Here is a 144,179-nt window from a genome sequence, read left to right as displayed (position 1 = left end):
CAACAATTCATAAAATATAACGTTTCATCGTTAAAATATGTGTAGTAGGAGAAAAAATGGTAATAAAGTGTGTAAAACAATGTGAATAAAACACGTTTCACAAAAAGGCAATAAAGAAAAGAAAATTGCATATCGTTACACTCTCAAACCTTAGTGCAAATGGTTGGTCATACTGTAGCGAAACAACTGATGAAACACAGCTCGAAACTGTGTTTTGGAGGTTTGAACTTCCATGGGGTGCTTTTATATTTAGAGCATGATTTCCTGGTTTAAATTTATGGGTTTCTTCACAATGAAAGCAGGTATTGAAGCCATAAAGCTTCAAGTCTTTTCTTTCTGTAAGAATTTTTTTTTTGAAATAGGAACGATATGTGTTAATAAAAGGTCAAAAGGTCAACAGCGTTTAATCAACAATGAACCCGATGCTTGAAGAACTTTTTGCAAGTCTTCGGTGAACTTTCACAACGTTTTGAAGTCAGCAGGAACAACCCGCTGATCTAGTGATATGCTCTCAACACACAGGACAGAAATAAACAGCCTGAGTTTTGTCAAGTTCTGGAATAGTCACTTGGCGCAAATAATTTATAAATATCACAACTAGGATAATGCGTCATACAGTGAAAACAACTTCGCAGAATTTTCGGGAAATTTTTCAAGAACACACGGCAAAGGTCTCATAAAATATCAAGGTCACGATCCTTGACATGAGCCCCTTCGTTGTCCAGGGGTAAGGTAATTCCGCCATGGATTCTTCGCGTCTCAGGACGCTGAGAGTCCGGCGACACTTTCCTGTCCGTTTTTGCTTTACTTAAACTTTGAATATTTGAACTGTATTTAAGTCTTTGGCCCTGAGAGCCTCTAGGGGATTTTGTTTTCATTTTAAGCACATCGTCTGCCATAGAAATAACGTTTCTGGGACTTGACACGTCAGTCATGCTTACGTCACTTATTGATGCTGCAGGTCCCATAGGCGGTGTCACATGACTTGTCGATGATTTAGGAGATATCGGTCTTGGAGTGGACATTCCCGTGGGATTCATGGAATACCCAGCTGCCGGTCCTAGTGCAGAAATTAACGGATACTCGTCCTTTCTTGATGTCGGATTTTGACTGTTCTTTGATGAGTTCTGGTTTGCAGCATAGCCAGATGAGGTCTTCAAGTTTTCTTGCGACGATAATACATTATTTTCACCGTTCGAAGATGACGGGGGCGTACTTCCTCCATTGTTTACATTGTGTATTCCTTGCCTGGGCGGTGGTGTACCTTTCCTGATCTTTGGAGGTGTACTATTTCCATCTTTGGCGTTAGAATTTGTGCTACTTCCACTTTTAGTACTTGGCAGTGCGTTGTTTCTTTCTTTAGTAGCTTGAGGAGGAACATGTTCACTATTTGCTGGAGATACATTAGTTCCACTAATTACCGGAGATGGAACGCGCCCATTACTAGCCGGAAATGGAACACGTCCATTACTTGCCGGAGTTGAAACACGTCCACTACTTGCCATTGATGTTTTTTGAACAGAACTGTCTGATGACGTTTTATGGCTCGAATTTGATACGGTGTTGATATTTTGTACTTGAAGATGTCCTTTGTCTGCTGAGGAATTCGATTTTGAAGAGTTATTTGATGATCCACTCTGAGGTTCCTCCTTTGATTCTTTGAGATTTGACGAAGTTACAGTATCTGACGGTTGCCCTATATGATTACCCTGTAAAATAGAATGACTTGCTGACGACGAAAGTCGGCTAATCGGTGAAACACCTAAAGACATGGAATTAGACCTTGTCGTATTGGCGTCACTGTCTTTTGGAAGATTAAGAATCGGACTTTCAGATGGAGCTTTAGGAATGAAATCCACATCACAAATAAGCATTGTGGGTTTGGGAGATTCCTCTCCCGAGGATTCGGTGGCGGGGTCCGCACTAGTGTTATTTTCGGTATTCCCGCCAGAATTGTCTTTGGAATGTGGATAAGTTGAGTCCTCGTTTGAGGAACATGGAGAGGAACTCGGAGAGAACATTCGTAAAATTTCAGAGATTTGCTCGTCTATTCTATTCATTTTTTGATGTAAGATGTCCATGTCCTCTTTCATTTCTAGTTTAATGTCATGAATTGATGTCAGCATATGACGTTCTGCTACTGACATGGCAGAGAGAGAAGTATCACGGCTAGTTATGTTATTGTTAGTCTCGTTTCGCATCAGCACTGTGTGTTCGACTGTTTCTTCATTAATAAGATCCAGTTTTACATTGCTACGAATTATACCACTGTCCATTGACTCAGACTTTCGTAAATTGTTTTGAGTTTCCTCTTTTTCATTGTCTTTACTTTGTTCCATGTTTCTACCCATCATTTTGCCCCACTTTGGAGCTGGTTTTAATTGCTGTTTGTGGGGTTCCCCATTCTTCACCTCCTCTTTGATTTCGTTATTTGGTTTATTCTGCTTGCCTTCACCGTCTGAAGGACCAGTGCCATTCACCATTTTACCCCATTTCGAGGATCCTCCACCTGTCTTAGGTGCGGAGTTTTCAGTAACATTTATAAGGCGAGCAAAACTTCGTGACTTTTCGGGCCCTCCTCTTTCTCCTCCGTTCATATCCGCCTTGCTCCCTTTTTCAGGATCAGTATTAGTTTGCATCGCCTTTGCATCACTGATCTTTCTAAATCTAGAGATGAGTTTTCGAACAGGATGGTCACTTGACAACTCTAGAGGAGGATCATTCTTTCTTTTTTCAGCAAGTTCTTTCTCTTTCTTGACATCAGCAACCTTTCTAAAAATCAACTAAAAAACAGAGGAACGATCAGGATAATTGGTAACTTTACAAACCAACATTGTCTGGTATGCATTTTAGGGGTGGGACGATATATCGAGATATCGATAATATCGATTCAATGTGAGGATGATACGCATATCGATACATATGAAGAAATATCGACATATCGCCCAAAAAATTCTGACTAATGTTTTTCTTTGTTTACTGAACATTTTGGGTTTAATATGTAACATAAATATGCTTAATATAAATCTAAATATAAAATACATAATAATTAAGACCACTTGTGCAAAATAATTAAGTATTACAACAGATATACAACTTCTTTGAATAAATTATTCTTATATGTGAAGAAACGTTTTGTTCACTTCAATATAAAAAAAGGATTTATAACCAATTAAACATATCGTGATACATATCGTATCGTGGCTCAAATATCGGGATACGTATCGATATAGAAAAAGTTGTATCGTCCCAGCCCTAATGCATTTGCTTATAAAACAAGCCAAATTTAAGCTTAAAATGAAAATTGAAGATTTACCCTGTGTCTAAGATTGTAGGTGAGAGTGAGATTCCTTGCGAAAGAATTGGCAAAAGCATGGTAGAATTCCAGCACTTCCAGAAGACGACCTCGTTTAATTGTATGAAGGTCGCAGTAAGTTAGTGCTCGAACGTTTGCTGTTGATTGACCGATTGTGTGTTCCTTCCAAAAGTTGTCTCCAAAGACGTCACCCTTACCTAAATACAGAAAATGTCATTATAATGAAACGCACAGTCAACTTACAAGTACATTTATGAAAATCTACTACTTTGAAAGGATGTATTTTAGTTCAAATCTCAATTTAAGAACTGAGTTCTTTTTAAATGGATAAATTTTGACGATATTTTGGAGACGAGCCATTTACATACTGGAACTCTTTCGAAAATCATCGTTGAAAGTCGGGAAAATTGTGTTCTGAATGCTTACTCAAAATTGCAACGACTTCGTCATCCTGAATGACTTCTAATGACCCCGTGACAACAAAACATAAAGCATCAAGACTCTCTCCCTGGTGAAAGATCAGGTCTCCCGGGGCACTGTGAGTCATGTTAAAATGCATAGCAAGTGCTCGTAGACAACCATCACTAGCTAGGCGGAAAGCAGGATGCTCCAAAAATACCTTTCGATTTAGATGAACACAAAGATCCGCTTTCATGTCTTTGGGGCAGTAATTTAAGACCTATATTGAAATCAAGGAATACGATGTTATACCTTCAAGAGGATCTTGTTTTAATGCAGTATACTTAAATGGATTCGACTCAGGAAAAGTTTAAATTATGTTTATGTGTTGTTGTACCTTGGTTGCATCTATTCCTTTGGTGATTGCCCACGTAGATACAATGTAATCCATGACGCGTTCACTGAGAGACTTTGGGACATCGTGCAGCTTCATGAATTCACGCACGCTATTCAACATGTCGTGATAGCGAGCAAAATTTGCGTAGAATTGTTGAAATATGGTTGTTACATTGGAAAAGATAAGTGCGTAAAGTAGAGCTACAATAAGAAAGAAAATTGCTTTTCTGTATGGAAAATCATATTCTGTAGAAAAACAGATATTAAAATTATGTGTAAGTTAATATACCTCCAATAATCATCATAAAAATTGAGAATAACTTTTCATGCTCTGTATTGGCAGCCACATTCCCAAACCCTACACCGGTCATGCACGATAAGGTGAAGTATAGTGACGTCAAGTACCGCATTCCCTTTCCTGGGCCCCCAGAGACGTCAAGTTCTGATGTACCATTTAGAAAATAAAATACGTCTCCAGTGGTGTTCGATAAATAGGTGAGCCAACCGTAAGATATCCCACTCTGAATTTCACTTAGTCCAATGCTGTACCACCCACAAGCGAACCAATGAGCAAATAGAATAAATACAAGGATCAGGAGTATCAACATGGCTGCTCCATATTCCAGATAGTGGTCCAATTTTCGGACAACTCGACCAAGTCTTAATAAACGGACAACTTTCAGAGCACTAAAAAGCGTACTGATACCCTAAAAAATAAAAGCAATAAATAAAGAGTTGATATAAAAATGTTTGAGGTTTTTGTATAAAATTCGACGTGCATGGTTAAAGGGCTGTTATAAGTGATAGTATAAGTCAACTTACATCATCAACATATTGAAATGCATTGAACACATCATAGGGTAGGCACGACAACACGTCAACAACAAACCAACTTTTCAAGTAGTTCATTCGGATAATTTTAGAATCCGAGATAACTTCCCCACTAGGACCCACAAATGTTGTGTGAAAGTTGAGGATAATGTCGACGAAAAAGACGACGTCAACGATGCTGTCGATGACAAGAAGTGGAACTTGGTCCATGGTTTTGTTTTTGAAGGCGGTGTTGTAAGGAACCGTAACGGCAGTGTAAAATGTCAGAAACAGGATGATCCAGTCCCACACAGTTTTAAATAAGCAGTAATGGAGGATAATATGAGGGGGAGTTTTTGGCGCTTCTAATCGGTATTGTGGTAGTACGTCCGAGTTTAAACTCATCATCTGTATACAAAAAGAAGTTGTGATTAATAGACGTCTGAAACAATTGGGAATAAAAATCGTTTTAAAAAGTGTTGGGAGAGCGCAACCTACATTTGCGATTTGTGATGGTTTGGAGTTGTCGAACTTGGTGCTTGGCATATGAGAGGAGAATTGCAGCAGAGTTGAACGGTTTCTTGTCACAGAGCGAGCTAGTCTGGCAAACTTGCTTAAACCTACAACAGCAAATTCAACAATTAAATGCACTCACAATCGAGGTCCATTGGTCCTTTGATAAAAGAGATAAATCTCACGGGGGTTCTTGACGACGTCGTTCACTTTCTAAATTGGAGGGGGGGGGGGGGGATTTGGGATTTCTGTTAAAGTTTACACAGCAAGTCTGCTGAAATTGTTTGCATTTCAATTTCAGTTTTCAATGTTTATTTCATTTAAAGAATTATTATAGTTAAAGCAACATTGTATATGATTGAACAGAAGGGTGATGAACCTTAAAATGAAAAGATGTAGAAAACGAACAGTGATCTCTATTCGGACAAAAACGGAACAGTCATGAAGAAGAGTCGGTTGATATTTGCGTTTATCTGTATCAAAGGTCATGCACGGGTAGGACTTGTCACAGGTTTTAAAGGCACGTGCGATCTTTGAAAATTAATTGAAAGACATATATTTGCTTGGGAATATCAAGTTTAATGACACTAAACACGGAACTATCGGAAACTGCTTTGGACTTCAAAGTCACGACTACTGCGTAAGGCCGGATATTTCTTCAGAGGGAGACTAATGTGGCGTAAAAACTAAGACAAGAAGTAACAAAACCAATAATTAATTTCTAACCGGCTGTAATCTGTTTGATTTCATCGTCTAATAGTTTATTTTGCACTGAGCTATAGAGTGCACTAATTGCAGTCGAGGGAAAAAGCACAACGCTTACCCTACGCTATGACAATTTATCAGAAACACAAATTAAGTTCAAGTGTCTTTACATAACAATGCTCTTGCTTATACTATAGGCTATAGTTAGTTCTGCAAAAATGATACACTTTTAATTATATTGCAGTGGGAAGACTTCCAGTTCTGTTATCTGAAATTTGTATTCTTGCTAATTTTAGTTGAGGAAGGGGGATTTGTAGGCATCTACTTACTTCCTTCTTCGTCGATTGGTTGTTTTAAAGCCGTGATGTCCTTGAATGTACACAGGAAAAGAACCACTTGTTCTTTTTCGTTTCTGATAGGTGCAATATGTAGAAGTAGCCATAGTGGGGTGCCTGCAAGTAGAAAGATACCATTGTTGTGATTACAGTTGAACAATGAAAATAATAAACTTTATGTCTAGATTTTGTGTCACTAGTCCACATATCAATTCGAAGCCAAACAGAAGTTCTTCATCGTTGATATTATTAAACATAAAAATGTCAATAATTGTGATTGTATGTTGTTGGAGTGCCATAGTTTTACCTTTACATGGCGTTTACGGCATTTACAGTCAAAGCAGTGAGATTTCTTTAACGTGCTTACGCTTACTGCTACTTGGAATCTCGGTGTTTAAAGTCTCATCCGGTAGACCTGTGACCACTTTCAATGCCCGGCTCTTGGCAAAGGAACAGTCACTACAAATGTTAAGCGTCTTAGCATCGGGTACGAGAATCGAACCCTGATCTCACCCAAATTAAGAAGCGAACGCCATACCACTAGACTACTGCCACCGGTATCAATAATTGTGCAATGCAATTTGGGAAGCAGGAAACGTTGCGTATAGCTTTTTCTTCATATATTTAAGAATTTTTTTTTAACCTAATCTGAGAGGATGATCGATGTCATTTGTAGTCGGAGCTGCCATAACATATCAATATGCTGTGAAAGGTAATTAACAAAAAACCCACACTTTTTTTACTTGGAAAATATCTCCGTGACATTAGCCGATTTTTGTAATGAATTTTTACCTGGAATAACGAAATATTAGAGGGGTGTAAGACGGTTCTTTATTAGCGCCTACACTGTAACAAGAGTCTTAATCTGTGACAGCTAAATTTTGCCGCGGAACAAGATATTTATACTCCTCTGTGAGGTATTATATCCCCCTTTGACATTATTGACATTATCAGGAGATAAGCTACCTCTCCGTGAGGTATCTACCGGTATTTCACGAAAGCGAGATTTAGTACCCCTCCGTTAGGTACTGTACCCACTTTTGACGTTATCAACATTAGTATCCCCTAGTGTCGTTTCCGAGAGCACAAAAGACATGATTTCAACGTGGTTGAAGAAACAAAAGCTTTGAAAAGACATGGTTTTTGACTTAGGACTATATGTTTTAAATATTTAAAATTAAATGTTTTTTTCTTTTGTTGCTGACAGTTCTGCTTGGTTTGTTAACACTAAGTTTAGGTCTTGTTAACTTAAGAATCATACCACCTAATGATATATCGGAAAACTACATTTCGGAAAGAAAGAAAAGATATAATAGACTGTTTTTGTCATCCTTTATCCAATCTCTACAAAAGGCTATAACAAAAATACATGTCTAATTGAAAGGAGCATATGAAAATAGGAACAATTGCTTATTGACCTTTTGGTGTTAGAAAGCAAACTGCTCAGTATATTAAGAGAAAGCAAACAATGTTATGCAATGGATGAGCTCTTACCCAATAAATAGAACAAATTAGATGTTGTGAACAACGCGGGGGTTTGAATTACCGAGTATCAGAAACAATGCTCGGACATGTACTTACCGTAATAGTATTTTAAAAAAGATAAAAGTTTAGTCAATACGTGCATAATGACATTTCTAGACAAAATATAAGTAAATAAATAAATATAAATCATCTTGGAAATGTCTTCATCTTCCAATGTATTAAATGTAAACTAACTCACGGATTATATTTTATGACGGAAGAGTAAACAGTGCTCACCTGCAGTCACGAGAGCTGGCGTATGAATACCCCTTATTCAATCAATCTTAACATCAGTCCGAAATTATCAGAATAGGAAATTTATCAATTCATCTGCCATATTGTTCACAATCCAGACCCCCCCCCCCCCCATTGCTCTGTTTAGGTGGAATATACTTTGACAAATTTTTGATAATCTATGATAACTAAATCCATTCTAGAAGCTTATTCACTGGATCTAAATTAGAATTTATATCCAGAAATTAGGGAGGGGGTATAGGAGCGAAGCCCTACTGAGTTTTAGCAAAATGTAGACTTAATTTTGCCTAAACAGTGTAAAGTTTTCGTCGTAGACAAGTAAACATATACGTATGACTTACTTGGGAAATAGACTTTGCTTCTTCGCCATTTCAATAAATCAAATGAAAAATGGCCTACGTCAATAAGATAAACTGAACATCAGTCACATTACCATGTATGTCAATAAAACAAATAAAATGGAAAGGAAATAATAAGAAGATATGTGTTTAGTTTCAAAGAATTTAGTTGCTTGTACCATCACTTCAAGACGGATACAAAAACTATATGTATCAAAGCTCTAACCATTATGTTATTTGAACCGTGCTTGCAACTAGAATTATACACATAGCAAATGAATGTTTTTTTACGTATTGTATACTAGTATTTCAAATTATGAAAAACTGAACATTCAGATTCCTCTTGACTTTGATATGATTGATAAACATAAAAAATATGCATGACAAAATTATATCTGATTTGAAATTCTTGTCTTGAAGTACTGTGCACTCCAACCCCTTATACAGTCATATACCTGTATACCATGTTTCAAAGTATATACCAATTTAATAAATACCTACCCTCCACCCCACCCCCAAAAATCCAACACAGTATTGCAGTTCAAATATTCAAGATGGTTAGGTGGTCTTTACCATTTTTATGCCCTGTTCACACGGAGAGTTTAATTCGCAGTAAATTAATTCGAAGTAAACTAATTCGAATTAGATTGCGCTCACGCGAGAGCTAATGCGAAGTAAACTAATGCGAATTAAAATTATATTTCTACAGTAAGGCTATTCAGTAAGGCTGTTATGACGTCATTTTCAAATCACGTTGCATTGTGCAGAGCAGGTACCTTTACATAATGTCATAGTGTCTGTACACATTTTATTGATTAACATAATTTTCTTTGCTTTTCCACTCAAAAATAGCACAAGTACCTATATTTGACCATCGACATGTGGTCTGTGACTAAATTCTGCCCTTACGCATGCGTCAAAATTTAATTCGAATTAGCTTCGCTTAGCGTTCACACGGAGCTAATGCGAAGTAATTTAATGCGCAGTAAACTAATTCGAATTCAACTAATTCGCATTAAATTCTCCGTGTGAACGCGGTTCAAATTTAATTCGCAGTAACTTACGTTTAATTCGAATTAAACTCTCCGTGTGAACAGGGCATTAGACTATCTAAACCTAATGAAAAAGAGTTCTTTATAAAAAAAAATAAATAAGGGAATTGAATTAATTTATTAAAAATTATAGCTGGAAATTGGGGTTATTTCTTAACTCGGAATTAGTTTACGATTAGAAACAAATAAGCTTTTATATTTTTAGGTGAATCTGTTTGATGATTTGCTGACCACCCAGTCTCCTTAGCTACAAAACATTAGCATTGCTGCTATTCCACACTCTTATCCCATCATAAAGTATCTTGCTGGTGAAACGGATGATTTCCAAAAATATAACTACATGTAACGTTTTCATTTTCATTTAGGTCATTCCAAGTTTTTTCTTTGTTTAGCGTCCACCCTAAATTCGAAAACCTATCTTTCTATCCGGAAAACCACACAAACCAAAAGGGAAAAACATAACATTTTAAGCAGAATTCTAGAATTTCTCATCATCATTTGAGAATTCTCCTCCCATCTTTAAACTACTGGTTTATTGAGAAAAAAATTGGTACAACACTTACAAAAAAGAAAGATGCCGATCCCCAAAGCATAAATTGCGTTTCAAAGATTTGTATTTGTCAATTTTAATTTGTGTTTGTTTTTAATTTCATAACCTCAAAACCAATCCGCCCGCGGACGCTAAACATAGAAAAAATTTGGAATGGCCTTATTTTACTTTCACAGAATCTTTATTACATAGTGCCATTAAGCACCTCCTATTTTCGTTTTGATCGGACAGATATTAAGGGTTTCCCATATCAAAACCTGGACACTGCCATTCTTTCTATAACATTTGGGGTACCCATCTCTAATCCGCAACTCCTCCTACACCACTGAATAAAATTTATTGAAACTTTCACAGAATCTTTATTACATAGTGCCATTGTGCACCTCCTATTTTATGTTTTGATCGGACAGATATTTGGGTTTTTCTATAGAAAAATGGGCTTTGTCATTGTACTTATATGGGAGCGGAGGGTATCATTTTGTGAGCTCAGTGCTCACGATACCTCAGGGTTTTCTTTAAACGTCCCTATTTATATATATATATATTCCTTTTTTCTTCAAACGTCTCTCTCTATATATATATTCCTATTTGAATTTCGACCCCCTATTTGACCCCTCCATAGCGTGGGGGCAAGTTGAATTTAAAGAAAGATTTTTAGTACGCTTTGTCTTTTCTGGCCTAATGCACGTGGTTCTTTAAAAGATTTTTAATGAACCTACATGTCTTATTATTTGGCAAATCTTTCCATTGGAAAAGAGGCGTGGTCTTTCATTTGAAAAAAAAAACTTAATCTCCTTTGCCCAAGGATACTTTATGAAAGGTTTGGTTGAAATTGAACTATTTGTTCTGGAGAAGCTAAAAACGTGAAAAGTTTACAAATTACAACAGACAGATATACGGATGCCATTTCATTTGAGACTTTGGCTCGGGTGAAGAAAGAAGCTGGAAATGTTCATAAGTCTACAGACGACAGACGGGAATTAATGGAGACCGATACATCACCTGGGGTGACTGCTTCTAGGTGACCTGATTATAGGGCTCTAGTGTAACCTTTTTTCTTCTACAGTAATAATTATATTTCTAACAGAAGATGAAGCTAAATTTTAGGTTATATAACTAGACCATGCGCGTGACATTCCTTACATATATCCTATATGTCTTGTCCTGTATTATATAATTGTTCTTCAAAACGAAATTAAAAAAGGTAGATCTGAGTAATTAATGCGTAAATAGACGTACACTTATTTTAATGACTCAAAACTACACTACAATTAATTTTAATTTCTTGAGTTTACGTTTCGGAAACAAATTATATAAGATTATTATATAAAAAATATTGTATGTGATGCATACAAAAACTCCTGGTAAGGACTTCTTTGTGATGAACAATTCTCTGTTTCAGAAAATCCGCAGTTCGAAACAGGTAACTTTAGCAGCTAGGCCGAAAACGGATAGATTCAAACCTCTATACGTGTAGAAAACAATCCAGACAAAAACAAAAGCGTCATGTTGATAATGGAGAATGTCAAGATGACAGATTTTAAAGAGCTTTATGGCACTAGAGATTATATTACATAACGGATTTTAGATTCGTCTACTTTTCTCTATAAATAACTCCAATTTCTCTACTGCTGGCTTTTAATTTTTAAAAATAAATCTCGTGTTTTTGGTTCGCCACATTGATCATTATCTTTATTAGATTATGTAAAAATAACACTGCGCTATCACTTCGATTCTAGTCTGTGATAAGAGTTGGTCTCTTCCACCTGTCTGAGCCCATAATCGTAGGCTATTTGAGCCTATAACATCCATAATCGTAGGCTATGTGAGCCTATTTTACTTTATCAGTCCATAATCATAGTCTATTTGAGCCTGTATAACATACTAGTAATCAATCACTGCCGGTTATTGGCGGACCTCTATGAACATCTCAAGTACTTTGGTGTTTAACTTTTAAAACTGCAGACCTAAGGAAGTAAACTCCATGTTGTCAAATGTGTAAACAATCTTTTCGAAATTTAAGTCAAATTTGTTCTTTTTAAATAGGTTTCGATTTACAATTCTCAGAACCCAGATAGCTCAATTTATATATAAAAAAGATAAAAACAAGAATTTTCGACTTGGAATTTGGACCCGTGATTTGAATTGAAAATTCCTTGTCCATATCTGTAAACCTACGATTTTTTTTGTAGAGAAGGATCTCCACTTGTGTTTGTTCCGTTTCTTCGAAAGCCGTCTCTACTTTCTCCACCGTTTCTTTTTCTGTCAGGTCGCCATACATGAAACTGCACGTGCTGCTCTTCTGCATGACTTCCGCGCGATTGTACCCGGAGAGTTTGCAGAAGCCATCATTACAGTAGACAATGGGGTAGTCCATAATGCGGGCGTTTGCCAGGAGGAAGCTGCTGTCTGTAAAAAAAAAAGTGGGACGACTATTAATATACAGATCACTAATGGTAAAATATTTTAAATCGTACTGTCTTGAAAATCACTAATTGACAACTTTCAATTGCCAATGATTGCATGATTATTGAATATAGTTAATAAATGAAACACAGTCCCCTCAATTTCTAGAGGAAAAATTATTGCAGGTTAAAAAGAGTCAAAATGTGTCTTCAGTTCTTAAAATAATAAACTGGTGTACATGTATTTGTGCTCCATGTTGGATTATTGTAAAAAAGAGAGAGAGAGAAATAGGAGGAGCCGTAATATAAACAAAATATTACAGTCAAAGACTGGGAGACATCAGTTGGTGGAGCCGACCCAAAAAGCAGAATGTGTAGGTGGAGCGGGGTTAACCAAAGACGGAATACATTCTTAATTGATGGAGCAGAGTTAATCTGGGAGAGTATGGGGTGGAATTGGGTTAACCAAATACAGGTGAATTGTGTAGCAGGTTTGACCAAAGACTAAATGTATCCGTGGGTGAAGAGGGATTAACCATAGGCTATGTTTTAGTGGAGCAGAGTTAACTAAAGTTAAAAAATTATTGATGGAGAGGGGTTTGCTAAGGGTAGTATCAACAATATGGGACAATGTTAACCAAAGACATACCATACTAAATGTTTTAATTGTAATAATTAATTTAGCAAAAACTTTGGGGTATATAATAATTAATTGATGGATTTATTTTATCAATGGCAAGGTTAGGGGATTTATTGGTGATACATGTAGTGCTTTTGATAAAATGGTTCCAGGTATGTAGAAAGGGTGAACAGTAGTTTGCAAAAGAAAATTCTATGTTTTAGTATAGATTTTTTAATAAGTTGAACTGATGAATGGAGAAAAGGTCGGAGTTATAAATAAGGAAGAAAATATTTCATCCTGCGTAAAACCTTAAAACTTCTATACATCATATATATACAGTAGTACATCATTTGTGAATGCGAGCATCAAATACCATCTTGCTTTAAAAGCTTTTTCCATAACTTTTTTCAGTCCTCCTCGTCGGCCATCAAAACAAGGTATAATCATTTCTATGAAAAAATTTTTTTGACATTTAAAATTGTGACAAAAGAACCTTTCACCATTAACATCTAATGGGTTTTGATTTTATTAGGAATTTTGTTTTGTTCGAGCTGAGTTTATGATGGGGTTATTCTCCTGCCTCGGCACTGAGCAGATTAAATGGTACTTTATTACTAGATCTGCTGTGATTAACTTTTGTAAATATTTCAAAATATACCTTCCTGGTTTAACCAAATAATCCCACATTAGGGCCCTGTTCTTCAGGACGTGCATACTGAATTTTTCATTTAAAATTTTTGATACACAGAAGTTTTTGTGCTTTTTTGTCATTTGTTCAAACATTTTATCATCTGAAGAATATTCCAAGCCATTGCTTGTTATTATTGCCATTTGAACTATGATCTGTGTGTGTGTGTGTGTGTGTGTGTCAAAGACAAGATAACTTTTTTTTAAATTTCCTGCCGTGGTTTTTTATTGTGGGATGTGTTTGGACCAAGGCCTCTTTTTTCATGGCCGCATGCGGACATTCCTGAACACAGACCAGTCTCCGGTGGTTAACCAGTCGGATTGTATCAAACATCGATCTAAAAATCAATCCCCCATGCTTTCAATGCCTTTTGAAATTTAATTTGCGTCAGTTTCGCCATCAATACCAGGTATGGAGAGACCGGATTTATACTGCGATATCAGTTATTCTAGTGTCTTTAATATCTCCCAGTTCTGTAAACTGTTTTCTTTTACTGCCTCATCATTTGCCCATAGAAAGGTGTTTGTGACGTCACATATATCATTTTATGTCGCTGACTGATTTTGAAATTCTTTAAGTTGTATTGCATGTTAATGTTTGGTAAATCTTTTCATAATAAATGGAAAAACCAATAGTCAACATTGATATATTCCGTAACAGCGGGAGGTATGCCTTTATGCACGCTAGAAGTGAGTAGAACCAATCTGGCTATCGATATCCTCTCGGTAATATATCGATCCTCTACGACCTCGCGATTGATTTATTTCGGTTTAAATATCGGATAACGACAGACGGGGATTTAAATAGCAATAATTGAAACCTAATGAACGTAAAGAAGAGAAAACTCATTACGTTTCGCAGCAGCCCTGGTATGCTCTTAGTGGATAAAAGACGTTGTTTTCAGGGACTATTATTTGTTTCCAGGACTCGTTTCTTGGAATCGAAGTCAGAAGAGAGGGCCCTGTTCATTATCGGTTTTTCAAAGAAACAAACATTTTAAGATATTTATCATCAAGTAAAATAAATTGACATACAGCTCAATGGGTATAATCTATTTCAAATATATGAACAAGACACTAGTATATTTCTAATATTTGCTCATTAGCGTGTGATTTAATTATAATTAAAATAAGATACAGGGGTAATGGATATAGATCAAACATGTATGCAGCGTCAAAATTGAATTTCTGTAATGATTAAAAAATGGAAGAATAGAATAAATAATCTTCCTGCGTCACTAGAGGATCAGCTGTAATTATATTTGTATTTACATTAGTTTTGTACTCTTATCAAATTCCATCGCACCGCGGTGTTAAATAAAAGAAATCAACTCCATGTTTGGGTAAACATATGTAAAATGTCAAAGACTAACTAGTATCCAGATAGTTTATCCCACGCTACACTAAGTTTTATGACTTTTGATAATACCACATTTATACATCGGGGACTAGTTTTCAATAATAGTATTCTCCTTGATAATATTGTCTTATTTATTTCTTTTGAAAAAGGGGGGAAACTGAAATACTATGTGAGAAAAAATTCCTTTAATTGTTTTCTGCCTACTTCATAACATAACAGTAAAAAGATAAATTGTTTGCAACAGATCAAAAATATGAATCTTGAAATCGGCTGCGCCTCGGTTGACAATGATTTTCTCATATTTATATAATATAGTCTCTGTCAAGGCCTTTTAAAGTAGCACAAATAATTTTTCTTACCTCTCACACAGAAAAGTTATATTGCTATTCTTTAAAAGTATTTCTTTCTATTGAAATTTAATTAAAAAATGGAAATATGTTTGAATTTTAAAAGAAAAAAAATGTTTGTGTTATTTATCCTTAAATCCAGACAATTTTATTACATATTTCTTATTTATAGACCATTCAAGATCTGCTAAAGAAAAGGCACTTAGTTTAGAATGCATGTGTTTTCTAATAAAATAAAAAAAAAAAAATAGGCCTTTTACAGGGGAATAGTAAATTACCTGGTATCATAATCTCTGGGAAACAGTAACTTTGTGACAATGTACCTTAGAGAAGTGTTCCAGACTGGGGTGTGTGTAAATATATTGGCATAAGAACATCCTAAACACTTCAATTCTTCATTTGGGGGGGGGGGGGGGCAATTCCACAGAACATCACACGAAGGTGGAAAGACGTTAACACAAATGGGTCCGAGTCCGGCCTTTTTTCTCTTTCTTACAGAGTCAGTTGTAGAGTTAATATTTATGACAAGACTGGGTTTGTTCGCGGTTCTTAGAATTATCATTCAAGTGCCATGCCTTAAAACGTGAGGAAACTCTTTGTTGGATGTTTAGACAAACATACAGTACCCGGATTATCAACACGTAGTGCTAGATTCATGGTTGCTAACCCTTCTTCAGACCAATCAGATGCGTCATTAAGACAGACTGTTCTTGGAAATGAACTCTCCTGACAATATGACAACGATTGTAGAGAAATATACTGAAGATGAAAGATAAAATGTTCTCTTGTGGAAAATAGGAAAAGATATCCCGATAATCTATCAGATATTAATGCCCCAACACTACAGTGTGGGTGGGGTTTATAAAGAAAAAAGGGAAATAAATCTTCTACTTCCTATGGAATGTTGCATAAGGAATACAAAAGTATTGAATTTTAATTTAACGCATCAGACAAGGATTTTGGGTCTGGTTTACCGGATATCGTTCATTTGTAATCTGTGCCCCAGCTACTGAAGTTAATAAGTGGGAATGTCTGTAGTCAACGACAAAGATTTCCTTTTATCTGCACGCTGCAACTAATGATATTATAAAATAGATTTTACGTAAATGTCTGCATATGAACAACAATTAGGTTTATTATTGCATAAGGTAGACTGAAAAATAAGGGGACATAGCCATAAAAATTAAATGAGGTATGATAAGTTTGATGACATGGTTAGATCGTCTCGGAAACGAAATATAGATGAGTACATTACAGAAAGTTGATTGATTGTAGCAATGTTACGTGGCATCAGCATTTACGTCCATTATAGACACCGTTGTTAGTTGTTGTTTTTTGTTTGTTTGTTTTTACTCTTTAGGTTCAGCGTCTGTGAATAAAGGGGATTACTTATTAAACGATCTGGTCTCTGATCTAAATGAAAAAGTATGTCCTAGGAAATTCTAAAACATTAAGTCGTCCAAATATAAGCTGTAGATACATACCATTATTATTGTTATTTCTCAGAACATTTCATTATAATTCAAGTGGAGTGACAGTTTCTATCCAAGAAAGAGTAAACCAGGAAATATTACACTTTAGAAAGTGTAAACCAGGAAATGTTACACTTAAAAAAAGGTAAACCAGAAAATGTAAACCAGGAAATATTACACTTAAAAAAGAGTAAACCAGGAAATGTTTCACTTTAGAAAAGTTACCCCGGAAATGTTACAAATCGGAAAGAGTAAACCAGGAAATATTACACTTCAGAAAGTGTAAACTCGGAAAAGTTACTTAAAAGTGTAACCTAGGAAATGTTACTTTAGAAAGTGTAAACCAGGAAATGTCACATATTAGAAAGTGTAAACCAGGAAATGTTACATATAAGAAAGTGTAAACCAGGAAATGTTACACTTAAAAAGTGTTATAACCAGGACTTGTTACACTTTTTCGTACCATTATAAATGAGAGAAACACCTTATTATAATTGATTTCAACAAACACCATATTTTTTCCCTTAAATTTTGTACATGGCATACTTTCGCAATGTCTAAATGCAATTTGTCTTCGTTTCGTTTTGAATCTGTTCACCACTGTAGATCTGATCTTCAGTTTTGTTTTGGAAGAACAACAGAAAAACCTGTATACGTACAATTCTATGATCAAAGCGTAATCCTGGAATTTAGGGATTGAAAGAAACTTGAGCGTGCCAGTTTGATTGGCCAGCGTTACCTATGATATTTAATGACCAATGTGTGAATTTCCAGTAGACCTTTTTGGGGTTTTTTTTCTCTGAGAATTCCAGGGTTTAATAATGGTGTGCGTGTGAGAAATGGACCGGCGTATCGTCAACACAGCAAAATCAATACCATATCGAAATAAGCTCTTTGATACTGAGGCCGACAGAGTAAGGTGATTGTGGAATTTAGCGTATAAGCGATTTAAATACATGAATTACAGTAATGGTTTCATTGGTGTCTTTAAACAAGTCGGCAGTGATCATTTCGACTCTACTTAAGCCCCATAAACCAGAGGTGCTTACTCCTTATAAAGAGGTGTTCGATATAGATTTGTTCCACACTTTTGCTTCACACTGTTTCTATGTTTAATTGAAAATTCATCCTTAATCATTCTGTTTTTGATAAATTTACTAAAAAGTTACACCATATATTCGTTGTAAAAACGCCTCTGTATGAATAGACAACCTTTAAGAGTGAGGGAAAATATCGTATTAACAAAATTACTCTCAGATTTAATGGAGTAAATTATTACGCGAATATAATCAAGAAGATTTATAATCTTAGATTTCTCATTACAGCCCTGGAAACAAGATCGATATATGTAATTTTACAACAAAGGATGAGAAGGTTTATGTATAATTGCATAATTTATATATTACATTTGTAAATATTACGGCATTCGCCATCATTTGAATTACGAACAGAAATTAAATACAAGAATGATGTTGAATGTAGATTTTTTTAAATAGAGAGAACCAGTCATTTTGTTCAAAAGCTTTGTTTGATTTGGACCAGAGGACTGCTTGACATCCATTTTTTATTTTCAGCATATTTCGGAATGATTGTATTTTATTTTTAGGATATGATTGTATATATTTTTAGGAACATTTATATACACTGAGCTCCACTGTAATGCCACTAATTAAAACTTAATTAGGAAAAAGACATAAACTGGCATTCTTGTGTTGTATTCTCTATATTTATTTGTCTGTTTAACGTCCCTTCGAGAACTTTTCACCCATATTGAGACGCCACCACTTGCCGGTGAGGGCTGCAATTTTAGACCTGTACTCGGTACATTCGACCTTTGAGTAGTAGTGTGCCAGCACCTACTGCGATACGGAGCGGTCTCATCCGAAGGACCGGTCTCCACATCCCGCAGAGGGATTCGAACCCGCGACGTAAGGATCAACTCCTTACTCCGCGACTCTAGAGCAAACGCGCTAACCACTGCACCACGCGGGCGACTCTTACTGGAAATAAAATGTGTTAAAATTTTTAATCATTAATATTCTAATTAGAAAATTTCGTGAAATTTTGTATTATTGTATGCATATTTATATTCATAAAAACGATTAAAATATACACCCGTGTTAAAATCTATAATGAAACGCTCAAAGTTTACGAAGCTTCAAAGAAACACAAACAGATAAATACAACATGTATGGATTTATAATCCAGACTCCCCTTAAGTAGAAAGGAAGGTCGATGTGTTCTAACTAATTAGTAGGAACAATGTCTATTTGGCAGAATAAACGTTTGCAGATTAATGTATACCTCATTGCTGCTATATTGACTTAAGCACCACCACTATAGGTATTTGGTTACCCAGAACACAGGCACCTATAAGTATGTATATAAAATCACATCTTTGTGCGTCACGATAAAATCATAAAGTACATAGCAATAGTGGCCTACTGTTTGACGTGTCTATTCTTGAATATTGTGAGTTCATTTGTCACCACGTTTAAAAGATCTAATGCATTAAAAATACTGAAAATACCTACAGGTGCGTGTTTGTGTGTATGTATAGACACGTAGTATTGTTTTTGAAAGGATGGGGCAACCCGAAAAAAAATTTACAACTTATACCTGAAAAACTTTGACAAGCAGAAAAAAAAGGAAAATTAGCCAAACTCGTAAATCCTATTTCGTGACAGCCCCCCCCCCCCGCCCCTCCGATTTTATGACTGGTGTGTGTGGTAAATACGGGGCATGATTGGCTAAAAATAGTACAATACTTTTAACTTTTTTGTGGGTTATGAATGATATTTACACAGATGAAAAAAAAATCCACTGATAGAAAAATTAAAAAAACAAAAACAAAAACAAAAAAAACCCCACCTGTTTTACATTGCAGACCTATGACTAGTGTTATTATTCGCGTTCAAATGACTAGGTAAATGACCTATTTTTCATGCTTTTGGCCCCAGAGTATTGCTCGGAAACCCCCACCTTTTTTTTTTTTTTTTTTACACTATGACCACTATTTTTTCATTAACAAAATATACAAGTAACAACATTCTTTGGATAATAAAATATATTCGAAATAGAATAGATTTGCTAAATATAAAGAAACAGTGAGGATTTGAAAAATAAACTTATTGATTATTCCAGTCCGAATTTCTACTATCGATTTTCCAAATTTTATCCATTTTTGATCAAATATTACAAAAAATCTGAATGATTGAGACTCTAAACTTATTATAGACTCAGTTAATTTATATTGCCCTTTTTCTGTTGGTATTAAAATCAAATAAAATCAATGATGAAATTTTAATGAGATATATTATTGTCTGGAATAATTTTTGTATATATTTTTGATATTCTTCGAATTCGCTGCATGTCATTCATTTTTTTAAAATAATACACGAGCTTTAACCCCGAAAAATCAAAATCTAGCCTAAATTTCTCTGTATCATCAAAATTTTACTTTTGTTCATGCATATTTTCTTCATACAGTAAAATATTAAATTTTTGACATTGATATTCATTTATTAAACAGTAATTCTGTCCATTTAGAGCAATTTTTTTTATCTAAGATATTGTAATTTATTGCTATCTGTTTTTTGTCAGCTAGTAACCGGAGAAAATATCATCCTTAAGAGATATTCATGAGCCAAATGAAAATCTTCATTCGTCGACTAAGATGACCATGACTTTTGATAAATGAGGAAACTCAAGTTCGTGACACACCACTTAAGCATTGTAATGACACCACATTTTTTTCCAAGTCAAGGCTTTATCTTGATCTCTTATGTCATTAGGTCACGGATCAAAGTCAAGATACACCAATACAAGAAGAACAAGGAATGAACTTATTTACTAAACACAGGCCGGACATATCTTTCAATTAATGCTTTTAAAAATATTTCGATTTATTTCAGGGTTTTTTTTTTATTTGCCACAGGCAAGTCTGAAAGTACATGTCTACTTTTTATAAAGGCTGATCATCTATTGACAGAATGTAGTCGTGCAAATTCGACTCAAAACAAATATCATTGAAATCTGACTGGCACATTACCAGACGAAGTACAAGTTAATACAATTACGTATCGTCAAAAGAACACAGAATCTATCGACCATCTCAAAACTCGAAAAAAAAATCATCAGCCTTTTACGACGGATTAAAGAGAAGACATCGATATCCACACCTTTCAACTTCTACTCATTAAAACTACACACCTGACACAAATTTTCATAAGTATAAGTTAGCTAGGAGGATAACAAAAAACTAGAATTTTTAAACATGTTGGCATATATATATACGCGGTATATAGTCTTTTGTAATCTACACATTGCTACATTTTAAGATAAATAATGGAGTTTTAATTTGTTTTGTTTTTTTGCATGTATTTTTTAAAACAGCTTTGCGAGTACATGTTATTTTTTTGTTTCTGAAGGTGGTTTTTTTCCCTGTTGTCGCCCAACCTTTGCCTTCATTAGACATAGCAAAAAATATCCACACATTCATATCAGCTTAAGGAAATTCCACCCTCCTGTGATGTCATAGGTTTTAGCAAAAACTGTTATTAATTTAAATATATACCCAACAGAAAAATATTTTTTGAAAGAATGTTTTTCAATGGGTGTAATGAAAAATATTGTAAAGTAAAAGAGTTAAAAATTTGAATATTTTCTTTATTTAATCAATTATTTAATCCTTAAAAAATGTTGCTAAGGGCGGTAACTCCTGCTGATGTATCTTTTCTAACTTGTACTTCTAATGTAAAATGGTTTCGCTGATATTCACAATTCAAACATATTTATAAAATAACAATTATTTTGGAACTTTCAGCATCAGAATTATGTATTTGAACCAATTTTTAAAATACTGTTTACTAAAATGTACGATTTTTTTATGCTCACATATACTTCTTGTTTATTTATGTCTTACGTCTTAAAAAATATGGCAACATATACATTTTTGGTGATTATTAATTAATTTAAACTATTCAGTGAAAATAAATGCAGTTTTTCTATTTTGAACCCATAGATTCGCGAGTATGGAAATACCTTAACGACCTGCAATGTCATGGATTGGCTGAAACAAAAGAAAAAAAGGGAGATGAATGCTTACATATTAGAATGTTGCCTTTGAATAAAAGAAATCATGCCATGTACATGATATGGGTGACAAAGACATGTAGAGAATTAGTATTAAATTAGTTTTCTACCAATCTGAGGTTACAAAGTGACTAGGATGTAAGCAAAGCCCCCCCCCCCCCCCTCCTTGAAAACTTGTGTAAGTAATTCTTGGATATTATGCCGTTGATGGACAATTAAAAATTAATATTTGATGAAGTAATTATAAGACTGGTATGCTGTCTATTTCCCCCCGAATATACTGAGCAAAGATTGACGAGTATCAAAGTATGGATTGGGCTGCCATTCCTTGTTTTAAATACATCTGTAATTATGTATTTCATAAACAGTAAATGTCTTATATACGTGTAACTTTTTTTTCAAATTAATTTTTGTTTGAATCAATTTTGCCATTTACGATTCGTTATTAAACTGTTTCATAACGGACCTAAAATTCACATTACAGAATGAGACAGCTTATAAAAATGGTGTGAATATGATTAAACAAGACACAGACCGGTAGTTTGTCTAATTACAGTAAATGTACATGTATAAGAAAAGGAATGTTCTTTTTTATATATGAATGAACTAAAGAACTTAAGATTAACTTCCAGTGCCCATGAAACAAGATGTGAAACACGGATGCCTTTAAGCGTGATTCTGTTGTAATTGGGACAAAATTTCTCTGGTTCAAATGGCCTTATATAGTTCATGGCTTTTCTAATAATACCTATGCCAAGTATAAGTTTAAAACATTTCTATATTACAGTTACATGTAAGGATTAACACTCTCAGTCTTTGTGAGGTTGACATTGTCCAAGTTACCTTTAGCTGAGGTCATGACACTTCCATACGCTACTTTTTGCCGAATGTGAAGTCTTAATAACGTTTATTTAAAAATAAATTAATGAGCAGAGCAACTTTATGATAGTTGTATAAAGAAACAGAGACGCACACCCCCGCCCCCCCCCCTTCCCAAATGAATCAATAATAAATAAAACAAACAAACAATCAAAAATAAAACAACAAAACAAACTAACCACCCACCCACCCCCTTTCATATAACTATTCAGAATGCCCTTCAAACATAATCAAATTCTCAGTACTCTCAATTGTCGGAAAAGTACAGAAATGACCAAATTAAAAACTTTTTCTTTAAAAAGAAATTAACCAAAATATGTTTTGTTTGGTTTACACGTTTCTTACAATTATTTTACGTCTATCTACATGTAAGGGTCTACTTTTTTTGGCCCACTTTAATGCTCACTCGCAATCATCATTAAATTCCGTCTTGTTTATAATAAAATTCAATTAAGTGTGTTTCTTTAACCTACTAATCCCACAGCGACATTGTTTATTTCGATCGCTGATTATTTTCTGTGGTTTCAGCAACATAAAGTTTAATATCCATAAATCCGAAGAAATTGTTTCTCACGGGCCAATTGTGTAATTTTCTCTGAACCACAGATCTTAATCTTGTGTTGGGCCTTACAAATAACATCAAACACAAAGAAATCCTGATCTATCCGAAATGACAGTAATTAAAATGTTTAAGTGACATCGAGAGAGAGAGAGATAAAAAAGTTTGTCATCAGAAGTTTGATGATGGAGCACGTGCTTAGATTTTTTTTTTTATTTCTTCACGTCTTCTGTGGTCGTCGTTACGTATTTAAATGAGTCTTGCAGTTTTAATTTATAATAGGATCTTTACTAAAGAAAGCGGCAAAAGATCTTGTAGCTTTAATTAACAGGCAAGGAATTCCACTTTTAACAAACAAATAAAATTAAGATTTTGATAGCATTCAGGGTGTAGATACAATAGAAAACGTTTACTATAATCATTTTTTTTAAATGAATTCACGCTAAAATCGAATTTATTATCATTCTGTAGTTTAAAATGCATTATGAACTTATCAAATTCAACGAATTACATTTATTGTTCGTCCATGTTACTTCGCTGTATGGAGTGGAGTTGAAAAATTGAACAAGTGATCCTAATCTTACAAAGGACATTAATAGTTTTTTATATGCAAGAAGGACATTAATCTTTCTCATTAACAGGTACATGCATACATGTATATAAAAACTTCATGACCTACAAAATCTTAATTTCTTTTAAAGAGGCTATATTGCATTTTACACAGCTTCTTGAATTCCATTTAAACATGCCGTGGAAAATTTTTACTTTTTGGGGGATTGTCTTTTTTTTATTAGTATATTCTGTTGGCTGAGTTTTCTTCCGTTAGTGTTTTGTCTTTTAATGATGCGGGTCATTAAGACGGTGTTTTTTGCTTTCCAGTTAATTAGAAAGAGCATGCACCTGCGCTTTCCGGAACTGTTCCATTTTTCGCAGAACCACTACTGGTTTATAAAAATCCTAGAATTAGTTAATGATTCAGTGCACTGCTAATGATTAAAACTAATCCACTGTTGTTTTGTTGTTGTTGTTGTTTTTTTTTTTTGTTTGTTTGTTTGTTTGTTGTTGTTTTTTTTACATGAATATGGTCTTTAGACCTTTGACGAGAATATGGTGGGAGCTTTATAGTGAGTTTTACCTTACACTTTATTTGGAGAAGATTTAATGATGTAATTTTAGGTAAATAGGATGAATATATATAACTTCATATATTGGAAAATTGAAGGATATTGTAGGCTATGTAATGATACCGGAGAACGATTAAATCGATTGGTTAGTATAATTTTCATCGAAGGACGTCACCACCATTGTGAAATGTCCTGTTGTCATAGCTAACCAAAGCAAAGCCTACAGAGTGTCGTGAAAATTTAATGTTTCTCGACACCAAGCATTCATATTATACACTATCTTATATCACTACTTATTTCTGTACACTGGGTCTGCATTTCTATAGAACATTTTTAAAAATTAATTTGCTACATTCTATTTTGATATCCCTTTTCAGGGCCTCGGTTAAAATTGTTGTTTGCCCTTCATAACTTCTTGTTATTGACCCCTGGACAATTATATTTTAATCTCTTAAAGTAAATTTATGAAGGTGAAAGTAAATATATGAAGGTGATAGTTTTATATTTCGATACGCAATAAAACTTTCAAGATTCTCTTTGTCATTAAGGGAAGGCAGGGTGATTTTTTCCATTTGTTTCGGTCGGTCGCAAACGAGAAAAAAAAATCTAATGTCAGTAATTTTCATTCTAAGAAATAACTGAAATGATTAAATAAACAGCCCGACCGAACATTTATCTGTCAGATAGAAGATACATTAATCCACAAAGTATTAATGAATTAATAAGAGATATTAGTTCATACACAGACAGTGAGACTTAGAGCGTTTATACAACAGAAAACAAGGGTCCTCCAGGATCGATGAATCAATAGGCCTATATAGCCAAGGGAAAGAGAAATTTAATCACAAAATTAATTTTAATATTGTTATGATCTAGAAATAAATCGGAAGGTTCATATTGGATTCCTGCTGAAAGACTTTTTGGGGCTTTGTATTTTTTAACCAATTGATTTTCTATATACTACTTTCTTTGTTATTTAACTGATTTAGGGTAAAACAAAATTTGGTTTAATATCAACCTGCAGCCTTAATTCCACAGAAGCGTTTTTATAAATTAATTGTATAGTCTACAATTTCACAATTGTGTTTTAACTGTCCATATTTAATGTCTGAAGGCTCTTCATTGTTAATTTTCGCCATAATTAATCGAAACCTATTTATTAAGATGATGCAGTTTTTAAATATTTGTCAACCAATAATGAACATGCAAAACAAGTCTATAGTAGGAGGATATATGTATAAATGAACGATACAATGAGATCATGTTTACCACTGTAAACTAGGTCACAGTGACCTATTTTCTGCAGGCATCATTAGTCAGTCCTTGGCACTTGACCTTTTATCCCTAAAACTGATTTTTAATACTCTAAATGAACCCATTACACGTTGTGCCCTCGAATCCGAAAAATACACCCAATTAACAATGTAATTAAGCCAGATATCATCTCATTCTCATAATGACAATTACTATAGTCAATATTCTATATGGTTTTGTCTTATGAAACCATTGTATGTGCGCTGATGCAACCCTCCATATAAAAAGAAATACTATATTTCGAGTAAAACAAATTAAATATGGGGAAAAAACTTTAGAGTCAAATTGTGATTCAGCCTAAATGGATACATAGCAATTTTCTTGATTTTTCTGGTGCAGAAAATGCTTTATCCTTCTTAATTGTCGTTGATGATGTTTTTGTTGTTGTTGTCAGATCCAATAATTCACACCTTTCTTTAAGCTAATGATATTCATTCATATATATATATATATATATATATATATATATATATATATATATATATATATATATATATATATATATATATATATATATATATATATATACATTAGAAAACCTGAAAAATTGCTATAGGTTATTTCAGTTTACATGTTTATGAATTCACTGAATTCTTTCTCCCAATCATGCACTACTATACAGACTCATATGTATTCTGGGTTGATTTTGATGGCGTACATGTGCCATTCAGTACATTCAGTATTTAACTGATGCTGTGTTTACTTTTGCTTCAGCGTGTGATATGCACACACACAAACACACACACATATTCTGTCGGGCACTGATCCCATTATATAGGCCTAGTAAGCAGACTCTATCTTTCTATTCTGGGATTAAAGTTCCGGTCACGCTATGACTTTTTATGACAATATTAGGATCACGCAAGCAATAAGGCAAAGTGCATACAGTGCCAACATGTGTAAAAAGATCCGAGAGGCATGTTGCCAGCTATGAAGCTGTGGCTCTTTCGGTCTAAAATAAAAGTGATTTTCTTTGCTTTCCTGAACAGAACTGAATCTACGTGCACTTTATGCTACAAGTAGTAAAATGTTTAACCTTCTCTGTAAATGGGCCTAAAGTGTCAATTTCAAGCGGCATGATTTAAAAAGAAAAGGATTCACGTTTGAAAACATGTGATTCATTTCGAGACTAAAAAAGTTAGAGACCCTGGCCTATAACAATCATAGACTCATATTATTTGAATCTCAAAATCTCTGGCCATCCCAAAATTATCTGACAAAAAAAAAGAAGAAAAAACCCAACTAATTTACCGTCAAAATCCTGGAATTTGCCTGTGCTTGACCTTACAACATAAAAAAAAAGGGGGGGGCGTGGTCAGCGTCTAATAATGGAAAATTTACTATAGTAAAAGCTATATTTAGAAAAAAGTGGGGACCCTCCCCCCCCCCCCCGCCCGCGTTCTACGGGCCTGTTGAAAGCATCCTATTTCGGCTCTTTCAAGAAAAAAACTTTTCTACTGGATGAATATAAGATAATTTATAATCGCCAACTTTGAAACTGGACATTGACGATGTCGAGAATCCTGACACGGTAAGAACATTAAAGAAAATGAATGAATCTCATTCTGTTTCTTGTTAGCGCTTGAAAAACAGGCTTATTGAAATGATTGTAACAATATGGAAATTATCGTCGAAGAGTTGCAAGGATGAGATATATATTACGTCCTTCGGTCAATGAATTAGTTTTTGGAAACTGCTTATATTGCAATATGTTTCTTCCTTAATGTTCTAAAAATTACGTAGGATTACAATCATAGATCGGGAAGTTCAGTGTTCATTGATAGTACGTTAGGCGTTTTCGATCTGGATTAGTTGACACTTTTGTTTGCTTAATTTTACGCAGATAAAAATCCAATTTCAATATGAAGCTGATCATGTAGGTATTTATAAGACAAGAATAGTAAACATGTATTTTAATTATATTAATTATCTACATTGTTCTCTAACATAATGAATATACTTGTATAGCTATGCCTATTTCCATCTATAATGAGGACATTTGGACCAATATATGTAATTGGTAGAGAAAAGAAGCCGTAATTTAATTTGACCAAAGGATATCTTTCCCACTATTATCATGTTACAAGGTACATGCAAAAATCCGTTTTAAGAAAAGAATTTTATTAAAAAGGTATTGTTAAAGTTTCCTTCTTTTTTTGTTTCCGATATTATGTATGAAACTGATGAATTTAAGTACATGTAATACATATGTATCTAATTGAAACGACAATTTACACTCAATGTAAGCACGTGTACGTGATCAAATTATAAATTTATACAATTAGTTGTGTGGTATTCCGCAAGATCAAAAGTTGCCATTGGATTGCAGACAATAAGATTACCTTTAATCTTGGGTTGAGGCCGAGAACTAGTAATTTTGTATAGAATTGACTCGACGTATCCCGAGACATATCCGAATATTATTAAGATTTTATTGATTTTGAGTATTTAATAAATACTAAGAATAAAAAATGACACAGATTCTCAGAACAACCTTCGTACTTTGTTATGAGGAATATAGAATACTGATGCTGTACATCATAAAAAAAATCTAGCCATATAGCGTTTATAACAATAAAATGGTCCCCACATTGCTACTTAATGACCTTGACTTTTGAAATGTGACCTTGAACCAAGGTGCTGATAGACTTTAAGATCATACCCCTGCTTTTTTTCAGTGCGTTTTCTCACGAACAAATTCACGATATTCAAGTGCACTTCTTTGGTTATTTTCCCCCTCTATTAATTTTTTAATCACATGAATAGTTTAACTCGAATAATAGTAATGCAAAGCATATGTAAAGCAATGTACTCTGTTACACTTATTACATTAATTGCACAAGAAGATGGGTGAACAAAGCGAGTAAAATGCCTATTGTGTGACAAACAAGAACGTAAAAAATTAAATCTCAATTATGACAAAATTTTCTTTGATATTTAATTTAACTTAATGTAAACTTTATGTAAAGTCTCCACAATTTGCATCAATCTCACAAAGATTGAAACTTTTTGTCTTTGAAATAGCATCCACACAAACCAAAGAGGACAAAAAATTATCTTTTTTTTTTTTATCATACTACATGTATATCTCAATTTTTCCATATGAGTGGGTCTTCGGCTCTTCGCTCCATTTTTTTTTTTTTTTTTTTGGAAGATTATACTCAAAGCATGCGTAAAACCATTCATATTTCGATTAACAAAAACATATAGAGCAAAGACCCATTACACAACATTCGTATCTTTCCGAAAAATGTTCACTGTTCATTTAGTCAATGGTCATTTCACAAATGTGATTTAAATGCCGATATTTGACATGAGATGTTAAGCGGACTGGTTAGCGTGTTAGTCTTTGAGAGAGAGAGAAAAAAATGATTCAGGAATATTATTGCTTAGGTTCGAACCCCAAGAATACCACATTTTTTAAAAATCATAGAATGATTTTTGCTGAAAGAATTTTCTGCAGCAGAGAAGCTTTGTTTGTCACAATTTCATACCTTACAATAATAAAACTTTTACTCTGAGTATACTAAATTCACAAATTAAGTATCACCATGACTTTTATACATTTCAAGGTACAGGCATTATGCATACCTTGTTCGCCCATCTCCTTTATTTTAAATAACAATGCGAGTTTTAGTTCTCCAAGACTTTTCCATGTGCATATTTATATGTGAACCCTTTTCTTTTCTTTTATACTTGTCTATTTTTGACCCTTGATTGTTATTAGTGTTTGTATATATTTATACACTTGTACCTCTTGTACCAGTGATGTGGTTTTGTGAGAATCAAGACTTAAAGAGATTATGGCCATTTTGAAAAGGCATTAAATCGCTAAAATTGCTTGAATGTTTAAAGTGATTGATTCCTCTGCAAGCTTAATTAAGACTGGTATACTGGGCAGTTTTTAGGAATAATTGCAATTTGTCACTTTTTAGTCACTCTAATTGCACATCTGTTTTCATCACCTGTCCCCAGTCTTCTCTTCTACGCACTTTTCTTGATTTATACCAAAACTAAATGGCTATTTACTAATAACTTTCCTTTGAAACTATCGTTTTATTTTATAATCATTTCCACGAATTTTTCTTTCTGTTGAACTGTAAGTTTGTTTCAGTGTGACTCTTCTTTGACTATATGCAAGTAAACGGTATATTCCATCTGCATATGTTTGGACCACATGTGTTTATTTTTTTTATTTATAAAAAGCTATTTAAAACATTTAGTTGTATATTCTTCAAATATGCATTCTATCTTTTAAATGAAATTATAAAAAATATAATTCAAATTACACCTGTCATTTTTTTCTCCCTTTTTTAATGAAAAGTTCCCAGAGGTTCCACCCACATATTAATAAAAGTGAGATCCTATTAGTTTCTAAAAGTGCTTTCAAAACAGACTAAGAATTTCAAATTAAAATTAAACTTTATACTTTTTTGATACTTTTTTTATGCGACTCGTTATTCTAGTTTCTGATAAATAATTCTATCAGTTGATGTCAATTTAACAGACGTCAAGGGATATCTAGTGTCGTAGCTTATATATCTTTGTATCCAGAAGCACGGCAAAGAAAATTAAATTTTTCCTGTATGTTATATTAATTCCATAATCCCATTATATCGCTTATGGAAATTGAAATTGAAATGATATATCTTCTAGTAACGCACCACACAGTATTTCTGAAAATACTTTAACTGCGGTTGTTCAAAGAAAGATGTCGATTTACAAGGTATATGCATTACAGTATTTCATTTCGAATCACCGTGTTACCATTATCTCCAAGACTGAATTTGTCCTCCGTTCGTTAAAATATGGAGAAATTGAATTGTATATTGCATCTTTTGTTGTTGTTGTTTTGTCCGTTTGTTTTGTTTTTGATCAAATTTCGCTGTATGTGCACCATTTTTGAAATATTAAAAAAAAAGTTTTTAATTTAAAATATTTATTTTCACAAATAAGAATTGATAAATAAAGAATATAACTCTATAGTTCCCTTCATAAGAGTAAAAAATGTTTTTGAAATACTGATACCATGGATCCTTCTTAAATTACAATTAAGGTGTTCTTGCTTTTTTTCCCCTGCATTGCGTACAATGACCTATAAACCCTTTACCAACACAAGGGATCTGACCTTAAGCATGTTAAGAGGTGTGTATTAACTTTGTACGCATTATTCATCAATTAAGAAAATAAGATTACCACTGGTAAAATGGCTGTGATTATGGGGGTCAGATTCCACAAAGAATAACAACTTACTCCCTGGTGGTCCTATTGTTAATCTTTGGTTTCGTAAAATATGACATATTAAACCTTGGTGTTAAACTCCACCTTTTTTCTTTCTTTCTTTTTCTTTCCTTTTTTTTTGAATGAAATGAAGTGCACCGTGAAAACTATGAGGATGTATGCATTTATCATATCTATAATAAAAACGCTAACTAATTCTTGTATGATCGATCTAATAATTTTGAGATAATAATAAAAGTGCAATTGAGCAAAAAATGTGCTAGGTCATGCAAAGCATTTACACTTTGGCGGTCATTATTGTTAGAGGTTGATGTCGCAGATCTACATGATGTGACAGTGTTCAATACTGTGAACGGTGACTCTCGGAACTCTCTGTTTGTCTGACACTATACCATCCCATGATATCTGATCATGAGTCGAAAGATTGTCACAATTTTTAATGCCCCTTTTTAATGGAAGTCGAGTTTTGATTTCCCTCGAGTGTCTGTAATTTAATAATTCATCGTTCGTCATCATCGGTATTTTTCATTATCTAATTTCTGCTGTTATTATTAATTTGCAAATAGGAGAATTGCTTCTATATCGCAAAATGTGGTTTTTCCTCTGGGTAGGGGAGGTTTCCTGTGCAGTTTTTGTTTATGTACCTTTATTACCGTAGACATGCCATTGCGTGAGAAAAGTAAACAATACCGAGAGCTGCGTTTTTGTAAAAGTTTTAACGTTGTTTACCAGCATTTAATTCATAACTATATGCTTCACGAAAAATAAAAATATTTTGTAATAAGAAAGAAACACAATATTCAATTAAATGATTAAAATTTAAATTGATTAAACAGCAGTTACACCAGTATATCGCCTTCTGATAAATATAATTAACATTCCCAAAAATGGTATTTCATATTTTCAATATTAAATATTAATATTTGTAGGTAATTATTTGATTGATTGCAAAACTTGTGTTCATCTTCATTCGTCGTTTACCAATTCATAGATTCCAAAATAAAACGAGTACAATTAATGGCGTGTACTATAATTACAACATTTTTAGAATTCGTCAATTAGTAAATGTCAAATGTGAAAACATGCTGGTATATATAGGTAAAGATACCCAAATTTGTCTCAGAATGGTTCTAGAAATAATAATTTGAAGAAAAAACAACTTACGTTGTCCATTGGATCTTCTTATGATGTTCTCTAGAAATGTATTTTGGGGGGCTACAAGTCCCCTCCTTGCTCCCGGCATTTCGATTTCACGTGGGCATCCAGAAGAAGTAAGAATCCAATTCTATGTATGTCTGCAGTTTTTAAGGATGAAAATAACAACACCAGAATTCCTTCATCTTTGCAACATTCCAAATTAAAATAATATCCATCTTTAGATTCATTTTCACATTCTCCTAAAGGTATTGCTGTTTCTAAACCAGGAAACCATAATGAGTACAGCAACTTAATTATTACTAATGAATATTCTGGTACTGCGCATGCGTAGCGGCCAGGTATCAGCAGCACCTGACTGAAAGCTTGTTTGGTTTGGAAATCCTCCACTGCTATTGCGATGCGCATGTCTCCATGGTGACAATGCCAAAAGTGACAAGTGTTTTGCGTATTCTTAAGAGACTATCTATTGAGTCAACACAAATAAATTTCTTAGTTGTCTGTTCGGGCTTGCTGTCGCATCAGCCAATATCAGCTGTGATAAGGTTACTAAATCTGTGGAGAAAAACGGCCGAACACCTTTTAGAATGGCATTGAAGACAATCAATAGCAGAACAATGGGTAGTAATGAATTATTTATAGATTACCACTTAAGTTAACATCAGTTCTATTTTGTCGTAGAAAATCGATCGTTTTGTTTCAATACATTTTGCATGAAAGATGAAACTGAATAAAGGCGCTTGATACAGGTAACGTCTGAAGCCACGATAGGGCGGGCCGCTAAATCAATGCCGTGACGTGAAGATCGGGGGAAATTATTGGAAAGTCTTTTACATCGACCTGTCATGATCAAATATGTTATAATTTCTGTTTGTGGAACTGAAAAGACCAATTCATTATTCAGAAGGATTACTTTTTTTACCATCGGATTCAAAAGAACGTTGTGTCATTTATTGACTTTCGGGGATTTGGGAGGAAAATGAATGAACATCACCGGAGTGCCATCCTGGATTTATTTATAGATAGTTCAAAGTGACACCCCCCCCCCCTTCCCTGAATATTCTGACAAAGGTTAAAGTGGTACATGTTAAAACTCACTTTAACAATATCATATACATGTAAATGGATACCGTAATTTCATTTAAATTATTCCATATTGTATTTGTTTTCTTAATTTCATGAGACCCCTTTTTTTAAAAAAAAAAAATGATAATAATAAAACTCCCTTCCTTATTTTTAATGTAAAATAATTTTCAAATGTGCATAAAATTACCAAATGGAATCATTCTATGTCATGGACTTTTGTGGAAACAATTGTATAAAAATCACTAAGTTCAGGTCTCTGTGAGCGCTTTTAAAGCAATTTTTGTAAGGGTTCTGGTTTGATATTAAAGAATGTTATAAATTGTCCACGAGAGAAGAAAAAAATGTCAACAGTATACAATTAACGAGATATGCGGTGCACATTATCCATTATTCCAATGTTACAAAGAAGAAAACTGTGTTGATAATAATTTATATATGTTACTTTACAAAAATGTAATTCCTCTATATTTCTATCTTCTGATATTTAAACAATATAATCATTTCTATATTATTTACAACAGTAGAAATCCTAACATATTTTTTTAAATAAAGGAGTTCTTTTGGATCCTAGAAAACCCAGAAGTCTTCTTCTGAGTCACCATGGTAAGCCTCGCCATCACTCATTTCCGGTCCCTCCACATCGCCAATGGGATTGAAGTCACTCTCATCATCAGAAGTTTCTCCAGGGAGCATCTCAAAGCAGGAAAACTTCGTCCTTAATCCTGGACAATTGCAAAATTGTTAAATATCATAAAACTGGTCATAAATGTGCGAAAAAGACACAATTCTTCTAAATTAACTATAATCCGAAAAATTGCAGATATGGTACAATTAATCCCCAAGACCCCAAAGGAAAAACAAAAATAACAGAAGAATGAAAAGATTTCAATTATATTTAAGCTACTTTTGTGACCAGTTTGAAACAATGTATTTATCCTGATTACATTACTTATACCTTTGACGGGCGATGAACCCCTTTCTTGTTCCTCTTTAACCTTCTCTTTCGTGGATTCTGTTTTTACAGTGTTACCCCGTCTACTGTGTTCTGAAGATCTCGGACAGGTGCCCGGATCATTTACTTCATCACGTGATTCCCTAAACCCACCAATCACGGTTGATTCTTGACTCCCAGAACCGCCCACGCATGGCAGAATGTGTGTGGAATTTCTATGAATTTGTTCCCTACTCCACCTTCCCGTTTCCAGACTTGGTTGTGGAGAAGTCATGGACTGCAACAAATGATCCCATTCCACATTGTTTCCCTCCAAATCGTCACCCGAATCTGGATCGGGATCTGGAATACAAGCTCATCATTAGACATAGAATATACATGTAGTATATAGAGAATAATTCGGAATCCATTGAAAGAGAAAAAAAAATTGTCTTGAATAATGTTCAACTACTGCAGTGTAGCAGGTAATCTTCTTTAGTGAATCAGATTGAAAGAAGAAATCTAATATTTTTCTACCAGACAACCAATCACACAAAACAAACAAACAAAACAACAACAAAATAAACAAAATAATAAAACAAACAAACAAACAAGTAAAATACATGCATATACATGTAAAATCCACACGTATATATTTAACTTAATGGCTAAAAGGTTGTAAAAAAGATTTTATGTTCATTTATAGCTCTCTTCTACAGTGCGTATTCCAGTTTGTAACATTATTATTCAGACAGAGGTTAAACAACTTACCACCAAAACTGAGTATAGTCCCCCCTTCTATTGCAATTGTCACTTCTTTAAATGCAGGTTTCTTCTTCGCCGCACGCTGCGAGTTGACATTGGCAGGGCTGAAATCTAAATTTATTCTTTGAGGACGGATGTGGGTTTGAGCGGAACAACGGCTACACGTGTAATCAGCTCTCTTACAAAACTTTGGAGCAAACTTTTCACAAACACCACAATAAAAATGTTTGTTACATGACAGAGGTTTAACAGGCACTCCAGACTGGTAACAGAAGTCACATTTACTGCTTGGTTCCTTTGTGCGAAAGGATTTATCTTTCAACCAAATATCCATCTTGACAACAGATTGAATTTCCTAATAAATAGTTGACGTCAAGATGATTGTGACGTCATAAAAGATACGACGACAGCAGCAACAGCCTATGTGACTTCATTTCAAAATTTTCCGGAAGTTAAAATTTTTACACAGAAAATAATTTTGAAAGCAATTGTCTTGTTATTTTGCTCAAAATTAAACCCAACTGTACATGTATACATATGATATATATATAATATATATTGTTTTTTAAATAATGTACGTATATTATGATGATACTTGAATGAGAGAGATGGGGCCCGTTTTACAAAAGAACTTCTGACTAAGATTAAAAAAAAAAAATTAAAGTTGATTGTAAAATAATGCAAAAATAATGAACCTGTTAAAAATTGCTTGGAGAAAAATATCTTTCTTGATTCTTTCTAAAAAAAAAAAAAATAGTAATAATAAAACCATATTTTCAAATTAATGTTAAAAAAAACTTTCAGTTTTAGGAGAAAATCAGTGAGTGAATGTTTAATAAAAATTCGCAGTGTTTATATTAATAAGTATACCGATAGAATTGTAATTCAAATGGGGGATTTTTTTAATGAATAAATCCCGATATGAGTCTACGTTTTATTACAGCTTTTAACCACAGTCACGCCATTGATACTCACGGTGTGGTATACCAGCACATCCTTTAGGTTTTGCATTCTGACCGAGACCAGAACATAGCAATTGGTGGTGTGAAACAAATTTTCCAGTCCAGTGTTTTGACATTGTTACAGAGATCAAAGATCAAAGGCGGATCCAGCCCCCCCCCCCCCCCGTTTGAATTTTTTGTATGTAGAACTTATATGTCCATTATCCTAAAATCAAGGGAAAACACCTCTTATTTGTAAGAACTCGTCAGCTACCAGGGCTTTAACCTGGACCAATTGGGGGCTTCAATGCACCCCCAAGACCCCCTGTCCCCCTGTCTTCTTCTGCGCCCCCCCCCGGCCTGGTTATGAAATTCCTGTATCTGCCACTGAAGAAAATAAAGACTAGCAGGTCATATATGATTTTGTAGATAAATTATCGTAGAAGAAAATGGTAGTCAGTTGTTTTCCACTGCGGTTTCTCTGAAAGCGTAAATGACTGTATAACTCTGGGGAGATGGGGACGCCTTGTAATTTGGAGTTAGATACCTTATGTTTCCTTGTTTTATACTTATGGGGTAAAAAAATATTACAGAGACAATTATGTGCCAGTGCGGGTAGATGACTTTTAAATTTGGTGCCGTTGACAATCTCGGACATGCAAGATCGACCTACCCGGGGCAACAGGATCTGGGTTGATGTCTTAGGATGAAGAGGAATGTCGGCAATCAGACAATTCAGTTTGATCGAATCAGTTGATAGAGCACCTGTTCAGAAATCAAGCTCTGATCTGATCTGTTTCATTTTCTCTTTTCTTGTTACAAGCAATTCTTATCACAGGAACTCGTTTCTGTAATTTTTTTTTACCCCAAAGTAGTTATATCATTATACTATGGGGTAGCAAATTTATTACAGAAACGAGTGCCTGTGTGTTTTATATACATATAAGGTTTATATACTTGCACCCCTTTTAGTATTGCGCTTACCAAGTTATTTGATTAATAATTGAATTTTACAATATATTCAAGCTTTGATTTTGGAGGTAAGTCTTACACATTCTAAAATACAGTGATTTCCCCCCGGAAAAGTGACCATAAACAATCTGTACGTCAATATCAGACGACGAAAACGTCATTAAATCTTATAGAAATTGTACTCTAACCAATGTTTTTATATTATAGACCTAGCGGACGTCATCATCGTTCACACATCTTAGGTCCAGAAACAAGAAGTAAAAAAAAAAAAAAAATAAGGCTATATCTTTAAAAAATTGTTTGGTTGTCCTCTCTCTAATCTCAGCGAGATCCGTAGAGACTAAAAATTTTGGTCTGGTGTCTCTATGTAGAGACACCAGACCAAAATTTTTAGTCTCTACGGAACTCGCTGAGATTAGTCCTCTCCCGACTGACTGGCTACAAATGGTCCGACTCAAAACTTTTTTACTACAGGATGCAATAATTCCGGAAAATAGATTTTGAAAAATTCAGCATTGATGTTGAAATATTCGGCGGGGGGGGTCACCTACCTACCGGCCCAATTTTTTCATCCTGAGTCGGGAGAGGGCAAACAAACATTGTTTTTAAGTTGGCCTGAGCTTAAAAAAATTTAACAGATGCAAAAGGACATATGATACCAAAAAAAAAAAAAGGATGCTGGGATTGATATATATTTTTGGACCTAGTTTGCTTGTAAATGCTGCAATTAATAAATTTCTAAAACATTCAGAAATTGTAAACTTTTTATGATGTTCAAATTTCTATTCCTTTCTGCAACCATCCTCATTAATCTATAACTTTCTGTCACTTTAAATCTCATTATTGTGAAACTTTGGATGAAAAATTAAAAAACTATTCGGTTAAACTTTTTTTTCATTTCACTTATATAAACATGACTTCAGTTCTTAATTTCAAGGTTTTTGATAAAAGTTTGTTTGTATCATCTGCATGTCCTTAAGTGATTAAAATTATCTTCAAAGAGAGCTATCAAATAAGCTTAACCTTCTGCCTTATCATATTCGATTTATTACACATTTAGACATGGCTGAATAGCAGTTATCTTTATATTTTCATCATAGTTTACAATTTCAAGAATGGAGTTTATCAAAGATGAAACTGAGCTCATACTAGTATCATCTTTGGAATTGTTGACATAGTTGTAAATACAGTTGTAAGAGGCCATAAACTGAAAGCTTAGTGGAGCATTTACACACAAATACTCTAGTACTCGGAAAGCAATAAATAAAATCCTTGTGGTTCACACGAAAACATTTTTAATGACGATTTTACAGCAGTATTTTTTTTTATGCTTCTCCATCATGCCTCTATCAGTCACGTGTTAAAGGAAAAAATATTCCGGATTTGTCTAATGAATCGGTAGGTAATTATTAATGATGCAGATCAGAGAAGATTTAAAGTAAAAATAGTATACTTTTTGTCTAAATTTCGTATTTTAAAGATATTTACTTGTACGTGTATTTACAAGGTGTGTCTCACTAATTCGGGGAATGTTGTAGAATTAAATATGTGGAAATATTTTTAGAAAAAGAAAAAATTATATTTTTGCTCACAGAATTTATTTTGTCTAAAAATGTATAAAAAATAAAATATAAAAATACATCAAAAGTGCTGCAAAACTCTAGATTTTCCTTCCCTTCACGAAGAATACTATAAACATTCTTACTCAGGGAATTTGTGTCTCCGCTCAAGGAAAAAAAAAGCATTGAAGATCTGAAATAATGCAGACGGAGAAAGAAAAAAAAGTCGACCTTGACCTTTCAGCTTTTTGCATTAAAGTCAACAGCGGTCTTTTTTAAGTTAAAGAAATTCATGTCCTTATATTTCCTTGCAAAGATTTTAAGTTATCATTTGAAAACTATGTATGCAATATATGAATTTCTGGCCTTGGTCTTTGACTTTTGACCTCAAAATCAATAGGGGTCATATTGTTTAAATTTGTAAAATTTCATTGCAAAACAAGGCCGTAACTAGGCTCAAATTTTAGGGAGGCAAGGATTCTGTGGGCCACCCGAGTCCCAAGCGGGTCGAGGATAGTGCCCTGATGGGGGTTCTCGGGAGGGGGGGGGGTCTCAAAACCTGGATTTTAGTACATTAAAGACTTAATCTTTGAAATTTTTCACGTTTTAATTATTTTTTTTTTTTACATGCTTTCTAAACTATAATGAAGCACCTGTTGAGACGATTTTCAGAAATTGAAAGTAAAGTTACAGTATTAAAATGAATTTAGTAAAAAGACGCAAATAATTTCAGATCAAAGTAAAGCCATTTTCAATTTTCAGAAAACCTAAAATTTTAGTGAGGCATTTGCATCACTTGCCTCAATGGTAGTTACGGCCTTGCAAAAACCTCAAAGAGAAATAAAGTTATAACTAGGAAACCATTTTATAAAAGATATGAATTTTTGAACTTCACCTTAACCTAAAACTCAACAGAGGTCGTCTTTACGTCACTGTGAGTTATGATAAAAGATTTAATTGAAAAAGGTCACGGATACCATTTTTGTAGGGATGTCAAAATATTTATTTTCCTTAGTCGATCATTCGATTGCATTATTCGAACGATAGTCGAATATTCGGAACATTTTCTGAAAATAAAATTTTATTTCAACTTCACTGATACATACTCAAAAACCTTTTTACTTTAATCTATTTAAAATGTAACATCAAAATTAATGCAACGTAAGCGTGGATAGCATGATTTTATGAAATAAATTTAGAAACCTAATTCTCCAAAATTTATTATTTCGCCGTCAATAGAATTCATAAATCGGCCTGTACATGCAGTCATTTTTTATTTAGTAAGCATTAAAAAATTGCCAGCCGATATTTTTTAAAGCTTATTATGAAATAAAGTGGAGGGGGGGGGGGGGCTATCAAAATGTCCTCAAACGGTTTAAATGTAAGCGCATTGTTTTAATAATTATCAAAGTATCAAAACAGGTTTATATCTGCATTTGAGCAAACTTAAAATAACAAAAGATAATTGGTACATGGTATAAGATCAAGTCTGATTAATAATTTTACAAACAAAGCCCATTATATTGGTTGGTAATTTATTACAAAAACAACACAGGCAGTTACTTACAATTAAATCTCGCAGTATTGAAGCACTTATAATTGTTGTACTTTCTATACGTACATGGAAAATGTACCGTTTTTTTGTTGTTGTTGTTGAGGAAAATTATCGGCTGTCTATGAGGAAAGACTGTTTCTCAATTTTTTGATGAGAATTCCATTTCATCTATCACTCATTTATTGCATTTATTTAGTTAAAATAATATTCGAATGTCGTTTCATTATTCGATCGTCGGTCCATTCGACTGATAGCTATACAGTCGAATAGTCGACTATTCGTTGAAATCCCTACATTTTTGCAATGTATGAATTTCTGACCTTGACCTTTTGACCTAAAAATCAATAGGGGTCTTCTTTAAGTCACTGAAGTTAATGATATAAAATTTCATTGAAAAAGCTCAAAAAGATCTAAAGTTATCATCTGGAAACCATCCTTTGAAGTATATAAATTTCTTACTTTGACCTTTGATTTCCTGACCTCAAAATCATTAGGGGGTCTTTCTTACAATATTTAGTTACGATATAAAATTCATTAAAAAAGCTCGGAGAAAACATGAATCCAGAAACTATTGTTTGAATTGCATGAACTTCTGACCTTAACTCTTGACCTCAAAAATCAATATGATTCTTCTTTTGCTGCAAAATTTCATTGCAAAAGCTCAAAGTTTTTTTGAGACATCATCTGGAAAAGATGTTGATGAAATCTCTGCCCATGACATTTTCAGTTCAAAATTAATAGAGGTCTTTTTTAGGCCACAAGGAGTTCTGATATTTAATTTCATTGAAAAAAGCTCATAAAAATCTGAAGTCATAACCTGGAAACTGTTTTTTGCACTAAATGAGTATATGACCTTGATCTTTGGATCTTGAAATTAATAGGGGTCTTCCTTAGAACAGAGGGAGTTGGGACATAATCTCAAAGGCTTTTTTTAGATACATGTACCGCTGGAAACAAAAGTGTTACACGCAGATAGAATGTATAAATTTATGACCTTGACCTTTCGAACCTCAAAATCAATAGGGGTCTTCTTTTGGTCATAGGGAGTTGCGATATAAAATTTCATTGCAAAAGCTCAAATGCTTTTTGAGACATCACCTGGAAATGAAAGTGTTTCACATACACCGAATGTATAACTTATGACCTTGATCTTTGATCTCAAAATCATTAGGGGTCTTCTTTAGACCAAAGGAAGTTGTGATATTAAAGAAGATGGGTGAACAAGGCGGGCGAAGTGCCTATAGTGGGACAAACATGAAGTGAAAAATAAAATCTCAATTATATCAAAATTTTCTTTGATATTTCATCTAACATTAAAGTATACTTTATGTAAAATCTCTACAATTTACAAAAATCTCACAAAGACTGAAATTATTTGCCTACGAAATAGCATACACACATTAAAGAGGACAAAAAGGATCATTTTCTCATACTTCAACAAATTTTTTGGATATGAGTGGGTCTTCGCTCCATTTTTTTGAAAGTTAATCCTAAAAGTTTGCATAAAAATATACATTTTTTGGTTTACAAAAACATGGAGCAAAGACCCACTATACCTTAAAAGTCACTTTTATGACAATGTATTCGCATCTTTCCAAGAAATACTTGAAGTCCATTTATTCAAGGGTCATATCACAAACATGATTTAAATGCCAATATCCACCAGGAGCTGTGTATTGTAGTGGTTAGCGTGTTAGTCTTAAAGCACTATGATACTCCGGATTTTTATTGTTAGGGGGTTCGAATCCCACAAATACCATTTTATTTTTTTAAATATAGGAATATTTTTTCCGAGATCTTTTTATCTTAGAAAAATGATCATAATTTCATAAATTTCAATAATGAGAACTTTACTTTAAATACTTAATTCACAAATTGAATATGATTTTTTAATATCTAAAGCTATAGGCATTCTGCACCCCTTGTTCACCCATCTTCTTTCATTGCAAAAGCTTAAAGAAAGGCTTTTTGAGGTATCATCTGAAAATGAAAGCTCTCTGTAAGCTTTTGTAATGAAACTTAAAGTCATGAATTTCTTTTACTTAAAAAGATCATTACTGACTTTAAGATCAAGAGCTGAAAGGTCAAGGTTAATTTTTTTCTCCCTCTCCATCTACATATTTTTTTCACTTCTTCCACCCTCTTCTTTTTTTCCTTAAGTGGTGGACACAAATTCTCTGAATTAGCTCTATATATTTTCATTTGTGCATCACACTCATGAAAATATAAAAAAAACTCCTGTCCTACTTCCATACTCAACTAAAAAACATTGAGCATCTCCTATTTATTGCCTGTGAACTCGCAACTCTAATATTGTCTATCAATAAACCAATAACAATAAATAATAATTAATAATTTTATTCACCTTATTGCCTTTTCTGGCAGTGGTCAGCTGTTATACATTGATTTTCGAAAACCTAATTCACAGAATATAGAGAAATACGTCAATGAAATGATTTTGAAATATGAGAAAAATAAAAACATTGGATTAATGAATGTTCAACAAATCCTGTCACCAGCTCAGGTGTGACTGACGAGAATTGATCTTTTATCAACTTTTCATTGATTTTGTGGATAAAGATGGAGATAAGAATCAAACTAACACTGAATTATTAATGAAAGAGTTCATACTCAAAATAAAGTTCCAGTTAAATACACACATTAGTACTATACATATGTTTATAACTCTCTGGTCTCATATTAAAAGGAGTGTCTACATCCAAATAAAAAATAAAACAAAATATGTTTGCTCTTTGAAAAGAAAAATAAAACATTCAAACCATGACACTTAACACAAGCATCAAATACATCTTCTATAAAAAGAAATTTAATGACAGTCTACAAGTATTTGACTATATAACACTGAGCCAACAAAATAAATTGATCATTTAAGCTTTGCAAAACATGAGTGAAAAAAAACTTATTCTAATGTTTAACTCTTTAAGAAAAATAATGTTTTCCCCCACTAAAATCACATATCTGGTTATGTTGCATTCATTTATAAATACATGTATATTTTTGATACAGTTACAAGTGTGGTAAAAAGAGTTTTTTTTCACACATCCTGTCTGGAGATAAGAATAAAATTTATTTTGTATGGCTTCTGTTCCTAAATAAATGACAATTTTGTCATCCTGTCATTTTGTAACTCTCACTCTCTCTCTTTCTCTCGCCAACACTACAGACACCCAGACAACCTGAATACTGCTAGCTACCACGTATTATTAACACAACAATGAGATGACAAACTAAATACACCATAATTCATTATAAAGTCTCTTTGGCACTTGCTGAGTTCTAAGTGACGTCATGTTTCCTTGTTCATTGTCTCTCATGTTCTTGAGTATTTGTGACTATTTGGTCCCCTTCTATAAGAAAATAAATCTCAAAATAAGCAATACAAAATTTTCAAAATTTCATGGGCCACAATGCTAATCTGATTTACTAGCTATATATTCCTATGTAAAACTTTGGCCACACTCTACCCACAAAGGTCATGAGTTGAACAAACTTAAATCTACACTACCTTCAGGATGCTTCCATATCAATAAGACACATCATGCCTTCGCTGTTCTTGAGAAGATTTTTAAAAATTTTTCCTATATATTCCTATGTAAAACTTTAATTGTCCATTGTGGTCCTGGTACCCTAACCCCTGGGGTCATGATTCGAATAAACTTGAATCTATACAACTTAGGATGCCTCCAGATCAACATTACTTATCATATGCCTTTGCTGTTCTTGAGAAGATTTTTTTCTGTACATTCTTATGTAAGACTTTGGTTGCCCATTGTCATCCCATCCTACCCCCCTGGTGTTATGATTTTAACAAACTTTAATCTACACCATGTCAAGAAGCTTTTTTGTAAGTTGCAACTCTCCTGGACCAGTGTTTCTTGAGAAGAAATTTTGTAAGATGTTCCTAGGTAAAACTATGATTCCCTATTTTGGCCCCACCCTACCCAAAGGGGCTATGGTTTGAACAAACTTGAATCTACACTATGTCAGGAAGCTTTTACATAAAATCCATATTTTTGGCCCTGTGATTCTTGAAAAGATTTTTATATAACTCCGCCCTTTATTTGCAGTTTCTTGATTTTCTTGGAAAATTGCATTGCCCTTTATTTGTAAAAACTTGAATCCCCTTTATCTGTTTATCATATGACACCTTGTGCCAAGTTTAGTTGAAATTGGTATATTGATTCTGGAGAAGAAGATAAAAATGCGAAAAGCTTACAATGATGATGATAATGCCAACAGACAAATTTTGATCAGAAAAGCTCCTCTGAGCCTGAGCGGTGAGCTAAAAATTATTGAATATTTATTCATTATTTAAACATACTTCATTTAGAATTAAACAACTCAGATAGTATGAAAGAAAAATCACCAGATATATGAAGAGCAATAACTCCAAATAAACACTCTTATAGTGAAGTGCCAAGAACTAGAACATTTGATTTGTAAGAAACATGGTTTGTTCACAACTTTTTTTAAAAAAGTTTTTAACTTCAGGAGAAGAAAACAAAAACACTTTGCTGTAACTGTGAATTAATTATATGTATACTAGACTTTGACCCGTGCGTGCACGGGTTGACATTGTTATGAATGCATCCATGTGCATATCGGACATTTACAAAATAGATACATCGACACATTGATATTGTAAGGTACTTTTGAGATAAACAATGAATGTGAATATAATTCTGGGATTTTTTTGTTTTTGTTTTGTTTTTGTTTGTTTGTTTGTTTGTTTGTTTTTTCAAAATTGTTGCGTAACGGCGTAGCGCAGAATGGCTTTGACCACCAGTTAGCTATAAATCAAGTCATGAGTTAGAATCATGCCGGAGCTTACATAAATTTCACCTTTCCAAACAAATTTAATAAAAGAAATTATGGATATTCATTGAAAATATGACAACAACAAAGAGTTCAGCACTGCTGATACCTATAAAGCATAGTTACCATGACAACCTTGACATATTTAGAAGAACAGGCTGTCCCTTCTATATAACGTACTGAAGATAAATAACAATAATTTACATATTTCATCCACTTTTTTTGAAAGTTAAAGAAATTTTAAGAGGTGAATTTAGATATAAACAATAAAATGCTTTCTTTGATGGTTCACATGGGAAATGCACGGCGCAAGCATTGCAGGGTGTGTTCACCGTATTGTTGACAGACCAGGGTCAGAGGTCATTACATGTATTTACATAACAAAGCTATAAACCTACAATAATGCTATTGATTTCACTGCACTTCTAAGAAATATAATGTGAATTTTTTGCATGGAATCAAATATTTCTTTGCCCTTAGTTTATGTTTCATATTTACCGCGTTATAAATTTCAGCAGTGAAGGTAATAGTAAACATGGCGAACAAATTCAAGTTGCAATCATTTAGACACATTTCAAATTGAAAATATCGGTTATATTGACGTTATTTAATTACTTCGATTTATTTCAAAGTTAAGAAATGAAAATAATGTTCTTGTAATTTTTGGCGGAAAAAGAATGCTCACTTCACTAAGATGTGATTCTAGCTGGAGTTGTAACCCCCCCCCTTCCCCTCAAAAAAGCATAAAAGAAAGGAAGGATAAAATAAAATCGGGTAGTTACATTAATATTGCTCCTACGATCATGAGCTTTTTGCCCCCGTTGAGATGGCCAGAGACATAAATAACATATAATAAATGTGTCTCCGAGATGGCGAATGATTACCCACGTGGCCACAATATCACATTTGTATGGATAAACTCAAAAAGATAATACAAATACGTGTAAATATTTATTGGAAATTTGCTATATATTCTGTTCATATATATTTATGATTTCTTATATATATTTATGATTTCTTATTTTCTTATTTCTTTTTAGAGAAATTATAAATAACAAATATATAATTATCTACTTGGTACTTCTTTTGTCTTCTCTGATTTGAACACCGTGATTTAGCGTGAATGTAATGCGCGCGCGCAAGATTGTAAAATCCAAAAAATCCAGATGATTTCCCGGATTTTTTGTGGAATTTTTGTTGATTATTAATTAGCGAAGGCTAATTGAGAAAAAATAAAAACAAATTGGTAATCTTCAAGTATCAATTATGTTTAAAATATATATAACAAAAGACAGTACTCTTCCGAATCATCGGTATTAAAGGCCAAAAATTCGAGTCTATTATTTTAATATAGTAGTATAGATTTGCTATGAAGGTGTTTTACTGTATTTTGTTTGATAACCATTTATCTCCTAATTTTATATCTGATTTTTCTTTTATCTATTCTTTTGATTGGCTTTCAGTTTTTACCTCTACTTTTTCTTTCTGATGACGGAAATCTCGTTGCATTTTTGCTCGGAGATATCATCAGGACAGGTACAGGTCCTCCCCCCATTAGGTGTGGGTAAACATAGGAACCGGCATCCACCATTGTTCAAGGAGCAGGCATTATTCACTGAAATAATAATTGCAATATTCATTATTCAACATGCTTTTTTTTCAGGAAACATTTTTTGCTAATTATAGAACTGAATTTGATTGTCATAATTCCAAAATCATTCTACGTACAGAGAATATTTATGTTTGAATGGGAGAATGACCACTGCTCACAATATGAAATTTTCCATAAAGTTTAATATATAATAAGAATTTTCTAACGGATGATGTAGAAATAAAACAAATTTAGTACACCACATGGGTCAAAATTTGATATGTATCATTGTTGAAGATGAAGATAATTATCAACCTTAGATATCACTTAGTTAAGTTATCTTTCTTAGCTACAGTTTTGCTCTTTGCTAAAGTTATCTCCCTTAGCTACCGTAACTTTATCTCCCTTAACTGGGGTTATTGTCATAGTTATTTCCCTTGGCTAAAGTTATCTCTCTGAGCTAGAGATATCACTTTCATGTGTTTCAGATAGAATTATTTTCCTTCTTTGTTGAGATTTAGTGCTCTATACAAAATAATGATGATAAATAATTACTTGTGGGACATGACGACACACTGGTGATGCCATACAGCTTGCCATTTCCTCCAACAGGAAGTTCTAGAGAATTTGTAGGTCTCCCCCCACGACTCACCTCCATCACAGAATTCCTACAAGAAATATGTAGAAAGTTTAAAAGAATGGGTGGATTTAAGAGTCCTGAAAAAAAAGTTGTTAAATCGAAGTGTTATAAAATGTTTATTTCTTTCCATAATATAAATCATCAATATCTTAACTGTATTCTTGCTACAGATATAAATTTAAAACACTCTTTTCGAGGGAAAAAAAAATAAATATCGAAGACACTGAAGAAATTTCTTGAATATCAATAGATAATCAGGGTCACACTTTTTTTCATTGTCTCAATACATAGTCAGTGCATGTTTGTCAGCAGTTCTTAAGAAAACTGTAGTGAAATACTGAAAAATAATGTCATATTTTTTAAGGAGATGAGCTGACAAATGTGCACTCACCTACCGTAATTTTAAAACATGTTCAAAACAAACTTCTCGCTTCCATTGTTATGACTGTGTTAACCTTGATTTGACTTTGATTGACCTGTTGAACATTACATCATGTGGTGTCCAGCTGCTAGTGTACTTGTGAAAACAATTACACTGTATTCTTAAACATGACCTCGAACTAAATCTCGCGTGCTTAGTTGGTCTGCCAATTTCAGAATGTTGTTATACTTTTGCATGTCCTCACAATATTTACCAGAGAAATCTTTTAACTTCATATTGGCATCGCTGAAACATACCATATACATATTCAAACTTCTAGAAAGAGAGGAGAGAGAGAGAGAGAGATGTGGACACTGACACCGTTTGATAGCCCCGCCTCCTATGAATTTTGACTGTGACCTAAAAACCACTCCAGGTACATGTCAAATTCCGTACGGCGACACTAATGTGTGATTGGTTCAATTTTGATTCATGGCACCAAGGCATTGCTTTTGCACAAAAGTTCTACCTAATATAATCATGTATGTGTAGATCTTGCTATTGCTTGTCAAATATCTTGGATTCGATTCATTGACAGCTTGGTAGAGGGTTTGCAAAAAGACCCCAATTAGGGTGTTAAGTCCACTCATTCTTTAAAACACTGGTAAATAAAATTATTTGGAGAAATAAGGTTTGATACAGAGGGAATTCTGGCCGAACAAGATTAGCAATGAGGAGCTGTATGAAAGAACAAAAACAGCTGCCATATCCGACCAGATTAAAGAGAAACGATGGAAATGGATTGGCCATGTCCTGAGAATAGAACCATCGGATATACCGAGGGTAGCCTTAAGATGGACTCCACCAGGGAAGCGAAACAGAGAGCGACCAAAGGGGACATGGCGACGGTCGGTAGAAAAAGAAATGAAAGATCAGGGATGGACTTGGGGCATGGTGCAGCAGATGTCAGCGGACAGACAGAGATGGAGGTCCTCGGTGCAGGCCTTATGTGCTCAAAGCACAAAAGGACTAAGTAAGTACAGAGGGAATTCTATTTTCATACATGGTCAAAAGTGGATCCAGAAACCTAGCCAATGTCATTAAATCACAGATTTTAGAGCCACAAATTTCATATTATATAAATAGATCAAAGTTAAGCTTGAACATTTGAGATGGTAAAGGAGACCATTAATCTTCAATAACCATTAACTTACTGAGACCAATCAGTCCAGTACGCACTGTTTCCTTGGTAAGTGATGCCAAAAGGATAAGGGGCGGAGTCAGTAAGAACAACACGCCCCACTCCATCCTCTCTTACACATTCTACTTTTCCTGTACCTGAAACAGATAAAATATATATACTGAGAAATTCCATTATTTATTTTTAATATGACAATCACTTGATTAGCACAGTACATTCCAGTATCCATTTTCCTTCCTAAATTTTCCTAAGAATTTTTGCAAGTGTAATCTGTTTAGGCTTTTCCGGGATTCTTATGCCTTCCCAACTGCTCTAAAGTATTTTTGTAAACTGTGTCTACTGGTTTTGTTAATCCCATTAAACAATCTCACTTAATCAGCCCAAAAACTGTACTGCGGACACCCCCCTTCAATACATGTAAACTACTCACCTGCATCTCCCCAGCACAACTGACTGGAGTAAAGGTCAAGGGTCAAACCGTTAGGCAGACTAAGGTCAGAGTCAATGAATACTTTTCTGTTTGTGCCGTCCATGTCGGCCACTTCTATTTTAGGGGCTCCACGGTTCCAGTCTGTCCAATACATTCTCCTAAAAAATTGGGGAAAATTCTAAATAATTTACCCTTAAAGAACCCCAGAAAGGAATAAATCAAATAGTCAACCATCTAAAACACTGACAAGTAAGCATAATGAAAAAATAAACATAACTTAAATATGAAGAGCAACAACAAGTGAACATTGATTATACATATATGGAACTGTGCAAAACTTTTCTTTTCTTTTGTTTTTATGGCCTTATTTTTTTTAAAATAAAGTTTATTTTTGTAAAAGCTCCCTCAGCATTATATTCCTTTGGTTATGCTGTTCAAAGTAACTGACCCTCTCTGTGGGTTGACCACAATGGCTCTTGGATTGACCAGCTCCTTATTAAAGAGCCTCTTTCTGGACGTTCCGTTTAGCCTGGACACCTCGATACAGTCCATCTCCGAGTCTGTCCAGTACATATTTCGCGACACCCAGTCTATGGAGAGACCTTCGGGGGACTTCAGACCTTTGACAGAAAACAAGCAGCAAAATTAAGTCACAGTGAGGAGACTGAGAAAATTATGCAATTTTAATTAGATATTTAGCCACATGGGTCCAACTGATATTTTTAGGCTGTGTCTTGTAAATACAGAAGAGGATCATTTTTTCACAATTTACAGGTTTCAATAACTATGCTCCTATCATAACATTATACCTGTACTTTTGGATTTCTCACAAAGAAAAATTTTTAAACACTTGCCTGATACCAGGACGTTAAGATTGGAACCGTTTCCAGAAGCATGGTAAATATTTCCTCCTACCACATCAGTATAAAGTATGCTGCCATCAGCACAGTCAGCATCCACGGCAACAATCAGCTGATCTGTAACAGCCAATCAAATCTCTTCTTACAAATCATGTTCAGACAGTGGCAATGACTCTTAATTATACATAATTTATACAATGAATTTTTTTCTTTATATCAACATACATGTGTGTTCAAGATGAATTTCAAAATATTAAACTTAATCAAAAGTGTTTGCATATATACTGTACATGTATTAAAATTAATCATGAACATAAGCAAAACTGAAATATCCACATATTCAAATTGTTTAAATACACCTCACTAGGGAAGTATATTTTAGAGGCATACTTTGCTGGAACTATTGATGTACCTAATGGGATTATTATACAACTGAACTTCAGATTCTAGAACTTCAATGTACTGCATCTCTAATATCATGGATATGTCAAAGTGATTTAGAAGTCCCTTCCTCCTTAACTTAATGTATTTTAACACTTCAAAGTTTCTAACCCTTGGATATCTTACTAGCTGGTAAGGAAAAATTTATCTAGAGACTTACTAGGCTGGTAGAGAATAATTTATCTAGAGACCAGCTTTGCTGGGAGAGAATTGCTTATTTCCATACTTACCAGGTTCGTAAAGAATAAGTTGGCCTGGTCCATCATCTTGGTCCATATTGACACGACTGATTGTTTTACCCTGAGACAGTAATAGATAGTCCTCAGAGCTTGTCCCTAAATCACAAGATAAAAACAATACAGAGGACTGATAATCTGTCCCAAAATTAATTTACAGCAATTTGTGTTACTGAAATCTTTTCATACTTCTTTTTTTGTTGTAACTATATGGTCAAAACATTCAGAGACCTTTTCTGAGGCCACAAAAAAAAAAAATCAAAACACTTAAGCATCTGGCAAAATCATAAACACGTGCAAAATATTCTTCCGTATTGAAACTTGTAAACCTTTATCTTTCTATCTGAACTGTAGTCTATAGAAGACTTACTATAACAAAGTTTGCCATCTCCTCTGAAGCCAGAGTTACATACACACATATACATGTCTCCAGTAGGAACACAGTTGGCATTGGGGTCACACACTGTAGGATTTCTCTGGCAATTGTGACCTGAAATAAAATAGAACATTAATATGGAATTCTGTTAAGTTTCTTCAACTTCTCAACTTAACAATAGAAACATCAAATATCGTATAAGCAGAATTTTTAGAAAGGATTTAATTTTGGCATTACAGTGTAGACTTGTTATTACGGTGACGGTTTCATAAGATAGAACGCTTATTACATTGTAAATTCAAAGCACAAAACCATTTCTTAACAAATCTATACAAAATAGAACTGTTTATTACGATGTCCTAAAATGCCAGGACTCGGCATTACGATGTAAAAATTCTGTCCAAAATTTTTTTCACTCCGTTTATTCAGTGTTTATCGACGGTAGACACTTAAGGAGACGCTAAATAAACATTGGAACACCTGTGCTCTGGCAGAGTGTTAACTTGCAGGGCCGTTAGGTGATAAGTGACGCTTGTCTCCACACACCTTGACTGTTCTAGCGAGGTCAGGAGAATTGGAGACGTCAAAGCCATTGTTAAACAATTAAACTGTTTATTTATAAATGTAGTCTCTAGTTTATCCATCTCTGTAAAGTTTATTTTATTTTTTTTTACTATGGTTAATAAGTAAAATTAATTTATTAAATAAAAGGTTACATTTAATCGTATGCATGTATGTTAAATACGTAATGTGTAATTTCGTTTGCAGTTAAACTGCGGGAATGGACAGCTTGGGTATCAAACATAATTTTGGCAAAATTTGAACTCCACTAATGTTTTAACAGCTTGGATAGTGGCTTGGACTACCTCAGGTGTCAGCAGAAATACAAATTGATAATTGCTGAACTGCTAATTGAACTCTGTTCAGTAATTTAAAAATTAAAATTTATTTTGACATTTGTGTTCTCAAATCCTGTCCATGAATATGCCTATCATACTGCCCACTTTCATCAGCTGTTCACTGCAGCTCTAAGCTCATTGAACACCCAAAACCGCCCAGTGATGTATTGTTGTTAATGTAGTAACGATACGAAGACAATGAAAATTTTACGAACGCATTATCTAAGACAGAAACAAAAGTAAAAGGAAATGGCTGCAGATAAATGAAGACTGCCAAAGTTTTATAAAGATTGTGCACATTTCTTTTAAAATGAAGGAAATAGAAGAAATAGCATCATGAAGATATCTATTCAAGATAAGTTATTAATAAATTATATGTATATAGCGTTTTAATGAAGAATTTGAACAGAAGAAGGAAACAAAAGGAGAACTACCTCCTAATACAACAACAAGCTTTCAAAACGATGTTTTACTGGATTTTATTGGGAACTTTTATTACGTTGCCCTCGGTATTACGATATTTTACCGTAACAAAATGAGCATCGTAATATCGAGTCTGCACTGTATTAGCGAGGGTTTTGATATCACTAAAATTGAATATCGCTAACAATTCATTCCGTATTGATGGATATAACTTTTTTTCTGGAGAATTACTAAAATTACTTCTCGCTAAAAATATATATCGGTACCAATATTTTTGGATAAATCGCTAAATTTGCGTCTCGCTAAAAATTCCACTTATATGGTAAACATTTCTTGACATCACAATTTTTAAATCATGACTGTAAATATATTCTATATTAAAGTGTTTTCCATTTGTGAATTAAATAATTTAAAATCCGATTCACTATAACATTTATCTTAATCATCAAGATGCTTATGAGTGTGCAATATACAAGAATCTGCATGAATGAGTCTCAAAAATCAGGCCCCTGGAGATGTTTGATGACATACCACTAGGGATACAGGTTTTTCCATCACCATCATAGCCTGGCCTACAGCGACACCTGTAGGAATCCACAGAGAGGTTGTACAGACACTCAGCAAAAGGGGAGCAGTTATTTATCTGGTTGCAGGAAATCTCTGAAATAAAAATTATTATGCACGCACATTGCTTGAAATTCTCCAAAATGTTATTTTCAAAAATAATTCTTCCCCCTGTTTATTAACTAATTGAACCTAGTCAATTAAGCTGACATACCCTCTCGTTGACAGTATTTCCCATCACCCCGGTATCCCTGGTTACAGCGACAGGCATACCTATTGGTATACCTAGGATCAGGGAGACACTGGGCGTTCACATCACAATCATTATAAACTTCACAACCCTCAGGCTCACAAGTCATACCATTCCCTACAGATAAAAAAGGCAAGCATTTAGGCGACCCTCTTTGAGTTTAATTCTCAATTTGTTGAGTTTTACCACATTCCTGCAGACTCTGAGTTATATTGAGTCTCCTGTACATAAACTATATATTTATGATATTATCAAAATAGGCTTTTTTCATGCAGTATTTGAAAAACATGATATTTTTAAGCCTTATGTATTTATTTTAAGCATGAATTTTAACCTGTAAATCCATTTCTGCACAGACACAGATGCCTCAGTTCAAATGGATCATACATGCAGTCTGCATTGGGATCACAGATTTGTTCATAACGACAGTCCACCTGAGTGCAATTAAATCCGTCACCACGGTAATCAGATCGACATTGGCAGGTGTAGTTTTGTTTTGACACATCAAACAAACACTCGGCATTCTCACTACAACGTCTGCAAATGTCTGGAACCTCTAAAAAAAATTCATTGTTCTATGTAAGGAATTTCTACATGTATTTCGAAGAAACTGAATAACAACCATTGATTAGGAAATCTTTATTTTAAATCTTTAAAAATAAATTATGACTACTGGGTAGTTCTAATTTCATGAAGGTCATACAGTGATAACTTGCTTTTAATAACCTTGAACCATAAGTGTGATTCAGTGCATACCATATGGAAAAATCAATTTTTAATGCACCTTCAAAGTATAAATAATTACCAATTGTTGAACAGTATCTCCCATCTCCAGTAAAGCCTGGGTTACACTGGCAGACATGAGTAAACGTGTTGATGTTGAAGACACACGTAGCGTTGATGTGACACCTCTCACACTGGCTGCCACTAATGGTCTCACAGACGAGTCCATCCCCACTGAACCCCTCCCCACACTCACACTTGTACCGCTGCTCGTTGTAATCGTAGACACACTCGGCATCCTGATGGCAGACCTCGGGGGCCTCGTTACACTCAAATACTGTAATCAAAAGAAAGCACACTCAAAAACTGTAATAAAAAGACAAAAGGGGACCTCATTAATTTAACTACTGTGATCATAAGCATGTACTGTGATCAAAAGGCACAACGGGTTTTATTACATTGATATAAGCAAAACCACAGGTCTGCTTTTTGTGTATTTTAAAAGATTCCATAATATACTGTAAACCAACTTTTATTTGCATGCAAGAAATATCTACAAGTTTCACGACCCCTACTTTTAGTTGCAAATATTGATCACCGTGAACTAATTACTTTGCTTTGTATTTGTAGAGAATGTTTTCTCAGTCGCGAAAATTAATTGTTGCGGATTGATTTCGATCTGATGATTCGTATATAAAGATGACGTGAATCATAGTTGGTTTACAGTATGTTATTCTTTCTGATTTTAAAAATGAGTGATTTTATAAAATAAACTCAAGGTGCATATTAAAGAGTATATGTGCGTGCATAAAAATCAGAAAATCAATGTGTTAGTATACCATGAAAAATTTATATACTGGTAATCCCATGTCATAGTATTGCAAGTGAAGTGAAAAAAAAAATTCTCAATTTTCATTAATATTTACAGTCCTCTACCAGTTAAAGATTTAACATTCATTTTATAAATCATTTTCCTCATACTGTTTTATTAATGAGAGAGGAAGCCATGAACACACCTAGAGCAGAACAATTTTTTCCATCGCCATAGAAACCAGCACTACATTCACACATGGGTTGGCCAATGTCGCTGTTGAAAACACAGCGGGCATTGGGATGGCAAACGTCATCACCACATAATCTCACCTCTCCTGAAAATCAGAAACATTGAACAAATCAGAGTACATTGTGGCAGTATAAAGATGTTAATGAGACTAATATACTTCTGGTTAGATTATTTTTTAAACCAATCAAGTAACCAAGAAATGTCCACATTCTTGAAACTTCAAACTCTCAAAGTTTTTCTTTGAAGAATCAAGAATCACCTGTATTTACTATCCACGTCTTTGTGAATTTTCATACAAGAATTAATCTTGCTTTTTATAGATCTTTGAAATAGACAGAAAAATATTTGCTTTTTCTTACGTTGACACTGTAGACCAGTTCCTGTGAAACCAAAGCGACAGGTGCACTCAAACGAGCCAGGTAGGTTGTAACAGTCAGCGTTCACGTCACAGGGGTTATCTGTGCATTCATTCACATCTGGAATGGAAATCAATATATACTAATATAGTAAAAGAGATCTGAATCATATACATCTTCGTTAAAAAAAAATTTAGTGTTTACAAATGTGAAACAGTATCTAGTCATGATCAAAATATAGTAATGATAGTAGCAGTATATATCTTATGATTCTAAGATTATTTAGGAAATGAAACCAAATTTATGTAATCATAGTTATTTTAGGAGACAATTTATTATGACAGGATCTAGTTATACTGAAATTAGAAAATCCAGGAGCTTATAAGAGGCTATACGTAAACTTCTGAACTTTGGATACCTTGACAGTCTGTTCCATCCCCAAGAAATCCTGTGCGACACTGACACCTAAATTCAGTTCCTTCTGGAATACACTCAGCAGATGGGTGACATCTAGCGGCGCCCTCTAAGCATGGATCAAGACCTGGTGGAAATTATGGAGAGTAACACAGTGTAACAACTCAGATTGTATAATGTGGTTTATTTAATTTTCAAAGAAATCAAATTTTGTGGTTTTGGCATAATATATTTCACTGATATTTACTTCATGGACAGCTAGCCATCCTATTCTATAATTAGCAAAATTTGTGGTTTAATTGGTCTGCCCAACAATGAACATGATGAAAAGAAGTGACAAGAACTGTACAGCATTTAAGTATGAATATGATTATCTGTATGAAGAAATGAATGACTATTTCTTGGGTCAGTAAAAGAGACAACTGTATTTCTGCATCTTTTTTCCTTATCTTTGATTGAAATTCAAAAACAAATTATTATGTGTACTTTTTTTTCAAAACAATAATCTGATTTGAGTCCACAAGAGGAGCACAATAAGAAGTACCTATTCGGCTGACTCCGACTTTCGCCGTCATGGTGTAGCGGACTATATTCTGATTCTCCTCATAACTGAGGTAATTCCTGCTGGCCGTCAACCTCAGGACTTCCGGCTGAGGATCAGTGTTGTATTTACATTCCTCGTACCTGATTGTCTGATCCAGTTCATACTGACGAGTTATTCCGTTCACCACATAACGCCCTGTAGATACGGACTGCCAGGTTCCTGTAAAGTACAAAGTCTCATGAATAATGTATAGTACATGTAAATAGTCTTGTAAAAATTGTTATGTTCATGTACAAAGTCAAATACAGTTAGTGAGAACAAAGTCTGATGAAATTAATCTAGTACACAGTCTTATCAAAATAAGAACACATACAAAGTGTAAGAATGATTACAAAGTAAAAATTCTTCTGATAATCTTTAAATACAAAGTCTGACCAAGTCCCACAAATGAAAGTTTTTCCTTGCAAAAAAAAAATGATTTGAAATGTATGTCAATGTACATATAATGCATGAAGAATAGAGACTTTAGAATGATTTATTAATATGAAAAACAAATCAGAAATATTAAGATCATTTAGTAACTACAGTGTATATGATACCTGATCCAACTCGTTCATACTCCTCAATGTAGTCACTGAGGGTGATAGAAGAATTGACGGGGACTGCTGGGACGCTGCCCTGGATTTCTGTCTCGAGTCTCATGTGACCCTGAGCATCGTGACCGAAGAATTTTTGAATGATCTGGACCTGTTCTCCTGTAGAGTGCCGAATTACTGCTGTACGATTCAGAACTCCGCCTAAGAAAGACACAAATTATGTTAAAGATATCACTTGTATAAAATGTCATATAACACAGAGACTGTGTTAAAAATCATATAAATTTTTTACAATTCTGGTTGCAGGGCTAGAAAACTTGGATGATCTCACTTTTGATTTCAGTCTCACTTTTCCATTATATACCAGTACATGTATTCCTTTTGTAAAAGTGAAACTGAGATCAAAAGTAAGCTCATTTAAGTTTTATGGCCCCAGAGCTTGGTCTTGCTTAAAATATAGGACAATAGTAGAGATTAGTAGGCTGGGTAATGTCACGATGTCAAAAAGGTAGTCAACATTACCTGTCAACATATATCCATTTTTGGCGTCTGGATGTTGAGTCTGCGCAAACATCCATCCCATGATTCCTCCGATGGTAACCAACGATCGCAGATTTCCCTCCAAATCTGTGGGAATGCGGCTAATGGCAGTGTAGGCTCTCCCGTCACGCGTCACAATGTATACGTGCATGTCTAGATTAGCTACAGGGTTTCCGTTCAATTCTCCATAAACCTTTCCATTCAATCGCTGGGGCACTCCTACAAAACAGTCGTAATAAGCATGGATGGGAACCTATCATTCTCAATACATTTATGATTATTTCTAAATACAAATACTTTATGTATGTCATAGTATTGTACAGAAAATATGACTGATTTATCACTAATGCCCTTAGTAAAATGTACTAAAAACATCTTCTAATTTTTGACCCTCTTTGTATACAATATACATGTACGTTTGAAAATCCTTTCAACATCATTAACATCTGCCATGGACACTAAATTTTTTAATGTACATTTAGGTAAAAAATACATATCTTAACAATAATACTTCAGATAAATCAGAGTCAAAGAGCTTGCAATTTTCTTTTCCCAAACCAAATAAAGACTGCTTGGGAACACTGACCCATCTCTAGACAGCTGATTCCGTTGCCATAGTAATTATCCAAACACTTGCAGCAGTAGCCGAGGGGGTAGTCCACACACTGGGCATTCAGGTCACACTGTTTGGTTCCCTCTGTACAGGTCTCTGTGGTCGGCTCAAAAATCACGACTTAAATAAAGGAGAAAGGTAATCAAAAACCCTAACAGAAGAGGTTATACTCATTCTAGAGATATTAAAATTTTTATTGATACAAAATCAAACTGCACCTTAAAATTTCAGGATTCGGTTATGTGATATATATGTATGTGTATTATTAAAATATCATTACTGTAATTAGATATAAAAAATGCACAAAATGGTTCTGCATATAGTATTCTACACAGAAATCTTTGAGTGAAATTTCTGAAATATAAACAGGTTTATTGAATAATCATATCAGTATTTTTTTTTAAAGTTTATTTTGTGCATAAAAAAAGTTTGTCATGTGATTTAAAGAATCCAAAAAAAAAAAAAAAAAAAAAAATAATAATGACACCCTGCTTCCAAAATCTAATTTTTCCGGGATAAGTAGAAATGGTTATTAGTCTAAGATAGAGAGAAGTTATATTCCCCCCCCCCCCCCCCGGCCCAAAAAATCCTTATATAAACTATATACCTCCAGTGTCTCCTGTTCCAAATGAAGGCTCACCAATCCCCCCACCATTCAACTTTCCAATGTTGAACATCCACTGGCCAGGTACATTAACATTTGAAGCACTACAATGTACAAACTTTAGTTATCAATCAGTCTCGTTTCATTTCATGTGCAATGTGTCATTAATTCTGCTTCTAGCTTAGGCTCATTAAAGCATAAGTAATTATAATACTGTACTACTAATTCTCCACCTGTCATTCCTTTTCAAGGAAAATTGGGACAAATGGTCATAAGATTTTTTTAAACCTGCAAATTACAGAATTTTATTTCATATAGACTCATCTTCATTGTTTAAAAGGCTCTTATGAGAATGAAGTTATTCAAACACTCAGATACATGTATCAAACACCTCTGAAAATTGTAACAACCCTCAATTTCTTTCATACAATGTACTTCCTTGGTCAAAAGTTTACTTGGTTTTCAAGACATTGAATATACTTATTCATGATGACAAAACTTCAGCTTTTAAAATTTTGTATCCAACAAGTAGGTTTAGAGTCTTTGCACTTGCCTAGCGAACAGGAAGGCCTCGCTGGTCCCACTGTACTTGAGCTTATAATGTTCCTTACTGTCTCCAGCATCAAACCCTGCCTGAGCCGGGGGATCCGGAATAATGTCGTTGAATTTCCCCTCACTTGTAATCCAGTTGATTCCTCCATCCAGGTAGTTATAAATAGCAAAGGTCTCTGATCCATTAGTCACCAGAACAATTTGAAACGTGTTGAACTGTAAAATGATAAATTAATTAATATACTGGCCTTGCATAATCAACAGCTTTTGTCTATAGAATCAACTTGATTTTTTATTCTAAACTTCCTTTACCTAATTGTCAGAACAATGCATTAAATAGTTTTCTTTTTTCCTTTTTTTTTTTTTTTTAAATTAAACACTGCCTCTCTCTGTAGATCACTCTCTACATTAGAATTTTTTGTCAGGATAAGTTTATATACAAAAGGCACTACTGCTATCTTAAATTTTCCCAAGCTTGGGTAGCTAAAGAACCTGAGAGAAACTTGAATTAAACAGACTTTTATTACAAAAAAAAACTCCCATCATATGCTCATTAAAACTCTGACCATTTTATTGGACATGACAGTTATGGTGTGAGGATGTGAGTTATCTCCCTTAGAATCTCCCGTTAACACGGTTAACAGGCTATAGATGCGATAATGGCCAGGCATAACAAGATCTGTGTAGTAATTGTTTCCACTGAGTATACACCTCATCCTAATAGTGACCACATGTCAAGAACGAAAAAAAAAAAATCCTCCAGATGTATCCCCAGACTTCAACAAAATTGTAAGATAATCTTTTGAAATAGTTATCATGGTTATGGTCTGGATCTTTTCTTTATATGTTTTCACTGGTCTATTACCACAGTTTATATAATAAAGCATTCAAATTATTGTTTATTATTGTTTATATATCTTGAAATCAAGAAAAGGGGGAAAACAAAGGAGATATTAAAAAAGAAGATTCAAGTAGTTGCATATTCATTTTGAATGAATTTAAAAAAAACTTTATATTTAGGACAACAGGAAAAAGTTTAATCAAATATTTAAAGCATTGGGTGATTATTTTATATATTTTGGATCCTAGAAAATCATAAATCAAATGGGTGTTCATACAAATTTAATACTGCATGTTAGTGTTTGTTGAAATTTGTATACATAATTAGTGGCTTCTGACATGTTAATAAATGAAAAAAAATATCTTAAAATACTTATATGTATTTACAATTTTTAACATCCTTAACACCTAAATCTTATTTTTTTTTTAGTTCATTTTCTTGTGCACCATGTTTCATAAACATATCAAATATTAGTCATGTTCTATAATGAACACAGATGTGGAATGTAAATACAATATATTCCATTCAAAAGAACTTTGTATATTTCATTCTTTTGACATTTGAAGAAATAAAAGAACCTTACACTGCATCAAGTGTTGTTATTGGTACATGTAAGTGACACATTTTTTGCTCAGAGCCAACACAAATTTCTAATATTTCTCTATCATGAACGATGAAAGAATTTTAAGTTGACCTTCCTATGTGACCTAATGGCTTGACATAATAACTCTGTATCACAACACTTACTACAATATATACAAAGTACAAATCACTTAAAATTTCTCATAAAGTGTGTTTGTGAACTCCAATAACAATTGAACACAGAAGCATTGTTTGTTTGGTCACATTACTTGGAAACCAGAGGTAAATATTTCATTTATTAAATAACTGTGTAAAACAATGAACTGTGTATGTATAGTTATAATTCATCTAAATGGTTTATTATTGAACTCCCTTCTGTGAGTCATTTGTTTACTGAATTTCAGTAGCTTAGTTGACTACGTAAGTTAATACTGGTGCTTTATCTGATTTTATAAACTGATTCAAACAATCAGGACTCTGTGCAGTAAATTTAGTGAGTTGTGGATGTCTACATCTGGAAATTAACCCGATTCTGTGATCTAATGAAAACACAGACTAGCCAGGCTCAGCATACACCATACTTGCAAACTAAATTTTAATAACATACAATAACTGAAAACATGTTAACATGGTTAAGGAGGCTCTGAACTGATTATGGAAAAATAAAGGGACTTATAAATTGACAAATTGATGGATTTAAATCATTGTTGCTTACTTGCTTCATTAAAATACATGAAATTGAAGTATTCAAGTCCTTTATCATGGTCTAATATGATTCTATGAATACTTTAATTTATTGCAAATTGTGTCATTCACTGTAGATTTCTGTTCATCTGAGGGCAGATCACTTTGAATATAAAGCTACCATGGAATTAGAGATCTTTAGTGAGAAATGTTTAGGGCTTCCTAAACTGTTTTTTTATATATTAAAATTTGTCTTATTTTTTATTCATTTTCTAGATAAATTCCCTACCCATATATCTGAGCTAGTCTAACCTTTGTGTTATTTTTTTCATAAAATCCAACATCCTCCCATGTAGCAATGAACAGATTTGTGGCCTTGAACTCCTTGTAAGTTTGGAAATGACCTTTGACATCTGATGATGCTCTTTGTAATAAATTTTCATCCTGTGTTTGTCTGACCAAATAAAAAATAAACATTTCAGTCAATAATTAACCTACTGAAAATGGTTAGTCATGCTTAAATGTTTACAGAGTAGACATGATAAAGTATCAAAGTTGTAAGTATCCAACATGTCCAATGCACTCAACAATTTACAAGAAAGACAAGATTTGTTCTATCACTGATCACATGTGGCAGAAATTTTACTGAAGTCTATGAATTCAACCTTTTACGCTGAGTCTTAGTTTGAGTATATACACATTAAGAGTCCCGATATTTAAAAAAAAATTTAAAATGGTGGATAAAGAATATAAACAAAGGAGAAATCTCAGGTATCCACATATACCTGGTACAACAATTTGTATTGTCTCAATAAAGATTCAATTTAAAAGAGAATCTATCTTCAGAAATGTTGAAGTTACAGCAAAAATTAATATAAAACAAACAAACATTTCACACACTACATTGATTCCTTGTTTTCCCACATGATCAAGATCTCTCTCTCTCAGGGTGAAAACAAAAAAAATGTACATGTAAATATCAATTTAACATAAATCATTCACCCTCTTGGAAACCAATTTACTCCAAAAGCATGTTCATTAACTTAAAAAGTGGCTGTACCTATGTGGATTTTAAACTTCAGAGATCTATACAAGCATACCTGTAATATACGCTTCCCGCTGCAGATGTATCTATGTCTGCGAGAAACACAGCAATTAATTTGTAATCTGAGGGTAGTGTAAGAGTGGGCTGGTAAACCGGCACCTCAAAGTCAAAGGATATATGTCCATTACTGTTGATCTGGAAAAAAAAAAAAACAACATGATGTACATTTTATAGTGTACAACGTATTTGTTAATGTGATATAAACTATTTCAAAAGTTTGAAATTTGTAATCATCCAACATTCAAGGAAAACCACTCATCTCGTAATGTTTGGTGCATTCAAATCAACTTCAGTCTAAAATAATTAATTTTAGTTTAAAATCATATTTTATTAAATATATACTAGTGTATTATAAATTGAACAAGATTTCCAACAGGCTAAATCTATTGACCTTTCTTCTAATTTCAATTTTATGAAATATGCATATTATCATGTTTTCTTTTTATGTTATAAAAACCAAACTGAAAGTTCAGAACAATCAAGAGTTAGAGACATGATGGAAGCAAGTTATTTTTAAAATAATTTGTGGACATTATTAAAGGTCATTATTTTGGGATATTTCTCCCTGATGTTGTTTTTCTTCAGTAACTTTTTCAGGTTATTTCTACCTTACTTTTCATGATTTTAAACCTACTGGTATCTGAAAAGCTTTATTCCTCATGCTATACTTGGGGTAATCATATTTAGTAAACAGAAAAGGTTGATCACTGAAACATTCGTGAAATACAATTATTTTTCCCTGACGAATAAATCTAGCTGTTACAATATTTTGATAAATTTCATACTATCTGCTCAGGAGATATCAAGTCTGTCACCTTTATCCAGACAAGTACATATATTTACAACTTTCTCAGCCTTACATCATCTTTACTCAGCAGCAAACTCAAAATATTGATGTTTTTTGACAAAATTTATAGGCATTCTAGTTTTTAAAAACAGTTCATCTGATTCCAGATGCAATGTTTATAAATTTTTTGGATGATTGCACATTCTTTGTATTAATTATAAATAAGAAAATTCTTTATGAAAAATCCAGAGTGTTCCAAATATATCAACAGGGCGTGTAAATTCAAAGCAAGAAAAAAAAAAAGTTGAGAAAATGAGTTGAAGTCTCATCTGTTTATGGATTATTTTAGGGTAAAAGGCATATACATGCTCAAAAAGGTTTGTTATGATTAATTTGGTAGTTATTTTCAGTGCACTTAGATTATTTTCATGAAGTCTGATTTTTTTCGTCACCCAGGTTTTGTGTCAAGAGCTCACTGCACTCATTATAGGTCTAATGATAAAATGCTAAGCAGTTGCATTGGACCTTGAAAACTGTATAATATAATTGGCACTGTTAGTGTTCAGATGAATAATGTAAAAATTTCAAGCTAACTGGACTTGTCATTGACATTTTGGTTTAGGCATACATGTTAACTCTACCACTTTAGGCAGAAGTCTACCGCTTTTTTACTCCATCTCCCACCTACTATTTTAATTAAACAATCTACCACTCTTGTACAAAATCCATTTTTGGTTGGCTTGGGTTGCTATTTCTAAAGAAATTAATTCTGTCATAAAATCTTTCTGGTTTTGAAAGATATTGCATGATTTGAACTGAGAGCATATAAACCCTTTTTTTGTACCGAGGTTAACAAAGATTTCAAGTACATGTTTTGACAATGACTGTGCAAACATCTCTATGATTACATTAGTTGTGATAAGTTATGTCAACATTGCTGCCAAGAAAAAAAGGAAATATAGCATCGTAGAATCTGGATGAAAACTTTTGAATTTGTTCATAAAAGTGATGAAGGGAATCAGCATTCTAGCATCTCTATTTTTGCTTTTGGTCATCGCGAGAAATTCAATCTCTTTTAACGAAATACAAACTAGTTTTAGATCTGAATTGTATAATGACATCATTTGCTCTATTTGGCAGTTATTGGTTCTAGGCTAGGTATGAACTGTTTACAAAAATCAATCTTCAAAAGGCTAAAGTAACCACTCAAAGCTACAGTAATGAATATGAAAAATATTTATTTGCATAACTTATGGAAATGGTGTTTTTATCTAATGCATTGCAGTTGATATTTCAATTGATTTAAATTACTGCAGTGGTCATTTGTGGCAATATTTGCATACATATCTCTAAGCCTAAAACATCGCATGCAATGCTACCTCTTTTGGAGGTCTGAATGTCTCATTTTTTGCTAGCCCTCTTGAGCCCTAGCAACTATGTTGGTCTTTTTTACTGGAATACACATGCTCAACTTCACAGAATAGCATTCTTGGAATGCTACTGTAGATAAATTGTACCTTGTCAATTTCGTTTCATCATCTGAAAATACACGATCTGAAATTTCCTGTTTTGTTGTCTAACCTGTACATAAATGTAGACTGTAGAGATCAGTTATTTTCTAAAATTATAATAAATATCTAGCTTTTCTTAACTACCTTCCTGGATCTTTCCAGCAAGCTCAGAAAAGCAATCTCAGATATGTTTTCCAAGCTTGCTGGAAATGGTCAAGAAGATGCGATTATACTACACTGGAATATTTTAAATTGAGACACCCCCAACACCACCCAAGTGCACCACTGTGCCATCCTATTAATAATTAATCGATTCAGCAAATTAAACTAATGGTTAAGATATCTACTTCTGTGTTTTATGATGGCTACAGGCTAGCTCACCTTTCTTTTTAGATGGTTTAGGACATTGCTACTGCCGAGGTAAAAGATTAATCTGTTATAATCCGAGATTCCTCTAACTCTAACCCCTGCTTTTATTTTTTGACATGTGCACATGTCAAAATAGAATAGAATAGGATTTATTACCAAATCAGGGCCCAATGGGCATAAACATATAACATGTATAATTACAGAAAAGATAATGGACAGAATACAACATATAATGAAGAGCAATTCTTCCCATTTAGTACATTGGTGGTGTTTTGAGTTTCACATGTAGACATAGGTTGTCTTGATTTAAGATATATCTGTACTCTTAATTGATACAACTTAATGTGCAATGATGTGCATTACTATTACTAATATTATACATATAACTAAACATGTCAAAATATAAAAGCAGGGGTTAGAGTCAGAGGAATCTCGGATTAAATCTGTTAGTATATCAGATAATAAGCTGAGTATAAACACTCTTTTCAATCTATATGTATATTCCAAATCATATTATTCGCAATTTCATCAGGGACCTATATACTAACATTTCATGAATTAACTGAGATTTACCAAATTTACAAACCCCGCCTTCTATACCGGATATAATATTTGAAATCCAAAATGGAAACCGCTCAAAGTACGATACACGTTCCCGGATGCTTTGTATAAAATCGCTTGAATCAACATAATTACTCTAAGCGCCGTGACACCGGATTAGTCTTCAATTCATTAAATTTAAATAAACATGACAACTTATATCGTATCTAATGAGAGATTATGGAACCCCTGGGTGTCACAAGCTTTTTCGACGTAAGCTCAACATTATTATGTATATCAGAAACTTGACAACTTTGTTCAGCAAAAGTAATAAAATATATATACATTTACAAGTATATAGGTTTTGAACTATCATTATAAGGTCAAAAACGTTTTAGGGATCATCAGTTAAATCTGGGAGCATCAAAGCTACGAAAACGATCGAATGGATATTAAACTGTTAAAAGAGAGAGGGGTAGGCTATATACGTAATCATCAGGCTAATTATATAACTCTGGCTTCAGGATTATTCCTGGCAAAGAAAAGGCTACTTTTATAACACCAGTGAGATTAATAAAGATCATAAAAACACCAATACTTACAAAAAGGCTGTTATATCTCTGGTCATAGAAGACAACAGGCGTATCTAACATTATCTCATTAGAGCTCACATCATCGCTACGTTCCAACACTTCATCGCCAAATTGCTGGCCATAAGAATAGAACAAATCGTAAGGTATTCCTACACAGAAACTATTACACAGCATCAGCAATACCACTACCCCAAGTCCAGACACCCGAGCCTCCATTCTTGCCCACTTGACTGAACACTAATCCAGTGATGGCAAAACCATTAACTCTAATCCCCCCTACAGCGCCAAGGATAATATCAGACCCCAGAAGAATTTTGTGAACTGAGGCGGGTCCTGATTGGTGGAAGATAAGAGTACAGATTATCCTGGGAGAGAAAGATAACAGGCATCAGCTTCTGACCCGATTTTTAACGCTGATTACGTTCCATCACTTCTCAAAACTCACAACTCAAAACGCCGCGCAAAGCCACGCGGGGGTGCTTGTTGAATGAAGCACAATTGACCATTGTGTTGTTCGCGCATATTTCAAGGTATTAAAAACATATTTTTCGTTATTTGAGTAAGAAGCCATTTGGGAGGGAAGTCAGGAATTCCGTTAATTTTTCAACTGTTACAATTAATTTCAGGAAACTTTATTTACTGTTTGCGTCTTCGGCATTCTTTTGAATTAAAAGGATAAAAATTAATTATTTTTTTTTGCGTAGGACCAAAAAAATCAAGATATTAATTGATTAATGACAGATTGATAATATGTTCATGCATATATTAACAGTAATTTTTGATTTTTATATGCATATTTGATTAATATAATTTAAAGATTAATCTATTTCAACTAGGAGTTCCTGTGGTCAGGTTAAACATGTAAATGGTTTTCATCTGCCACTTCAAATCCTACAGTGGTCAGCTGGATTGGTCATTAAAGTAACAAAAAAAAAAAAAAAAAAAAAAAAAAATAATAAATAAATAAAAAAAAAATAAAAAAAAAAATATACATATAAATTTCAGGGATCGAGTAGAAAATTACCTATCAAATCGGTACTATCTTTTTTGACAGTTTTTGCTCGTCTGTCATATACTGAATTATTTGAGTACATAGTTTCTACCCAGGACAATAAAATGAATTAAAAAAGAATAAGATACGTGTCCCTGTTAATTACGCACAATTTCTGAAAGTAAGAGCTACGTGATTTAATTTAGTCATTTTCCCCGACGCCTACATTCAACTTTCAAAATCAGAGGTCTTGAAACAAGAAATCATCGTGCAATTTATCAAACCACCATCCAAAACTTTAAAATTTGCACAATTTTTTTTTTTTTACTCAACAATTGAAACAAGCCAAGATTCAATGTTACAATTAAGATGGTCAGAATATTTTTCAGGTCATCAGAAAAATAAAACATTTTTCATGGCATCAAAACAATACATATTGAAATAAATCTTTTAATTGATTCTCCGAGAAAATCCTTAACATGCAGTCAGTCCTTTTCTCGCTCATATATATATAAAAAAAACTTCTTCAGTTTTGTCTACCCCCTTTAAATTCTGTCAAAAGATTTGGGGGGGGGGGTTAGATTTTTTTTCAAATCCTATGATTTACATGTGGAATCTCCAAAGTTTCTGCTGATCATTAATAAGTAGCTTTCCTTGTTAGATCTGTCATGAACATGTCTCCAGTCTTGGTATGACTATTATCTAATACCAAGTACATATGTAAATTTCTTTTATTCATGTCTCTGCTTATACCTTAATTCTCCCCCCTTTCATGTGTTCTGTTCGTTTACTCTTGGCACACAGACACTTATTTCGGTAATATATATTTTTTTAACCCATAGTATATTATATGGGTTAAAAAAATTATTGCTGAAACAAGTGCCTGTGTTTGGGCATGATAATTTCTTCTAAGCTTTGCGATAAATTACCAGTGCAGTGATAACATATAACTACCTTTGCATTTTTATTTTTGATTTTTTCAGTTCTTTATGGGTTTGTTCTATTATTATCAAAATTTAGATTGCTTCGAGAAAACCTAGATCCATCCAAGGTATTTTCATAAATATCAAACTAGAAAATGAGATCCGCCCATCAAGGAAAATTCATAGAGCAAATTTATCTATTCATGTAAAAGGGATTAAAAATAATAAAATTACACCATATTATTTAAAAGCTCCAGAATCCTACAGTGCATGGCCAGTTACATTTGTAGGAGCAAGTAAAAATTGGTGAGTCAGGCATACGCCCCTTTCTGGCAACGAATGACGTCACATCAGCCGAAAATGGCGGACACAGACTTGAATGTTGACAGCCTCATTTCCCGACTTCTTGAAGGTATTTCGCCATTATTTGTATGTTTTTAACTGTGTTAGCTACTGGAAATATAAACAAAGGATTTTCATAATTTTTTACAATTTTATACGAGTGCCTTATCACACAACTATGTTGGGAAATTTATAGATAAACAAAACTTCATAAACTTCTTCCGGTTGTTACAAATTCGGTTTCTCTTTATAATATAATTGTTAGATATTAACCAGAGCCCTAGGGTTTATTTCCAAACGAAATTGAACTTATTTTTGTTTTCTGGTCATTACAACACCCGAATAAAGAATGACTCGTTATGTTCAGTATATTTCAAGGGGGGGGGGGTCTATGTTGCAGAAAGGATCTTGCAAAGATTGTTTGCTTTCTCATTTGCATTCACAAAGCTGTATTCATGAATGATAGGGATATGATATTGCTGCTACACAATCAAAGAAAGAGCTTAATATATACTAAGAAGGAAGAAATGTACCTGATTGGAATTCAGGACATCTCAAATGCAGCAGTTGCTATTCATACCTGTCTGCTTATGGTATATTCTCTTTATAGAAGTGGACAGGCTTTCACACATCCATGGATGTAGGCGAAAGCCTGTCCACTTCTCTAAAGAGGATACTTATGGTAATGAACCAGTCTGACAGCTACAGTAAGACATAACAGGGTTATCTTTTTAGTTTTCTGCAAATGTTTATAAGTATTTGTTGCATTAAAAAACCAATTTTTTCATAAACATTTCTGTTAAAAATAAAGGTTTTTGTTGCGGATACACAACTGGGATTCCACATAATTTTTTTGGGCATCCATCAAATTGAGCTGGCGGGATTCAACCTTCTCAAATTCTTGAGTCCTGGGACTATAGAAAATCCCAGTGAGACCTTTAAGTTAGTTTTTAAATAAGCATATTTGCATTATGATGCATGTAATAATAGTAATATCAGACCCCAGAAGAACAGTGGAACACCTTGAAAAACTTCCTAGCTCAGATACCAATATTTTTAATTAACATCCCTAAAAACTTTCCTGTTGAAAGCCACCTATCCCCAGTGACCAATGTTTTTGTTACAATTGTAACAATGCCATTGAAGATGAAGAGCTTTTTTCTTATTTGTTAATGTTTGCAAAGAATATTATACACCAGGGTTTGTCCCTAAGAATTGAAATAGCAGGGGACATTAAAAAAGTAGAAGGGGGTCTGGGTTTCTATTTCTTACAGGGGGTTGAGGGGTAATATCAGAATAACCAGGGGATTATGTCATTATAGGCTGGAAATTCCCCAGTCCAGGTCTTAGGGGCAACCCTGTACCCTGAGAGAAAAGTATATATCCTGACCATATGAAATTCCTGTAGACTAGAGATACCATTGATAATATATAGGAAACTTAACTACTCTTTTCCAGAAAAGATGTTTGTTTATCATGTTTATTTGTATTACAAAATGCACTACATCTAGGCATGGAGATTAATAATAGACTAAACCATTACTGTATGCATAACACTTAAATGTCATAATTCACCATATCCATTTTTTTTACAATTACTTGTATAATATTGTACATATATTGATATAAACATGATTAAAGACTTTTACACTTTTGCAAGGTTGTCCCTAAGATCTAGGGGCCGGGTAATTCCTCCACCTATAATGACATAATCCCCCGGTGATTGTGGTATTCCCCCTCAACCCCCTGTTAGTGGAGGAACCCCAGACCCCCTTCTACTTTTTTAATGTCCCCTGCTATTTCAATTCTTAGAGACAACCCTGCTTTTGTCAATAAAATCGTTTCTTATATTCTTAACATAATGTTTCTGTGATTCAGTGCGAGGATGTAGACCTGGTAAAACTGTTCAGATGACAGATGCTGAAGTAAGGGGCCTGTGTCTAAAATCCCGAGAAATCTTCCTCAGTCAACCTATCTTACTGGAGCTAGAGGCACCTCTTAAAATCTGTGGTATGTAAGAGAGAAAGGTATTTGTATGCATAGGGGCTAGAATGCAAGTTACTAATCACGCTAATGCTATACACTCTTTTTGAACTAATTCTTGCCAAGATAAAGACATTGTGTGTGGAACATAGTGATTTGTCGCCATTCAAATTTCAATTCAAATTAAAAAATGTATGCAATCACTACCAGGTTTATGTTTGACTTGTATGTATACAGTTAAGTTGGCACCTTTGTAGAAAAATATAGCTGCATTGTGCTATATATAAAGAATTATACATCTTTCATTGTGAAGTTATTGTTATCATTATAATCATGTTCAACATATAAGGTAATTTTCAAAAAGACACACTTAGATAGCAGGATTAAACGTAAACTAGTCTACTTGTATACAATATTAGAACACAATGTTTATTATTTTTAAAATGTTTTATTGGTCTGTTTTTCCAGGTGATATCCACGGTCAGTATACAGATCTCCTCCGTCTATTTGAATATGGAGGGTTTCCCCCGGAGTCTAACTACCTTTTTCTGGGGGATTATGTGGACAGAGGGAAGCAGTCACTAGAAACAATCTGTCTTCTTTTAGCCTACAAAATCAAATACCCAGAAAACTTCTTCCTGTTGAGAGGGAATCATGAAAATGCCAGCATTAACCGAATTTATGGATTTTATGATGAATGTAAGTTTCATACTAAGTCTGTGTCTGTAATCTGAAGTAAACATAATTTTGTATTAAGCATGGTTTATCAAAGATGTTTAAGTGCAATGATTCTTGTGATTTTTTCCCTGTCAAATGAAATCTTACTGTTTCTCCTTTCACGTTTGATAGGTAGCTAAGTATTTGTAGTATTTCATTTTAATGAGAGCAATGTATTTCACATTCACAAATCTTTCAGGTAAGAGAAGATTCAACGTTAAGTTATGGAAGACATTTACAGATTGTTTTAACTGTTTACCGATTGCTGCCATCATAGATGAAAAAATATTTTGTTGTCATGGAGGTAAGGAGCGAAAAACTCATATATATTTGTTTTTTTAGCTCACCTTGATGAAGTAAGATGAGCTTTTAGCCTTATGCTAAACCCCTGGCGTTGGTGTTAGCATCAGCGTCCCAGTTTAAGTTTTAGGAGCATGCAAGTCCATTTCCAAGTAACTATAAGCCCTACCTGGACCAAACTTGCATGGATGATGCATCTAGGGATGTACACTAACCAACCTGCTTCAGATGCTGGACCTGACCTACATTTTCCAGATGGGTGAATTATAGCCATATTTGAACCAATTTAGCGTGGATGATGTATCTAGGGATGGACTCTTCTAGACTTGCTTCAGACTCTTCTAGACTTGCTTCAGACTCTTCTAGACTTGCTTCAGATGCTGAGTCTGACCTACATTCTCCAGGGTAATGTTTTTGGCATAGCTCTATAATTTTATGGCCTGTTATGATTAAACTTGCATCTAAGGATGGTCACTTCCAGACTTGTTCCATATGTTGGAACTGACCGACATTTTCTTGATTAGTGAACAGGTTTTAGTTTTTGGAGCAGATCCATTTCCAAGTAGTTATTAGTCCTACTTAAACCAAACTTGCATTGGAATGCAAACTAACTAATAAAAAATATAATGTGAGGTTTGCTTTACTTTATATAGATAACATTCTTTGAGGTGAGCTTTGTAATCTTTGGTTACACATGTTCTTGAAACTGGAGTTTCTCTCAAAATATTTTAAAATTGAGTAATCCAGAACTCTGGCCTTATTATGTGCATGTATATGCCACAAATAATTGCTCCATACAAAATCTTAAAATTATACATTAACCAAGGCTTTTAGAAGAATAAATATGAGCCTCCAACACCCTAAAATGTCTTGGACATAGAGATATTTATTTTTAGTTTTGTTCCCTTTATTTATGTCTTTAATTATTATTATTTATTTGCACAGGCTTGTCTCCAGACCTTCAATCCATGGAACAAATCCGGAGGATCATGAGACCCACAGATGTTCCAGACACAGGTAAACTCATTCAATAATCAGGTCAGGGAATATCTAAATAAAAAAAAATAAAATCCGTACTTTTCTTTGTGTGTGTGTGTGTATTTTTCTTGGAGAAAGTTTTATAGCATAATGAAATTAAAAGTTTCTAATTTTACGTTGTAAAATCTGAATTAATACTTTTGGTTTGCTGTGTTATCTTATGTGGTCTGACCCTGACAAAGAGGTTCAGGACTGAAAAATCTGCATTGATATTTTAGGTTTACTATGTGACCTTCTGTGGTCTGACCCAGACAAAGAGGTTCAGGACTGAAAAATCTGCATTGATATTTTAGGTTTACTATGTGGCCTTCTGTGGTCTGACCCAGACAAAGAGGTTCAGGACTGAAAAATCTGCATTGATATTTTAGGTTTACTATGTGACCTTCTGTGGTCTGACCCTGACAAAGAGGTTCAAGGCTGGGGAGAAAATGACAGGGGCGTGTCTTTCACATTTGGTGCAGATGTTGTTAGCAAATTCTTAAATCGTCATGACCTAGATCTTATATGTCGTGCCCATCAGGTAAGTTAAGGATGGAGGGAACAGATATCTGCTTCCTCAAAGTTCCAGTTTAATTAGTAAATGAGCAGTTAATTTGAAAAGGTGGAAAGCCAGGTCAGGTTGAAATTTTAATTAGACTTTGATAAATTGTCAGTCATTTAAAGTAAATCACTGTAATAATCAAACAGAGATTTTTGAATAATTGGTAAAGGCTTTGTCTTATTATTAGCATGTAAAAAATAGTAAAACTACATAATAAAACAATATTTTTTGACACATAACTAATCAATGAAGTTTTTGTTAACAGGTAGTTGAAGATGGGTATGAGTTCTTTGCCAAAAGACAATTAGTAACGCTATTTTCAGCTCCAAATTACTGCGGGGAATTCGACAATGCTGGGGGGATGATGTCAGTTGACGAGACTCTAATGTGTTCATTTCAGGTGAGCTGATTTAAGGACATAATTCAAGCTAAGGCAGTATTAAAAAAAAAAATGTTCTAATTGTCAGTTTCATATAGATATAAGGTGTGTCTCCAGCATATAACTCTGACATTTTTATGTTACTTCTCTGTGTCTTGTTCAAACGAAATAATATCAGAAAAGTGAAAAGTTAGTTTGAAAAAAGGTACAGTAATTCATATACATGTATCCAGTAATCAGAAGTTGTCCTGAGCAGAAAATTTAGGATTTAAAAACAAGCAAAAGTCCAAATTTATTCATTATGCATTACAATATCAAATGCTGTTTCATTTTTGGGGAGGTTTTAAGAAGGAAAAGACATGCTGAATATCAAAACTGTTTATTTAAAACTTATTGTAGCCAAAGATATATTTATTTTAGTATAAAATTGAGGGGATTCAATATTAAGAATGATGTTTGTATAGCAAGACACATTATCCCCTCTCTATTTGATATTGTTGAAGAAAACAACCTTGTATTGATTAATCAATTAATATTTACATGTATTTCATTTTTTTTTTGTTTTCTAGATCTTAAAGCCTTCAGAAAAGAAAGCAAAATACCAATATGGTGGACTAAACTCAGGGCGACCAGTAACACCACCTAGAGGGCCACAGCAGCAGCAGAAAAAGTGAAAGTAGGAAATAAAAATAAACCAGGGAGAGACTACAAAAAGAAACAAAAAAATCACTTTAGCCAACATATCATCACAGGACAATTTAACACAGTCCAGAATCATCCTAAATGGACTTTAGACAAACAAGCCAGTAGATTATAGAGTATTCTGTGGTCTCAGGTTCTCTTTAGGTATGCTCTGGTCGTGTAGGAGAAGAAGCATCCCAGGGAAGATGGAGTTTGGAAGGAAGTGAGGATTGAATGTGATCAATTTTTGGAAGGAGCAATTTCAAACTTACACAATATAGGATGAAATCAGAGCTTTATCATTTTATTTGTACATTGTGTATCTTTTATAATGAGGCAATATCAAATTTTTTATCCATGTTCCAATGGGTTTCTGATTGCATACATATTAAATGAACATGAATAAGGTTTAGAGCCCTTGTAGTGCATATTCCCTTGCTGTAGACATAAATATAAACAAGACTGTAGAAATGTCGGAATACTGTAGAAATACCAGAATTTCTGTGTAAACCGTAAATCAAGCTAAACTGTGATAATTTGTTGTATTTCAACAGAAAGAGTATGCCACAAAACCACAGTTAAAAATTAATGATAAATAGGACAGAATTTTACAAATCTCTTATATGATAAGTCCCTGAAAGTGTGTGTGTAGTTTTATGTTTGTGTGGAGTGCTTGTTCTAAACATGAATTATGGGATAAATGTCAGTGTTTATATCTTTGAGATATTGTCATTGTGTACTTGTTTGTAAAATTGTGTGGAAAACTGGAACTGAAATAATAACTAAAAAATAAAAAAAAGAAAAGAAAAAAAGAAAATCAAAATTTTATAAATTAAGAAAGAGTCAAGTGCCAAGGAGGTGAAGCACTTTTTAACTCAATTCTATGTAAGCACAATAACTATATTTTGTAATTGGAAAGACATGCAACACAGACAATGTTTTTTGGTTATCTGTATGGTATGATTATGTAGAAATTTGTGTATTGGCCATAATATGTGTTTAAGGTTCATTTACCTTCTGATAAGGGAGGTAACTCTCACTGGCATTAATGACTATTATTCCCTTAAAAAATTGTCAAGTTAAAAGGCAATTTCTGATAAATTTTGCAGCGTTAGGTATGCTGTAATTGTTCATCTTTCAATTATAATTAAGATTTCTTTTGGGAAAATCATCATTAAAACAAAATTTTATGTAAATGAACAGGGGGGATGATAACCTGAATTTTTTACCCTCAAAATAAGACATGTTTGTGGTAGGATACACTGGAAGTTTTAACATGTAACTGTGTATGATATATATGTAAGCGTTACATTACCTGTTCTTTATGTTAATCATGAAAGACATAATTTAATGAGACAAAAATATATATATATGTGGTTGATGTGCATTGATGAAATAGTTCATGCACTAGAAAATAGAAAGTAACTGCATGGGTGTTCCTTTAACGCAAAAGTAAGGGTTGTATAACATTTTTTGCCATAAATCGAATCATGCATACAATTTCATATCTACTAACAAAAATCAGATAGTGAAGTCTGTATGGGTAGCATTTGTTTACTGTGCTTTGTTTTGTGTTTTGTGGCCGAGTTGTATCCTTTCCGTGTTTACGTTGTCCTTCTCTATACCATATTGTATTCTCTAAACTTTGTGTTACGTGGAAGTCTATGCAATGGCATGCTGCAATAAAAAGACACCAAGAAGGAAACCTAACTCTGTGCTATTCTGATTTTGTATTGGTGGAGTGAGACATAATCTGTCAATATATCTAGTGATCTTTTATGATGTGAATGGGAATTTTTAAGATTTAATCCGAATCATTAAGTTGTGTGTGTATAAAACTGAAATAGATCTGCTGTTGATTAGGATAGCCAAATTTTATATATATCTGGTTTGTTGTTTTTAATTTACGTCACCATAAACTCTGATCAATGAACAATATTGCATATTAAACTATTTCTATATTTTGTTAGTTTTCTTGGTTTGTTCATGTAATGAGTAGTAGTATTATCATAGCCCCAGAATTCTCGTGTGATCAAATCTGAATGAACACTTCATGGAATTTATATATATTCAAATGATATAGCATCTTGTTTCATTTTATCACTTATCAATATTTATTTTTATTCATACATTGATTCGATACATCATTTAAATTGAAATAAAAGTCTCACAACAGATTTTGCAAATTCACACATGGCAAAGTAAAAACTAAACTTTATGAAAACATGATGATACCTTGTCAATTGTCAATTTTTATAGCATCAACGTTCCTTGTTGATGTAATAATATACCAGTATCACCTGCAGATGGTGTTGATGTCTTGATTTGTTACCAAAGAGTGTGTTGTACATATGAATACTTTCTTAAATGGAGAAACAGGCTATTGACAAATAAGTAGATGATATAAGGGTATCATCGATCTTGTACACTTTGCAAATTCTATGTTTGATACAATGATGTTGTTTACAAATGCAACCTGTATTGCTGACTGATGTATTTAATAAAAAATTAGGCCAGCAATTTTATTAGCTCACCTCGACAAAGTCGAGATGAGCTTATGCTATACCCCCGGCGTCGGCATCCCAGTTAAAGTTTTAGGAGCAAGTCTATTCCCAAGTAATTATAAGCCCTTCCTGGACTAAACTTGCATGGATGATGCAACTAGGGATGGACATTCCCAGACTTGCTTCCGATGCTGGATCTGACCTACATTTTCCAGATGAGTGACCAGGTTAGAGTTTTTGGAGCAGGTCCATTCCCAAGTAATTATAAGCCCTTCCTCGACTAAACTTGCACGGATGATGCATCTAGGGATGGACACTCCCAGACTTGCTTCGGATGCTGGATCTGACCTACATTTTCCAGATGAGTGACCAGGTTAAAGTTTTTGGAGCAGGTCCATTCCCTAGTAACTATAAGCCCTACCTGGACCAAACTTGCATGGATGATGTATCTAGGGATGGGCACTACCAGACTTGCTTCGGATGCTGGATCTGACCTACATTTTCCAAATGAGTAACCATGACAATGTGTTAGCTCTATAATTATATGGCCTGTTATGATTTAACTTGCATAGATGGTGCATTCCAGACTTGCTTAGGATGTAGGAAATGAAAGACATTTTCTTGATTAGTGACCAGGTTAAAGTTTTTGGAACGGGTCAATTCCTAACGAACTATAAGACCTTCTTACACAGAACTTGCATGAATATTGTTTTCAGGATGCACACTAACTATAAAGAAAGTATGAGATTTGCATTACTTTTACTGATAACATTCGTCGAGGTGAGCTTCGTAATCTTTGATTACCTATGTTCTACGGATTACTCTGATTTATTTCAGAGGCCTGCTTTATACTCTCTGTTTGTAATTTTTAATTGGACTTTTGAGCATGATTATCTTTACATTTCATTATAATATGATAGGTGGTGTCCTTTGGATATGCAATTTTCATTCAGGTGGGCAAAGTAATGGGGGCCAAAATTTAAAATTCTTAAACAGAATGATTTTCTTTCCAGACAAAATTTATGCTTCATTAAATTCCTTAGTTTCAGGCTGGTAATAATCATTTGAGAATTTTTTGCTCAATTTGATTCAATTATCATTTATGTCCTATTGTTGCTTCCTAAGTAGTTACCCAAGTACAAAGGAGAATAATTTTTGAGGCGAACACTTACGTGGAGTAATACTGTATTATGACAGTGTATCTAGCTATTTCTTGCTGTTTTTTAACAAATCTGTATAAACATTTATTTTTTATATAAATACGGACGTGTCTGTATTACAATTTTAATCGAGCATAATACATATTCCATTTGTAACATTGCCTTTTGTGCATCTTGCTCTCACTAAATGTAATTTTGTAGTGTCTCCTAACATTTATGATTTACTTTGCCTAAATGTTACATTATTTACAATAAGTGCACAAAACTTATCATATGTTCAAGAAGTGGTGTAAATCAGACGTGGATACTTAAACTTTAAGGAACTTTTAGACAATTTGAAATCACCAAATTTTACCAAAATCAATAACATCAAAACGTACGGCTTTTCAACACTTTACAGTGGCGGATTTAAGGGGGGGGGGCGCCCCCGCCCCCCCCCCCCCCCAAAATTTTTTTTTTCAAAGTTAGCGTAAATCATAGTTTCGTCGAGAAAATGTAAAATTTTCTACTTGGTAGACCTCATTTTTACCCTACAAAATCTCTAGGAGCTAGGATCTCTAGGACCCCCACCAGGGCTTGGCCCTGGACCCACAGGGGGCCTCAAGGCGGCCCCCAGACCCCCTGCCTACTTTTTGCGCCCCCTCTAACTTCAAATCCTGGATCCGCGCCTGCTTTATACAACCATTCCCCGCTATAAATGAAAGTCCAGGCATTTTTGACATCATAGACAGCTGCTTTTTCAATAACAATGGAACTCATAAATTTACTCAACTTGTCCTTGGTCATTGGTCATAAACATTATGATTGTACACACAAGTACTCTGAAGTTGATATTTTAAAAAATGCCCGAGTTTCTAATAGGGCTGTGTCAATATATTGATTATAATCAATACGTATCGAATATTCTGGAATGTATCGTATCGAAAAATAACTTCCAATACGTATCGTGCAGGCAGTTTTTCTTATAATTCTGTGAAAAAGTTGGGAATTTCAGTCACCAAAGGTTATTTTTAACTGTTTTGAATTAAAAATGATCAGTAGTGAAATAAACATTAAGGAGATAGCACATCTTAAATAACTATTACAAAATACATAAACTATATTTTAACATGTTAGTTTTACAATCATTAAAAGTTTTAATTTGAAGTGTTCTTTGTAAAGACAGTGAGACATGAACTTCCAATTTGGTAATAAAACACCCAGTTTTATCAAATCTATGGATTAAAATTAATGATGTACAAAACTTTTTTGATTGACTTGTTAAAGAATCCAATACATCGCATATCGCTTTATAAAATATCGTATCGTATCGTATCGAAATATTTTGCTCAATACACAGCCCTAGTTTCTAATGACATTATAAATGTAGTTTTTGGTGATCAAATCTTCCAACAATCTGTTGGAATTGCCATGGGTACTAATTGCGCCCCGTCATTAGCAGACCTATTTTTGTATTCATATGAAGCAGAAATTATTCAAAAACTTCTACATGAAAAGAAGTATCTTGTGGTCTTGATAAATCGACGACGTTTTATCAATTAACAATATTCATTTTCATTCTTACGTTGATTCGGTACTAGTATATCCCTTTGAGCTCGAAATAAAAGATACTACAGAATCTGACACATCTGTTACATATTTGGATATTTTACTAGAAAAAGACATTAATGGTAATCTAACTACCAAACTTTATGATAAACGTGATTACTTCAACTTTACTATCGTCAACTTCTCTTATTTATGTAGCTATATACCATTATCAATTGCATATGAAGTTTATGTCCCCCAGTTAATTCGATACGCAAGAGTATGCTCTACGTACGAACAATTTCTAAGACGAGGCAATCTATTGACAAATAAGTTGATGAAACAAGAATATCAACAGTCTCGTTTAAATTCAACATTTTGCAAATTCTATAGTTGATACAATGACCGTGTCAGCACATACAGTCTATCATTAGTAGAATGCTGATTGACGTTTTTCATACAAATTGTTAGGCCATTATTTTCACACTGAATTGTCAACAGATGTTTGCCCGATCATGACAAAGAGCACACGACGGGTGTGCCCGGTTGACAGGGCATGCTTACTCCTTCATGGCACCTGATCTCATCTCTGGTGTTTTTTAGAGGTCCGTGTTTGCTCTGTTCACAATTTGTATTGTTTCAATGGATCTTTGAGGTCGATTACTGTTAGTTATCTTCAAATTTCATGCAATATATTATATATCAAGTCTGTGTATCTAGCCATTATACAATATATCGATACAAAGTGAACTATGAATTCATTGATTATATACTGATTCTCTGTTCTATAAAAGCATTTAATTACATGTATGTGTAATTTAATTATTATATATCATGGCCCATGAGGCTGTAGTTTGGAAAATATCTATTATTCTAGCATCATATATTTCTGTTCAGAGCTTATTATCATCAAACTTGAAGCTAAGGTCAAATGAACATACATGTACATGTAGTAAAAAAATTCATCTTTTAGAAGAAAACTTTAAACGTTCAGGACCGTTGGCACAAAGCATCCTTAATTAAAGGGGATTCCAAATTGTTCAAACGAAAGACAAAGCCTCCTTCCAATTAAGGGGAGATAATCAAGAAAAGGCAAAAAATACGCTATAGGGTCATTAAGAAATCATCTTCTAAATAACCACTTATGTAAATGCTTCCTGAGGTAGTGTAGATTCTAAAGTGTTCAAATCATGGTCCCTGAGGTCAGATGAGGCCACAATATGGGTCCAAAGTTTCGCATGAAACTCTATAAGAAAAATCTTTAAAGATTCTTCCAAAGAAAGACACTAGAAGAAATACTTTGCAAACATTTATACCAAGTTGTTTAATCCCCCCCCCCCCCCCCCCCATTATGGACCCCAGGTTAGAGATGGCTAATTCAGGATCAAATTTTACATAATGCATGTATACATGAAAGAAGTTTCTTCTCCGTAACTGCAAGACCATGCAAGTCAGATTGATATTGAAGCATTCCAGTGTGTGAATTCAGAGACCCTTAGAGTCAGGGTGCATGGGCAATATATTTCATGGGAATATAAAAATCTTTTGAAGAACAAATAGACTAAAATAACTCAGGTGAGCGTTGGGGCTCATGAGCCTCTTGTTTAACGTCAGTATACTAGACATTGAAAGATTTCAAGTTTTCCAATCTTAAGAAGCTGTTTTGATATTATAGACAACTTTTTCTTCAATAAAAATGGAAGTCGGAAATTTTCGTATCGTGTGATTGGTCATCAACAAAGTTACTTTGTCAAAAATCACTCTGATTCTACACATAAGATAATACTCCGAAGTTGATATTAAAAGGATACTGGAGTTCCTCATAGACAGCATTTTTGTAGAGTTCGGAGACCAGGTTTTCCAACAAACTGTTGGATTTTCGGGCACTTATTTAGCTCCTTTATTAGAGGACCTGTTTTTATATTCCTATGAAGCAGAATTTATTCAAAAACTTCTACATGAGAAAAAGAAAACACTTGCTGCGGCTTTTAACTCAACATTTAGATACATCAACGACGTATTATCAATTAACAATTATCAGATTATATTTACTTCCATTCATATGTCGACTCAATATATCCCAGTGATCGTGAGATAAAAGACACCACAGAGTCGACCACATCTGTTTCATATTTGGATGTTTTACTGACTATAGACGATAAAAGCAAACTAACAACTAAATTGTATGACAAACGAGACGACCTTAGCTTTTCCATCGTCAACTTTCCTTATTTATGTAGTAATAACCCACTATCACCTCCACATGGTGTTAACATCTCCCAACTTATTCGATATTCACGAGCATGCTTCGAGTACGATCAATTTTTAAACCAATGCAGACTACTGACATATAAGTTGATGTTACAGGGATTTCAACCTCGTTTAAAGTCAGCATTTCGTAAATTCTATGGTCATTATAATGACATTTTTAACAAATATACCCTGTCATTGGGCCGTATGTAGGCTGACGTGTTTGACCTTTGTTTTTGTACTGAATTTGACTACGGAATGTCCGTCTATCTGATCTATTACATACATATATCTGTATACATACATATGTGACCGGTCAACAGGGGATGCTTACTCCTCCTGGTCACCTGATCCCACCTCTGGAATTTCCAGGGGTCCGTGTTTTATGCCCTGCTCACAATGACCTTGTCATTTGAAACCTACAAAGTTGTGAGAGGGTTTCCGAACTGGAGGACCTCTATCTGACAACTCTTTTTCTAAATCCTGTAGCTATTTTATCGTGTATATGTCTTTGTTAATCGTAACAACGTGTATAATTATACATTTATATACGAAATAAACTCATTGAATTCTATCACTATTCATTGTGGCAGTGTACTGAAGTATTAATGTATGTTTATAAATCTCGTACTGTAAATAATTTCTCTTACCTCTTTATTTCTTTAAACCTATAGTTTATCTTGGATGAATAATTTATAGACACGTGTAACTCGGCATAGATAAAATATAAATATTTTGATTCGAGGCAAGCTATATTTCTTCGTAGTCTAAAAATAAAATCTATAAAGCAAGTGATATGAATTCACAGATGAACAAAAAGAAAAGTTATTAAGCTTTATATAATCAAAAATATCTATTTCATCTGAAACATGTTTTATAAAATTCCTTTTCAATATTGGAATATTAATCTACATGTCTAGAGCGCGTAAATCAACGTCTTGAAATGATCAGAAAATTGAAAAATTCATGAGCCTTAATTTACCTTCGACTATCTAAGATTTCATTCAATACATCATCCAAAATCTGAGAAACATTTGACTGTTATATATTTTAAGTGTGGCTTAACAAATTACTTATGTTAAACTCTTTCTTATCACATAAATATAATTCAAATAAGTAATAATAAGTCAGTGATAACAGCACTTGAATACGTGACAATCAATTTAAAGGTCGGACAAAGTTCAGAAAAATGAATCAATGATGAAATCGCTCGTCACTTCTATATTTAAACATAACATCATATACCTTTAAATGCTTCATCCAATAAAATCCGCTTTCTCGATCACATGATTCTGTAATTTATGCACGAATGTAGTCATTCCTGAGCGAGGTGTGTATAGAGAAAGACGTGAAATGGATATTCTGTGTGCTCTTGTTAACTTTTTAATGCTCTGACACTGTTTTTTGGAGAAATTGTAATTCAGTATGACGAATGGTTTCGATACCTTTGTATACGACTTGAACTACGATTTTTTCCGGATCTGTTAAGGATTTAGAAGGAAAATATCCTAAAAAATTAAATACTTTTAAAAGTTTGACATTTAAAAAAATCGCGAATTTTGTTAATTTACTGTAAATTAGATAGTCAGCTCAGAATATTGAGGGAAGGTATCCATCAACGATATACGTGTCGTGTTTGTAAACACGAGTGTAACTTCTAACGTCATGAATATTAATCCAAGAACCACGCAGAATACCCAAAACGTCTACCACGATAAAAAAAAAAAATCATGAATGATGCCGAGAAATGAGGAAGAGCACATTTGGACTTGACAACTTTGTTTCTCAGATTGAGATTCTGGGATCCGCCCACTTATCGTATATCTGAGGACGTCAAAGTTCAAGTGTACTATGAGTCACACTGTCACAACACCAGTACACAACAGCTCACTAAACACTGACAATAATCAATACACAAATGAATTTATTTATTACTATAAAACAGGAAGATAACATATATAATTTCACTTATTGCTACACAGATATCAAAATAAGTCACACATCATCAAACCTTTCTTTGCTAACAGCAATCACATAAGTAAGATATTTTCTCTTACCAGAGACTTTAATATTAAACATTATATATTAAATACTATTACAATTTTTTATATATGAACACGTAAATATGATTTAATCACAATAATTTACATATATTTGACTAGCTGATTGAAAAATTGCACACTAAAAAGAAACCAGAGGAACAATATTTGAGAAAAAAGATGACGACTATGGAACTGAACGTTGACAACCTGATCAGCCGACTTCTTGAAGGTATGTAATTTTTGTCGCTTAAAAATACTCTAATGTTCTCATTTTTCAATATCTTATTAAGTATGCAATTTTAATAAATAATTATAAAGTATACTAGTTTTTCCTTTGTTGAAAGTATGTATAATATACATAATCTCTGTGCCAATTTTACGTCGTCTTCTTTCATCTGAAGTAACCCGAATAATCTTTGTACGATATATCTAACTTGCTTTCCCAAAAAGTAAAGCGCGGGAAATATGATATAACATGAGAAAGCTTAAAGTTCCTGTAGTGTTTCGAGCATAAAGAACTGTGAATCACACTGAGATACCACCCATAAAAGATTAGGCTATTGGTCTCAGTCATATTTATCTAAAACACTTAGTAAAACAGACTTATTGTTGATTGAGAGGCAGGATAATTAAGAAAAAAAAATATTTTTCTTGTAAAAATTTCTAACAACTAATAATTATGATGACGGGAAGACCATTTATAAAAAGATATTTTTTTGTTTGTATTTTCATGGCGTAAACTAATTTTAACACGCCTTTCAAAAAGTTGTCTTTATAAAAGTACATTTGAATATTCAAATCGATCACTGCTTTTAGTAAATACATTTATAATCTCTAAAAATGGTTAAGAAAACTGAGTCAGATTATAGTTGAATTCAGCATGTAAGATAGCGTTTATATATACGATGTATTAATTTCAGTTAGAGGATCCAAACCTGGCAAACCTGTTAAAATGACTGAGGGGGAAATCCGAGGACTATGTCTGAAATCCAGAGAAATTTTCCTCAGTCAACCCATTTTACTGGAGATTGAGGCCCCAGTTAAAGTCTGTGGTAAGTCCAAGAAAAATGTCAGCAAAAAGTAATTTGTACTCAATCAAAATAATTTTCTGAAATTAATGAAATAATCACATGCTAAATTTGCAAACAAATGGCACGAAAGTTTTATTTTGATCGTTCCTTTCGATTTCAGGTGATATCCACGGTCAGTACACAGATCTTCTCCGTCTATTTGAGTGTGGGGGGTTTCCCCCGGAGTCAAACTACCTTTTCCTGGGGGATTATGTGGACCGAGGGAAGCAGTCACTAGAAACAATCTGTCTTCTTTTAGCCTACAAAATTAAATACCCAGAAAACTTCTTCCTGTTAAGAGGGAATCATGAATGTGCCAGTGTTAATGTTCTGTATGGATTTCATGATGAATGTGAGTGTTTGGTTTAAAGAATAACTATGTCATGTTGGATGATTTAATGGTTAAATAATATACAATATAAATATAAGCTGCTCATAGGGATGCTTCTTCCCCTGTTACGTTTGCTAATTCAAGCAAATTAAAATAGAATTTTGTCCCATTACTGTCGGTTTTTGTATTATTTAGATTTAAAATATGTTTGAGAAAAAGTGTTGTTTTTTTTTTAAATTTTGTTTTTATGAAATTATGAAAGAGATGAGAGAAAGTATAATTATCCAATCCTACACAGATAATTTTCTTTCATTCCATGCGTACTTATGTTTTAAAATTAAATCAGAATTTTAGTAATTAAAGCAACATATATAAAACAAAATGTAATAATCACTTGCTACAACAAGGAACATTTAAATGATTTAAAAAAAAAGTTAATTGATTATGAACGTATATTTCAGGTAAAAGAAGATTCAGTGTCAAGTTATGGAAGACTTTTATAGATTGTTTTAACTGCTTACCTGTTGCTGCCATCATCGATGAAAAAATATTTTGTTGTCATGGAGGTAAAGATTCCTAAATATTAAATTCCATGGAAGAACATAGTAAAATCATTTTGTAAAATTCATTAAATACGACATATTTATGTTTAATATAGGGTTGTCTCCAGATCTTCAGTCCATGGAACAAATCAGAAGAATCGTCAGACCCACAGATGTCCCAGACACAGGTAACTTGTAATGGTTAAATAAAAAGTTTTCTATAATTATAGTTTCATTGTACTTAATTAACTTCTGGGATAGATTATGATTAACTGTCGTTCTTCTCAATATTAATTCCAATCTCTATTAGTAAATTTGCTTATTAAAAGTTCAAAAAAAACTTTTTCTGCTCCACATATATACCGTACCATCATGTGCATAATTATACGTATTTACTGTTTAAGGTTTACTGTGTGATCTTTTGTGGTCGGATCCTGACAAAATGGTTAAGGGCTGGGAAGAAAATGATAGAGGGGTGTCATTCACGTTTGGTGCTGAAATCGTCAGTAAATTCTTAAATCATCATGACCTGGATCTTATCTGTCGTGGTCACCAGGTATTCTTGCCACAGAAAATTTTATTCTCTCTCTCTTTTTATTTCAAAACCTTAACTCTTCTAATGAATATTAAGCACTGTCTTCTACAATATTTTGAAGGTCTTTTCAATCAGAAAAAGTTAAATTCTACATTTATTTTTTGTGCATTTAGGTATTTCCAGTTTTTTTTGTTTATTGCATCGGACATGCTAACATGCTTTTCCCCATTCCATTTCTTAAGGTTGTTGAAGATGGATACGAGTTCTTTGCCAAAAGACAACTAGTGACAATATTTTCAGCTCCAAATTACTGTGACGAGTTTGACAATGCTGCTGCAATGATGTCAGTTGACGAATCACTCATGTGTTCATTCCAGGTAAACTTTTCACCTAAAACAGAATGTTTCTTTGTTTCTTGGTCATTTGTGAGGAATTAGTAAAATAATTTCAAATTATACAGTATAAACATAAGTAAAGGAATCTCGTTTTTTTTTTTTTTTTTTTTTTTTTTTTTTTTTTAGAAAGAGAGTACTTGGTTGTCATTTTTGTGCTATGTACCACTAAATAATGTTTTCAACGAATTTTTAGATACTTAAACCTGCAGGAAAGAAACAGCTCTACAACTATCAAGGGAGACCGAAAACTCCTCCTCGACGGAAGTTCTGTGATCTACAGGAAGTAAATAAAGAAAAGAAAACTGATATCAAAGACGATAGAATGAAAGAGAAATTTTCATCACAGCTATGACTTATAGGCTGCATTGATAACATTGAAAATGAAACGATAAGCTAGCAAGCTTTGAGAATCTATACATATTAAATCGTTTAAGATTTCAATATACCCATGTTTTGCTTAATATATGTTTTTGAATATCTGCACACGTCTATGTTGTGAAATCATTTATTTTGTCAAAAGTGAATAAATGTTGATCGATAGTTTTTGATACGTTGATTTTGTATGGCGTGAAGAGAGTAAAAAAGAAACGAATCTTAATTTTAAAAAAATAAGCAAAACACTGTATAAGATTTATTACAGGAAGGAGAGTAACTTTAAAAAAAAATCTGATTAGTTCCATTTGAATGACAGATTATAATTACAATTACATATAATATAACTCAATGTAATGTTGTATATTTTCAGAGAAAAAATTGGCGAAGTAATGCATAATATCAAAATATAGAATAGAATGAATTTGATTCAAAATTCATCTTAATAAAATATGTTATTTCACATATATTATCTAATATTAAGTTTAATTTCGATAAAAGGACAGAAATATGAAGAATGGTGACATGACACCTTTTTTAGTGGTGTGACTATCGAAGATTCCTTAATGTAAATGCTGATTACTCCCAAATTAACTGTTATTTGAGCATAGCTGCATGACAAGATATTTCATAAGATCATTTTTTTGAAAAAAGTAATAATAAGCACACGACTAGTCTTTTCAAAATAAATTGCAATTTTGCATGCCCAAGTTCAGGTATAAAATTACAAACAGAGATATTATATTTCATTTTAATGTTTTCCTTATGATTACATCGTACAAAAAATATCATATATACCTGCTTAAAATCAACTGAAAGTATTGCTTTGATAAGTAAGCTAAAACAATGTTGAAGATTGTGGTATTAGCAGGGTTAATATACCTTGTTCATTCCACAGAGATAAAGCTTCGTTTAACAGGTCAGTTTTCTATTATACAGTTGAACTTCGGTGTCTCTAACACTGATATTTCGAATACCATGGATATGTCGAAGAGATTTTGAAGTCCCAAGCACTTATTTCTTAAGTATTTTACCCTGGATATCTCGAATCCTCGGATATCTCGACGTATTTTCTTGGTCCTTAAGTTCGAGATAACGAGGTTTGACTGTATATATATATATATTCAACTTGTTAATGATGACGCATAATAATTTTCTCTCAAGATATATGAGCATATAAATACCTTTCGGTCCACTACAATTTTTTAAAATCAGAAAATTGAAAAAAAACCTTTAATAGTTTCTGCATTGAATTAACTTGCAAGAGAAGTCTTGGAAAAGACATTTATCGCCCCCCCCCCCCCCCATCTGGCCCCTGGGACGAAAATGAAAGTTCCAAAATTATTGCATATCTTCAGAGCACTCCCAATCGTCTTGCAAAAGATGAGAAGACTACGGTATAAAATATATGAGTTATTGGAACCACATTTTTGCAAAATAAAAAAAAGTATTCAAGCCATACTTGACCCCCACAGCGAAACTGAAATTTCCGAATCCTGTTGCACATCTGCAGGACACCCCTAGTGTGAAAATTCCAAAAAATTATTGCACATATTCAGAACACCCCCAATAATCTTGCAAAAGATGAAATGGTTACTGCGTTGAATGTCAGAGGAACCAGTTTTTTTTGTAAATTAAAAAACGTCGTTTCTATTTGACCCCCAGAGTGAAATTGAAATTTCCGAAACCCTATTTCAAATATGCAGGAATGCCCCTAATCATCTTGCAAAAAGATGAGATGGCTACTGTGTAAAATGCAAGAAGAGTTCTTCTAACCCCTATTTAGCCCCAAGGTGAAATTAAAAATTTTGAAATCTTATTGCACATCTGAAGATCACCCTAATCATCTTGCAAAAGTTGAAATGGCTACTGGGTAAAATGTATGAGGAGTTCGGGGAACAAGGCTTTGTTTAAAAAAAAATCGTTTTTCGATATATCTCCATGTAACCCCAGGGTGAAAATGAAAATTTCAAAACCTTAATGCACATGAACAGAACTCCCATAATAATCTTGCAAAAGATGAAGTGGATAACTGCATAAAATGTTAAAGGAGTTCTGGGATCCAGACTTTTGTATTATGAAGAACACCATCATCATCTTGCAAAAGATGAAATGGGCTAGTGGGTAATTCTAGGAATTAAGTCTTTGCATTAAAAAAAATAAATCATTTTTTGACCTCATTTCAACCCCCTGAGTGGAAATGAAAATTTCTAAACCTTTTTGCACATTCGCAAGACTCCCACAATCACCTTGCAAAAGATGAAATTGCTACTGCATAAAATGTAAGAGGAGTTCTGGGAACCAATGTTTTTGTAACATGAAAAATGTCGTTTTTCGACTTCCATTTGCCCTGCAGGGAGAAAAAGAAAATTCCAAAACCTTATTGCACATCTACAGGATAAAATCAGTTATCTTCCAAAAGATGATTTAGCTACTGGGTAAAATATAAAAGGATTTTCGGGAACCAGGTTTCTGTAACAACATAATTTTTCGAACCCCATTTGACTCCAGGGTTGAAAATAAAAATTTCGAAACCTTATTCCACATCTACAGGACACTATATCTTATATTTCAAAAGATATATTAGTAACTGCATAAAAAACAACTATATACTCAAACTTTCTTTAGAAAGTGCGGTTATTACTAGTTCATGTTGCTTTTTTATTGTGTAGATGAAATGAAAGCTATGTTGAAGAAGTCTAAATGGGATCATAAGAACACAGCTGTGTCTATACGGGGACCTGTGATTCTCGATATACAGTCTATTTATAAACTCAGAGAAGGACACGTGCTTCTTAAATCAAGTATGTTTTTTACCACGAATAAGTACTTTTATAAGTTGATAAATGACAAGAAATCTTAATGAACAGAAATACAAATATGAGTTTACATCTTTTATTTATTACGTATTTTATTATTGAAACTAGTTATTCAAGGAAAGAACATTCTTGTACATATAACAATATATATACATTTTCAATCTTTTTTTTTTTTGATAAGATTCTTTGCAAATAAGAAAACAGTTCATTTTCTCATGAGTGAGTATGAATATCTCAAATATACGTGACATCATAATACCGTTTACCAGACGTCAAAACTATAGTGCAAACTGCTTTGTTTTTAAAATAATATCAGATTAATAATGTAAATATAAGTTATAAATTTGATTTTTGAGAAATTCAGGAGGAACATTTACATGATCTACAATCGTCATTCCTGTATATGCATTATGAAGCAATAACGCGTGAAGCATCGTAGTTCATGTCCTCACGAATTTTCAAAAAATTAAATTCATTTCTTAAATTTTAAATAAAAAAATCTTATGATCTTAAATGTATTCCTTTTTCCCCATCTAATCTATGTAACTTTAAGAAAATAGCCATACTTGTCATGTTACATTTATATGTTAGACTTGAAAGAGAAACACAAGAACTGTGCTGATATCCTCAAACACAGACCCCTGAGTAAAGACGGTGTGTACACGATTTACCCAGACATGAACGACTGACGGAGGCGGATGGACGGTAACTATGACACTGATACTGATAGTGTTAAGGTTTTGCTTACATATGTTATTTTCAATCTAATCATTTTTAAAATCTCAGCTATCTTATTCTATCGTAATTAGTTTAATAAATATATGATACAGGTGATTCAAAGACGACAAAATGGCCATACCGATTTCTACCGGAACTGGACCGAGTACAAGAATGGATTTGGGGACGCTAGGGATGAATATTGGCTTGGTAAAGGAAAAGCTTATAATTCATTTATTCAAAATTTTTGTAATACATTAAACAAAAATGACGTTAAATCTGAAAACTTAGAAAATTAACATGAATGTGAATTTTTTTAAATATAGGAAATGATGCGATTCATTTTCTGACAAAAGACAAAAAACAAGAACTTAGAATAGACTTGGAGAAGTTCTCATGACTAAAAGCTCATGCGACATACTCTACATTTTATATTGGGAACGAGACTGATAACTATAAACTTACAGTGGGAGGATTCAAAGGAACCAAAGGTCTAGGTAAGAAAACCTTTCATTGCTACCAGTTAATGAACCAAAGGCAATGATTTCATGGATTTTAACATAGATATATATTTGTTTAGTAAAAGAGACTTATGTTTGAATTGAACTTAGTTGAGGTTTCACTTCCGTCTGCATTGAGATGTTTGCTTATATAGTTATTGAATTAGGAATAGCTCTTGAACTTACAGTATTTAGAATATATTGCATTAATTTAAAATTATACCTCATTAAAATCATTGAATGAAAAATTTGGAGGATATCAATTTCTAACACCCCCTCCCCCAAAAAAGATGAAGAATAAAGGCTCAAGTAAATCACAGTGCCATGTAGTAAAGTACCAAAGTATCAATTGAAATCAAAGTACCAACATTTTATAGTGAATTAAAGAAGTTCTCTTTCTAAATGTAAACTTTAGTTTACAATAGTATACTTTTGTTAGCTTAGGTAAAGTTTCTATGGAGTAATGATACTTCCAATACATTATCTAAGTATTATAAGTATGAACTTATTTGTGAGTGAGGTATTATTTCTTTTTATTACTCAGATAAGATTGAGTTTGTTTTTTAAGACCAGAAAGACATTAAAACACATTTCTTCATGATCATACGTTATCAAAATCTTGCCATTAAATCTTTTTTTATTGCTTATCTCCACTTTAAATGAATTATTCTCTTTTATTGAATATTTTTTGAATAATGTTTTGAATTCAGGATTTAACATTGCCAAGATATATATGCGTAGTTTGACAGAAGCAGTGCTTCCACAACATTTAAAACTACATTTCTCTTCAAATAAACGATAAAGATATTCTGATATCTTCTTTTGTAATTGTATTCAGTTGGTATATACATTTCATTCTTAATCGTACTTTGTCAAGAATAGGGTGTCCATAACTTAATAACGAATATAAATTTAGTACAAACACATGATATGGTCGAGATTTCCATCTTTTCTAAACAATATTTTATATATGTTGTGCGGTTTAACCTAGAAGATTATTGGAATTGTTAAATAGATAAAAATAAATTTATTATAATATCTAAATGTACTTTATAATGATATAGTGCTAGCTAGGTGGAAATTGCATAACTCTTTAGATAAAAGTCAAATCCCATAATAAATAGGAATATGCTTTTTTTCAACTTAATTTTTTTCTCATTAAAAATAATGATTTCTAGTAAATTAACTTTATGATCAATTGAACATTTTATACATTAAAAAATAAGACTAATTTACATATCTCCTTTTGTAGACACACAAACCTAGCTGATAGGATATTAGTGCTTTGCAATTTCATATTTAGGTATATCCAAAAAATTGAAGTGATGCGTATATTGGCGAAGTATGCCTCACAAAATTATAGATATTCTAATTGTTTCAAAAAAAGATTTTTTCTCTAGCAAACTTTTAAGATAATCTCTTTGATATACCACCAAATTGATTTTCAATCTGAAAGGTTGATTCGACCTTTTTTTGAGTTAATTGTCTACTTTAAATTGAAAAAAAAAGACTTTTTAAAAAAAATAGTGAGTGTATTAATTTTTTGACAAAGTATAATTGGATTTTCTCATTTAAATTATTTCTGTTTTTTCTTTCACTTAGTATCTCTTTTCATTTTATAAATATTAATAGCTCGATCTGCATAGTTTGATGACGAAGTCTTGTTGTTACTTCGAGTTATTTGTAGATACATGTATATTACAAAATATGGAAAAAGGAAATGGAATCGATTGTGTCTTTAGAAACTCTTTTGGAGTTTTATTTTATACAAATCTAATAATAGAAGTTGTAATATTTCTGCCCTTTTAAATAATTTTTAAGTTGATGGTTTATAATATTTCAAATAAGTACTCCATATATTTCATGTTGCAATCACTTATACCCTTTCCCATATAATTCATTTTATACTTAATACTCATTTAATTTTTTAAAAACAGTCTCCAAAACAATGCACATTATATTATTGAAGCAGAAGACTGTATGATTTGTAATCGATACTGGATGTGTTGGATAATGCATGGCCCCTTATGTAAAGCTCTTCTTTTTAAAATGGGTACTGTTGAATCATTTTAATTCGTGGGGGTCAATGTTCGTGGGCAAGCAAAATTTTACTTATTACGTGGGGACGTAATTTTAAAGGTATATTCAATGAATAAATATGTTTAGAAAATAAACGTTCGTGGGGATGTAAATTCGTAGTTAAAGGTGACCACGAAATCCACAAACATTGGTCCCCCACAAACAATGATGATTCCACAGTAATATCTACAAACATGTGAGGATTTTATGTCTTTGAATTTGTATTGAAAGACCATACTGTAAATATGCATTCGTAAATGCAAAGATCAAGGTAAAATAAATGATAAATAATGAAATTAAATACATATTTTAAACGGCATTTTATTTTATTTGTCAATAAGTACTATTTATTAGTTGTATAATTCAGTTACGCGGTGTATAACGCCACCAAATGGAAGGCGAAAGAGGGATAAAATACAAATATGAAAAAAGTGTACATAAAAGATAAATAAAAGAATAAAAATACTGATTGGACATAAACACTAAAGGATAGAAAAAAATAACGTATTGACTATCGGGGAAGAATTCGTTTTCAATCACAAATCATAAATACTCAAGCACAAAGGACTTCTTTTTTCTTACAGGTGATAGCTTTGGATATGGAAATGGTATGAAGTTTAGTACCAAGGACAGAGATAATGACAAACACTCAAAGATATCATGTGCTCAAAACCATTTCACAGCAGGATGGCTTAATCATTGCTTAAACACTAATCTAAATGGTGTTTACAGAAAAGACTCTAAGCAAGATAGAAAAGAACTGTCGTGGTATAAGTGGGGAAACACATGGAAGTCGCTGAAGTCGATAAAATTGATGATACGTCCAACAAAAAGATAAATAAATAAGACGTTAATATTAAATATCCTTAATAAAATGAAAAATAAAATATAAATATATAAATATAAATATATATAGACGTTTTTTCCTATTAAATGATAAAAATAAAAATATGTATAGATATCTAGAGAAATGTAGTTGATTCAATTTCCGAATCACTGACACAATCCGTTGGTCGTTGATTGGTCCAACAATTGCTAGGTAGTTTCTGGTTTTTCTAACCATTAAACATTTGCCTTGTCTGACATAGGCTGATTTTATGTTTAAGAAATAGGACACACTCTAGATTTTCTAAATAAAAAAAATTATCAAACCGTTGTTGTAGAGCGAAGCACCCCCTCCCACATAATTAGACTTCCCCTGGAAGTCTTGCTCTAGAGTGAACCCTCCCTTGGGGGAATTCTAAACTCTAGAGCCATACGTCGCCTCCAGAGCCATATCCTCCCATCCCCCCAAAGTTATCAAAAGAGATTTAGTCTACCCAAGAGGGAAACCTCTTTTTAGAACCTTACATTCCCCCGCAAGACTTGCTCTATTGTGATACTATCCCCTTGGGAGAAGGTTCACTCTAGAGCCATGTTTTCCCTTTGAAGTCTTGTTCTACAGTGAAAACCCCCCTCCCCATCAAGGTAAATTCTAAATTTTGTGATCTTATTTGAAAGGAAAAGGAGGGTAAATATTTTATGTCTTAAGTAATAGTAACTTACACGAATGTAGTGCTGATATTGTCTTATTAACGTTTATTCCATACTATAGTAGATATATGAGTTCAGTGTACTTATCTAAGTCATACAAAAAATGATATAACATTTCATTGCAAGAGCTCAAAGTTTTTTGTTTTAAAAATATCATACAGAAACGGAAGTGTTAGGCATAGACAGAAAATCAGCTAGTCGGACGGACAAACAAAAGTACAGTCAGATCCAAATTAGTAACCTCCACTTTCAGTGAAAGCGGGGGACAATCATTGCACCGCTGTAAAGGTTTGGTAACTATATTATCTCTATAGAGTGAATGCAGTACTAGTAAAACCAAGATTAAATTTGCTATGGGGGAATTCTGACTCTGCAATCAGTAGTAGAGAAGGTCTTGCTGCAGTGAATGTGGCACTAGAGTAAAACTTTTACGAGGGTCCTCCCGCTATGGAGCCAAAATTCCCCAGAGGGAAGTCTCACTCTAGAGCAAGATTTCTGGATGAGGTCTGACTATGGGGGAAGTTTCACTCAACACACCGACCTAATAGATTACAATTTTCAAAATGAAGAAGAATATGCAATAGAGAGACATTACATATAGCTCTAATTTATTTAGCACTCTGAATAATGGGATTTTAACGTGCAGGGTGTTTGAGGCTTCAAAATGATCAAGTTTCAAATAACGAAGATATTAACAATATAAAATAATTTAATAACGGAATGATATAATAAAGGTGGTTTTATGAAAATGTGAAAACGCTGGTGATGCAATATAGTTGGTCAGGTCGGACGTCACATCACTGCATCATATAAAGATAAATTAATGCTGAATTCTTGAATCAATTTGGTCAATGAAACGATTCTTTGATTATTTGTTGTTTTACGTCCCATTCGAGAATTTTTCAATAATATAGACATCATTATATAGCGGTGAAGGGCTTCAAATTTTTACTGGTATTCGGCACTCAAGGTAATTAAGCAGTAAGGGATCTTTTTTCGTGCCAACGCCTACCGTGACGCGGTTACCAAATTACGAAATGTTTTACTCGTTGATTTTTTTTTTGTGCTTTCCTTCCTTGCATCACGTTTCCCATGTCCAAGAAGTTTAACTATATATAATCTCTGTACGGTATAATTCATATCAAAATAAGGTCCAATCTTTGAAATTTAACACAAGTGACAGTTAATATTGTCGTTTTAATTCATACTGTCGTCGGCGACAATATGAACCTACCCTCGCTGCACATATATATTATCGTTCTTCGACACATATTTTCGCCGGCTGAAAAAATTATACATCTACATATTGTCGTTGCAGATTTATGTGCTTACCCTCAATAAACATATTGTTGTCCCACAGTTAGGGTGGCTTAAGGATTTTCTTGTTTTGTGAATGTAATTGATGTGTAAATCACATAGATGTGTCTTGTACGCTATTTCATGCAGAGCGATTGTTGTGACGGTTTATATTGTCGTCCTGTACATATTGTCGTCTATGAATTAGAGAAAACCACACAGATCTATATATTTTTGATGTTTAATGGCGAATGATGGCCATGGCAGCACTACAATTTTCAGTTATCAGCAATTACAATTATTTACTGGTTACAATCGTAGCCAAGGTTACCGACCCAAGTACATTGGGCGATTTTGGCAACCCAAATGGCAAATACATGTAAATGAAAATACACAAGAAACAGGCAAATATAGAAATGAATATGAAAAAGGCAAATATACATATGAAGCTGTTAAACAACATTATTGTGACGGTTTATATTGTCGTCCTGAACATATTGTCGTCTGTGAAATGTATACCATTTTAAATGCACATATTGTTGTCCATCGGTAAATATTGTCCAAGCCTGGTAGATTATGTACGGTATGTACATATTCTCGCTGGCGACAATATGTGCTTCCCTTATCGCACATATTGTCGCTCAACTGTTAGAGTTAGAGTAATGTGGATGATATGTTATTGATGATAATGAAAATGAATCAATATCAAAACTTATACATTCAATTTCATGAGATCGTTTATTTGTCATTTTTTAAACTCCAAAGAAGCAGCTGAAATAAACGATAGTGTGGAGAGAAGAATAGTGCAATTAACATGATTGATATAAATTCATAAAAGACTAGGAATCTCTCTCTCTCTCTCTCTGAAACTGTATTTACTTCTGAAGGATCTCACTTGTGAGATCTGTCGACATTTTCAATAGCAGATTACAACAAATATTCATCGTTGAATAACTGAAATTTAATTTAGACCTTGATATACATGATTTGTTGAATTCTTAATTCAGTTAAAGATATTATTGTTATTTTAAAACGCTTTTGTTAGAAGAATTTATCAATTTTTTTCAAAGAATCAAAAATCAGATACTAAAACCTGCAGGAAAGAAACATCTGTACAATAAGATTCAAATTTGTTCAAAACATGACCCCTGGGATATGATAAAGCTACAATAGAAGGTCAAACTTTACATAAAAATATATGAGGAAAATTAAAAAAAAAAGAAATATAGAAGCATCCTTAGCTAGTGCACGTGTCGATTCAATTTTGTTCAGATCTTGCTCCCCTTTCTCCAGGGGGGTGGGTGGGTTGGAACCACTTGTATATTGGAATAATGAACTGATATTTGCTTTTCGCTAGCCAAAGGGCTCAGGTATGCGATGAGGCCCATATACCTGTTCTTTAGAATAAATGGCAATTTTGCATGTCCATATTCTGGTGTAGGATTACACACATTTATCATTTCATTTTGATCAGTTTGTTGTGGTTAAATCCTACAACAAATAGTATATATACCTCCTGAAAATAAATGAATATATTGTTTTGATACAGAGTGCTGAAAACAATGTTGAAGATTGTAGTTTTAGCGACGTTATTTTATCTTGTTCATTCCTCGATGATAAAGCTTCATTTGACAGGTCTGATATTTACTCTATAGCCTTTATTTTCTAATTTAAACTAAGTAATGATGGCAGTTTAAATTTCTGTCAAGACATGCAACTAAGTATATAAATTTCTTCCACTAATTACAAAATTTTAAACAGTTTCTGCATTGAAGAAAAATGCATAAATATCCATTGCTTTCATAAATTACAAATGAAGTGTAACATTTTCATATTAATGAAGTTAAATAAATTGAAATATAACCTTTTCCAAAGGTATTGAATGCGATGCAAGTGCAGATAATTACTAGTTTATGTGATTGTTTGTTAACAATGTTTTGATTTGTTGGTGCAGTATTAAAACAAATTGTTTTACATATATTCATAAAGATATATTAATGGAAAGATTGACAGAAAGAACAAAATGAAAACTCTTGTAAAACAAATTCCATAACATATACAGAAAAAGGCATCAATATGAAGAAATTTTGTATTGCTGAAAAAATTACCTTGTCACAAAATAAGCCCAAACATCAGGCTTATGCAGATAATAAAGTGCTTTTTTCTTCTATAGATGAAATGAAATCTATGCTGAGGAAGTCTAAATGGGATCAGAAGAACACTGCAGTCTCTATACGGGGACCTGTGATTCTCGATATACAGTCAAGTTATAAACTGAGAGAAGGACATGTTTTTCTTAAATCAAGTATGTTTTCACCTCCAAAAAGAATTGTAACCTGTTGATGAATAAGGAGAAAACTAAATTAAATGAACAGAAATACAAAGAGAGCTTTACTTATTTTAATCAAAGAATTGAAACTACTAGTAGATATATTAGAAAACAAAGCGCAGATTCAAGGCTTTGTGTTAGAGGGGGCGCTATTAGATGGCTAGGGGTCTGACTATATCGCCATAGTTCAAAGCTGGTCAAGAAAAATGTCAAATGGGGAAGGGGGGTGAAGCCCTAGTAAGCTTCTGAGAATAAGGAATTAGAGAACCTTACCGTAACACAAAAAATGACTGTTATATTTTATTGTTTTATCTTTATCATGTTTATTACATCACTGTTTGATAGCGAGTTATGATTTTCTTTAGAAAGCCGGGAGTGCCCCTGCCTGAATCTGCTACTGTGAAAAGATATTCTTTTAAATAGTAAAATATTAACATTGATTCCGAAACTTTTCGTGCTTTTTATTTATTTTTATTTATTGTTGTACAGGATCTTATATTATCAACAACAACAGAAGAAATTAACCGTACGTCTTTTTAATTTTTTTTTTTTACATTTGTTAGACCTCAAAGAGAAGCACAAGGATTGTGCTGATATCCTTAAACACAGACCCCTGAGTAAAGTCGGTGTGTACACGATTTATCCCGATATGAAGACAAAGAAGTCGGTGTACTGTGACATGACGACTGACGGAGGCGGATGGACAGTAAGTATGGCGACAAATACAGAAACAAATTAATACTGTAAAGCTTTTGCTTACAGTGTACATATTGATTGATATTGTCATTAAAATCATTCATAGAAACTCGGGTATCATTCATAAAGTATGCTTAAAAACAAAATTAGTTTTATGAAGATGTGATTCAGGTTATTCAAAGACGACAAGATGGCCTAACAAATTTCTACAGAAACTGGACCGAATACAAAAATGGCTTTGGGGACACTCAGAAGGAATATTGGCTTAGTATAGAGAAAGCTTATGATCCATATTTTTTTCATTTTAAAGTTTTGTGATACAATAATCATAAACAAAAGATAATTTAAAGGAAATACCATATAAAAAAAATTATATTTTAAGGGAATGACGCGATTCATTCACTGACAAAAGACAAAAAAAAAAAAAAAAAAAACAAGAACTTAGGATAGACTTAGAGAGATTTTCTAGACTAAAAGCACATGCGACATACTCCACATTTTACACGCAGGTAGGTTAAGGCTTCCCGTAGAATATTACAGTGCACTCTGTGCCTTCACATCTCTGAACTACCAAATTATGACGTCATAATGGAAAATGACGTCAAGTCACTGCAAACTTGAGGTGTTATGACGGGGAGAGTGTCATGAACTTTACACTTTATTTCAAACTGCATGTAAAATGCTAGATAGCTATTGCAAAATTCACGGGTCGTTAAAGGTTTTTTAAATCTTATATGTCCGAATATTTTAAAAATACACCGCTTACCTACATATGTACCCTTGATTGAAATTCAGCATGTTCAAAATGCTTATGAAAAATATACTTTTGAAATGTACTCTGTTTTATACCCGTGGTTACGGGTAGAATTTATTTTATGTGTATAAAAGAGTCTGGCGCAGGTGATTAATGAGGATTAATCTGAGAATTTTTGTGGAAATCTGTAAGAAGAGGTTGTTCTCTAACTGAATCTTGGGAAAAATGTGTGTTGGCTTTGTTTTAATACAGATTACGATATTGTGTGGAAAATACCCTCAAATTTGTAGGTAAGTTGAATTTCTCAGGAAATATTTTGTAGCCAAGTATTACCATGACTTTTCCCAAGCACATTTCGGATACACAAGGATACGATGAGTTTATTTATATAACAAAATGTTAATAATTACCGTGTTAATCAGCTGCGCCGAAGCGATTTATATGAAACACTTCAAAAAATTATAAATGACCGTCACGTGATTAACATAGCCACGTGATATCATAACAAATATGTTAATATATAGCCGAGGAAACCCTTTATATAAATTGGAAGTACTTAAGTTCAATACTTATAAATTAAAACCAAAACCGACCTCGCAATGACATATTATGTTTTGAGCGCATTTTAAAGCTTCGGGAAGCCTTAACATAGCTGCGCATCGAGAACGAGGCTGATAAATATAAACTCACAGTGGGAGGATTTAAGGGAACCAAAGGTTTAGGTATGAAACTCTTTTATTGTTAGTAGTTAATAAATCAAAGAAAAGCATCTCAAAGATCTTAGCATTCTAAAAAGTCCTTGTACAATGGAAGAAATAATGAAAAAATCATTCATAGAGAATATTGAGAGTTGCATATTGAATATAGTCAAGGCTGAGGAACTTCCTTCATACTCTTACAGGTGATGGTTTTGTATACAATAATGGGATGAGATTCAGCACCAAGGATAGAGATAATGACGGATACTCGAAAGGATCATGTTCTCAAATCTATACGACTGCTGGATGGTTTTTTTTTCTAGTTGTTCTTACACAAACCTTAATGGTGTATACAGAAAAGACTCTAAGAATGATGCCAAAGAACTGAGTTGGTATAAGTGGGAAAACACTTGGTGGTCTCTGAAGTCGGCAAAAATGATGATTCGTCCAAAACAATAACAAATGTCAAGTATAATTGCATTCAATAAAATGACTTCCTTGCATTTACACTATTCAATTTTTGTTCGTAATTACGAACCTCTAGGCAACAACAATGACGCCAATACCATATTTTCTTTGAAAAAAAAATCGAATTGATATTTGGAATTTCTTGAATATTGATATAGATACTAAAGAAATTAATACAATTACATGTGTGCACATGTTATATTTTCATTTTGTAAATATTGCTTTAAAGTTTTCGAACTTAGGTAGAATGAAATGATTACAATTTTTATTAATAATTAAAAATAATTATCTGACGTCTCTTTACAATGTACCATAATTTTTTATTAGTCCCCTACCGGTGAAACCGGAGGGGACTATAGGTTTTCTCTGAGTCTGTCCGTCCGTCTGTCTGTCTGTCCCTCTGTCTGTCTGTCAGTCTGTCCCACTTGATTTTCCGCACTTTTTTCCTAAACGCTTGCAGATATTGAGCTGTTTTTTGGTATGTGAGTGTATCTTGATGAGTTACAGATCAAGTTTGCATTTCGTTCCGCTTCATTGATTTTTGACGGAATTATGGCCTTCTCAATTTTTAAGGGTTTTCCGCAATTTTCTTCTAAACGCTTTCAGATATTGAGCTGATTTTTGGTATGTGACTTTACCTTGATTATTTATAGATCAAGTTTGCTTTTCGTCCCGCGTCATTAATTTTTGACTGAATTATGGGATTTTCAATTCTTAACCAATTCTTAATGGGAACCAGATTACACTTGCCGGTAGGGGACTAGTATTGCTAATGCAATACTCTCAGAATGCTTGTGTCGCCCGCGTGGCGCAGTGGTTAGAGCGTCTGCTCTAGAGTCGCGAAGTAAGGAGTTGATCCTTACGTCGCGGGTTCGAATCCCACTGTGGGACGTAGAGACCGGTCCTTCAGATGAGACCGTATAAACCGAGGTCCCGTGTCGCAGTTGGTGCTGGCACGAAAAAGATCCCTCACTGTTCAATGGCCGTAAGTGCCGAGTATAGGACAAAATTTGCAGCTCTCCACCGGCAAGTGGTGGCGTCTCCATATGAGTGAAAAATTCTCGAGAGGGACGTTAAACAAAATACAATCAATCAATCAATCAATCAATCAGAATGCTTGTTAGTCCCCTACCGGTGAAACCGGAGGGGACTATAGGTTTCCTCTGAGTCTGTCCATCCGTCTGTCTGTCTGTCTGTCTGTCTGTCCGTCTGTCTGTCTGTCTTTCTGTCCCTCTGTCTGTCTGTCAGTCTGTCCCACTTAGTTTTCCGCACTTTTTTCTTAAACGCTTGCAGATATTGAGCTGATTTTTTGTATGTGAATGTATCTTGATGAGTTACAGATCAAGTTTGCATTTCGTTCCGCTTTATTGATTTTTGACGGCCTTTTCAATTTTTAAGGGTTTTCCGCAATTTTCTTCTAAACGCTTGTAGATATTGAGCTGATTTTTGGTATGTGGCTTTACCTTAATTAGTTATAGATCAAGTTTGCATTTCGTCCCGCTTCATTAATTTTTGACGGAATTACGGTATTTTCAATTCTTAACGGGAACCCAGGGATATCTTGAACGGTTGTTGCTAGGGCTTTCGTATTTAACGTTTATTCCTTGTGATAACACCTTCCCTTGGGTACCATTATTTTTCACCCTTTGACATTGACGTTTGATCTACTTTTGAAAAAAGTTTATTATTGGTCATAATTAAAAAAAAAATTGTTACTAGGGCTTTCATATTTCACATGCGTATTCCTTGTGACAAGATCTTTCTTTTGGTGCTAACAGTTTTGATTTTCTGACTTTGGAGTTTGATTTACATTTTAGAAACATTAAAATTCGGCATAATCTGCCATAGAGGGGCATCAGTGTTTCACAAACACACCTTGTTTTACATGTATTATTTTTAGCACCTTGCTTTACATGTATTATTTTTAGCATGTATGTACCAAATGAAATGATCCATGCATACTAAGTCGTAATCTAAGGGAAGTTTATTTATTCTTTATTATTGTTAAAGTCTGTATTCACTATCTATTAAAAATGCCATGTTCCAAATGAATAAATAAGTATAAAATATCTATTTCTTATTAATTTATATAACATGCATCTATTTGAAATAATTATTTATAAAATTGTTTCGAAAATGTTTAAAGCAGAATATATGCTTTCACGAACATGTGAAAACCTCGTTATTCAGATCTGTAGAGAAATACACTACATATATAAATGTTTGTTTGTTTAACGTCCATCTCGAGAATTTTTCACTCATATGGAGACGTCCCAACTTGCCGAAAGAGGGCTGTAAATTTATACTTGTACTTCGCACTCAGGGCCATTGAGCAGTGAGGGATCTTTTTCGTCCGACACGGTACCTCGGTTTATACGGTCTCATCCGAAGGACCGACCTCCACGTCCCATAGTGGATTCGAACCCGCGACGTGAGGATCAGCTCCCTACTCCGCAGTCTAGAGCAGACGCTCTAACAATTGCGCCACGCGGGCAACTATACATAAATCAAAAATCGTAAAGTTTCTACATTAAACTCGAACTTTTTTTATCTACTTGAGATATCAAACATCGCTTTTCTACCTTATTCAGCAGCGTGTTTCTGCATTTTGAAAAAATATAACAAATTAAAGTTAAACAGAATTCATTCACAATTTCTTATTTTACATTGTTGTACGTACTGTGCCACAGCATATCAGATGTGGATCCTAAAAAACTTCGAAGAACTTATAGAAACTTTAACATCTCCATTTTTTTTCTCAAAAGTTTATAACAACAAAACTTACGACTTCTCTACATTTTATACAACAATTCCTCACGATAAATCAAAATTTAGACTTTTTGATATCATAGACAACTGCTTCTTTGATAAAAACGGAACTCGGAAATTTTCTCATCTTGTGATTGGTCCTCAGCAAAATTACTTCGGTAAAAACCACTTTGATTGTACATACAAGTACCCTAGTAGATATTAAAGGATGCTGGATTTCCTCATTTACAACATTTATGTAGTCTTCGGAGACCAAGTTCAAACAAACTGTTGGAATTCCGAAGGGCACTAATTGTGTTCCTTTATTAGCTGACCTGTTTTATATTCCTACGAAGCAAAAACTTCTACATGAGAAGAGGAAAATACTTGCCGTGGCCTTCAATTCAACATTCAGATATATCGACGATGTTTTATCAATTAACAATAGTCATTTTGTCGCCCGCGTGGCGCAGTGGTTAGAGCGTCTGATCTAGAGTCGCGAAGTAAGGAGTTGATCCTTACGTCGCGGGTTCGAATCCCACTGTGGGACGTGGAGACCGGTCCTTCGGACAATACCGTATAAACCGAGGTCCCGTGTCCCAGTAGGTGCTGGCACGATAAAGATCCCTCACTGTTCAATGGCCGTAAGTGCCGAGTATAGGACAAAATTTGCAGCTCTCCACCGGCAAGTGGTGGCGTCTCCATATGAGTGAAAAATTCTCGAGAGGGACGTTAAACAACATACAAACAAACAATAGTCATTTTCATTCATATGTCGACTCCATATATCCGAGTGAACTTGAAATAAAAGACACCACAGAATCTGCCACGTCTGTTTCATATTTAGATATTTTACTGACTATAGACGATAAGGGCCAACTAACAACAAAATTGTATGACGAATGAGATGACATCAGCTTATCAATTGTCAACTTTCTTTCTTTACGTAGTAATATTCCACTATCAAGTATTTATGTCTCCAAACTTATTCGCTATTCATGAGCTTGCTCTGAGTGTGATCAATTTTTAACGCGAGGCAAGCTACTCATTGATAAGTTGATATTACAGGGATTTCATCAACCTTGTTTAAAGTCAGCATTTCGTAAATTCTGTGGTCGTTATTATGACCTTGTTAGCAAATATAACCTATCACTGGGTCGTTTTTGGCTGACTTGTTTCAATCTAAATGTTAGGCCTTTTTTAAATACTAGATTTGACTACGCAGTGTATCCTTGATCAATTCGTAGGGCTCACGGTGGGTGTGACTGGTCAACAGGGGATGCTTACTACTCCTAGGCACCTGATTCCACCTCTGGAATTTCCAGGGGTCTGTGTTTTATGATCTCCTCACATATTTGTATTGTTTACAGATTTTTTTTTAAATCGATCACTGTTATCTTTACCTTTTACATTGTAGAACTATGATTTAATGTTATATAGTTTACTACCACTTCTAAAGACAACAACCTTAGTTTTTGATACATTAACAAAAAACCCCGTTGTTCTCATTGAACTGTGTATACATGTTTAACTTACTATGTTAATTATAAGGAAAAGCTTTTTTGGTATTTTTTATTATTATCAGCAATAGTGCTGTAACTAAACTAAAATACCATACCCAATATTTCATATTGTTCGAAAGTTTTGCTGCATAATATATTTTCACTGATATTCAGGTATAGAATTGATGTACATATGCTTTGTCAGTATATAAAACACCGTATTCAAAGGATATACAATGTCAGTAAGGCTTTTAACTAACATTGATATCACAGGCCTGCTACATATAGGTAGATTTCACTAAATTCGTCATTCAGTATTCACAAATCAAGCATTATTTTTTTTCCTTGATGAAAGAAATTTTTCAACCGATCAAAAACACCGATTTCTCATCAAAATAATAAATACTTAATGATGGTAACATGTATTTTACCCCATTCTTCAATCAGGTGTAAAAAAATTTACACCCTGCTTGTTTACCAATCAAAACTCTACTTCAAAGTTACAGAAGAAATAAAATTTTTATGTGTATACATGTAGATCATGTCTAAATCATGCATCTGCTTTGAAGTTTTGAAATAAAAAACAATTTGTCAGTAATACATTTATAAAACATCCAAGTGGATCCAAGTTTACACTTCATCATCCTTGAGCAAGACCTGTGTCATCTTTTTCGAGCTCTTTCTCTTCTTACTAACATTATCTCAATGAGCAACAGTGCTTTGAACAACTCCTTGCGATCTTGTCGATTTAAGAAGTTATAGCGCCTGCTGTAGTGAAATTGAGGGTATTCTTCATCATCTAATATCAAAGATCCAGCTATATTTACAGGGGTATCTCCAATTTTCTGCATTGTTATGGGATAAACCTTGAGGAAAGTTATCTGTACCTGTAAAACATTGTAAAGAAATAAGTTCACTGTATTTTCATATGATTACAAGTACATGTAATATATGTAGTATTCATAGTAATTAGTAATCTGAGTAATAACCATTATACCTCAGGGAGATTCAGAATATATTTGTTATATAATAAAGATTAAGAAAACCATACTTAAACAAATTTTACATCCATTAATTTTTGCCTACCCATGTCTTTTCAATGATGAATCCAAGTATTCTATCAGATATAGGTGATTTGTTCAGGTGCACAAAAAGGTCTCCAATGTGCTGTACTGGAATTCTCTGACCACCATTGCCAATTGTTTCCTCATCTGGATGGGAAGTAAGTCTGAGTTTTTTTTTAGGAGTAAAGTCATCGCCTTCTTTTGGCACAGGTTTAATTACCTACAATTTTGACATATTGCTATTAAACCTTACCCAATGTCTTCTTTTGCAATGTATGTCAATTATTCTGTCACAAAATAGTTTGTGGGCCTTTTCTTTTGAACCATTGACTAGGATGAAGTCAAACTTTAATGGATGTTCCCCTTGACACAAAATTATGTTAAGACACCATTCATGTATCTCAAAAGTCAAGGTCAACAGTTAATAAAATGTTTTAAATATATTTTCCGGATGGTGAAATCCTTGATTCCTTAATTCAAACTTAAATATTTTGTTGCCTACAACTTGAATCTTGACTGAAGTAATAGAAGATCCAAGAGGTCAAAGTCAAATCAAACAAGTTTAATCTCTTTAAATGTTGTTGCTCTGGAAACAAATGTAGAATATTAATATCATATTTGAATAAAAGAGTTAATATCAAGACATAAATTTTTGATGCAAACAAATTTTCATCAAGGTCATTTAGTGATTGCCTGGGATATGGTTTGGGTATGAGGGAGAACTAGTTTCACTTGAGTTATCAATTTTACAGTTGCTCTGAAGTAAATACATCAATAAACTTTGAACTAAAAATGGATTTGTGAAGAAATTGTACTTACCTCACAAATGCAAACTGTTTGTTGTTCAAAATCATCTTGACAACAAACAATGTCAGGTTTAGAGCTCATAGTTCTACCAAGGATCTGAGCCTTGTGTGTGACTAAGAATGGTCCACTCCTATACAATTATAAATTGTTTGTCACAATTCTTAATTACATGTATTTAATATAGTTCCCAAATCCTAATATCACATTTACCATTCACAATGTTCAATCTGGGGCTTGTATAAAAATATTTTGATAAACTCTTTCCAACAGAAATCTACTAAAGGCCATAAAATATTTTAAAATTTTTCACCATTTACTCATACTAAACGTTCTCCTCATGCTCATGGATGTTTTTTGTTTGCTCAGTATTTAATTTTTTGTGCTCTCCTTTTCTTGGTATTTCTACCATTTACTCATTTCACTTTCACTATTCAATATATTTTAGTTTTCACTCTTTGTTCACCCACAGTTTGTTACCCATCACTCTCCTTGACCTCATCTTATGTTCATCAATTACATTCCATTCACTCAATATCTGTTCAGCATTAACTCACAGCTTATTCAATATTCACTTGTCATTCATGTACCATTCACTTTCAGTTTACACTTAGCTTCATTTGACCTATCTGTTTACTCTCAATTTATTCTTTGCTCATTGGTACCTCCTTTCATAATGTTTCAATCAGCATTATTTTGTATGAGAATATAGGAAGAACATTTTTCAGAAACTGCAGTTGTTCATAATAAAAAAGTAGGGTTCTATTTTGGAATATCACATAAACAAAGCTTGTAATCAGTATGACTAGAATAAAGTAGAATATCTTTGTTTATATTCTATCATAGACCTAAAGCTCTACAAAAAGTTTACATTACCTTTAAGAGCTACATGTATTGTATAAGTCAACAAAGTTCATGTTTAATCCTAGCTTGTATTATAAAATTTACATTCAGCAAGGTGATACTTGAGAGGACATTGTGATTGAAATTAAGTGAAGTATTAAAGGGTTGAAAATTTTATGGATGCTGGGTGCTAACAAATACACAGTATACGCACTAGAAACTTATTTTCATACTTACAAAGTCATTAAACCAAATGCCTGCAGCACCTTTTCAAACAAGACCAGGTATTTTAACCTTTGTTCCATTTCATTAGACTTGGTTTGTGATATTATGGAGGAGATGCAGCGGTTGATTTCTGTCAATTTTCCTAAAAACCTGCAAGAATTAATCATATGATCATGATGATACCCCCAAAAACACGTGTGAAGTTGCAATTGATAATCAGTAAGCCAACTCATACCTATATCTAGAAGAGCTTTTCTGTCATGAAAAATAAATACAGAAACAATTAACTTAAAGTACATGTACGAGGGTCATTCAAAACGTTCATAGACTTTTGTTATAACTATTTTATTTCACGTTATATTATAACCTTTGGTACACATATTTTATCAATAGATTCAAATAATTTGAGTAAAAAAATTGGAATATATCTTGATATTTATAAAAAATTATCAAATACATGTATTTAAGACAGCAAAAAATGGGATCGCTCCCGGAGCAGCGTCAAAATTGAGTTATTTACTAATTATACACTTCATAATGTCTATAGTCATACATCTATCAAATGGCGTTTAAACGAAATAACATTTAAATGTTCAAGTTAAGTATTGTTCTATTACTTCAGATGCTTAATTGTAATTTAATACATTGCTTCGTTTAAAACATATCAATTTCTGAAGACAAATAGACTTCATAAAGAAAGAAAGAAAGGAAGGGAAAAAAGATGACGTCGAAGGACGTCACGGAGGAGCGAGTAGCGATAAAATTTTGCTTTGATTCGGGAAACCTTTAGACCAAACTCTGAAAATGATTGAGGAACCAGGAAATATATAAAAAAAAAATTAGCCGCGCATTTGTTTATTCATGGAAAGACAGTGACTTTGAATCGGACGATGGACGGTCTGCAAAGAAACAGATTATAGTTAAAAATCTGGTCAAAAGCGTTAGCAACATCATGAAACGTGTTGTGCGCTTCACTTTTGCAGAACTTGTGAAAGCAGGGTTACGCGGTAAGAATGTGGAAACACTGACAATCTAACTTAAGCTACTCGAAAAATTGTTAGCAAATTAGGTGTCAAGTGATATTGATACGTTTTTTATGAATGAGTAAGACGCTACAAATCGTGTGTGAAATGAAAAGGGAGAGTAATTTTGAGAAACTTTTTCGACGTTGTTTTTGACGTTACAATGTTGTTAAGCGTGCTCCGTGGTGACATGTTGCGTTTAAAATTGAGTTACATGAGTTCCATTTAATCTAATGGAATGAAACTTCACACATCGACAAAATAAATGTTTTTACATATGAAAATTTGTTGATTTTAAATCTTGTAAAAAATAATATGATGATGAGGGACATTAAATTGTCTTATTTGTCTACGTACTTTTTAAAATGACCCTCGTATATAATAAGCATCTTAAAGTACAGTGCAATTCAACGATCCATCAGTTTAGGCCAAAAATTAAAATAAATACAGTAAATCATAATCATGATTATATATAACCGATAAAGGAATATCCTTTTGAAATATTACTTGTACGTATTGTATTTGTGTAACCGGTTCTTGTAGAGTAAATATATAAACAATACGGTATATAGGGTTGGATTCTTATTTATTCCGTGGAGATAGACCTTGAAAGTTGTTAAATTTTAAGGTGAAATAAATATTTCGATCAACCCTAAAATAACAACATTTAATTTAATTTTGTTTGTATTCTAGTCTCTGATTGGTTAATATCCAAAAAGGAACACAAATTATTACTGTATAACCTGGTTTGGTATGGGGACCCCCCCCCCCCCCCAGAGCCAGCTGAATCATCTGTATACATACAATCCTCTCATTTCCAGTCTTCGGGATTCATGGAAAATTCCAGATTTAATAAATGTACCAAACAATAATTCGATATTACGACATGTAAACAAACAACAAGGCCTATGTATCAGTTTTTACCTCCCCTCGCTTCCCATCAGTTCCGGTACTTCCGTTACTACGGTTGTATTATTGAGCGGCAAATTTGAACTAATGAAAAGCAACGAAATTTTACACCCATAGTCCATAGTTAATAAGTTATTTAATGATTTTAAAATTAAATTATAAGGAATGGCTCTCATTCCTAAAATAAATACACAGACAACATATAGACGAGTACATTCATTATACAACACAAAACGATCACAATTTAAACACATACTTGATAAAACTCTTTCAAGACAATTATAGTAATTAAAACATAACTTGCTACTACTTTACAATACCTTCAACTTTATAACTTTAATGTCTTTTAAATTAAAACTTTCACTCTACCACATTCATACTCGTTTAGCAAGTTTAAATTTAAAATACTTTACTTCATTCATTATCATAATTTTAGTTTATGATCATTGAATTAGTTTAAGAAAGGGACTTACTTACTATTTATGGATGTTTAATATACTCCAAAATATATATATAAAAAAATCAAATTAGAACAAACACAAGACGTATAATCAAATATGCTCAATATTTTCACCCCCTATTGCCCTGGGAACTTACCATACTTACCATTTTGAAACTAAAGGCTCTCTTAAAATTTCATTCTCCTGTGACTGTGAGCGCAATTTCCATTGAAATTCTGGAGCAAATGCTTTTTCCACAGGTATATCTTCTAAACATTCGTAACTAGTATTTAAATCACAAGCTTTGAGACAACTTTTAACTTCAAGATGATCTTCTTCAAATAAAGTAAATAAACGCCAGCTGTTTACGATAATTTCAAAGATGTCACTTTGTTTACATCGCACTCCTAGTTTGTCAGTGAAATTACGATTCAATTCAGACGTGCTCTTTGGAAATTCGCTGGATTTTAGTGATTCACAAACGGATGTTAAATCGGGAGAGCTCTTAGACATGTCTAGTACAGAAAAAGCAGTTCTTTATCACCGTGATAACCGCCACATCATGCACATGGAGCCGTGTTCTACTTTCATTTTCTCCTCAACGGTTTCAGGTCAAATTGAGCACAAGGTAAGTTTGCCTGACCAACGAGTTATGTGTACCATTTGTCTCTATATTTATTATAATCCCCAATATATAACGAAAAACATAATTTTGACACCTAAAAGACTGTATAAACAGTAATAGATGTGTTCATCTCTGGTAATACCAATGTGTGTATGCACCATGGTATGGAATAATTAACAAGGAATATGAAATAACCAGGGCTAAACATTTTTGATTAATTTAATGTTTTGAAAGGAATTAGATAAATATATATTATAGGTCCATTGGCAATAGTAGATTTAGAATTTGAATAAAAATAGACCGGACGCGATGGGGGAACTATTGATTAATGCGGCATAAAAACAGTGTGAAAATTTTTGGTTTGCGATGGTACTCGTTCACAACAGTAAATATAGTATAAGATGTAAATATTAAAAGATACATTGAAACATGAAACACTTGAAAATATTCTAACTGAAACGGAATATAGTCTTATTAGTAAATTATTAATTAAAATTATGTAGTAATATCAATATTTGTAAGGTAAATGTGCATCTTGCTTGGATCTTCGTGACAAAACATAGCTGATATATATTATTGTCGAGATCTACATATTTCATTTGCGTGTCAACTGTTGGAAAACATGCAATATATTAAATATCATAATAATTATTTTGCTGTTTAATTTATTACCCCATGAGTTTATATATTCCACAAAAAGCAGGAATTAATCTTACAAAACACACGTATACGATATTTAAAAAAAGAGATATAGAAGCAATGTTGAAGCTCTTGATCTTAGCAGTCTTGTATTCTATTGCTAATTCCATGAGGATAAAACTTCATTTGACAGGTAATTTTGAAGGTTGTATAGAAGAGAAAAGAAAAATATTTTTTTATTAATATGCACACGTGTGCATAAAATACAGATTTGAATTTTTGAGATATTTTGATGAGCACCGAAAATCTATGATTAATTTTCTCGTAGATGAAGTCAAATCTATGTTGAGGAAATCTAAATGGGTTCACAAGAACACAGCTGTTTCTATACAAGGACCTATGACTCTGGATATACAGTCAAGTTATAAACTGAAGGAAGGACAAGTGTTTCTTAAATCACGTGAGTTTTTACCGATATACATGTATAGTAAAATAGTTTTGGCTCAATGGATCTTTACGCACTTTATACTAAAAAAAAATTATGAATGAATTATTTCTATGATATTTTTCTTTATTGCTCAGATATCAAGGAGAAGTACAAGGACTGTGCTGATATCCTGAAACACAGACCCCGAAGTAAAGACGGCGTGTACACGATTTATCCTGACATGAAGACAAAGAAGTCGGTCTACTGTGACATGACGACTGACGGAGGCGGATGGACAGTAAGCATGGCAATAAATACTGATATATTAAAGAATATCTACATTTTTAGGTCACCTGATTCACTCAGGTGACCTATTGCTATCTGTTTTTGTCCGTCGTCGTTCGTAAACTTTTGAACATTTTTAGCTTCTTCTCTGGAACCACTGAACCAATTTCAACCAAATTTGGCATATAGCATCTATGGGTGAAGGGGAGTAAAAATTGTGAAATTCATGGCCCCTGCCCCCCTGGGGTCTGAGGGGTGGGGCTAAAACCCTCAAAATTAATGCCATCTTTAAAAAATCTTCTTCTTTACTCCTGGACATCAAGCAGTCAAACTGCTGGCATGGTTGTAATAAGCATTGAGCCCTCTACCAAAATTGTGAAATTCATGGCCCCTGGGTCAGGGGTTCTGGTGTTAGGGCGGGGCTCTAATGATTATATAGTGAAAATGCATTAATTCTTTGAAAATCTTCTCCTCTGCTCCTGGGTATTAAGCCCATGTAATAAGTTCATAGTTATGATGAGGAAGAATGCCTCTTCCAAAATTGTGAAATTCATGGCCCCTGGGTCAGGGGTTCTGGTGTTAGGGCGGGGCTCTATTGATTATATAGTGAAAATGCATTAATTCATTGAAAATCTTCTTCTCTGCTCCTGGGTATTATTTAAACAAACTAAGTGCATGGTTATGATAAGGAATGATGCCTCTTCCAAAATTTTGAGTTTCATGGCCCCTGGGTCAGGGGTTCTGGTGTTAGGGCGGGGCTCTTTAATTATGTAGTGAAAATGCATTTATTCTGTTAAATAATCCTGTCTAATCCTTAGTGTTGAGCAGGTAATAAAGTGCATGGTGCTTCTTACAAAATTTTTAAAACTTTGTGGCCCCAAGGTGAGGGGCTTTTGTGTATCTCATTGGGGGGGGGGGGTCTATTGATAATATAGTGAAAATGTGTTAATTCTTTGAAAATCTTCAACTAAGTGCAGAGTTATGATGATGAGGGTACCTCTTCCAAATTTGTGAAATTCATGACCCTGGGTCATGGGTTTTGGTGTTAGGGTAGGGCTGTGTTAAATCTGTAGTCATGGTACATGTAGTGAAAATGCATTATTTTTTTGAAAATCTTCTCTGCTCCTTGGCATATCAAAGGCAAACAAAGTAAAAGTTTTAATAAAAGGATATTTTTACCAGATTTTTAAACATCTGGACCATTTGGTCAAGTGTTCTGGTCCTGGCCAGGGCTCTATTAATTTGTATTCTATTGAGAGAAGTTATTTCCCCTTAGCAATTCACTTTTGATAATTAACCACTGCAAATAATGTATTTGAAAAGTTAATAGAATAAGAGAATTGTGCAAGAAATTTTATAGTATAATACAAAAACTACTTTCATAGTTTTAATGATCAGATAGACTTGTAAATAATAGAATAATAAAACTGAGACAAAAATAACTTACTAAAATGTTCTTGAAAGACCAAGAGAGGCCAGTGTGAGAGATTACAAGTTGGGGTTAAAAATAGTACAGAATTACCAATAGTTTGTTAACAGTCTGCATAGTGATAGTGATAAATTGGGGACAGATTAGAATTTAATTTTAATATGAGTTGTTACTAAATATTAAACTAATTAATTCATTGATCCTGATCATCCTATTTCTCTTGCTTTTGGGCAACAAAGCTTCATCTACCAGTTTATTTTATATTCTATGGATCCTCTAAGTTGTATTATACTACAAATGTAAGGTGACCGTTAAGGCCTTTGGGCCTCTTGTTTGATTAACATTGAGTTGAAATTTTTTTTTTTTTTTTAGCTTTCTGTAGGCAAATATTTTGACGATTTGAGTGAGTTGTTGCAAATAGATACAACTCAGTGAAGAATCTTCGAAGAAACTTGAGGAAAATGGAAAAATGGAGAATTATTTCTCTAGTTTAAAAACAAAAATGTCTGTAACACGCAATAGTTTTTTCATATGGACTTTTCGTCAGTGAAGATTGGGGAATAAGCTTTGTAGGATAGCTACTCGCTTTTTCTACTGTAACTCTAAACTGGCAGATAGATTAAAGTTGAATGAAGAATTTTTAAAAGTTGTTACAGTTTTAAATTCTCTGAATTCTAAAACTTTAATATATCCGTTTCCCATTTGGCACTACATTTACTCTTTTTAAAGCTATTAACAATAAGTTTATTTTAATTATTTTCGGATTGTTTTGGCGTAAAGCTTTTTTTTTTTTTAAATAAAATAAATATGTTGTGTGAATATTCGTAATCAATGGGATTAAGTTGGGAATATCTGTAATTAAGGTGATGCAAAGACGACAAGATGGCGTAACTGACTTCTACAAGAACTGGACCGAGTATAAAAACGGATTTGGTGATCCAGAAAACGAGTATTGGATAGGTAATATTAATATAATATTTACCAAAAAATTCTTTAATTATTTTGTGGTATTTTGAGAACGTTTTTCTTTGTTTAGGAAATGATGCTATTCACACACTGACAAAAGACAAGAAACAAGAACTAAGAATAGATCTGGAGAAATTCTCTAGACAAAAAGCACATGCAACTTACTCCACATTTTACATCGGAAATGAGGCGGAAATGTATAAACTGACAGTAGGAGGATTTAAGGGAACCAAAGGTCTAGGTAAGGGAAGAAAGCTACATTTTATAACCAAACATGGAGATGTTTTTTACTTCAGATACCGGATAAATGGACCCATTTCAAAAAATGATTACAAACATTATTATAAAGCATAATTTACCATACTCTCTCACATTTTCTGTCTGTCTGCCCGACATACTAGACTTTCTCTCTCTCTCTCTGCGTGTGTGTTTGTGTGTGTGTGAGAGAGAGAGAGAGAGAGAGAGAGAGAGAATTTACTAACCACGTGTTTACAGGTGATAGCTTTGCCGGTTATACCAAGATGAAGTTTAGCACCAAGGACAAAGACAACGATAACGAATCTGGTCAATGTTCTATTGGGTACAGGACAGCAGGGTGGTTTGATAGATGTTTTAGCGCGAATCTTAATGGTTTATACGTGAAAAAACCAAAGAACGACCCCACAACGTTGTGTTGGTACAACTGGGGTAACACTTGGAGGTCTCTGAAGTCGGCAAAGATGATGATTCGTCCTAAACAATGAGAGATCAAAAATGAAACTTGTCGATGAATTATCTTAAATAAATTGACTTTAAGAACTTTACAGTTTACTTTAAATATGTATAAATATTCAATAATTTATTCCAGCAATCCAAACTGGGCGTTTTTCCCTCAATCTTATGTGGCCAGTAATGAAATCGAGTTTTCAAATGAAAATCTTGTATCAATCAACCGGTTTATAAAAAAAAAAATTATCTAACGAATTTGAGTTACTCTGAACATAAAATGAGGGAACATAACAATTGAAATGTATAATGGGAACACACCTACCTCTGTACAATTGTCATAAACACATAGACTAGTGCAAATAATTAAGGAATGGAATATAACTCAACATGTGTACATGCTGAACACAAGAATGGCAAACGGCCATCTATAGTAACTTACCTTGCAGCAAATGAAATGGTAGAATTAAAAAAAAAGATATAGTTTTCAATTTGAAAGACTTTGTTTTTAGACAAAAGATTCTTTATTATTCATAATACGTGCACATTTTTCATGCTAATTATTACATTTTCTTCGATTTCCCTTTTCCTATGTTTTTTTTAACCAGAGACATATTATATGTCTCTGTTTTAACACAGTGTCATAGGCTCTGACGTCATAGTTGAGCAGTTGAGACGTCATAGCATTGAAAACATTGTAACATGTATTTTAGCAACATATTTGGGAAGAAATTGGCAGTTTTAGCTCTATCAAGATGGTTTAGTTACTATCTCTTTCTTATTACAGGCCAGAAATTATTTTTTATTTTCTTTGATATCTTTTCACACTGTGAGAGAATATCATTTTGGTATCCTTTCACACTGTGAGAGAATATCCCTTTTATTTAATAAATAAATCACAGTATTTCACTGTTGAAAATGTTATAAATATATATATATATATATATATATATATATATATATATATATATATATATATATATATATATATATATATATATATATATATATATATATATATATATAAAACTTGATTAAACTCTTTAGGAGCTTACCAGGCCCATTTGCAGAGTTGTGACACTACAAATATATATTCATTTCATTATATGTGTCAATGGTACAAATAATAAAAATACACTTTAAAGAGATTATGAAAAGTATCAAGTTAAATTACTTATTTAAATACTAGAATACAACAGTTTTAATATTCTAATACATGCAGAACAGGTACAAAAATCTGCTCTGTATGCTGAGTTTGAATGATGTTAAAACAAATACAAAGAAACAAAATTGAAGAAAATGTACAATTCCTACATATAAGCACATTTATAATATGCCATATATAAGAAGTTTCATTATAATTTATGAGTCCATTTGTATTTTGAAACATAGATTGTATTGCATAATTAAAGTTTCAGTTGGAGATATACGTATAGCATTGTATGCACCATCATTATAACTTTTGTATACACGAATAAAAATTCCCTTTCGCTGTATGCACATTGGACCTCTGTCTTAAAAGCATTGACTGCAAGAGTGCATATTTTATATAAAAAAAAAATATTACACCGTCTAGCAGTAATTACTATTGAAAAGGAAGCAAAATGATAAAAAACTATCAACTTTTCTTTGTGTACAATTAATACTCATATTATAGCGTTCAAAACTTAGAATATGATGACCGTCAAGCGAAAACCACCCTTATGTGCATTGTGACGTTATCGAGAAAACGAGCGCTAAAGTAAATGTTTGCCGTATTTTTCAAATAAGACGCATCATTAATTAAAATATTTCTTTATATTTACATTTCCAAATCTTTTTTCTTAAGATTCTTTGCAAATTAGAATAGTGTTCATTTTCTCATGAACTACCATGGATGATGAATATCTCCATTGTTAAGTAAGAATACTGTACTTGACGTCAAAACTATAGTGCAAACTGTTTTGCTGTAAAAATGACAGTTTAAGTGTGTAAATTGTGGAAAAAATAATGTAATTATAAGAAATGAATTTAATTTTTGAAGATTCATGAGGTACATGAACTACAACGCTTCACGCCGGCATATTTATCATGAAGCGCTAACGCGCTTTATGAAATATGCCGGCGTGAAGCGTCGTAGTTCATGTCCTCATGAATCTTCAAAAATTAAATTCATTTCTTGAATAAAGTAAATGCCTAGACTAAACAACATAATGAGTAGATTTAAGTGTAATTTTTAAAGCCTACTGCTTAGTATTAAGGAAATTTTTTTTAACTATTTATAGCAAACTGAAGGTGAAAATCTTTCGAAGTAGCAAATGCACGATCTTCGCTCTTGTTTTCATTTTCAAGGAGCATTTTCTTTTTACTTCTAAAACACAAATATGGGCAGAAATCGGCTTGGGCAGTAACAAAAAGAACATAAATCTACTCTTATTCAACTCTTATTCAACATGATTTTTGTCACTATTAATTAATATTTCTATATTTATAATAAAAACATAGAAAACCTAATCGAAGTGTAAAGCCAAGGTGTTGGATTTTATGCAAAGGTATGGAAGTTTATTTGCATACTAAACAACATTATGTACCAAAATCAAAAACAAGCTTGAAGGAACTGGGAGGGGTGGGGGGTCACAGGAATATAATTTATCAGTATATAATTTAATTTGAAAAAACAAAGCTATAAATTTACAGTTGTGCACCCTCGGTACAATTTGGCCAGTTTATACTATAACAAATGAAGAAGTCGAAAATGTGAAACGTTTACGGACTACAGACGACAGACGGACGCAGGACACTCTTTGATCAGAAAAGCTCACTTGAGCCTTCGGCTCAGGTGAGCTAAAAAGTACAATATGACAAGTTGTAATGTTGTAATTTTGTATTAACTTCCATCCGGTAAATTCAAAAATTACAATATGTTAGTAATATAATTCAATCACTTGTAAACTCTTGTTTGCAATGTATATATATATAAAATAATGGCAAAATTGTCATTTTTATTGAATAAAGGGGTGTAAAATATAGGCTGGAATCGAGAGTTAGTGTGCGTAGTTCTTTGCCATACTCTCCCCATGGCCTTCTTTTAAAACTTAATGATGAACAAGTGATATTGTATGTTCGAGTACATATCAGGGTGTTTCTCAGATGCAGGTCTCTGGAACTAGGCAAGTGATTTTATTCAGTGATAAAACTCTACTGAAAGTAAATGGGGGACCATTTGATGTCAAAAACGACTGGGCATTAATATTGTTTCTTCTCGAACACATGGGTTTTCCAAAAAGAAAAAAAAATCGGGTATTTAAGGCGAGATATTTTCTCGCATGATTCCGCGGACATCAAATCAGCATTTAACAAACGAATTAGAGACAATGTTCAGCAATATCCCTCCTCCTCTCCCTTCGACCAATGTTTAATATATGTCAGTGTTTTCAATAAGATTTTCAATAGAAGGAAATATACTTGGAATAGCAGGAAACCAATCTCGGCAAGGGGTTTGGGGGCCGCCTCAGGCCCCCAGCAGGTCAAGGGAGCCCTGGAGGGGGGAGGGGGAAGCCCCCCTGCCGAAAACGAAAATAAGAATTTTTGATTAATTTTTCTTACCTCTCAGGCCAATAAAAAGTACCATGTTTTTTTTCACATTTCGGTCACTATCAATTATCAAATTTTACCTTATAAAGCCATTTAGACAAGAGATCTAACACAAATAAACGAGAATACAAAGTTTACATTTTCAGTTTGAGGAAATTCTGTTATATCAAGTTGTAGTTGTAGCCTTGTTCAGTAGCTGTAGTACCGTACGTATTGGATCAAATCAAACTTCGATGAAGAAGAGCGCACTCAAGGTAAGTGACTCTAGATCATGTAGATATTCGTGATAAAAATCTACGGATTTCATGTACAAACTCCGGCAAAATCCCAGTGACGAAAATTTAATAGCCGGCAACATTTCTCGTACAGGCGGTTAATTTTGCCGGTTGCCGGCTCTTATTGAAAACACTAATGTCAATTTTTGTAACTTTGATATTTGTAATTTTAATGTGTACCATGGCGTTGAATATAGTATACCCATGTTTTGTTAGAAAGTTCCCTTCTCAAAATTGCTATTTTTGTAACCATGGCAACACTGTTCATTGAAATAAAAATACTAAAATATTGAATTTTGTATCTTAGTGTTCTTTACATGTGTACCAAATTTTTTTGAAGTCAGGCAAAAACTGTAGGGGGGATTTGGAAATTGCTGAATATAGTATACCCGCGTTTTGCTAGGAAGTCCCGTTCTCAAAATTGCTATATTGTAAACATGTCAACACTGTTCATTGAAATTAAAAAAACTAAAATAAAGAATTGCGTATCTTAGTACACTCTAAAAGTGTACCAAATTTTATTGAAGTCAGGTAAAAACTGTAGGAGGGAAAGCGATTTGTAAATTGCTTATAATTACGACAATCAGACAGCTGTATAAAGCCAAAGTCTAATACACGGACATTGTGTAATTGTATAAACTCCTTCTATCAAATAAAATTGACCACTATAACTAAAAACTAATTGTTTGCATGCTTTGTTTTAAAAGTATCACTAAATCCTCTGTTGTGGAAACATTTTTTTGTAAATTTGTATGTATTTCTGTGATGTAAAGGGGGGGGGGGGCACATATATTGGCAATTATGGGTTTCATTTGTTGCCATGACAACCACGACGTCATTTACCCTGCATAATTAAATACTTTAAGATTTTACCTTTCAGAAAATGTATTGGTTGCTTTATGTAAAAGTGACTAGAAAATGTTAAAATTTCAATATGAAATTTTTAGGCAGTTTTGCAGAAAAAATCTCTGGTAGTTAAAGGGTTAATGTGTCATTTAATCGACCAATCAAACCACAATTGTACAACTGTATTAGAAACTTCTAGGAGTGAGCGTGCTTTCGGGTTATTTTCCTCCTTCTACCGTGCAACCACAGCAAAATGAAGTTTATTCTAGTATGGTTTCGCTCAGCCAGCAGGAAGTAGACATGCAGTGGGATTAACACTATTCAAGGCTCTTGTACAACCCGCTGCACCCTTCTTAGGTGCATTATGTACTGGACTATTCTTATGCGCTTTCAATTCCGCACCACGTACATGTACATGTATGCCAAGTTGACCTACTGTGTTTTGGAGTACATATTTGGCCATACATATGGTACTTAGTACATATAACGCTCTCTCTCTCTCTCTCAAAAAAGGAATTGTTTTAATGCTGCATTTGTGCACAAATCGTCTCATGCCACTCTCGATCTGCATAAAATCTGTGCAGAATTAATGTGCGAAGATCGTATATTTTGGTAATTGTTTCCCATGGTGTATTTCAGGGAAAACTTCTTAGATTCTAAAGGCGAAATCAGGGCCCCGTTTTACAAAAATACATATGACTAAGACCAAAAACTTCAGCTTAACGTGAAATCTTGCAAAATTATCAATTTCTGTTAAAAACTTGCTTATGTAAAAACATCTCTTAAAAACCCTTTGAAAATATTACTACCATTTTCAAATTAACGAATAGAAGGAAATTATTCACAAAATTACATTTGGGTCTTAGTCGTAAGTTCTTTTGTAAAACGGGGCCCTGGTGTTATTTAAAAGTGTACTTGTGACAATGCTTCAGATCTCATTTCTTTTTAATATAAAAATTACGAATTCACTTCTGGTAATGCATTTTTATCTGCATAGCTGAAACAAATACGCATGTAGGTAAGGTATTAATTGTCTTAATTTTAGCAAAATTGTCATCTACAACCAAGCAGGAAAAAACACATTCAATTTTTCAATTATTTTCAAATAATTAATTCTTTTCCTAAAACATATATTTATTTATCATGAAGACTTGCTATCAGTTAAAAACTTTACTTCCCTATGCAAGTGCTGTACCTTGATAAGAGGTGGTGGACGTTGGACTTCCTAAGTAAGCTATGTAGACGGAGAAAAGCTGATCGATTTGTGAGCTTGCTTTCCGACACGAGGCGCGAGAAATGCACATTTTCAGCAGATAAGAAGGGGTGGGGGGAGATACTTCCTTCCGTTTACTGGAAAACAAAGTTCAGTGCCAAAAGTTTCACTGGGTAAAAATTATATTACAGTGATCGTATTATATGCATCTTTAATGCATTGTCTCTTTGGCAAATCTTGTTCATCTGCTTCCGGTAAAATGTGTAGTGGCGGCTAGCTATAGAGAGGATGATTTCTTTATAAAGTTCTTTGGGCCATTTGTGCGAAATTAATAGAAAGATGCAATCGAATCTGCTCCTTAAACTGCTCCAAAAAAGAATAAATTCCGGAACAAAATCATCATTTGAAAAAAAAAAATCAACAGGACAGGAAGTATTTTCGACGAACGGCTTGATTTAATTTATATGTGAAATATAATATATTGATTTCTCTCTCTCACTCTCTCTCTCTGGAAAATGGTGGGGCCGTTTGTTATTAGAATGCCCCTTATTAGCAGACCTAATTTTTGTATTCATATGAAGCCGAATTTATTCAAAATTGTACACATGAGAAACAGAAAACACTTTCTGTGGCCTTACACATTTAGATATATCGACAACACGTTATCAATTAGCAAGATTTCATTCATATATCGACTCGACATATCCTGATCATGAAATTGTTCAATTTTCGATCATAAAATGGCGAATAAAACTTCTGAAACAAAAAAGCATACAAACCATCAATCTGATCTGGACTGTTTAAGTTTTTTTTTTTTGGGGGGGGGGGGGGTTTGCATAAAAGTCTCTAGCATAGACCATATAAAGGGCATAAAGGCACAATAAACCCCCCTCCCCCCCAAAAAAAGAAAAATAAACTGAAAAATGATTAAAAAAAAAGAAACAAAACACCTCGTGTCTCTTTTGTAAAAGGGGGGGGGTAATAGAAACCTGATTTTTCTTCTAAAATGCTAAAATTATCGATCATAAAAAGGGACAATAACAAACTTATTAAATAAAAATCACATATGTAATGTCATTTGTAGTCCGGGGTGATTTTTCTTGTGCAGTTTTTACAACACAACCATGGAAATGTGAGAACAAAATAAATGACGTTTTCCGATAAAACACAGTGTCATGACATAGAGTATGTATTTTTTTTTATTTTAAATTGTCACTTATTTCTAGTTTATAAACAATGACATGTTATATATCATTTTGAAAGAGGATAAAATTGTCTATCAGGATCACTAAACAACTCAAAATGTCAAATTTTTTACTTAATGGTGGTTTTTGCTTGACGGTCATCATATAAATTTCATGCCATGTAGTAACTTGTATCCGTGTCTCTGGACATTTACACTATACTTAAATGTTCAAAACCAGCAACTCTGGTTCGTAGAAGTTGCAGTCTCCTTTCATTGAGAGAAAGCTGATTCTTTCCAAAGGAAGACTATGATTAAATCAATAAATGATTTACCGTTTATGTCTGAAAGATAAAAATGATATCTAACTTAACTTACAAGTCAATCGAAAACCCTAAATTTCCAGTAATTAAATACATGTAATCAACTTTGGTCAATAACTGTGTCTGTTGGTGATATTTTGTGATACTTTGTGAGTAATTAACAGAGGAGAGTACTTTGTGAGTAATTAACAGAGGAGAGTACATTGTGAGTGTGAAGGACTTATTTCCAATTCATATGTTCGTTGACAATGAAATATATCAAAACAATTGAATGTCTCTCCGATTTTCGTTTAGTTTTGAACAAAAACTGAAAAAAGAGTTCTGTAACTCATAGATTAATTCTATTTCAAATACATGCATGTATATAGAAATGAACAAACACTTTCTACTCGTTAATACGAGTAATTTTTCAAGAGTAATATTATATCATAATCCGCTAGAAATTATTGATATTTTTTCATGTGTTTCAAAATAAGTGACGAGTTCAAAAGTTTAATTTCTAACAAAAAACTCTATTCACATAGTTTTCAACTTCTCCCCTCCAAAACTAAATGTGATGAATATTGATTGAAAGACTTTAATGATCACATACTATTGTTTATAGACTGTAAATAAATGGTATGTCTTTTGTTGATTCATATAAACATTTACATAAAGCTTCTTGTACAATAATTATAAATGTTAGACAACAAAAAAAAAAATTACCCCTCCCCTATTTACACGTATTTGAATTTATTTTTCCCCTATCAGATATGTATGTTACGGAAGCCGGTAGGTACTAGGTAGAAAAATATTTTATCTGGCGGCCGCCACATAAAAAACTGGCGGCCGTCAGAAAGATATATCTGGCGGCCGCCAAATCTTTTTATTTGGCGGCCGCCAGATACATGAAGCTTTCTGGCGGCCGCCAGTAATTTATGTGGCGGCCGCCGGATGATTATTTGGCGACCGCCAGATAAGATATTTTTCTACCTGGCACCTACTGGCTTCGTACTGCTATGATTAGAATAAACTTTGAATTAAAAAAGAAAGAAGAAGTGCGTTTCTCTTCAAATAATCGATAAAGATGTCCTGATATCTTAGATATTTCATACATGAACGGTTGTGAGATACGTGTACAGTTCAATCTTAATTTTACATAGACCTATACTGTTAATGATACGATGTTCAATATTCGCCAATATTTATAACTTGATGTAAACAAATATATAGCTATGGATTAAATTCCAGGTTTTTCTTCCACTTCTCAGTGAATGTTGGTGGCGCACTAAAATAATTACGAAAATAAGCAGAATAGTAAAAATTATTAAATGTTAATGTTGAATTATATTCATGTATTGTAATAATAGTATTTTACAATTACATAAGGGTAAGTGTAGAAAACAAGAAAATTGTTCGATAAAATGATATTCTGTCATGAAATTGCAATTTCTTTTTCTCCTTAATGATAAAATATTAGGATGAAATCAACATTTCAAACGTTGTAATTCAAATAAGTTATTGTAAATCTATTTGGACAAGATTAGCAGTTTAACCACAACACACATTGTCCTTGGACTTTGATTACATGGAAAGTTAAACTTAATTTGTTTCCGCAAAAAAAAAAAAATCTTTTTTACACAAGATTTTTTTTACCCAATACATGTCTTCAAAAAAAAAAAAAAAAGAAAAAAAAAAAAGAAATCAGAAAATAATCCCGTCATAAAAAAGGGATTTGCAATAGACCACTATTTGGCCCCTCCCTAGCTCTAGGTGCAATGATTTAGACAACTTTTTGATTAACTGTAACTCTACTGTTTTTTTTTTTTTTAAAGAAAATGTTTAACTTTTGTTAACGTATTCCATTGTCAGACCTTTTTTGTGGCCCAACCCTAGCACCGATTTGAATAAACTTTGAGCTCACTGATGACTGCAGTGAAGTATTTAAGGAATCACTGTCAAATTAGTAGAGTATGCCAGGGCATCCACGATAGTTGGAAACGTGGGATAATTTGCATAACGGGCGAAGCCCGTTATGCATAAATTATCCCACGTTTCCAACTATCGTTGATGTCCCTGACATACTCTACTAACTTGACAGTGATTCCTTATATTTACATTTCATTGTGAAATAAAATTGTAAATTTAGATTTTAAAATTGTAGATTAATAGATTTAAATTACACGAGGCCTCACATGTCAATTTCAATAGTCCCCGCCCACTGACGTCAATGACAAAGACAGCCGCACGAGAATTACATGCATATTAGGCCTCCTTAGAGTCAGACACAAAGATATCCATACGAGAATTTCATGCATATTAGGCCTTCTTAGCTCCTGACCTTTCGCTTGGCGAAATTTGCATTCCGATAGAATGATCAAGAAATCAACTCTCCTAACTTTCAAAGAGTTATCACAGAGAAAACAAATAGAAATGGAAATATTTAAATATCAATATATAATTGTCATGTTTATGAGAGTATTAACAAAAGTTTTCCTTTTTTCACTCGTAAAAACTTTACTCAATCTCCATCGCAGGCATTATTATAAGGATAAAGGAAATATTTTAAACGTTCCCACTAATTGCCAACGAAAGATCCCTTTTTGCATCTCTACCGTAGTACAAAGGATTCATGATTTAAACTTGCTAATGTTTTACAATGACAAGGTGAAGATAACGTACAGTGATCGATCTCATAAAAATCTGCAAACAATACAAATTTTTGAGCAGGGGATAAATGAAAACACGAATCCCTGGAAATTCCAGAGGTGGGATCAGGTGCCTAGGAGTAGTAGGCATCCCCTGTTGACCGGTCACACCCGCCGTGAGCCCTATGTATAGATCAGGAAGACGGAACATTCCATAGTCAAATTCAGTAATAAAAAACAAAGGCTTAACCATTGGTCTGAAACATGTCAGCCAACATACGGTCCAAGTTATAGTTACACTATAGATATTAATTGATTATCGGTAAATACACTCACAGTTTTTCATTCACGAGGGGCGGAGCCCCGAGTGAATAAAAAAAACTGTGAGTCTTTTTACCGATAACCAATTAATAACTATTGTGTAAATGACTTGTACCAGAGGACGATTGAGAGAAAAAGCAAGTTGATAATATTAGCACCGCCAAATAAGTCGTGTCAAGCCACGGTCCGGAGTCTGTATAAAAAGCTGTCTCCATCTGCAAGGATCGTTTTTTGCGGCGATGCGCCTGCTACTGTAAATTGTTGATAAAAAATTCGGAATAATCAATCAGTGTATAATTAAAGTCATATGTGGAGTAAGTTCAGACTAACTAAAATTAAAAAGATCTTTCTGTTTGTTTGTTTTTTTTTTTTTACTTTATATAAAGATAGGACTTCACTGTAAATTACACAATTTAAATCAATTTCAAAGATATTAGAAATTTAAAACAATAACCGGTTTATTTACCAATTCCGCATTTAATTAAGAGAAACAGTTTTAAATCAATAAAACTATGGAAATATGAGGTTATTCAAGTTTAAAATTGGTGAAAATTTTAATCTGAATGTACATAACATATGTCATGTTTATTTACACTAAATCTCGTATTTTTATTTTTTAGCTCAGATACGTCATATATAGCTTTAATGGTACGTGTGAAGATGTTGTACCTTCGGAATGTTAAAGACACAGAGAGCATGATTTTTGTCAGGTACAGAGGTAACGATCGTAGACTAAATCTAGACCTTCAATCTGAAAGAAAATTCATCTTTCGAGATTTTTTTTTTGGGGGGGGGGGTTCAAATACGGTGATCGAGGTAAATAAACCGTGAAACGATTTCGGACTTTTTTCCTGACAAATTGAATGCTATTGAAAGTAAAAAAAAAAGCGCACAGAAAAAACGGGGTCTCTGATTTGAAATTACTATTTTGAGACAGAAAAGAGAATGACGAAAATTCGAGATAGAACGTATCATTAACTAATTAAGGATACTCGTTGTAAAAATACGGGGGTAGGGAAATGAGGAGCGAATATCGACAAGCAGATATGTTATTAGGCCACTGTATACATTGTACATGTGCATATTTATTTAAATGTTTTCGAGCCCGATGTTTATCGATGTTTATTCACATACATGTAGTAGTATATAGTATAGTATATATTACATAATAACCATAAAACTGGAGGGGTAGGTCTTGGAAACTAGAGTGGTACCATCACCATATTTTCACACAATTGGTAACTGACCATTAGTACCCCTCCCACAAAATTTCAGACTCGGGACTTCGATATCCCCGAGCACGATGTTTATTTACATAGTATTATTTAAGGAATCACTGTCTAGTTTATTGGGAATTCCAGGGCATCAACGATAGTTGGAAACGGGGAATAATTTGCATTACGGGCAAAGCCTGTTATGCATAAGTTTTCATTGATGCCCTGGAATTCCCAACAAACTAGACAGGAGACAGTGATTGCTTACATTTACATTTATATGTGAAATAAAAATCTAAATATACATCGAAAATGCTGTCTATTTTAATACAATTGAAATACGTGAGGCATTCCATGTTCATTTCCATAGCCCCGTCCACTGACTTCAAATTTTGCTATAAAGAAATAGTCCGATAAAAATACATGTATGAAAACAAATTTAATATTTGTTCATTTCTTTGGTTCATTATCAACATTTATTAAATAGACAATAAAAGGAGTGTTTATATTATGATCAAAGTCATTGTTTAGCTTTGATTAAAGATGTAACCTAGCCTTAGTCGGAAGCACGTGTTTCTTTTCTCCGCCGCCATGTTGAATGTACAATTGGAGAATTGGTGAGAAAACTGGGTTGTGTAGAGGACAAAATAGAGGATGAATTGAAGTATTCGTTGTATACAAAATTAGATGACAAGGGTTGAGTATGTGGGACGATGTTTGCATTAGATGATAAGGTCGCAGTGTAAGTGACGATTTCTCGTCGCTTGTTGACAGAGTTGACGGATGCTGGATTTTCGTACCTTAGCTGGTGGACGACAGCGTCGCGCTTTTCAGCAGACGTTAACCACAATTATGTATGTGTATCTGAATAAAGCCAATATTGTAAATAAAATTCATGAAATTTACTGTATTACTCTTCCTTTGTTTGTAGTAAGATAAAACTCATCTACTTTCTTCGGTGTATTCAATCGCCTTCATTTGTATTTCAACAGAGAAATTTACATTCCACCCGAATGATCAAGAAATCAAACAGCTGGACTTCCATAGTGTTTATCGTAGAGAAAACAGTGGGAAATGTAAATTTATAGTGGTCTTAAAAACTGGAGGGGTGAATGAAATATATGGAGATAACGAACAGTATTCAAGCTCAGAAGTCCATTATACAATACAAAATAGGAGCAGAGCAAACACGGACCTCCAAACATCAGAGGTGGGATCACGTGCCATGGAGGAGTGAGCATCCCCTGCCGACCGGTCACACCCGCCGTGTGCTCCTTGTCATGATCGGGAAATAACGGAAAAATCCGTCGACAATTCAGTGTGTAAATAATGGTCTAACAATTAGTATGAAAAACGTCAGTCAGCATTTGACTCAATGATAAATTGTATTTGCTGACAAGGTCATTGTATCGACCATAGAACTTACGAAATGATGACTTTAAACGAGACAGCTGACATTCTTGTTTCATCAACTTATTTGTCAATAATTTACCTCGTTTTAGAAATTGTACATACGTAGAGCATGCTCTTGCGTATCGAATCGACTGAGAGATATATACCCCGTATGCAGGTGATGAAGGTATATTGCTGCATAAGTAAGGGAAGTTGACGATTGAAAAATTAAAGTCATCACGTTTATCATAAAGCTTGGTTGTTAGATTACCATTAACGTCTTTTTCAAGTAAAATATCCAAATATGAAACAGATGTGTCAGATTCTGTGGTATCTTTTATCTCAAGTTCATCAGGATATATCGTATCGACATAAGAATGAAAATAGCCATTGTTAATTGACAATATGTCGTCGATATATCTAAATGTCGAGTTGAACGCCACAGCAAGTGTTTTCTTCTTTTCACGTACAAGATTTTGGACAAATTCTGCTTCATATGAATACAAAAAAGGTCTGCTAATAACGGGGCGCAATTGGTACCCATAGAAATTCCAATAGATTGTTGGAAGACCTGGTCTCCAAAAACCACATAGATATTGTCAATCAGAAACTCAAGCATCTTTTTAATGTCAACTTCAGAGTACTTGTGTGTACAATCAGAATGTTTTTTAACAAAATAATTTTGCAAATGACCAATGACAAGGTAAGTATATTTACGAGTTCCATTTTTATTGAAAAAGCAGCTGTCAATGATACAAAAAGCCTGAACTTTAATTTATCGTGGGGAATGGTTGTGTATAAAGTTGAAAAGTCGTAAGTTTTTGATTTTTGTAAAATCTTGTGATTTCAAATTTTCCAAAAGTTCCTTGGAATTTTTAAGTATCCACATCTGATTTACACCACTTCTCGAATATATTGTTGCACGGTACTCTTGAAGTTTCTCCTTCACCACTGTTAATATCGTAGTGAGGAGTAAAGATAGAGGCTTGGTTGAACATTTACTGGAACCCGCTATGTATCTTTGTTTGTGAGGATTTTTATGAAGTTTCGGAATCCAATATAGATATGGTAATTCGAATTCATTTTGGTTGTTTGGAATATTAAAAATATTCAAAACTGACATATGATTTTGAAGAATTTCTTCCTTAGAAAGGGAACTATGAGTATAAGTTGGATTACCACTTGTAGAATTAAATCCAAGTTCCTCTAAAATACATTTAATATAATGAGCCTTACAAACAAAGACAATGTTGTTACCTGCTTTGTCAGCAGGGACCAGTACGTACTGATCATGTAATCTATAAAATTCTTTTTTCACTTCTGGATTATTGAATACAGAAGGATAGATGGTTTTCATATTGCCTCTCAATCTTTTAATGCGCGATTTTAACATACATCTGATACATTTAATCCATTCTGACAAAGTGTCAAGGTCTTCTTTTTCATGTCTGGCCCATCGCCTGGCGTAGTCCTCTACAGAATCCATAATATTTATGAAATTCTTACGCCAGTTGAAGGATCTGGGTTCCCTAAATTTAGGACCTTTTAAAATTAGTGATCTAAGATCCTCATTATTAGCTATATTTACATGTACGTCACCAGTAATAACGTGTCCAGCAGGACTATAGTTATAGGGCGAAGAAGAACATGAACACGATGGAGGATTATGTTTCAGATATTCGATATCCAGGCCCTGTAAAGTTTTCTTGTAATTAAAAAGTTTGGAAGCAATAGTCGATGTATATTTGTAGGAAATACAAGGTGTAGTCTTTAACTTGAAATATGGTGGAATACAAGACTGGACCCTTTTGTGATTAAGGATATTACTTATATTAACCGCGTCAATTCCTTTGTTGGCATATTGAAGTTTAAGGAAAAAACGGATTGTTTTAGCTGCATTTTCTTCAGTAAAACGCGGGGGTTTAAAAAGCCTATGATTGGCAATATCCATAACTACAGATCGTGAATCTCAGAAACTAGAGATGGTACCATTACCATATTTTCACAGAAGTGGTAAATGATCACTAGCTAGAACCCAACCCTCACACTTTCTGGGGTACGTGTTAAAATTTGAATTACGAACTGCGTTCTAGAATGCAGTTCACTTTTGAATTGTGAACTGCTTTCTAAAATCTGATTGCCTCTATTCTCGTCGTTGTTATTGATATAAATGCATTGACAACTATACTGACTCGCTAATGTTTTCTTTGTAGTGACGTCACGTCAGTACAGCCTCGTTATCGATCGATTCGATTTTTGCTATATATTGAATTTTCAAACAGGTAAAATAAATCCGTTAATTATGCATGGATTTCAAAGCCGTTTTTTCCTTGGTTTTATTTCGCCGTAATCTTTAACATATTAAAGAATTGTGAATCATTTCCCTCAGCCTTTAATTTGAAAATTAATATCCTTTCTGGTAATGACGTAACATAACCTCTCTGGAAATGTATATCTAATTGTGAAGTATGAACTGTCATTACATATTCCCCGAAAATGTTAGTGTAAGCGTATTTTAGGAAATGTGCGGAATATTGTTCCTAAATATGACTTACCATGCTGTGATAATTTTGTATATAATATTTTAAAAATATTTTTCATGTCCGCATATGAGGTTTCAGATACATAGAGGGACGTAGGTTATTAAGATGCATGTTTATGTCAGGCCCGTAGGAAGCAATTTCAGTTGGGGGGGGGGGCACAGCCATACATTTTTCAGTTGAGAGTTGAGGGGGCACTACCCAAAATTTCTTGACACCCAAAAAAAAAAAAAAAAAAAAAAAAAAAAAAAAAAAAAGGTCAGCAGGTGTTTTTATTGAGGGGGCACAAGCATATAGTATATATGTTTACTATAGTAATTTATATATCGGCAAAATTTTATTTTCTGGACACATAACCATTTTTTTAGAAATGGTATATAATGTATTGGAGTTCAATTCCCTACATTTTTTTATTGGATGTTGCATGTCATCTTTTTTTTTTCATGGGTAGGTGAAGATATTTAAATTTTGCAGAATTTTGAAGAAAATTTATGAAAAAATAATTTGAAAATATTTGAGGAAGATAATCACTAACAAAGAGCAGCCAAGGAAAGGAAAATCTTTTAAAATGCATCACGTGTAAACCAGTGGTTTCATCTTTACTTCCGTGTTGTGTTGGAATAAAAGACCTGTGTAATATCCTGAGTTTACACACCGTCCCTGAAAACCATATTCGTGGCTAGTTATAATGTACAGCAAGTTTATTTGGTTCTTGTTTGGGTTTTTGCTAAGACAAAAAGAGTAAGTAACATTTGATGTATTTTTACTGATTTTAAAAAAAAGAATTGTTAACGGTTTTGGGGAAAAGGTAATTATAATTGTGAAATTCTCTGTCTCTCTCTCTTTTTTTTCTCTCTCTCTCTCTCGCCTATTGGCAAGATCTAAATGAAATTTAAATATTTCAGATTAAAAAGAACAGATTTACTGAAATAAAATTATTTATGTCAACAAAAGTTTTGATATAAGTATTGTTTAAATTGTATCTATGTCTAATACATGCATATGAGTATTTATTCAGCTAAAGCATCTATATTTTAAACGTAGCATGACTCAATGCAAGTAAAATTTAGCTGTCGGCCGCATTTCAAGTTACATCTGCAAAACTTAGAATGCGTGCTTTTGATTGGTTCGTCCTAGATGTCTGCCTGGTTTTTCAGGGTTTGCAAAATATTTCTCCCTACAGTGCGAATCTATGTCATTTATATATTCAATCATACCAAGCGGTGCATTTTTTTTTTTGAAAAAATGCAAAATACATATTATCAATATGTTGAGTAAAAAACTAGGTGTTCTGTTGTTCAGTGGCAAAATATTTCTCCCCACCGTTGCAAATCTATGTCATGTTAAACGGTGCATTTATTAAATGCGAAATATTTATTAACAATGTGTAGAGTAATGTACCTTTGTGAGTAAATTTATGAGACTTTTGTCTAATTTGCGCAAACTAGCTCGGACTCTGGCTATTTATAATTTAGAAGTGCATTAGACAATGGTTGGTATTTTTAGCAGATACTTTTTTTATTTTCAAAAGAAGACAGAGATAAATTCGCTGGATTTTTTTTCAATATTCACATTTCCCATTATTTTCCCTTAAGATTCTTTGCAAATAAGAAAAAGTTTATGTTATTGGACTACCATGGATGAGCAAGAATGTCTTCATTACAAGTATAGTTTTTTCTCTCAAAAGCTTGCCGTCTTTAGCAACAACCTTAAACAGTATTCTCTATTGAGAAGTTGATGGCTCGTTTTAATACTCCCCCTCAACTTCTCTACGAAAGGCCTATAAAAGCAGTTCAGAAATTGACTAAATGAAGAACCAAAACCGGGTCCCACTTCGATCGGTGTTTTAGGATTGATGCATTATCATAGGCATATTTTGGATGCACAGATGTTGTTTTGCAATGGAAATGCGATTAAAAATACCGATTCTGCTGACTTAAAAAACATTCATCACGGTAGAACACTTACTTGCGATATCTGTGTCACCGGATTCGTTCATTCATTCAAAACTGCGTTTGAACCCGGTTGACCTCTAAGAAAGTCTAAAACTTTTTATCCGGATAAATTGTATTAAATGTTTCAGTGTAAAATAGTTATCCGGAGAAATAGTTTTAGACTTTTTTAGAGGTCAAACGCAGTTTTGAATGAATGAACGAATCCGGTGACACAGATATCGCAAGTAAGTGTTCTACCGTGATGAATGTTTTTTAAGTCAGCAGAATCGGTATTTTTAATCGCATTTCCATTGCAAAACAACATCTGTGCATCCAAAATATGCCTATGATGATGCATCAATCTTAAAACACCATCGAAGTGGGACCCGGTTTTGGTTCTTCATTTAGTCAATTTCTGAACTGCTTTTATTAGGCCTTTCGTAGAGAAGTTGAGGGGGAGTATTAAAACGAGCCATCAACTTCTCAATAGAGAATACCTTAAACAGTAAACTGACATTCGTCTATCAGTCTGTATTTTTTTCTGAGTAGTTCTTGGCTTTGTATTTCGTCATTAGATTTATTAAACATACATTAACCCACCATCGAAAAGACAGGGCAAAATCAAAGTTAGAAAAAAATAACACAAAATTTAATGTTTGCATTCAATTTCTGTTCACCATGAAAATAATCCCCACCCCACTTTTTAATAGTTGTTATAAAAATTAAAATGTCAGTTTTATTTATTGCATTTCTGTCGATTTTTTAAAGAAGGAAAATCTAAAAAAAAAAATATTAAGTCGTACGAAAATTAGATCACCTGAAAATTATCTCTTTTGCCTTGAATTGCATTTCAACCAATGAAATAATTGAAATTTCACTTAATGCATTTTCTACAAAAAAGAGAGGAAGTGCATGGTCCGAAGACTGTAAAATACTTCAACTCTGTATACCGTCTTCCAAAGAACGTAGTTCCGAACTTGACGTCGAAACTGCAGTGCAAACTGTTTTTCAAAAATGATCGTTGAATGACATAAAGAAGATGGGCGTACTTGGCGTTCGATCTGCAGGAATCATGTGTACGAAATATTTATGTCGGCTGACCAGAAGTGGACATACTTTACCTAGTTACACACATAGGAAAATGTTTAGATTTACATTGAAATAGCTTTTAAATTTGAAATATTTTAGTCTACTTATCTTAATAGTTACGATAACACAGTAATACTTCATAAATAATAAACACCTAACAAGATGATAGGGTATGATATATGAAATGAAGTTTCAGTAGGTTTGATAAATTGCTTTCGCTACTGAACCAAAATTTATCTCTTTTAAAACTTATAAATCAGTAAATAAAGTTCACTTGATTGTTTGTATAAAAAAGATAAAAAAAAAACTGCTCTATGCGAAGATCCAACCAAAAACCTCTCGACTCCTAAGTGCGCTGGACTGGTAACGCATACTACTGAGCTATCATCGGAATTTAAACTGACAAAGAAGCAACGCATTTACACATTGATATATTTTTTTTGGAAAAAGTTCATTTTTTATACTCTCTGGGTCTTCTCTCCATTTTTTACAAATGATTGCTCGTTTCTTTGAATACAAATGCACACAAATGTCTTTTTAAAATCGTGGAGAGATGACCCAGAGATGACAAATTTTCAGAAAAACGTGTTTAAAAATGTAACATTTTGTACCAAATGAGGCATCTAGCCATGTTTCAAGTTATTTTTAAGGAAATCGAAACACACTATTGGGAAAATGTTTTCCTTTCCTATTTCATAGGAACATGATAAATCAAAAGAATGTTAAAATTTAATTTTACAGTTCAATAAAGTTTTCACTTTTCAAGTGCGCCCCGATTCCTGCCGAATGTCAATCAAAAGCGCCATCGTTCTTAGTGAAAAGTCGTCAGGAAAAAAAAATAAATATAAGATATGAATTCATTTTTGAGAATTCATGAGCTATATGAATTAAAACGCTTCACGCCTGCATATTTACATGTAAAAGGAAGCGCTATCTCGCTTCGTGAAATATGCAGGCGTGCAGCGTCGTAGTTCATATCCTCATGGATTGTCAAAAAATAAATTCATTTCTTCACTGAACACAAAGTGTCAGTTGGATTTATAGGTAAAGCATACATTCCTGATTAATCTATACACAATACCTTCAGAGTTATTAGGTGTACATATCAATTATTTTAATCATTATAACTAGTAAAATATCATTTGAATATAAATGGATTGGAAATAGGGGGCGGGGGGGGGGCAAAAATCAATTAAATATCTTAATTAATTATTTCCCCACATATTTGATGTTTATCACAGGTTTGGTGCTTTAAAATATATACATTATAAATGTGTATAACGGAAAAACTCAATTTTTTAGGATAAGTGGAGCTGCGTCTTGTAAAAACACTGTAAAAGTAGTGGAATCTTACCAGGTCAGAGTATGCGTATGTAGCTGGTGGGGAATTTGGTAAGATTTACAAAAACCAAGAAAAATCAAATGGACTGTAAGGTTAATTTGTATGTTATTTGATATTTTAGTAAGCATGTTATGAAAATTTGTTTGCAGCTTATATTTACATTTTTAAAATACCCTGTCTTGTCTGATAATGTGATTTTTATTTCAAAATCCCTGTATTCTCCTTCGAGTAAGTTAACGGAAGAACCCTTACAACAGCCATTATCGTTAAAGATATACACGCTTTAACTTGCGTCAGTTAAAAATAAAGTTGGAAATTTATTCATTTTGTTTACCAAATAAAGTTACGAAAATATTGTAAATTACACAATTGGAAATGAACGCATTATAAAGATCTCAAATTATAATTATTTATTATCCTACTAGGACAGTAATGCCTCTATTTAAATTCATGCATCATGTGACACCGTCGCTACTTTTAGATTGATAAACAAAAATGGCGTCAAGAAAACGAGCTGGGCCGTTTGGTATACATAATAACTTTTGACATGGATGGCATACGTTTTATGCTTAAAGATACTTATCTTTGAAAACAACCAGTATTAACCATCTACTCTGTAATGACAGATATTAACTTTTATTCAAAATCGTAGTCAAAATGCAACATACCTCGTTGTCTATGATTTCCCGCGGACATGCGTGTCCATATACTGTTTACGCACTTCCTTCATCAATATTCATGAATAGGCTGAATTCTTAATTGCAGATCTTGCTTAATTGTTTTGTAATTCCAAAGACTTATTTAGTAAAACTTTGTTGAAAGTAATTATTTTTAATTACACATCATGTTTCTCAAATCATTTAATCATTTTGTTTCACATAAAAAAAATCGCGTTTACATAGCGTGTATATCTTTAAAAACGTTAGAGGTGAAGATGAATTTTGATATTTGCTTATGGAGCTGCACTTGCACGGCGTTCAACGTTTGTGATGCCAAAATATTTACATCCACTGAATATTATATCCTTTATTTCTTAAGAAAACCATTGGGGTTTATCAGTCAGTAAACAGCAATAAACGTATCACTTTTACAGATTTCTTGAGCAGTAGCTGTTCCATCAGTGAAACGTAAATTTGTGTACATTTTAATAATACACTATTTCAAGTTAAATTCTACTTTAATCGAATATTGCAGTCCATAATAGTTTTGCTTTCGCTGCCTTTTTCATACCATTATACTGAAACTGTCTTCCAGCCACCTCTTGAGAATTGAAAACACCAATTTTAACTTTTGTAATTTATTGAGACACATCATAATAATACAACACACACAATATTGGATGGAAATGGCCGCAAACTTTGTAGGAGTCAAGGGAGACAACCAGGATACCATAAACAAACGGGCAAACTAGTGGCCTCGCCTAGATGCGAGTGCCATGGAACCCCATGCCCTACACGCATGGTGGCTTGGCACACAAGCTGCACAGCTTTTACACCCTACCTCTGGCTTGTTACCTGGTTTAGAATTCTAACACCAACCAGCCTGTAGCCTCTCCTACTTTTATTTGTACAGATATAAATATAAACAATAAAATGTCTTTCTTTCTTTGTCAGTACAGGAAAAAAAATTACATAACCTGCGTGGTTATGCATTTTTTCTGCAACAGCTGCAACATTACTTCCCGTACTAACAACCAAAAAAGCATTTTATTGTTTAAATAAAAACCATAACTTTTCCTTTTGACCTCACTGTCAGTGTTATAGAGTTGAACTTACATTCCACGTGTAATTTGCTTATAAAGTGTGTGGGAAGCTTCGGCATTAAAAACACCTGATAACATGGCTGGGAAGGTCATAAGATTAAATTAGGATTTTTCTTTTGACGTCACAAACGTTGAACGCCGTGGAAATGTAACGTCATTTTCCTATGACCGAAATTCAAAATTCACGCTCACATTGAACAGTTTAACGATAGTAGCTGTTGCAATGGCTTTTCTATTTTATTGTAACTTACCCGAAGGATTTATAATAAATTAAAGGGATTTTGAAATACAATTCACATTTGCTAACAAGATAATGAGTTGAAAAATGAGTCAGATGTTTATTGTTAAAGATACTCGTATCAATCGGATTTACTTTGACATCACTTTTAAAAATGATCTGGCCATAAAAAACATTTAATTTTAACTGTTTAAACCGCTTTTGTTTTTATAACTTCCGCCAGAGATTTTCCATTGTAGACCTTCGTTTAGGAGTCCCTATTTGAAAATCTGATTTTATAATAATATTTACCATTCATTAAAAGTAAATTTCTTCATGCGCAGCTGGAATATATATAGCACATTGTAAATTTCATGGTTATCTGCAGGCAACAGGCTCAGGGGCAATTAAAACTTAGACAACCTCACTTTTGATCTCAGTCTCACTTTTATAAAAAGAATTAATAGTAGAAAAGTGAGACTGATATCAAAAGTAAGTTTATCTAAGTTTTGTGGCCCTGGATTCGAACGTTCTCTTTCCAATGCAATAATTTATTTTTCCGAGAACATTTTGACCATACAATTTTGAAATAAAATGCAACCAAGTTTAAAAGATAATTTTGTTATATATATATTATAAAGTACTCACTATTCCTGGTTGTGGCGATATCGTGAGTCTTACAAACAGAAATGTTGCCATGGATATGGAGGACGGAACTGTGAACGTAAGTACACTACTAAAGAAGTATATCATGGTCAAGTTTGTGTTTGAGATGGGCCATTACCTTACGAAATGAAAATGTAAAACATTGCTGGGTAATATTTTTTTAAAAAACAAAATTGGAACAAAATCAGATTTTTTTTCAATACATAGGTACACGTACTAAAACTTTGATTAGTATACACGTAGGTTATATTAATATACTAAAACTTTTATTAGTACGCATGCAGAGTTATATTTTATTAAATAAAAAGGGAGGTGTTTTAATAGCTGCAATATTTTGTGAATTATTTAATTGGTCTATTTAAGTGTTTTATATTTAAATATGAATCCTAAGAGTTTCAATTTTAAAGAATAAAATATTACTTAAAAGGTACATCTGCTAGAACAATATCTACTAACCAGTTGTGAACATTGTAACCGGTTACAATCTCTTCGACCGATTAGTCGGTTAACCGTTGCCGTCACTATTATTTGATACCATAATTTAAAGAAAAAATATAATTATACTGATAAAAACTTGGAATCCAACTCTACATTTGTAAAAACGGTGGCACTTTTGCGATTCACGAAAATAACATGAATGATTTGAAATTTTCTGTAGCAAGCCAGATAAAATCTTCCTTAAATAATTTCCATGATGTTTTCGATTCACTTCCTTTTGAATTATCATAACTGAACAATCTGTACTCTTCTAATTTAAATGTACAAAATATACTTCTTTAACACTTTAATACAAACCTTACTCTTAATTCACACAAATATAAACAGAAATTATGGATTGAAATTTGAGGGCGAGACAACCCCTTGACAACGGACTGAGACAGAGATATCTCAGCCCTGAGGGCGAGACATGCAGCCCTAGCTCAAAGACTCTGTCTCACCTAGTCCAATATGGCTGTATCAGGGCTAATACATTACTAGGATATGATATATATAGAATATCAGATCGCTGTTTTGATCTGGTATCAGCCCGAGACACGAGACCATCCGAGTCCTGATACATGTACCAGGGACGAGATCAAAACAGTTTACCAGATTATTAGTATCATTTTGGTTGTTATTTAACAACATAGAGATCAAAGCAACATATTACAATTAAAACAACGTACATGCGTGAGCAGAACATATATCAAATATACAAAATGTGTTAATAATTACATCATAACTCTCTATATATAAATGTTATTAACCAGGAAGGTTTGACTCTCTCGTTTACAATTTTTATAAACGAACAAAGTTAATAGCCTAACATTTTTGGAAGAGAACAATTCATTAAACTTTATAACATTTGGTCTTGAAACATAATATTTGGGAATATACAATTTTCTTTCATGTTTAAACTTGTTACAGCATAAAATATAGTGAAATTCGTCACCTACATCATTTTCACATAAAAGACATATTCTATTATCTCTTTCAGTACCTTTCCATCTTCCCGTTTCAATTGGTAGTTTGTGATTTGATGTACTGAATCTAGCTAAAATTTGTTTCTTATGAATATTTAAGACGCTATCTACATAAAATTGACATCCAAATTTTACATTTGTAAATAGATTATATATCACACTTTTTGAAGAATTATTGCAGTTTGATCCCCAATTTTGTTGAAACTGATCTAGATATTTTTGTTTCAAACTTTTAATTAGCCAAGCACTATTGAATAATTGGTTCTGATTCTATATTTTACTTTATCCACAATCGTCTAAAATTGATTTCAAATTCATTAACCATTTAGATTCATTTCCATTTGTCACATACAATTTATCTGCTATTTTTATATTTTAACATATTTTCATTCAGTCACATATAAAGCATTGTTTTGGAATTTATTATAAATATTTGATAAATCTTAAGTTATTTTATTTTTGAAAACTGTGTAAAACTATTAAGAACTGGTGTTGTAAATTATGTTTATTTCTACATTAATTTTATTCAAATGTGTGAAATTCCTAAAGATAATTCTCATAGTCCAGATTTATGTATACCAAGCTAGTTTTTTGTTTGTGACATTTGTTGTTTGTATATAATTAAGTCATTTAGTGTCTTCTTATGCTCATTTTCTTTTGATGTTACTGATTTCTTTGTTACTTAATAGGTGTCATTCAATTAATTGTTCAAACACCAGGTGTCATATCTGAGACTCTTATTTACTCAAGTTAAGCCCCTTAGCAAAAAGTAGTTACTTACCTATGGTGAATAATTATTACTCGTTAATTGTCTTTTTACTTATATTTTTCTAGACATCCGCAATTTTAACAATTTTCATTGGTCACTTTTTCAAGACCTAATTTTTTACGACAGGCAAGAGTTGGGCAATGCGCATCACTTTCAAGATTGCGCTCTTTCAATAAACACGTAAACTTAATTCCCACTCTTTGCCTCTTTTTCAAGCTTCTCGGATCCAGCCTATTCAGGATTGTCTTACGAAGCAGAAATTGTCTCCAATAGGATCGGGTACATGTTAAAGTCAAAAACATACCCAAACCGTGTGAGATACATTGTCAAATTTAGCACGAAGTAATTTGTACATTAAATTGCAATATTTTGATTTTTTCCATGTAAAATTTTTGACCAGTATGCAATAATTCTTGTTTTGATATGTACAGTTAAAGATACTCTCCCTAATTCACCATAAATCATAAAATTGGGAGTACTTGGTTTTAAATGAAAAAGCATTTTACAGAATTTTAGATGTACTCTTTGTATAATGTCAACAATACCATAACCTCATACTTCACAGCCATATAACGAAATTGGAATAACAATCTTATCAAACAAATACAATTGATCATCAAGAGAGAGGTGTAATTGGTTACCTTTTTTCAAAATACCATACATAGCTTTAGTCGCTCTTTCATTAGCATATTGTTTTGTCTTAATAAATGATTCAGTTGATGAGAATATAACTCCAAGATATTGAAAATGTTTGACAATTTGTTTGACAGTGGTCTGATGTTGTTTATATCATATATCTAAACCCAAAGACAATAAGATATACATAACATGATAGCCTGAATTACTGTTATTTTGGGTATTTACTTTTATTCTTCAAAATTTTGTTAATGAATCAAGTGTTTAAAAATAACTGATTTTACAGATGCACATATTTGTAAAGAAGGGTATAATTTCTGTCATGTCAAAATAAAACTTCATTTTCATTTTTTAAAGTCTTATCATTCCCTTAAATTCTGCGTCATAAAATCCATTAGAATTAAAACTCATTGATATAATATGCGGCAATCGATTACAAAATTCGTTATTGTAGCGTGAAAAAAATTCATCTTAACTAACATAACAGTTAAAAAATTTCTAGTTCTCTTTCGTTGGACAACTATAATTACATAATTAAATATATGTAAATCTAAAATAATAATGAAGTCTTATTTCGTTTCCAAACTTTAAAGTTGTACTTGAAGGATCGTTCGTGTATCGGGTTAAATTGAGGTCGTGTGGAAGCGTTTGTGTCAAGTGATCATTCGTGTATGTTGTCAACAATAATGTTACAGCAACTGTACCAACTCTGGAATCTATACTACTATATTAAAATTATAGACTCGAATTTTTGGCCTTTAATACCGATAAATCGGAAGAGTACTGTCTTTTGTTTTATATATTTTAAACATCATTGGTACTTGAAGATTACCAATTTGTTTTTATTTTTTCTCAATTAAGCTTAGCTAATTAATAATCAACGAAAATTCCTCAAAAAATTCCGGAAATCATCTGGATTTTTTGGATTTTACAATCTTGTGCGTGCGCATTACATTCACGTTAAATCACGGTGTTCAAATCAGAGAAGACAAAAGAAGTACTAAGTGGATATATATTCGTTATTTTATAATTTTTCTCATAAGAAATCATAAATATATATGAACAGAATATATAGCAAATTTTCAATGAAAATTTACACGACGTCGTATTTGTATTATCTTTCTGAGTTTATCCATGCAAATGTGATATTGTGGCCACGTGTGTAATCATTTGCCATCTCGGAGACACATTTATTATATGTTATTTAAGTCTCTGGCCATCTCAACGGGGACAAAAAGCTCATGATCATAGGAGGAATATTAATGTAACTACCCGATTTTATTTTATCCTTCCTTTCTTTTATGCTTTTATGAGGGGAAGGGGGGGGGGTGTTACAACTCCAGCTAGAATCACATCTTAGTGAAGTAGGTATTCTTTTCCGCCAAAAATTACAACATTATTTTCATTTCTTAACTTTGAAATAAATCAAAATAATTAAATAACTTTAATATAACCGATATCTTCAATTTGAAATGTGTCTAAATGATTGCAACTTCAATTTGTTCGCCATGTCTACTACATGTATAACCTTCACTGCTGAGATTTATAACGTGGTAAATATGAAACATAAACTAAGGGCAAAGAAATATTTGATTCCATGCAAAAAATTCACATCAATTTATAATTCTTAGGAGTGTAGTGAAATTCATAGCATTATTGTAGGCTTATAGCTTTGTTATGTAAATACCACAGGCGCTTGACGTTTTTAACCTTTCTTTCCATAAATAAAAAATCCCCCATACTATAATAATAACGTTATTATTATAGTATGGGGGATTTTTATTTATGGAAAGAAAGGTTAAAAACGTCAAGCGCCTGTGCATGACTATTACTTGTGTATATATAAAGTATATGTATTAGCAGTGCTTAACTCTTTCATTGTTGAGGTCATATTTTGAACAAGTTGAGACATGCAGTGTTAAAATTGTTACAATTTTTTTTTACACCTTTAGTTTAATAAATGATTGTGTAATACCAGCTTAGCACATTTCTTCATTTTCATTACTTTGCTTGATATTTATCAGCACTGCTCAACTCTTTGTTGTCATATTTTCAATAAATATCCATAATTTCTTTTATTGAATTTATTTGGAAAGGTGAAATTTATGTAAGCTCCGGCGTGATTCGAACTCATGACTTGATTTATAGCTAACTGGGGGTCAAAACCATTCTGCGCTACGCCGTTACGCAACAATTTTGCAAAAAAAAAAAAAAAAACAAAAAAACAAAAAAAAAAAAACAAAAAACAAAAAAAAAAAAAACAAAAAAAAACAAAAACAAAAACAAACCAAAAACACCCCCACCCCCGAATTATATTCACATTCATTGTATATTTCAAAAGTACCTTACAATATGAATGTGTCGATGTATCTATTTTGTAGATGTCCGATATGCACATGGATGCATTCATAACAATGTCAACCCGTGCACGCACGGGTCAAAGTCTAGTATATTTTTATACAGCTATATGCAGCAGTGATTGTCATGGCCATGGTACTTGTATAGCTCCCGAGGCCTGCCGCTGTTGGAGAGGGTATACTGGAAATGCCTGTCAAACACGTAAGAAAAAATATTGATATATATTAAGAGTATGCATCCCAAAAGGATGTGTTGAGAAATTTAAAGGGGGAGTTTCGATAAGGCTGTTTTTCGGCCCCTAAAGAAATATGATGAAATTGTGATATGTTGTAGATAAAAGTGTTATCTTCCTAAAAATATGAAAAAAAATTATACTGCACATTTTCTGGTCACGTGATAATTAAAAATTTAAGTATACCCTCTTCACTATATTTTTGGAGGGGTCATATTTAAAGAGGGTAATGGAGTTTATTTTACGTCAAAATCATAAATGAAATATTACAAATGTGAATAAAGACATCAAATAACCAATTTCAACATTTGTCTTTACAGAAAATTAATGATGTTTATTTTATTTGAATGCGTTTTAAGGTGCAAGATTTTTCTCGTGTTTTAATTGTAACTCTTCTTTCAAAGAGGATGAATGTAACATATAAAACGTATATGAATAATAAAGACAGGAATTTTCAAAAAATGAATTAATCGACAGTTTATACTTAGACTTAATAATCAATATATAACATTTTCCCGTACGTAGAAAAGCAAATGTAAAGATATATAGACAAGAGATAGATAAACTTAAACTGTCATCGACAGGAGTTTGACGCTGCTTGCAACACATTTTTATCAACTAAAGTTATTGTGCTAAATATAGTATTAATAAAATGTACCGTAATGTCATTAAA

General features: G+C 33.2%; 6 protein-coding genes and 1 pseudogene across 8 annotated transcripts; 3 read left to right on the top strand and 4 right to left on the bottom strand.

Annotated features, from left to right (window-relative positions):
• Window positions 1-602: 602 nt before the first annotated feature.
• On the bottom strand, window positions 603-12,596 carry LOC133203171 (potassium voltage-gated channel subfamily H member 1-like). The gene is made up of 9 exons (XM_061339015.1): window positions 12,372-12,596; window positions 6,469-6,591; window positions 5,420-5,541; window positions 4,934-5,329; window positions 4,401-4,818; window positions 4,113-4,312; window positions 3,743-3,995; window positions 3,317-3,513; window positions 603-2,783 (listed from the first exon to the last, which is right to left on the bottom strand). Exons 1-9 carry the CDS (start codon window positions 12,568-12,570, stop codon window positions 675-677), a joined length of 4,017 nt encoding a protein of 1,338 aa, XP_061194999.1. The 5' UTR covers window positions 12,571-12,596; the 3' UTR covers window positions 603-674.
• Window positions 12,597-33,954: 21,358 nt separating this feature from the next.
• LOC133202189 (uncharacterized) lies at window positions 33,955-35,580 on the bottom strand. Its single transcript, XM_061337968.1, has 3 exons — window positions 35,241-35,580; window positions 34,494-34,832; window positions 33,955-34,260 (listed from the first exon to the last, which is right to left on the bottom strand). Exons 1-3 carry the CDS (start codon window positions 35,566-35,568, stop codon window positions 34,106-34,108), a joined length of 822 nt encoding a protein of 273 aa, XP_061193952.1. The 5' UTR covers window positions 35,569-35,580; the 3' UTR covers window positions 33,955-34,105.
• A 7,023-nt stretch (window positions 35,581-42,603) lies between these two features.
• Window positions 42,604-66,784, bottom strand: LOC133175855 (nidogen-1-like). Its single transcript, XM_061310987.1, has 25 exons — window positions 66,396-66,784; window positions 62,582-62,721; window positions 61,794-61,935; window positions 59,376-59,590; window positions 58,826-58,926; window positions 58,192-58,338; window positions 57,588-57,824; window positions 57,069-57,266; window positions 56,470-56,688; window positions 55,930-56,052; window positions 55,515-55,631; window positions 55,109-55,240; window positions 54,175-54,429; window positions 53,704-53,925; window positions 53,334-53,486; window positions 53,087-53,215; window positions 51,228-51,347; window positions 50,852-50,956; window positions 50,175-50,297; window positions 49,769-49,940; window positions 49,321-49,478; window positions 48,904-49,027; window positions 47,244-47,356; window positions 46,568-46,712; window positions 42,604-43,629 (listed from the first exon to the last, which is right to left on the bottom strand). The coding sequence occupies exons 1-24, from the start codon at window positions 66,600-66,602 to the stop codon at window positions 46,570-46,572; spliced, it is 3,795 nt and encodes a 1,264-aa protein (XP_061166971.1). The 5' UTR covers window positions 66,603-66,784; the 3' UTR covers window positions 42,604-43,629; window positions 46,568-46,569.
• Window positions 66,785-68,597: 1,813 nt separating this feature from the next.
• LOC133175863 (serine/threonine-protein phosphatase PP1-beta catalytic subunit) lies at window positions 68,598-76,245 on the top strand. Of its 3 annotated transcripts, XM_061311009.1 has the most exons (9): window positions 68,598-68,712; window positions 70,521-70,652; window positions 71,094-71,324; window positions 71,542-71,646; window positions 72,588-72,659; window positions 72,899-72,939; window positions 73,090-73,200; window positions 73,487-73,621; window positions 74,170-76,245. In XM_061311009.1, exons 1-9 carry the CDS (start codon window positions 68,640-68,642, stop codon window positions 74,272-74,274), a joined length of 1,005 nt encoding a protein of 334 aa, XP_061166993.1. In that variant the 5' UTR covers window positions 68,598-68,639; the 3' UTR covers window positions 74,275-76,245. The 3 variants fall into 3 exon arrangements, with proteins under 3 accessions (XP_061166993.1, XP_061166985.1, XP_061167000.1); XM_061311001.1 differs by lacking the exon at window positions 72,899-72,939 and having other exon boundaries at window positions 73,049-73,200; XM_061311016.1 differs by lacking the exons at window positions 72,899-72,939; window positions 74,170-76,245 and having other exon boundaries at window positions 73,049-73,200; window positions 73,487-73,630.
• A 7,692-nt stretch (window positions 76,246-83,937) lies between these two features.
• LOC133178203 (serine/threonine-protein phosphatase alpha-2 isoform-like) lies at window positions 83,938-86,989 on the top strand. Its single transcript, XM_061312953.1, has 8 exons — window positions 83,938-83,993; window positions 84,685-84,816; window positions 84,956-85,186; window positions 85,627-85,731; window positions 85,824-85,895; window positions 86,112-86,263; window positions 86,485-86,619; window positions 86,831-86,989. The coding sequence occupies exons 1-8, from the start codon at window positions 83,942-83,944 to the stop codon at window positions 86,987-86,989; spliced, it is 1,038 nt and encodes a 345-aa protein (XP_061168937.1). The 5' UTR covers window positions 83,938-83,941.
• Window positions 86,990-87,855: 866 nt separating this feature from the next.
• On the top strand, window positions 87,856-115,569 carry LOC133178202 (uncharacterized; annotated as a pseudogene).
• On the bottom strand, window positions 105,642-111,009 carry LOC133175845 (uncharacterized). The gene is made up of 5 exons (XM_061310976.1): window positions 110,622-111,009; window positions 108,097-108,234; window positions 107,032-107,149; window positions 106,235-106,432; window positions 105,642-106,035 (listed from the first exon to the last, which is right to left on the bottom strand). The coding sequence occupies exons 1-5, from the start codon at window positions 110,966-110,968 to the stop codon at window positions 105,811-105,813; spliced, it is 1,026 nt and encodes a 341-aa protein (XP_061166960.1). The 5' UTR covers window positions 110,969-111,009; the 3' UTR covers window positions 105,642-105,810.
• Window positions 115,570-144,179: the final 28,610 nt, after the last annotated feature.

This window comes from Saccostrea echinata, unplaced genomic scaffold (genome assembly GCF_033153115.1).
Source record: "Saccostrea echinata isolate AGI-Se365-2 ecotype Australia unplaced genomic scaffold, CSIRO_AGI_Sech_v1 ptg000002l, whole genome shotgun sequence".
NCBI classification, from domain to species: Eukaryota; Metazoa; Mollusca; class Bivalvia; order Ostreida; family Ostreidae; genus Saccostrea; species Saccostrea echinata.
Note: the sequence above shows the minus strand (reverse complement) of the source record. Positions and strands in the feature narration are given on the sequence as shown.

Excerpts from the sequence above, each read along its gene's own strand:
- LOC133203171 (XM_061339015.1), bottom strand. The coding sequence starts at position 12,570 with ATGGACTACCCCATTGTCTACTGTAATGATGGCTTCTGCAAACTCTCC. Across the intron at positions 4,819-4,933 it reads CATTTCAATATGTTGATGAT|GGTATCAGTACGCTTTTTAG; the intron begins GTAAGTTGACTT and ends TTTATTTTTTAG. Across the intron at positions 3,996-4,112 it reads AAGGAATAGATGCAACCAAG|GTCTTAAATTACTGCCCCAA; the intron begins GTACAACAACAC and ends ATTTCAATATAG.
- LOC133202189 (XM_061337968.1), bottom strand. The coding sequence starts at position 35,568 with ATGGATATTTGGTTGAAAGATAAATCCTTTCGCACAAAGGAACCAAGC. Across the intron at positions 34,833-35,240 it reads GACTATACTCAGTTTTGGTG|ATCCCGATCCAGATTCGGGT; the intron begins GTAAGTTGTTTA and ends CTTGTATTCCAG. Across the intron at positions 34,261-34,493 it reads GGGTTCATCGCCCGTCAAAG|GATTAAGGACGAAGTTTTCC; the intron begins GTATAAGTAATG and ends GCAATTGTCCAG.
- LOC133175855 (XM_061310987.1), bottom strand. The coding sequence starts at position 66,602 with ATGGAGGCTCGGGTGTCTGGACTTGGGGTAGTGGTATTGCTGATGCTG. Across the intron at positions 56,689-57,068 it reads GTATGAACGAGTTGGATCAG|GAACCTGGCAGTCCGTATCT; the intron begins GTATCATATACA and ends TGTACTTTACAG. Across the intron at positions 47,357-48,903 it reads TACTGGACTGATTGGTCTCA|GAATTCTGTGATGGAGGTGA; the intron begins GTAAGTTAATGG and ends TATTTCTTGTAG.
- LOC133175863 (XM_061311001.1), top strand. The coding sequence starts at position 68,640 with ATGACGTCACATCAGCCGAAAATGGCGGACACAGACTTGAATGTTGAC. Across the intron at positions 68,713-70,520 it reads CATTTCCCGACTTCTTGAAG|TGCGAGGATGTAGACCTGGT; the intron begins GTATTTCGCCAT and ends TCTGTGATTCAG. Across the intron at positions 73,622-74,169 it reads CTCTAATGTGTTCATTTCAG|ATCTTAAAGCCTTCAGAAAA; the intron begins GTGAGCTGATTT and ends TTTGTTTTCTAG.
- LOC133178203 (XM_061312953.1), top strand. The coding sequence starts at position 83,942 with ATGACGACTATGGAACTGAACGTTGACAACCTGATCAGCCGACTTCTT. Across the intron at positions 85,732-85,823 it reads AATATTTTGTTGTCATGGAG|GGTTGTCTCCAGATCTTCAG; the intron begins GTAAAGATTCCT and ends TGTTTAATATAG. Across the intron at positions 85,896-86,111 it reads CACAGATGTCCCAGACACAG|GTTTACTGTGTGATCTTTTG; the intron begins GTAACTTGTAAT and ends TTACTGTTTAAG.
- LOC133175845 (XM_061310976.1), bottom strand. The coding sequence starts at position 110,968 with ATGTCTAAGAGCTCTCCCGATTTAACATCCGTTTGTGAATCACTAAAA. Across the intron at positions 108,235-110,621 it reads GAGCCTTTAGTTTCAAAATG|GTTTTTAGGAAAATTGACAG; the intron begins GTAAGTATGGTA and ends TAATTCTTGCAG. Across the intron at positions 107,150-108,096 it reads GCATTTGGTTTAATGACTTT|GAGTGGACCATTCTTAGTCA; the intron begins GTAAGTATGAAA and ends ATAATTGTATAG.